The sequence below is a fragment of the Pelodiscus sinensis genome, chromosome 25 (assembly GCF_049634645.1).
Source record: "Pelodiscus sinensis isolate JC-2024 chromosome 25, ASM4963464v1, whole genome shotgun sequence".
Taxonomy (NCBI): domain Eukaryota; kingdom Metazoa; phylum Chordata; order Testudines; family Trionychidae; genus Pelodiscus; species Pelodiscus sinensis.
This window is the reverse complement of record NC_134735.1, coordinates 911,855-1,053,126: the sequence shown is the minus strand read 5'-3', so window position 1 is coordinate 1,053,126 and position 141,272 is coordinate 911,855. Positions and strand designations below refer to the sequence as shown.

At 54.4% G+C, this 141,272-nt stretch overlaps 1 protein-coding gene across 4 annotated transcripts; it reads left to right on the top strand.

Annotated features, from left to right (window-relative positions):
* Window positions 1–29,077: 29,077 nt before the first annotated feature.
* Window positions 29,078–128,313, top strand: RUNX3 (RUNX family transcription factor 3). Of its 4 annotated transcripts, none has more exons than XM_075908529.1 (7): window positions 29,092–29,304; window positions 29,565–29,680; window positions 79,547–79,791; window positions 81,901–82,057; window positions 89,150–89,254; window positions 108,532–108,696; window positions 125,201–128,313. In XM_075908529.1, exons 2-7 carry the CDS (start codon window positions 29,623–29,625, stop codon window positions 125,722–125,724), a joined length of 1,254 nt encoding a protein of 417 aa, XP_075764644.1. In that variant the 5' UTR covers window positions 29,092–29,304; window positions 29,565–29,622; the 3' UTR covers window positions 125,725–128,313. The 4 variants fall into 4 exon arrangements, with proteins under 4 accessions (XP_075764646.1, XP_075764644.1, XP_075764645.1 ...); XM_075908530.1 differs by having other exon boundaries at window positions 29,540–29,680; XM_075908531.1 differs by lacking the exon at window positions 108,532–108,696 and having other exon boundaries at window positions 29,078–29,304.
* Window positions 128,314–141,272: the final 12,959 nt, after the last annotated feature.

The window sequence follows — 141,272 nt, the reverse complement described above, 5'->3', positions numbered from 1 at the left end:
CTTTGATCTGTTTCTAGGCCTACGATCTCTGTGGTATCTGAGAGTTTCACAGGTGTCAGTTAACGTAGCCTCACAACACCCCTGCGAGGTCAGACAGTGACACTCTTCCTATTTTATAGATGGGAAATCGAGGCACAGAAAGATTAAGGCCCGAACCCCCAAAGGTATTGAAGAGCCTAGCCCCCAGGGATTTCAATGGGAGAGAGGCGTCGGCATGCCCTGCAAAAGATGCTAGTCACACAGATGCGGGGGACAAACTAACCCGCCGCTCTCGGATGGCAGCAGTTTCTGTCTATTTTAGGGTTTTCTCCAGCAACTGCCTCTGTAGCATCTCGCCCCTGATTTGTGACTGGCCGATTAAAACACAAAATCATTAACTGGCACCCGCCCAGCAACCTAATTAGCTGCCACAGATTCTAATTGATACCCCATCCAACACAGCTGAAAGGCATCAAGCGGCTTTTTGCCTAGGGACACACGCTCCGCACCCGCAGTTAAGTAAAAGGCACCCCTCCTCCGAGTGAAAAAGTGCTGGTGAGTTTGAAATAACGAAAAGCCGCCTTGGAACAAACCGTTCGTGTGAGGTGACCTTTCAGGCTCAGCGGTGAGGCTTGTTGTTAGCTCGCCCTTCCGTTATTTTATCGTGGGCCAAGAGAGGAATCTGGTCTCAATAAAGATGGACCATAACCAAGTGATTTTCCTGGGACAGCAAGGAAAGCAGAGTTGGAAACCAGATGACGGGCCTGATACCCTGTTGTGAAAGGGCCAAATGAAATCCCGTCTGGGGGGGGAACTGGAAGCTTTGCCTTGTAAAAGACAAATACTGGCTGGCGCATTTCTGCTTTGGCTTCCAGCCGTGGAGGGGTACCTGGGACGCAGAGCGCGGCTGTAGAGAGAACTTTGCTCCGTGTGGCCGACGCTGGCCACTCCGTGGCTTCTTGTGCCTTCTTCAGGGTTCCTGGGCTCAGAGAGTAAGAAGGGACCTGGGGTAGACAGCTAGTCATAATCCCCTGGGCTGGGTCTAGACTGGCCAGTTTTTCCGGAAAATCAGCCGCTTTTCCAGAAAAACTTGCCAGCTGTCTACGCTGGCCGCTTGAATTTCCAGAAAAGCACTGACTTCCTACTGTCTGAAATCAGTGCTTCTTGCAGAAATACTCTGCTGCTCCCGTTCGGGCAAATGTCCCTTTTGCACAAAACTTTTGCGCAAAAGGGTCGGTGTAGACAGCTCAGATTTGTTTTGCGCAAAAACGCGTCTAGATTGGCACGGACGCTTTTCCGCAAAAAGTGCTTTTGTACAAAAGTGTCCTGCCAATCTAGACGCTCTGTTCCGCTAATGCTTTAACGGAAAACTTTTCTGTGAAAAGCATTTCCGGAAAATCCTGCCAGTCTAGACGTAGCCCTGGTGTCCCTGGACTCAGCCCAGTAACTCACAGGTGGAGGTTTGCTGTGAAGCAGGAAGCCTGAGAGAGCAAAACACCCTCCCCCAATGTCCCATGGGGTCCAGTCCCAACAGAACTCAGCCTGAAGCAGCTTGCCCAGAAGCCTGGTGTGTAGCACTATGGGCCCCTTGTCCCCAGGATTTCTCCAGCTGCCGGGCTGGCAGGATTGTCGGAACCTGCCCTGAGCAGAGGATTCTGGGGCTGGCCAGGACTGGAGCTCGCTGGGCCGGTGGCCGAAAGGTGCTCGGACTCCAGAGGCAGGGATGAGCTTTGAAGAGTGACTGACGTGGGGAAAGTGGATTGGTGCGCTTCGGTGCCCTGCAGATTGTGGGAAACACAAATTCATGGGGAGGTGGGGATTCCCTTCCTTCTCTGGGAGGTGCAAGTTAAGCAGGGAGGTCCTTCTGCAACTCAGTCAGTGGCAGAGCGAAGATCAGAACCTCAGAGTTCTGACAATGAGCCCTCTGCTCTGCCCACTAGGCACTTCTGCTTCCCCACCATGCAGCAGAGACCAAGCACTGGATGGAATGAAAAGTTGATACATTTGGATGTTGTAAAACCCAAGTGACTGTATAATTTAATCTGTGGAACTTGCTGCTGCAGGATGTGATTATGGCAAATGTCTTTAATCCTGTGAAATTAACATTCCATTTTTGACGGGGAATAGAATCTGCAGGTACGTTAACAAGGGCACAGATGACGCGGTTAATCTCCTACATGCCTCAGGATTTGAAATTATTTCTTGCAAGAAGTTGCCTTCTCATGACATAATACAGTTCAACTAAGCCCAGTAGTCCAGAGCCAGATCTCCTTTGCCCCAGAGAAATTAGAAATAATTTAGGGTTAGTGGACCAGATTCTGAACTCCGCTTGTGGGGTTTACACCTTCTTGGTCAGAATTGGAGTCGGAGTCAAGCTACCAAACTAGATTGGCCGCTTGTCTCTTTGTGGCGTGGTAACTCCTGTGCTCCCAGTAAAACTGTACATGGAACCGGCCCCAGTGTGAGGAAATACAAAAGTCCAATGACAGTCTTTGTTGTACGCTGTGTGGGTTTCCTGGATGTTTTAGAAAAAAAGATCCCGTCTCTTTAAGTAACGGCTGGTCCTTGCAACCCATCAGCTACACATTCCTCCGAGAGACGCATGCTTATTAAATGTTCCACTAACACGGGTGTAGTTAGAGGGGAATGCGCGGAAAACCGAAGCGCCCCTATCTCGACTGAGAGGAAACCAAAAGGGAATTTTTTTAATAGGAGGCGGTTTACGAAAGTATTTAACAATGTTCCCTCGAAAAGACAAGCCCAGCGGCAGTGCCCCCTCCCATGGAAAGTCTCCTTGATACAAGGTGGTGGGTCACACGAGGCGCAGCAAATGGCCCCCCGGCTTCTCACAGAGCCCAGCTGAGCCATTTGCCAGCAAGCGGATTGTAGGGGACTTTGTCAGTCTACAGCCCGTGGAAAAGTCCCAGCCTGCACTGCACCAGCCTGAGGCTTTCAAACACGGGCTATTATAGGCTCTCCTGGATCCCAACACTGGCCCTGAAACTGATTCACTCTGGGACACTGTCTTGCAGGCTCCGAGCCTCAGTTTCCCCATCTGTAGCATGGGGGTTAATATTGCTCTCACAAGCAAGTGCTAAGTGGATTAGTAAATAGATTAATTAATTAGCAGACTGATTTGTGCAGCTGGGTGAAAAAGTCAGGTTTTTTTTTCCATGAGAAACTTTATTTTTTTTAAAAAAAAAAACACATTTCTTGGTGAGGAAAACACAAACCCAGTTTTTTTTTTCAGTACAAACTTTTTTCAAAAATGAAAAACTTCACTGAGAACTGGAACATCTAACAGCAAAATGGGAGCAATTTTGTTAAAAAAATGAACCTCGGAAAATTTCAGACAAAATGAAAGTTTCCATTTTGGTCAAATGAGCTATTTTTCATTGGAAAAAAAATGGTTTGATTTAAAAATGTCAGCCCGTTCTGTTAGTGATATTATTTGTAAAGCAGCTTGATGGTAACAAGGTCTGTAAATGTCAGGTAATAACCCTAATTTTGAATCTAAATCCTAAATGGAGGGGCAAATCCAATGATGTTTTGAAACCTAAAAATTAATTATTTATAAAGAGACGTATAAAATTACAGAGTTCCACAAACCATGTTTCCTTTGTGTTTAATATAAATACACCAAGGTGTATACCCTGTGTAACAGAAGCTTATGAAACCCTTTGTTTGAAATCTGCCATGCCTCTAAGAAAGCCAAGGAACTTAAAATAGCAATAGGAATACAAAAGATGCGTTAGCCAGGGACTCGTATTTTGCTAGAGCCAAATAGAACTTGAATGCCAAAAGGGTGTAATTCTGTTCTCAGGAGAGAACCCTATCGTTTAGATTTGCAGCTGAGTAAGAGGGTTCCTTAAGCCAAACGCCAATCTAATCCTGCCGCCGTCTTGAGCCCGGATCTAGCAAAACACATAGACATCTGCTTCATTTTAAGCATGTGGAATGAGATGTTCAAAGCCCTGCAGGCCAGTTTGACAGCTCCTGGCGGCTCCATCCTCAACTGTTAAAAACCCACGTGCTGGGTTTCCCTCCAAAATACTGCCCCATCACGGTCCTGTGCTGGTGCCCTTTGGACTGGCCTGCTCTGTGAGCTTCAGGGCTGTGTCTTCAGTCTTTCCTCCCCAGCCGCAAGCGCAAGAGCCTGACTCCAGGAGTTGGGGCTTTGAGGGGAAAACCCAGTGAAAGGTTTCTTTTGGGGTACCACGGAGCCCTCTGACCGCCACCCTGGGCTCCCCCTCTCTGTCACAGCTGCGCAAGCTGCAGACCCGCTCCCCATCGTACCCTTCCCCCAGCCTCCACGCAGCTCGCGACACCCCGGCTGCAGTTCCACGCAGGCCGTCTGGCCAGCCTCCGCATGCACCACAGGAGAGCGGCTGCAGCCCACGTTGCTCCCAGTTCCCCAGCCCCCCCCCTTTCTCAACCCCCAAAGGAAACCTCCTTGCGCTGCACGGGGAACTCTACCATGTAAGTTCCTCAAGTCCCCCCCCCCCACGTGGGGGGATGCAGCAGCCTTTGCCCCTTGAGCTCTGGTGCCTGGACACATCACGGCCCCTCACTGGGCTGGGTCACAGACGGGCTTTGGCTCCAAGTGCCGCAGAGCGACCCGGAGCAGACAGATCACAGCAGGGTTACTGGGGAACGGAGTCTGCAACACTAGACAAAGAGGAGATGAATAAGCAGAGTCTCACCCTGGCGGATGCTGCGAGCCGGCGACATGTTCTGAAGGGACCAGCTGCTCTTGTTTTACAGCTTCGGAGCCCATTGGCCCGGCCCGGCTCCCACTTCAGCCGTCGTCCTCCGGGGCTCCAGGAGTTGGCTCCGTGGCGGGCAACGAGCACCCCATGGCAACGCCATTCCCAGCCTGAGAGCGTTAGCCTGCGGCAGGAGCCCTTCGCTTCCAAGCGTGGCTCCCAGACAGTTTGTGGAAGGCGACTGACGTGCCCCGAGGGCTCCGGGCCGGCCACGCGGCCGTGCGGTGTGTGGTGTACAGCCTGGCCCAAATGCCCTCAGGAAGGTTAAGCTATTTGACAGGCCAGTGTCCCCGCTCGCTGGCCAGCAGCCGTCTCCAGCTTCCTCGTTGCTGTACCTGACGGGCTGACAGGCAGAGTTCTCCGGTCGAAATACAGACCCCTAGTCATAACGTGCGACATACAGGGCGGCCCTGGGCTGGCGAGTGGCCGTGTGAGTGGCCTCCCTCGTCTCCGTGGCTGCACGAGTGCCCGGCACAGGGCAGTTCTGCTCCCTGGGCTTGTAATATCTAGAATTTGCGAGAATTTGTCGCAGCGCCATGATTGGCTGCAGAGGGAGCACCCACCTCTCACCATCAGTGCTGTGTGCAATCAGCACCCACCTCCCTGCACCTGCCCTGGTTTCACCTGCATGTCACTGTAGTGATAGCCGTGGGAAATCCCTCCACAGGTGGACGCCAGCGGAATTTCACACATGGGCAATGGTAAATGAAATCTCGCGGGCTACACAGGGAACGTGGCCCACAGACCACAGGCTGCCCCCCACAGATGAGTAATCGCATTGAGCAAATCATAATCTGTCCAATGACACCTCACATGACCCACCCCCTACAACTCATCTCAATTGTATCCCTGTGTTGCACCCACCATCGCTGGCCCCATGACGAAAGGGCGAGAAATCACCCCGGAAGAGCTTCCGTTACACTCAGTGCTAGAGCACCTGAAGCTATGTAGGCGCTTAGCTGCTTTGCCGGGCCCTGCAAACGAGGCAATCGGAGGCCACAAGGATGAGCACGATATAACTGCTTAGGGAGATGTGCCCCAGCTGCCAAGAGGTATTTAGGAGCCTAATTCTCAATTAAATCAATGGGAGATAGGTGCCTAAATCCCTTGAGAATCTGCCAGTACTAGTTGGCCTCTAGGCTTGATTCTTCTCTCTCCTAGGAGTGACCCCACGGGTGATGTGCTGGTGCAAACGGGAAGAGAATGGGGCCATAAAACAGCCTGAACACGTGTGCTCTGGAAGCCGCCAGGCAGCCGAGCTGCCCTGCGAACTGCAGCAACTGCTGACGAAAAGCAGGACTCCAGCTCCCTCCGGGAGCTCCTTGTGGCAAATTCACACCCGGGCAGGCTAAGCACCGCACCACGGGGTGCACTGGGTGTGGCACACGGGTGAATGCCATCAGGCAGAAGGAGGAGATTCAAGGAGCCAGACTCGCCTCCGCCGTTTACACCTGTGTTAATCAGGAGTGGATCCCGTGTGGGGTGCTGTCGCCCCTGCTGCTTTCCTCCAGCCTGAGCCAGGTCCACAGTGAAACCAGCATGTAGGTAGAGTGTGGGCGGGTGTGACTTTTCTTTTTTAATGGTGGAAAAAGTCTCCGAATCTACCTCTGCCCACAGGCTGCGGGGATAATGCTCATTTTTCTAGCCACTTCAAAGGCTCCCTGATAGCAAACTGCAGCCCACACTTGTTCTCATGCAGCGCAGGCTCACAAACAAAGCGGAAGAAAAGCCAAGCCCTTTCCCAAACCAGAAACAGAAACCAAACTCTGAATGGCAATATACAAAACCCTGTAGGAGAACACTTCCATCTCCCTGGACACACCGTAGCAGATCTAAAGGTAGCCATCCTGCAACACAAAAACTTCAAGAACAGACTTCAAAGAAAAACTGCTGAGCTACAGTTCATCTGCAAATTTGACACCATCAGCTTAGGATTAAACAAAGACTGTGAATGGCTGGCTAACTACAAAAGCAGTTTCTCCTCTCTTGGTGGTCACACCTCCGCACTAGCTGCTAGAAGTGGGCCTCATCCTCCCTGACTGAACTGACCTCGTTATCTCTAGCCTTACTCTTGATTGGAGCTCTTTTCTTATGCCTGTTTATTTATACCTGCCTCTGGAATTTCCACTACATGCATCTGACCAAGTGGGTCTTTGCCCACGAAAGCTTATGCTCCAATAAATCTGTTAGTCTCTAAGGTGCCACCGGTCTCCTTATCACCGTTGCAGATTCAGACTAACACGGCTGCCCCTCTGAGACTTGACACAGAAAACAAATGGAAAGTCGCCGTTCCCCTGCGTGAAAAACCTTTTTCCGACAGAGAGCGTCCACACGGCCAAAGCGCATTGAGAAAGTGATCTGCTTTTTCGACAGAGCGTCCACACGTCAGCTGTGATTGCTATGGACAGAGTGGCCACCAGGGCTCCGTGCTTTTTCCTCTTGCCACCTCTTGCGAAAGAACTCCCTCTTCCCCGTCCACACGCGCCTTTTTCTAACAGAGCTCTTCCGAAAAAAGGCTTCTTCCTCGTAGAATGGGGATTGCTAATGTTGAAAAACCCCTCTGTTCTTTCGATTTATTTCAGAACAAGGCGATTACAGTGTGGACGTAATTGAAGGGTTTTTTTTTTAAAAAACAGCCATTTTCCCAAAAATCCTCTGTAGCGTAGCCATGCCCTCTCTAAAACCCAAAGGGGAAATACATCAGGGCTACTTTTCCCTTTAACTTCAGCCCAGATACCATGAGGGCTGCAGGATTTCAGGGCAGTAGCGTTAGGAGTCCCGTGAGATCAGGTCTCCGGACCCTCAGGGTCACTCAAGGCTACTGAGGGATCCTGTGGTGCTCAAGGGACTACACCTAGGTCCTCTCTGCCGGCCACAGGCCGTCTCTGCAGCCTGCCTCCCCAGGTCCCATCACACTTTGCAGAAAGGAAGCTCCCGGGGTCCACAGCGAGGGCCCTGGTGTGGAAGCCACGTTCTGGTTCTGCTTCTGCCACGGACTTTCTGCGAGACCCTGTGTCACGGGGCTTGTGGCTCACTGCCACGGCGCCTCCTGCTGGTCACACTGGGAGTTAGCTCAGTCCTCGGCAGGGCGCCCCCTTCCGGCCGGCGTCTCGCTCATTGTTGCACAGCGCTCTTGCCACCCTCTGGCTCTGAACCTGCGTGGCTCCCAGGACCGTGGTGGCCTCCTCAGGGCACTGCCCCTCGGGACTGCCCACTGCACCGGCCTCTTGCCTCCCTCCCGGGGGTATCAGCAGTCCTCAGCCTTGCACCCGCCGCCATGGCCACCTATAGCCCCGTCTAGCCCCTCAGCTCAGGGGCAAGCCACAGCCTGTCAAGGCCACGCTTCAGTGGTAGATGTAGTGTCGGGGAAAAGGGGGAGATCCAGGCCTGACCACTACTCTGGGTCCCCACCCCGAGACCCTCTGGTGGCAGAGGTGCTCCTCGGGGAACCAGTCCAGCTCCCCCTGGTCAGGCCCCAACTGCCCACTGCTCTGCAGAGCAGCTCCTTATAACCAGGGCTGCCCCAGCAAGCTGCCTTTTGATTGGCTCCTTCTGAGCCCCTCTCTGATTGGCCAAGGCTCTGCACAGGCTCCCGCCGTCCTGTTTGACCCTTTTCTGGCCAGAGTAGGGCAGCCGCCGCACTACGCCTTGGTCGAATCACTTCAGTCCAGACCCTAACCGGTATTTAAGCCCCTAACTTCCATATTGAATCATGGGGGCCGGGCCGCCCCCTCTTTCTGCCTCAGTTTCTCTAGCTGTAGAATGGGGGCAATGGTGTGAATGTTGCCTTGAGACCTCGGGAGGGAAAAGCCAGAGCGAAGGGCTAGCAATCGCCAAGTACCACTGAGCAGCGCTGCCACCGTAACCCTGAGCCACTTGCTGAGGGGCTGCAGTGGGGACGATCCACGCGGTGACTTGGCATCCCAGGGTTCAAAAGGCGACCGGCACAGCTGCTTTGTCCCTAGCGCCGAGCAGCGTGCTGCCTCTCACCTCCCGCACACGAGGTCAGCGGCCCGCGCGGATCTATTGATTTCAGTTTTTGATAAACACATCTGCTTACCAAAAAGATGATGCTGTTGGATCGATACAGCCGTGCCCTTTTCAGCAGCCATTACAGATCTGCATGACACAAACCCCAAACGGAGCCACTTTGCTGTTGGCCAAAGTGTCTGGATCTATATGAAGCCCAAGATCTTTTGAACTCGCGCATTTTAAGATGTCTGACGTCTGACTTTTACAGCCCAGCTGACGGGTGGTGGGGCGATTCCATACTCACATTGCCTGCTTCTGCTCTTGGGAACATGGTCTGGGGGCCAGGTCTGGAGAGCACAGCACCACTGAGACCAGCGAAGCCAAATGATTCCCCCCCGGTGAGGCTGTGGCCATACATACTGTCATACCCCTGATTTCCGGATGAATGAAGAACACGTTGCAGATAATCATCAGCTAAGATAACGATCAAAAATGGTATCCTCTGTTGCAAAAAAATAAGCAAATATGATAGTTGCTGACGGTTGGAGTGGCACTACTGAGATTAAAGACTGCATTAAAAATTCATGCTCAGTGTTACTAAAAACTCCTCAGCTTAGTAAGAATTTACACAATCAAATCGAGCCGTCGCCATTTGTATCTGAGCCGTGTCTAGTTTTTGCACCTCAGTTCAAAGTGGGTTTCTGGTTTTAGTTAGTTTCACGTCTGGGCCTCATGGGCTATCATCGGTCCGTTGATTATTTGCGTATATTCCTGCCCAGTGACCACCCCTCGCCCCCAGGGCTCCATTGGACTGAGGGCTGCACAGACCTGGAATAAAAGCAGGCCCAGATATACAGCTGGTGTAAATCAGCAGAGCTCCACTGACTTCACTGGCTGTCCCAGTTTCAATGGGTTCTTCCAGTTTGCATCAGCCGAGGATCTAGGCCCAGCTCTGAGGCGCCGTGTCGCAGAAAGACACAAATGCGAAGTTTCCCCTCCCCCCAGCGGCGGATGCTGATAACGTGCCGTTGCTCTTTGGGCTTGTTTCCTCCTCTCTTATCTCCGCCATCTCGAGCGAGGCAGGGCGCTCCCCCCTCGATTCTCACCTCCACTCTGGCTTCTGGCCACCACTGCGTGGCTTTGCTGGCCTCCCCGGGACCTGCTTTTGGGGCTGTTTCCCCAGCAGCAGAGGCACTGACCTGGCCACGGTGCGGTGAGGGCCGTGCCGTGGTCCTGAGCCACTGACCTGCAGCCTTCAAACCCACCCTCTGGGGCTCCAAACCCAGCCAGGCCAGGAGCCCCCATCCCCTGCCAGCCTCCCCGCAGGGCAGGAGCGCCGCTCACCCACGTGCTCCGGCAGGGCTCTCGCATTCTGCGTGAATGTCCTCGGCTGTAACGTGTCGATCCCACAGATGTGGCCAAAGAGCGACAGGACAAGGCAGCCACCCCACGCGGCATCCGGCCGATACAGACCCCGCCTCGGCGCCACGTGCTGCTGGGGGCTGAAGGGGAGGACGTAGAGAGATCCTTCGGTGCGTTACTCCACCCTGAGCACCCCTGAGACCAGCCTGCTTTTACAAGGCCTTTTACGTAGATTACGACACGCCCCTTGCTCCCAAACTGGGCTGTCCCACGGATTCATGGGGTCCTACATAGTACCATTAAATCGATGCCCCTGTGCCACAGGGCAGCCCGGAAGGGCGGGGAGTGATGCTGTGTTCGGGCTGTGGCTGTGTAACCATCAGCAACACGCTCACAAAACGTTCTTCAAGCAAATGGTAAACTCCCATCCTCCAGCCTGCCACAGTCGCTCCAGAACGTGCCTTGGCTTCACTCGCACTCGACTGGCCCGTCACGGGGTCGCCCTGGCAGGCGTTGTCACCTGCAAGTGAACTAGCTCCTGTCTGGAGGCGGCAGGGAGACAGAACAGGCGGGTGGACACTCAGACCCGGGGTGTCGATGCAGCTGCACGTTCCCATCTGGGTGAGGACGGCCCTGCTCCCAGGCACTCATGGGCTGAGCCCTGGCCCTGAAAACTCACTGTGTGCGTGTTGGCAAGTGCCCGGCAGCTGGCGAGGGCGCTGCCCTGGGGCTTATGCTGCAGCCGCTCACTAGGGCCTGGGGCACTTCTGGGGCACCCCTGCCCCGGGGCCAGAGCCCTGGCTGGCTCCACCAGGAGCAAAGCGAGCGGCCCTGTGTGGGCACCGGGCCTTGCTTCCCGTGCGCGCAGGTGGGAAATGAGCCGGGGGACGCGCTGGGGGGGTCGTACCCCGACTGACAGCGACGTGGTACGAAGCCCGTGTCTAGGCCCAGCCTGCGGGCCTAGCCCAATGGGGCTCCACGCTCAGCCTGGGCCTCAGCAGGGTCCTCTGGTACAAAGCTACAGGCTTCCTCTAAAGCAGGCTGCTTGGACGGATTCATAATTTGGTGGCCTCCACGGGAGCCCAGTCGCATGAGAGCAACACCAGGCATATCCTGGCTTTCCCTGGCGGGCGTGGAGCACGGCCCTTGGAGCGCATCCTCCCTGAGACCACGGACCAGACACGAAAATCCCTGCTGTTTGCCACACGTTGTTGGTTTGCATGGCTGTGTGCAGGGGCCGGGCAATCTCAGAGCTCCCTGGTGTTTCACATGGGCCACGCTTCTGGCAGCTGAAAGTGGAAAGAGCATTTCGGACCCTTCCGAGAAGGGCTGGGGGCTGGGTTGGTTTCAGACTCTGTCAATGGGCCACGGTCACACTGGATTGCTGGGGGGTGTCTCTAGTGTAGGCCACTTTGGGTTTGACTCTGTGCCTGTGGGAGCTTGTGCGGTTGCTGCTACTGATGGGTTGTCACTTGCATCCAGTGAGTCCTGGGCACCCAGGCTCCTTGCTGCATAACCTCCTCCCAAACCAGACACTTCTCCCGCAATGTCGCTCCCTGTCTGCATTGCCACTGGGCTCTTCTGTGGCGTTCAAACGCCTCCCGGGCACCAGGAGCTTCTGCTCAGCCCTGAAAGCGGCTTTCCTAGAATCCTAGAGCACTGGAACGGGAAGGGACCTTCCAAGGTCAAGTCCAGTCCCCTGCCCTCCCGGCAGGACCAAGCACCATCTCTGGACCATCCCTGCCAGGTGCCTGTCTAACCTGCTCTTAAATAGCTCCGGTGGTGGAGATTCCTCAACCTCCCGAGGCAATTTATAGCAGCACTTTACCACCCTGAGAGGAACTTTTTCCTAATGTCCAACCTCAACCTCCCTTGCTGCAGTTTAAGCCCCTTGCTCCTGTCCTGTCCTCAGAGATCAAGGAGAACAATTTTTCTCTCTCCTCATAACACCTTTTTGGGAACTTAAAAGCTGCCCTTATGTCCCCTCTCAGTCTTCTCCTTTCCAGACTAAACAAGCCCAGTTCTTTCAGTCTTCCCCCATAGCTCCTGTTCTCTAGACCTTTCATCATTCTTGTTGCTCTTCTCTGGACCCTCTCCAATTTCTCCACATCTTTCCTGAAACGCGGTGCCCAGAACTGGACACAATCCTCCAGCTGAGGCCAGGAGAAAGGGAACTGAGGCCGTGAGGACCAGTGTCACCGCTCTGGACGTCTGCCAGGCGAGGCTGCTGTGGTGATGCTCCGCTCACCCTGCAGCCCGGGGAAATGCTCGGTCATGGAACGGGGTGCTGGGTGGCCCTTCTGGCTTCGCACTTCTTTTGGCCTCTGCTGAAATCTGTGTCAGCAGCTGCGAAACCTGCCTGTGCCGAGTGAAAACGAAACTCGCGGGTCACCCAGAGTGGGGCCTCAGAAGGGTTTGGCGGCGAAGGGCTGCTGGCTGCATGTAAGCCCATTTGACCTGCATCTCCAACAGGCAGCGGAGCTGCAGAAACGGTTCCTACTGATGACTGAAAGAGGGGAGACGAGCGGGCTGGGGGCAGGCAGGTGGGCAGGTCCGGAGGCTCGCGCCTGAGTCAGCTGGCTCGGGCTGTGGGGCCATAACGGTCGTGAGACGTTCCTGCTGGGGGGAACCAGGGGTCTGAGCCTGCTCTCGCCCCCCTTGGGGAGTTTCAGAAGCTGGGCTCCAGCTCCAGCCCAAACGTCGCCCGTGGGTGAGCGGCACCGCGCTGCCATGCAGACGTACCCTCGCCGCTGAGACTTGCCATCCAGCGAGGGACCAGCCGAGGCACCTGCTCTCGGAGGGTTTTAGCATCCCCCCCGGGACTGCCGGCCATGCTGCTCGTTTCCCAGCGATACGGCGTTTGCCTGCAGGGATCAGTCCTTGGAGCGTGGGGGTAATTTCAGATTCCCGGGGCTGGAGCTCCCAGGGTGTTTCTGCAGTCACTGGATGGCAGCACAGACGGCCTCTTCCGCTCTCCGGGAGCTGCAGGGAGCTGCCCGGGTGCCTCTGGCTTGCAGGCTAAGCAGGGAGCAGCAACAAGCACACAATGACCCTCCCTCCCCCTCTCCCTCTCCCTCTCCTTGGTCTCAGTGCTCAGTTTGTGACTCCTTCACTTTGCATCTATGTGAACCAAGGCAAGTCCATGTCCTGGAAGATCATGGGGAGTTGTGTCATTGCATTTGAGTGAATGAGAAGTGTGCGTGTGCGCGTGTGTGTGCGTGTGTGTGCGTGTGTGTGCGTGTGCGTGTGCGTGTGTGTGTGTGTGTGTGTGTGTGTGTACAAGTACTACAGTAAAATAACATTATGAAAGTGGCAAAGTCATGCACTCTAAAGTTAGGAAATGCCAGTTAAGGATGCCTATGCAACCTTAATTCCTCTCTTTGTGCATATGCCTTATGATGCAGCCTTTAATTACATATGAGTTTTGCCCTGGATCCCATGCCTCATTCAGTTCACATAGATGTATGGGTGGGTGCATGGGGATGAGAAAGGAACAGCTGTGCATCACAGACCCTATACTGCTCACCTCTAGTAGGGATTCTCCTTTGGCTAGAGCAAATGGAGCTGAGTTGCTGCTGGTCTGAGGTTCCAACTGGCCATAGCATACAGCACAGGGACAGATGACAAGTCCTAAACATCTGTGGTTTTGTTGTAGTATGTTGTGGGGGGGTTGAGATTTTCCATAAAAACCTGCTTTTCAGATATTCTACACGCACTAATTTATTCCAGAGTAGCAAGTTAACAAAAGATTCTTTTTCTTTTTCTTTTAGCGGAGGGCAATAAGATTGTTTTTCCTAACCAAAAGCTGCTAGCTGTTTGATATGGCTCCTAGACAGGAAAAGCACAGGCAGTTATTTGCATACTTTATGGTCCAGGACTCATGGAGCTAGACGACTCCATTTACAGAATTGTGTGACGGCATTTTTAGGGAAAGGGAGCCCGTCTCGGTACTATTTCTCTAGCGATGACTTTCACCTGCCTCTTCGTGCCCTGCAATGCCCTGGAGTTGAATGAAACTAAAGCTCCTGTGTGTTCTAAGCCAGTGACTCTCAACTCGAGGTACATGTACCCCTGGGTACGTGGGGATGCGTGCGGATAGTTAGGGTCCTGGGGGTATGTGCAGTTGGGGTCCTGGGCACATGGGGGTACATGCGGATAGTTGGGGTTCTGGGCACACGGGGGTGCGTGCGGATAGTTGGGGTTCCGGGCACATGGGGGTACGTGCAGATAGTTGGGGTTCTGGGCACGCGGGGGTACGTGTAGTTGGGGTTCTGGGCACGCGGGGGTACGTGTAGTTGGGGTTCTGGGCACGCGGGGGTACGTGTAGTTGGGGTTCTGGGCACGCGGGGGTACGTGCGGATAGTTGGGGTTCTGGGCACGCGGGGGTACGTGTAGTTGGGGTTCTGGGCACGCGGGGGTACGTGCGGATAGTTGTGGTTCTGGGCACGCGGGGCTACGTGTAGTTGGGGTTCTGGGCACACGGGGGTACGTGCGGATAGTTGGGGTTCTGGGCACGCGGGGCTACGTGTAGTTGGGGTTCTGGGCACGTGGGGGTACGTGCAGATAGTTGGGGTTCTGGGCACGCGGGGCTACGTGTAGTTGGGGTTCTGGGCACACGGGGGTACGTGTAGTTGGGATTCTGGGCACGCGGGGCTACGTGTAGTTGGGGTTCTGGGCACACGGGGGTACGTGCGGATAGTTGGGGTTCTGGGCACGCGGGGCTACGTGTAGTTGGGATTCTGGGCACGCGGGGCTACGTGTAGTTGGGGTTCTGGGCACACAGGGGTACGTGCGGATAGTTGGGGTTCTGGGCACGCGGGGCTACGTGTAGTTGGGATTCTGGGCACGCGGGGGTACGTGCAGTTGGGGTTCTGGGCACACGGGGGTACGTGCGGATAGTTGGGGTTCTGGGCACGCGGGGCTACGTGTAGTTGGGGTTCTGGGCACGTGGGGGTACGTGCGGATAGTTGGGGTTCTGGGCACGCGGGGCTACGTGTAGTTGGGGTTCTGGGCACGCGGGGGTACGTGCGGATAGTTGGGGTTCTGGGCACGCGGGGGTACGTGCAGTTGGGGTTCTGGGCACACGGGGGTACGTGCGGATAGTTGGGGTTCTGGGCACGCGGGGCTACGTGTAGTTGGGGTTCTGGGCACGTGGGGGTACGTGCGGATAGTTGGGGTTCTGGGCACGCGGGGCTACGTGTAATTGGGGTTCTGGGCACGCGGGGGTACGTGTAGTTGGGGTTCTGGGCACGCGGGGGTACGTGCGGATAGTTGGGGTTCTGGGCACGCGGGGCTACGTGTAGTTGTGGTTCTGGGCACGCGGGGGTACGTGTAGTTGGGGTTCTGGGTACACGGGGGTACGTGCGGATAGTTGGGGTTCTGGGCACGCGGGGGTACGTGCAGTTGGGGTTCTGGGCACGCGGGGGTACGTGCGGATAGTTGGGGTTCTGGGCACGCGGGGCTACGTGTAGTTGGGGTTCTGGGCACGCGGGGGTACGTGCGGATAGTTGTGGTTCTGGGCACGCGGGGCTACGTGTAGTTGGGGTTCTGGGCACACGGGGGTACGTGTAGTTGGGATTCTGGGTACGCGGGGCTACGTGTAGTTGGGGTTCTGGGCACACGGGGGTACATGCGGATAGTTGGGGTTCTGGGCACGCGGGGCTACGTGTAGTTGGGATTCTGGGCACGCGGGGCTACGTGTAGTTGGGGTTCTGGGCACACGGGGGTACGTGCGGATAGTTGGGGTTCTGGGCACGCGGGGCTACGTGTAGTTGGGATTCTGGGCACGCGGGGGTACGTGCAGTTGGGGTTCTGGGCACACGGGGGTACGTGCGGATAGTTGGGGTTCTGGGCACGCGGGGCTACGTGTAGTTGGGGTTCTGGGCACGTGGGGGTACGTGCGGATAGTTGGGGTTCTGGGCACGCGGGGCTACGTGTAGTTGGGATTCTGGGCACGCGGGGGTACGTGCAGTTGGGGTTCTGGGCACACGGGGGTACGTGCGGATAGTTGGGGTTCTGGGCACGCGGGGCTACGTGTAGTTGGGGTTCTGGGCACGTGGGGGTACGTGCGGATAGTTGGGGTTCTGGGCACGCGGGGCTACGTGTAGTTGGGGTTCTGGGCACGCGGGGGTACGTGCGGATAGTTGGGGTCCTGGGCACGCGGGGCTACGTGTAGTTGGGGTTCTGGGCACGTGGGGGTACGTGCAGATAGTTGGGGTTCTGGGCACGCGGGGCTACGTGTAGTTGGGGTTCTGGGCACACGGGGGTACGTGTAGTTGGGATTCTGGGTACGCGGGGCTACGTGTAGTTGGGGTTCTGGGCACACGGGGGTACATGCGGATAGTTGGGGTTCTGGGCACGCGGGGCTACGTGTAGTTGGGATTCTGGGCACGCGGGGCTACGTGTAGTTGGGGTTCTGGGCACACGGGGGTACATGCGGATAGTTGGGGTTCTGGGCACGCGGGGCTACGTGTAGTTGGGATTCTGGGCACGCGGGGCTACGTGTAGTTGGGGTTCTGGGCACACGGGGGTACGTGCGGATAGTTGGGGTTCTGGGCACGCGGGGCTACGTGTAGTTGGGATTCTGGGCACGCGGGGGTACGTGCAGTTGGGGTTCTGGGCACACGGGGGTACGTGCGGATAGTTGGGGTTCTGGGCACGCGGGGCTACGTGTAGTTGGGGTTCTGGGCACGTGGGGGTACGTGCGGATAGTTGGGGTTCTGGGCACGCGGGGCTACGTGTAGTTGGGATTCTGGGCACGCGGGGGTACGTGCAGTTGGGGTTCTGGGCACACGGGGGTACGTGCGGATAGTTGGGGTTCTGGGCACGCGGGGCTACGTGTAGTTGGGGTTCTGGGCACGTGGGGGTACGTGCGGATAGTTGGGGTTCTGGGCACGCGGGGCTACGTGTAGTTGGGGTTCTGGGCACGCGGGGGTACGTGCGGATAGTTGGGGTCCTGGGCACGCGGGGCTACGTGTAGTTGGGGTTCTGGGCACGCGGGGCTACGTGTAGTTGGGATTCTGGGCACGCGGGGGTACGTGCAGTTGGGGTTCTGGGCACACGGGGGTACGTGCGGATAGTTGGGGTTCTGGGCACGCGGGGCTACGTGTAGTTGGGGTTCTGGGCACGTGGGGGTACGTGCGGATAGTTGGGGTTCTGGGCACGCGGGGCTACGTGTAATTGGGGTTCTGGGCACGCGGGGGTACGTGCGGATAGTTGGGGTTCTGGGCACGCGGGGCTACGTGTAGTTGTGGTTCTGGGCACGCGGGGGTACGTGTAGTTGTGGTTCTGGGTACACGGGGGTACGTGCGGATAGTTGGGGTTCTGGGCACGCGGGGGTACGTGCAGTTGGGGTTCTGGGCACGCGGGGGTACGTGCGGATAGTTGGGGTTCTGGGCACGCGGGGCTACGTGTAGTTGGGGTTCTGGGCACGCGGGGGTACGTGCGGATAGTTGTGGTTCTGGGCACGCGGGGCTACGTGTAGTTGGGGTTCTGGGCACACGGGGGTACGTGCGGATAGTTGGGGTTCTGGGCACGCGGGGCTACGTGTAGTTGGGGTTCTGGGCACGTGGGGGTACGTGCAGATAGTTGGGGTTCTGGGCACGCGGGGCTACGTGTAGTTGGGGTTCTGGGCACACGGGGGTACGTGTAGTTGGGATTCTGGGTACGCGGGGCTACGTGTAGTTGGGGTTCTGGGCACACGGGGGTACGTGCGGATAGTTGGGGTTCTGGGCACGCGGGGCTACGTGTAGTTGGGATTCTGGGCACGCGGGGCTACGTGTAGTTGGGGTTCTGGGCACACGGGGGTACGTGCGGATAGTTGGGGTTCTGGGCACGCGGGGCTACGTGTAGTTGGGATTCTGGGCACGCGGGGGTACGTGTAGTTGGGGTTCTGGGTACACGGGGGTACGTGCGGATAGTTGGGGTTCTGGGCACGCGGGGGTACGTGCAGTTGGGGTTCTGGGCACACGGGGGTACGTGCGGATAGTTGGGGTTCTGGGCACGCGGGGCTACGTGTAGTTGGGGTTCTGGGCACGTGGGGGTACGTGCGGATAGTTGGGGTTCTGGGCACACGGGGCTACGTGTAGTTGGGATTCTGGGCACGCGGGGGTACGTGCGGATAGTTGGGGTTCTGGGCACGCGGGGGTACGTGCGGATAGTTGGGGTCCTGGGCACGCGGGGCTACGTGTAGTTGGGGTTCTGGGCATGCGGGGCTACGTGTAGTTGGGATTCTGGGCACGCGGGGGTACGTGCAGTTGGGGTTCTGGGCACACGGGGGTACGTGCGGATAGTTGGGGTTCTGGGCACGCGGGGCTACGTGTAGTTGGGGTTCTGGGCACGTGGGGCTACGTGCGGATAGTTGGGGTTCTGGGCATGCGGGGCTACGTGTAATTGGGGTTCTGGGCACGCGGGGGTACGTGTAGTTGGGGTTCTGGGCACGCGGGGGTACGTGCGGATAGTTGGGGTTCTGGGCACGCGGGGCTACGTGTAGTTGTGGTTCTGGGCACGCGGGGGTACGTGTAGTTGGGGTTCTGGGTACACGGGGGTACGTGCGGATAGTTGGGGTTCTGGGCACGCGGGGGTACGTGCAGTTGGGGTTCTGGGCACGCGGGGGTACGTGCGGATAGTTGGGGTTCTGGGCACGCGGGGCTACGTGTAGTTGGGGTTCTGGGCACGCGGGGGTACGTGTAGTTGGGGTTCTGGGCACGCGGGGGTACGTGCGGATAGTTGGGGTTCTGGGCACGCGGGGCTACGTGTAGTTGGGGTTCTGGGCACACGGGGGTACGTGCGGATAGTTGGGGTTCTGGGCACGCAGGGGTACGTGCGGATAGTTGGGGTTCTGGGCACGCGGGGCTACGTGTAGTTGGGGTTCTGGGCACGCGGGGGTACGTGCGGGTAGTTGGGGTTCTGGGCACGCGGGGGTACGTGCGGATAGTTGGGGTTCTGGGCACGCGGGGCTACGTGTAGTTGGGGTTCTGGGCACACGGGGTACGTGTAGTTGGGGTTCTGGGCACACGGGGGTACGTGCGGATAGTTGGGGTTCTGGGCACGCGGGGGTACGTGTAGTTGGGGTTCTGGGCACGCGGAGGTACGTGCGGATAGTTGGGGTCCTGGGCACGCGGGGGTACGTGTAGTTGGGGTTCTGGGCACACGGGGGTACGTGCGGATAGTTGGGGTTCTGGGCACGCGGGGGTACGTGCGGATAGTTGGGGTTCTGGGCACGCGGGGCTACGTGTAGTTGGGGTTCTGGGCACGCAGGGGTACGTGTAGTTGGGGTTCTGGGCACGCGGGGGTACGTGCGGATAGTTGGGGTCCTGGGCACGCGGGGGTACGTGCGGATAGTTGGGGTTCTGGGCACGCGGGGGTACGTGCGGATAGTTGGGGTCCTGGGCACGCGGGGGTACGTGCGGATAGTTGGGGTTCTGGGCACACGGGGGTACGTGTAGTTGGGGTTCTGGGCACGCGGGGCTACGTGTAGTTGGGGTTCTGGGCACGCGGGGGTACGTGCGGATAGTTGGGATTCTGGGCACGCGGGGGTACGTGTAGTTGGGGTTCTGGGCACGCGGGGGTACGTGCGGATAGTTGGGGTTCTGGGCACACGGGGCTACGTGTAGTTGGGGTTCTGGGCACGCGGGGGTACGTGCGGATAGTTGGGGTTCTGGGCACACAGGGCTACGTGTAGTTGGGGTTCTGGGCACACGGGGGTACGTGCGGATAGTTGGGGTTCTGGGCACACGGGGCTACGTGTAGTTGGGGTTCTGGGCACGCGGGGGTACGTGCGGATAGTTGTGGTTCTGGGCACGCGGGGGTACGTGTAGTTGGGGTTCTGGGCACGCGGGGGTACGTGCGGATAGTTGGGGTTCTGGGCACGCGGGGGTACGTGCGGATAGTTGGGGTTCTGGGCACGTGGGGGTACGTGCGGATAGTTGGGGTTCTGGGCACGCGGGGGTACATGTAGTTGGGGTTCTGGGCACGCGGGGGTACGTGTAGTTGGGGTTCTGGGCACGCGGGGGTACGTGCGGATAGTTGGGGTTCTGGGCACGCGGGGGTACGTGCGGATAGTTGGGGTTCTGGGCACGCGGGGGTACATGTAGTTGGGGTTCTGGGCACGCGGGGCTACGTGTAGTTGGGGTTCTGGGCACGCGGGGGTACGTGTAGTTGGGGTTCTGGGCACGCGGGGCTACGTGTAGTTGGGGTTCTGGGCACGCGGGGGTACGTGCGGATAGTTGGGGTCCTGGGCCAGTGTGTGCCACGTGTTCGGAGTTGGTGGTTTCGTGCGGCGCGCCGCCTGCGATGGTAGCCTGGCCAAGCTGCCTGCAGCTGCCTGTGACTCGTCTTGCCCGGTTTCATAGAATCATAGAATAATAGGACTGGAAGGGACCTCGAGAGGTCATCGAGTCCAGCCCCCCGCCCTCAAGGCAGGACCAAGCTCCGTCTACACCATCCCTGACAGATGTCTATCTAACCTGTTCTTAAATATCTCCAGAGAGGGAGATTCCACCACCTCCCTTGGCAATTTATTCCAATATTTGACCACCCTGACAGTTAGGAATTTTTTCCTAATGTCCAATCTAAACCTCCCCTGCTGCACTTTAAGCCCATTACTCCTTGTCCTGTCCTCAGAAACCAAGAGGAACAAATTTTCGCCTTCCTCCTTGTGACACCCTTTTAGATATTTGAAAACCGCTATCATGTCCCCCCTTAATCTTCTTTTTTCCAAACTAAACAAGCCCAGTTCATGAAGCCTGGCTTCATAGGTCATGTTCTCTAAACCTTTAATCATTCTTGTCGCTCTTCTCTGTACCCTTTCCAATTTCTCCACATCTTTCTTGAAATGTGGCGCCCAGAACTGGACACAGTACTCCAGCTGAGGCCTAACTAGTGCAGAATAGAGCGGCAGAATGACTTCACGAGTTTTGCTTACAACACACCTGTTGATACAACCTAGAATCATATTTGCTTTTTTTGCAACAGCATCACACTGTTGACTCATATTCAACTTGTGGTCCACTATGACCCCTAGATCCCTTTCCGCCATGCTCCTTCCTAGACAGTCGCTTCCCATCTTGTATGTATGGAACTGATTGTTCCTTCCTAAGTGGAGCACTCTGCATTTCTCCTTATTAAACCTCATCCTGTTTACCTCTGACCATTTCTCTAACTTGCTAAGGTCATTTTGAATTATGTCCCTATCCTCCAAAGAAGTTGCAACCCCACCCAGTTTGGTATCATCTGCAAACTTAATAAGAGTACTCTCTATCCCAATATCTACATCATTGATGAAGATATTGAATAGTACGGGTCCCAAAACAGACCCTTGAGGAACTCCACTTGTTATCCCTTTCCAGCAGGATTTAGAACCGTTAACAACAACTCTCTGACTACGGTTATCCAGCCAATTATGCACCCACCTTATCGTGGCCCTATCTAAGTTATATTTGCCTAGTTTATCAATAAGAATATCATGCGAGACCGTATCAAATGCCTTACTAAAGTCTAGGTATATGACATCCACCGCTTCTCCCTTATCCACAAGGCTCGTTATCTTTTCAAAGAAAGCTATCAGATTAGTTTGGCATGACTTGTTCTTCACAAACCCATGCTGGCTATTCCCTATCACTTTATTACTTTCCAAGTGTTTGCATACGATTTCCTTAATTACCTGCTCCATTATCTTCCCTGGGACAGACGTTAAACTGACCGGTCTATAATTTCCTGGGTTGTTCTTATTCCCCTTTTTATAGATGGGCACAATATTTGCCCTTTTCCAGTCTTCTGGAATCTCCCCTGTCTGCCATGATTTTTCAAAGATCATAGCTAAAGGCTCAGATACCTCCTCTATCAGCTCCTTGAGTATCCTGGGATGCATTTCATCAGGACCTGGTGACTTGCTGACATCTAACTTTCCTAAGTGATTTTTAACTTGTTCTTTGTGTATCCTATCTTCTAAACTTACCCTCTCTCTGCTTGTATTCACTACGTTAGGCACACCTCCAGACTTCTCGGTGAAGACCGAAACAAAGAAGTCATTGAGCATCTCCGCCATTTCCAAGTTCCCTGTTACTGCTTCTCCCTCCTCGCTAAGCAGTGGGCCTACCCTGTCCTTGGTCTTCCTCTTGCTTTTAATGTATTTATAAAAGGTCTTCTTGTTTCCCTTTATGCCTGTAGCTAGTTTGATCTCATTTTGTGCCTTTGCCTTTCTAATCTTGCCCCTGCATTCCCGTGTTGCTTGCCTATATTCCTCCTTTGTTAATTGTCCTAGTTTCCATTTTTTATATGACTCCTTTTTTATTTTGAGATCATGCAAGATCTCCTTGTTAAGCCAAGCTGGTCTTTTGCCATATTTTCTATCTTTCCTACACAGCGGAATTGTTTGCTTTTGGGCCCTTAACAACGTCCCTTTGAAATACTTCCAACTCTCCTCAGTGGTTTTTCCCTTCAGTCTTGCTTCCCATGGGACCTTACCTACAAGTTCTCTGAGCTTATCAAAATCTGCCTTCCTGAAATCCATAACCTCAATTGTGGTGGTCTCCCTTCTACCTTTCCTTAAGATCATGAACTCTATTATTTCGTGATCACTGTCCCCTATACTGTCTTCCACTTTCAAGTTCTCAACTAGTTCCTCCCTATTTGTTAAAACCAAATTTGGTTTGGCGCCAGCGCGGCTTGTTTGGGGTGTTTCCTTTGCGGAGGAGAATGCACAAAAAGCTGCTTCTGCCGACCAGCCTGCTCCGGGGGGCGAAGCCAGGCCCCGAACCTGTGGGAACCTGTCCCTCCGAGTGGCCGCCCCCTCCCCCGGCTGGTTTCAGTGTGTGAGCTGGAGAATGCAGCCTGGGGGGCACAAGGCATAAACGAGGGCAGGGAGCAGGGGACTTTGCATAGTTTCCGGCCGCCAGCAATCGACAGGCTTGTGCAGCTGGTTTTCCACAGCTGGTTTGTGATCATCGTAGCATCTGGGAGCCCCAGCCAAGGGCATCTTGTGCCAGCTGCTGTACAAATACTGAGCAAAGTCCAGTGCCACCCCCACAGGCAGTCACTGATTTGGGGGGAGGGGAGGTCTCGGTTTGGGGGGCTCCCACTCTTGTAACCCCACCCAGGGCCTGGTAGGAAACCTGCTGGAGAACATGTAACATTTGACTCCGGGGGGGCGACGTGGGGAGCAGCGTCCCATGAGTCCAACTGAAGTTGGTGGGAGCAGAGGGTGTTCCCAGCATTTCTGACCCCAGCACCGCTCGGATCAGGTGTCCGTGTCCGTGCCGCTATTTACAGAGCTCAGCTACAGGAAAACTAACCAAAGACCCTGATCTCAGTCGCTGGTGGCGTGTCCATACGCGAAGGTGGCTGTAGCGCTCTCCTGAGGGGTAGGACTGGATATTTCTATTTCAAGAGCGTCCAGAGGGTGTGTCTAGACTACGTGCTTCTGCCGACAGAGCCATGTAAATTAGATACCACAAGGCCGGGGCGGCCCGTCCATATAGATGAACCAGGCGGTCGCCTAGGGCGCCAAGTTAAATGGGGCGCCAAACGTTGGCGCAATATCAGTGAGGGGTTTGGAGGGGGGGTGCCGATTGCAGGGTCGCCTAGGGCACCAGTTGCTGGCAGCTCGTCTACAGCCGCCCCTGCACGAGGCATAAGGGATCGGTCGACAACGGCTTTCCCTGTCGACTGATCCGCGTCTTGACTGCCGTGTTGTGCTGACAATCAGCTGAGCCGGCACAGCGCGGCGGCCATTCTTATTTGAATGAAGCGGGGGATATTAAATCTCCTCTTCACTGGCTATGTCAGTATGTCTGTCGGCAGAGGCATGTAGTCTAGACACACCCAGAGAGACCCACCGGGAGGGGGACCCCGCTGTCCTATCCACAGCACAGCTCTCCGTGAGACCGGCCTCTGCCTGAAAAGAGGTGCTTACGTCAGGGTCTGTAATCTCTGGCGCTCTCGAGGTGGTTCTTTCTGTTCTGTTGTGTGGTCCGGGAGCTATTGGCATGGACTCGGAGAGCTGTTCCTCTGTAATGCAGCCATGCCACCAGATTTTGGGTGCATGTACAAACACTCAGTGATGGCTAAGCCTTGAAAGGAAAATCCAAAGCCATCATTTTAGAGTCTTTCCTACTTTTGGTGAGCTCGCCATGTTACCCATTTTGGGCTCCATTGCACTTCAGAGCTGCCAAGTTAACACCCTCCTCCTGCACCCGGCCTTTTTTAAATGGACCGAATACTTTTGTGTGTGGATTGTGTTCTAAAGTTTGCCAGAACTTTATAGAATGTGAGGTAGGCACTTTGTATTTCAACAGGTCATCAGTAGATAAAATATACCAGCACCTACATTACACAGCCGTAGATGCATATGGATGTGCATTATAAAATGCAATGCCGGATTAAGTTGTTAATTTCCTTGAAACACAGCATAAGCTTCTGGTACAGAATATAGATAACATATGGAATACCCATCCATTTCTAGACCACATAATAAGCCCTTGCATTTGACTGCACAAGCAAAATTGGAGTATTTAGATTTAAAGACACACCCATGGAAAAAATGCAGCAATTTAAAGAAGGGAGAATTTTATCATAAAGAAAACAGCTGGGGATCATTTCAGAGATGAGTATAACAAGAGGAGCACCAAGGGGGAGGCGCTTCGGCTGCCCGCAGGATGTTTTGTGCCACAGGGCTGGAGCAAAGCAATGAGAAAGCCGCTCTATCCAAGCCCCAGAGGATTAACGCAGCGCAGAGTAGAATAATCCTGGGATACCATCTGCTGAGCCACCTTGGCCAGTAAATTTGTGGGCATGGCTTGGGGGAAAGGGGCATGGCCACTTCTCTCTGCACCCTAGGGATCCCCAGCTCTCCGAGTGGCCCTGGGGGACATTTGGAGCAGGTGTAAATCCGAGCAGCTATGCCAGAGATCCAGACCTGGATCAAGGTGGCTCAGTTGTCTCTGCACCCTCTCTCCACTTCCTAAATGGCAGGGGTAGTTTTCCAGGGGGCCTGTCCTTGGCCTAACTTTGCTTCCATTGAATTCAACAGCTTTGAAAGTCCCAGGCCTTTTCCTCATGGGCGGAAGGAATCAAAACTAGCAACTGAATGACCCAGTGGCCCCCGAGCGCATGGTCCACACGCTTGCTGGGTCAGCCATGCACAGACAAATGTTGCGTCGTCGGGAGGATACATCTATTATCCCCCTTTTGCACAGGCAGCATTGACTTCGGGTGTGTCTACACTGCACGGCTCTTTCGGGAGGCCAGAGGTTTCCTGAAATAGCTACCCTGCATCTACACAAGCCGCCCGTTATTCCGAAATGTTTTTCAAGCTAACGGGAGTGCTATTTTGCACAAGGGATAAGGGCTGGCTCGCAACAGCGTGTGATTTCGAAATGTGGCGCAGTGTAGTCGCGCCAAACTTCTAAATAAGCCAGTTGGAAATGGATTCGAGATAAGAGACACGGTTTGCCCAGCGCAGGTTGCGTTACTTATTTCAAGTTTAGGTGCACCCGTCAGTGGGATCAAGGCACGTGTAGAGGGAGGAGACCAAATTGCTCTTTCACAGAATGGGGCAAGAGGAATCTTTTGTCCCCTCCAGCTCCCCAGAGACCCAGAATTAAGCCCTGTCCAAAGTCTCGCTGAAGATGGCCGTGGGTCTTGGACTTGGCAAGCGGGGCTGGCCGGCGACACAACACTTGTGTGGACAAGTGGGGCCTGGGGAAAGGAGGATGCTGTGGTCTGAGAAGATACAAGGCAAATGGAGACAAGGTGACACTGTCCAGGGCCATCGATCCCAGGTCTAATGCACTGAAGTTTCTCAAAGCTGCTTTGGTACGTTGCCCCTCCTTTTGCGCTGTAAGATGGTCACTGGGCCGTCCCCATGCCCGAGCCCCGGGTCTCGCAGTTAGCTGTTAACGCAGTGCGCACCCTCTGCTGTCAGGAGACAAGCTACGGGGCTAGATGGACCATTAATCTGACTCTTATGAAGGGCAAACAGTGTCCCAGGGTTTTGAGCCCCAATAAATAAGATCCAGTTTCCCCCGTCTCCATATTAGCATTCCAGGAGTCAATAACACCTCCCCCCTTCCAGGACCCCTGCGCTCTTGTGCGAAAGCCAAGACTGGGACACCCAGTGGTGGCGAACGTGGGATGATAGAAATACTGCTCAGTCACGCTCCTGTGACTGGAAATACCACAACCCTTGGCACTTCTGGCCTGCAGATTTCATTCGGATTTAATTTGCTGTGAGTTTCACTTCCTCAAATATCTTCTTTTTTTTTTGTTTTGGGTGGGGGGAATCTCTGCATTCAAGTTAGTTCTTTTTCCGTCTATGGGTAGATCCCTGCAGATTTGCAGAGACCCGCTTTATATCCGTGGGGATCCATATTCGTGGGTGTGGATATCTGTGGCTCATTTTTGCTGATGCGGAGGTGGATGTGGATACAAAATTTGATGGCCACACGAGGTTCTACCTGTAGGGCCCCAATGAAAGCTAGTTCTTGAGTTGGGCTCTGCAAAAACACACACAGGATCATATCTGAATGGCGCTTATTAAGGACACGAGCCACTTGGCCCCACCGGCGCTCACTGGTTATGGAGGCATCAGTCCTGCGTCAGCTTGGTTCTAGAAACTAGTGATGCTTCTTAAAAATAGAAGCCAAATTCTGCTCTCGCTCGGGGCTCAAACAAAAACCTCTTTCAAATCAACTGCAAATCTCCTCGTTTGTCCTTGGCCCAGACCATTAATCTGGGGCAAGCCTGAAGGAACTTCATTGGTTCCAACAGTTACTGTGAACTTAGTGTTCCAGTGCCGCAGAGACCAGAATTCGACCCAATGGGAGTTGTGCCTCATTCAAGGAGCAGAGACTGCTGGGATTGGAGTTGTTCTGGGTTTACGCTGGTGCCACTGAGGCCACAATCTGGTTAACACTGACTAACTGACCACTTGCCTGGAGGGACCTAACAACCAAATAGGAATACCTGAAGGGTTGGGAGAAAGAGGAGATGGGCCCTTTGTCTGGGTGTGTCCAGTGAGGACCCTGCTAGAAACCAGTAATAATGTGGTGGATTAACTGGGGGCGAAGAGGAAAGAGTGAGAAGAAAATGTAGTTCATTGTCAGGGAAAGCTTCCTAGCCACGAGAACCGTTACAGTGGGATGGTCTTCCAAGAGGAGTGAGTGGAACCATCGGCCTCTAGGGATGGCCATTTACAACCCACCATGCTACGGCACCTAGAAAAAGTGCACCTAGACCACCTCTGGCCATTTGTGGGCTGTGTGTGTGTGTGTGTGTGTGTGTGTGTGTGTGTGTGTGTGAGAGAGAGAGAGAGACTTGTTGTGAGGGCGTGTGTATTGTGCCAAATCCTCCATGCTACTCACCTGAGTTAATGCTACTCATTGTGAGTAAGGAAACAGGTAAGTCAAGTGTAAGAGGAAAATGATGTATTTGTAATGTAATGGCTCTGAAGAGGCCAGGTCGGGAGCCAGGTGCCCATTGTGCCAGAGGCTGTACCAATGCAGAATGAGAAGACAGCCTGGGCCCCAAGGAGCTTACTCTGTAAATGTAAGACCAGAGACACTAGCTGGATCCAGCCTGACCAACCCAGGAGCACAGGGAACCAGTGGGACAGTATTGGTCAATGGGAACGGCTACGCGTGGTCTCTGGGTACCAGCGGCCTCCGCGTGAATACGTTTTCTGTAGGTATGAAGGCTAAAGAGGGTTTTCAGGCTTTGCAGATGTTTATGCTGCCAGTTCTGATGGCTCTTTAAGTGACGTTTTATTAATAGCCCTGAACCATCTCGTGCCAGGGGATTTTATACAGCTCCCCCCCAGGAAACCAATGGGACGTTTACTTAAAGAGTGAGGGCCCAAGGTGTATCTCTCAGGTATGCTGGGAGCTTTATTTCCTGAGCAGGTGAAGTTCTCCCCTAGGAGAAGGCCCATATTGAATCTATATTCTATTTGACCATGATTTTGAGGGCCATGGGGCCAGATTCTCCAAGGGATGTAGGCCCCTAGAGGTGAAGATAGGCACCTCCTAGGATTTTCAAAAAGCACCTGTGTGAGTTGGGCACCAAACCTTGGAAAATTTGTCCGTTTGCAATTACCCACGAGCGGCTAGCAAAGCATCCTCATTAATAACTGGGAGCCAGCCAGCATGAACAAAGGCCTCGGCCTCAGGCCAAGTTAACACTCTGCGTTAAGTTTGATTTAAAATCTGCATCTCCTGCTCCAAGAATAGTGTAGCTGGAGTCAACGTACCATAAATCGAATTTCTCTGGTGTTCCCACTGCAGGAAGGCAACAGGAGAAATTCTCCCATCAACTTCCCTTACACCTGTGGAGTACCGGAGTCGAGAGAGACCCCATCAGAGTTTGATTTAGTGGGTCCTGACTAGACTCACTAAATCAAACCCCAGAAGATCAATCTCCGGAGCATCGATCTTCCCGGAAATATAGACAAGGCCTCCAAAGCTTGCAAGTTCAGTCGCCTTTATAATGAGATTCTTCACCTTGAAAGAATGACGAATGGCCACAACTCCTCTTCTTCAGCTGAGTGTGTTTGTTCTGCTGCATGTGCTTTGTGTTTTTGCTTAATACTAATTCACATCAAATCCCTGTGAAGAAGAGCCACCCATCGGCACATATGGAAATAGTCTCGACATGCAGTAACGACAATCAGCCAAGAGAGCTGGGAGTTAGAAAGCCATGTACAGCTAAAAATTATGATACAGACAAGTGGTAAATGTGGGAGAAAAGGCAGTTAAAAGGAGAAAACCACTGAATGTAAATGGGTTATTACTTCAATCAACCAATTAGGAATCTGAAGTCTCTTGTCTGTCGCTTTTAGAACAACAAAATAATTAATGAAAAGGAAATGCTTCAATGAGTCTAAGTTCTGCTTCTGTATGTCATTCACCAGAAGGTCCGGGAGAGTCAACCAGGCCTCCCATGAACTAATAAATATAAACCATAAAAAAAAAAAGAAGCAGCAGCCACAAAGTTGTTTCATGCCCCGTTGACATCATGGGTCAGCTGACTCTCTTCTTCCACTCAGCGAATGACTAGCTGGAGTCTTTTCTGTCTCCGAACCGGGGTTGAGTTAACACTCTTTCAGGCCTCATAGGCAACCACAGAACCACAAGCAAACTGCAATCTCCAATTTAGAAGAGTACCTGAACCTCAGCGAGGAGGTTTTCCCCCCTCTGGTTGTTAACACCAGCTGTATTTTTGTCTGTCTAGGGTAAGTTCCATTCATTCATTCATTTCGCTCTCCGTGCTTCATGCCGCTGCATCGTCTATCTCTGTGCAAACCCCATTCTCATGCCCCCTTGCAGCAATGATCCAGCGGGCGTCTGCTTCTGCTGAGCAGCGTGTGGCTGAACATTCCTGTGGCCCGGCAAAGCCAGAGTCTGGGTTGCAAAGACGCCCTTAGCTTCCTTGTGGATTTCTCTCCCTCCCTCGCTTCTTTGTTTCAGTTCAAACTTCTTTTTTCAAGAGTAGCGAGGGGACTACAAACCAACCACAAGTACTGGCTGAAGAATCCGCTTGGGCGGGGGTCATGGCTTCCAACAGCATCTTTGACTCGTTTGCAACCTACTCGCCAACCTTCCTCCGTGGTGAGTAGAGCTCTTGTTTCCCTTCCCTTCCAGGCAGGAAATGTTGTTTGTCACTGCACTGCAGCCTGTGTTAATAACGCCACTGGTGCATCGTCCGTGGGTGCCAGCAGCTCACGCCGCAGGCTGGTGTTTTCGGTGGTGCGTGCGACTGGGCTTCGAGCACTCCATGGCTGGGTGAAGGGATGAGCTTCTTCCCAGGACGTAGCTTGCTGGGCATGTTCCTTCCTGGTGGCTTTTTGTGGTTGACTCACCAGGTGTGGCGTGAAATTGGCTGCAGGTCCACAAACGTTACCTGCATGGTATTCTGTCCACAGAGCATTGTTTGCTGGTAGATACAGGCGCTTTCTTTCTCTGCGATGCTGCTGGCATAGCCCCATGGGAGCCACGGTAGCTAGCTCTGGGGATGGGTGCTTTAGAACATGCCTCCCCAGCAGGTGAAAAGAGAGGACTGAATTCATCAGGTGAGAGCTGCGAGAGTGAATCGCACTCGACAGTTTCCCTTTCTCGGGGAAAGCAGCTCAGAGGGCACAGGAGCGCTTGGGGACGATTTCTTCAAAGTCTTTGCGATTGTGTGTGCTGCTCTGCTAGTGTTTCACTTTTAGAGGGCACGTCAGAAAAGTAGCAGGTTGCCACTAAGTTTATTCCACCTCTTTCTGCCCCAGCTCTGCAGCCAAAGTCCAAGGGTGAGATGTGCTCCCTGTCTCTGTTCTCACAGAGGGGCCTTCCATTTCCGACATGCAGCGTGCGAGTAGGATGCTTTGCGCCATCCTAGAGCAGGGCTGATCTGTGTCTTGTTTACAGAGAGCAAGTGCCTGATCTTTTTCCACTCTTGTTTGCTTCTGCATTGCTATAAACTGGGGACCACAACTGGGTTGAAAGCTTTACTAAGCACAGAGGCCGTTTGATTTGTCAGTTCCAGCCCCGAGATCCGCAAAAGGCAGAGTGTGCCCGATTCCAAGTGCCGTTTTACTCAGTATTTTTGCCTGTGCAAAAATAAAGCAAGACGCGTAGGGTTTGGCCCAACAAGTTTAAACTAGACGGCACTTATTTTGTGTTGTGCGGCTTTGCCTGCCCTGTGGGAGCAGGCTGCAGAATGCCATTCAGTGGGCAATCGGTATGTTACTTGGGCGAATACTGCAAACGGGGATGATGTTGTTTAGTTCAGCCTGTTGGTCTAGAGATGACCTCGTGCTCTGGGACATACTGCTAAAATCAAGTGTGTTTCTTGGAGTTACTTGCTTTGGTAAATCCAGTAAATTGCACAAAACCAACTTGTGCTCTTGCAAGTCCTGCTATCTGGGACGCTGGTGACAAAATATTTAAAAAATGCAACTCAAGAGGACGTAAAGAATGTGCAGATCGTCCCCTCACTGATTCATATTGAACTGGCAGACTTGGCATGTTCTCAATTCTCAAACCTTTGAATGAAAACCAGGACGGACTCCGTCTTTCATTCCTTGTGCAACCCGAATAATCCCTCGTTAATTCACTGAGCGTTGAGGAGGCCTCAGGAACTCAGGATTAGACCATAAAGTTAGAGCTCTGGGCTTGTTCCCAGGTATGCCAGAGCGCGTCAAATTCTGGGCTTTTGTCATGGTGGTTTTGTACTTGTTTTGTAGCTGAATTTCTAAAACAAGACAAAACATTCAAACTGATTCTTAAAATAAATGCATAAAGAAAAGGATTCGCAACTGGAAATTTAACACCGTATACTGACACTGAATGGGTAAAAGAAAGCAATGGTATCAAAATCAATCAACTTGATACCTATGTCCTAAAATGACTGGTGATAAATCTTAACTCGAATGTGATCTAGAAATAGCAAAATACTACAGAAGTTACTGGGCCATATTAAGTAGGGTTTTTATCCATATCAAAGACTTGAATTTGGTGTAGTGTTAAAAAATCAAAAAGATTACAAGATATTAAATGAATTAACATGATTAAATCTGTCCCAGTACATTTAGTGGCTTTGAATTTTCTTTTGAGCAGAGTGTATTGGAAAATGAGAATAAGGAGCCAATTCGGTTTTTAGTTACATTCATGTAAATCCAGAGTAGTTTCCTTGACCTCAGTCGTGTTACTCAGGATTTACACTGGAACCTAGTCCCCAGTTGGTACTTATCAAAGTATCGGAGTACTGTGTGAATATTCAGCAATAAATACAGTAGATTTTAATACCCTCCACTACGTGATGGTGTCATTATGTATCCTTTGTACTCCACAGAGCTAATTAAAGGCAGTCTTAGGGCAAAAAAAATAAGTGAAGTTTTATCAAAAACATTTGCACAGTTCTTTTTAATCTGTGCTTTCCCCCTCCACAAACCAGATGAAGAAATGCCAAGGATTGGTCAGAAAGAAAAAAAAACCAGAAATGTCACATTTTGAATTCAATTTCCATACAAATAGGAACCCATAAAAGCAATAAGCATTTTTGTTTCAGACATAAATTTATTAAAAGTGGGGAGTGAAAAAAAATTACACTGAAGATGGTGAAATTGGTACCCATTTGTTTACAATTAGGACAAGAAATCCTTGTTTCTTTAAGAGGTTAGATGTGCCCTTTCCAGTGCTGGATCTGAGTGAATATTGTAAAACTATTAATGAATGTTTATTTGAATTTCACATAGCTTTCTGATTCAACTACAGTTCCTATTTGACGGCTTTTCTGTGCCTCTCGATGCAAATGGATATTTGTTTGCACAAGTATTTGAGGAATGAAACAAACAAACAACCAAATCCAAAAGCTATTCACTCTTCAGACTGGAAATGCTTTATTCCTTTCCCCCTCCACCTCTCCTTTTTTTTCCAGTATTTTTCTCTTACCCAATCAGTAAGCAGAATCAATGCCACATGATGTAGCTAACCAATCACAAGCCGAGGAACTGGCAGACATTGACATATAATTGCATAAAGTGAACAATTTTGGATAGAAAATCTAATTTAGAAAAATGGGCTGTTTGAGGCCAGTATGAGAACTGAGAATGACTGACTCTGTAGGAAGCTCTTGGCCTACAAATAATTTGCCCAGCTCTTCCCATAACGGCAGAATGAAATGCGGCTCAGGTCAGGACACTCCTGCGAAGTCGCTGGATGCTGCATTCTAGCAGAGGAAGCAGGAGAGGGCATGGAGGAGAAATGCAGCACATTTTCATCTGCAGTCTCATGCCGAGATCCCCCAATTCCCACTGATTCAACAGGTGTTGGGCTCTTAAATATTATCCGAGTCTCCGCTCCCTTTCACTCACCAGAAGAAGTGGTTCACGGAGTGGTGGAAAATTTGACCAAAACTACAGGGCCAAATTGTGCCCCTAACTGTGCTGGTTTAAACTGGCCGCGGCCCCACGGACGGCTAGTGCTTACTGGTGCATCACTGCATGCCATGCGCAATCCACGCTCCCAGCGAAATAAGGGGGGAGGTGGGCGTGTCCAGGGAAAGCGGAATTCCATGGCCCCCATTGGGCGCCAGGCGAGCGTGGAGCGTTTGCCAGCTCTTGTGAAGACGAGCGATGAAATGGGGCCGGAGGGACTCTGCTTCCACCTGTGTTATTCAATGAGCTCGTTGGCATTGAGCTTTGAGGCTGGTGCAAGAATCATTTGCAATTTGCTCTTGAAACTGCTTGTAGCTGGACCACTAGACCTCAGGGTGTGTGGCTCATTGGCCGCAAATGTCACGTTCGCTAATCAGCCTTGTGTCACCATGGCCGAGGCTTGAGAAATTCTCACCTGGGCCTCACTTCTCCCCAGGCACCTTCAACTCTGCAGTGGCTTTCATGGAAATAACGCCCACCAGAGAGTCTAAATATAGACATTGACACAGGCCATGAACAGTCACCAAGGGCCAGCAGAACTCGGTCGCTTCACCAAGATGGGCCTGACGTGTAACGTTGATTTGGCTCTGTCCTTTACTGAGACTGGTCACGGGAGGCTCTTGAGTTACTTTATGGGCACTAAGGGCTTGTCTCCACTACACGGTGGAGCAGGTCGGTTTGTCATATCTAGGGCTTTGTTCAGGTGAATTTTGGAAGACTTAGGCCTCGTCTACACTACACTCCCACGTCGATCCAGCCTACACCGCTTATAGGGTTGCCAGGTGTTCGGTTTTGAACCGGACAGTCCATTATTTGAGCTTTCTGTTTGGAAACAAATTGAAAAAATATAAATGTTGGGTATTTTCTAACTAAGATGGAATGTAGCTTGTGATGTAAAGTCAAGTGTGTCCGGTATTTTTGTTGAAACCATTTGGCAACTCTAGCCACTTATCACAAGCGGCTGTACTTCCCGCGGTGCCTTCCATGCAGTAAAGTCAGTGGGGGGCTGTTCTCCCGTCGATTCCAGCTACTCTTCTCATCTGGGCGGAGTGCTAGAGTCAACGGGAGCAGTTTTCAGTGGCTGATTCATCGTGTCTGAGCAGAGATGATAAATTGATCACTGGTGGATCAATCACTGCAACGTGGACCCCCCACATCGCGAAGAAGAGCCCCCCCCTCCTTTTCTTGGAGGCATGGTCTTTTTGGTCTGTGGTTGTACAGCACCCACCCAGTGGCATCCGTGACTAGTGCTCCCTGGTGTTACTGCAATATAAATAGCTGTGATCAGCAGTGGTTTAGCACAGGAAGTGATGGACCTACCCGGTCCAGTTTGCAAGGGAACTCAGAGAGAAAGGATGAAAGTGCCAGGGTGAAATTGGTCTAGGGCAGGGGGTTAACCCCACTGCGGTTCCAAAAAACACCGAGGCATATTCAAGGGCCACAAGGACATTAGCACATGCAACCTCCTCCCCTATTCAGGGCTTTAATGTGGTGAGGATGGTTTTGCCAGACCACAGATTTGCACCTGGAAAAGGCTAACCTGAAATCCCTTCCTTGATTCAAGTATCACCCTCCTAGCAATGTTCTCGCTAATTGTTTCTGTCTGTGTATGGAGTAAATTTTGTTACATGCACCAGTGGCCGTGCACCATCCATGGAAACACTTGCTGCCAGCTGTGGGTGCTCTGCCAAATCAGCAGGGCAGCTTTTGAATCTCTGCTGGGTGGCTGCCCAAGCATTCAGTTTGCAGGGAACCCCGGCTCCTCGAACCCTCCTGGTGAGGTGATTCCCTTTTGACTAGCTGTGTGGCCTAGTAGCTGCTGCTCTTCAAGGAGTCTCTTCTTGGCTCTGCCCTTACACTGGTCATGTCATTTCCTATTCAGTATGTAGGAGGAAGGGACTGCTCTCTTCCTGCATGTGCCGCTCCCAGCCATCTGAGCACCATGGTCCTAATTGTTAGTGGTACCTGACACTTCATCCCAGAAATGTTTCTTGAAGGTCTCCCATCCACATACAGAACTAGCCTTAGTCTGCTTAGCTTGTCTCAAAGGCTTTAGGGAAGCTGGCACAACTGCAGCACACACAGAACTGGAGCATCCTGCAGGCCGCTACGGAGACTTTAAACCAGGCACTTGCGGCCAGGCTTTCCTGCAGCATCTGGGGAGTGCTGACTTCACAGAGCCTGAGACTTCCAGGATGTCAGGAATGTGCTTATTCCCGTCGTTTCTTCGCAGCTCACAAAACTGTCGGTAGCTCGTCATCTTCCTGAACCGATGGCTGCCCGCCATCCTTGGCTTCCAAGCCGCCCAGCTCCCGGCCTGGTATCCTGGCCGCATGCCCGGCTGCAAGAGACACAGCGTGGCCCTGAGCTACAAACAGGCTCGGGGGTCAGATCACTCGTATTTTATATTTTCCCCAGAAATGCCACTAGTCAATGTAGTAACGCGCAGGAGTGGCCTGTTGAATGAGGCCACTGCAACGTTTCCCAGGGAAAAGGAAATTGTTTTTCTTTCTGTCGTCATCCCCAGATGTGATGCCCCCTCACCCTTACCGTGAGTCTCCTACATCTCAGCACCAGCTCGCGGCTTCCCTCGGGGCCTTCGACACCGCAGACCCAGTCCTGCTGCTTTTCCCCGGGAAACCCCCATGACCTCAGTGTCAATGGAGGGATTGTCTGTGTGAGGAAGGCAAGACTGGGTGCTGTGCTGGGAGTTTAAGGCTGGGCGTTATCTATGCAACCAAAACTATGCAAAATGTCAACATGAGCTGAGACAGTGTGGTCTAGTGGGTAGAGCCTTAGAAGAGTTGGGTCCTGCTCCCTGCTCAGAAAATGACCATGTATAAATTCTTGGATTAGGCCTCAGATGGAGGATTGTGTCCAGTTCTGGGCACCACTTTTCAAGAAAGATGCAAAGAAATTGGAGAGGGTCCAGAGAAGAGCAACAAGAATGATTAAAGATCTAGACGATATGAGCTATGAGGGAAGACTCAGAGAATTGGGCTTAGTTTGGAAAGGAGAAGACTGAGAGGGGACATGGTAGCAGTTTTCAAGTACCTAAAAGAGTGTTACAAGGAGGAAGGAGAAAAATTGACCTGTTGATAGGCCAAGAAGCAATGGGCCTAAATTGTAGCAAGAGAGGTTGAGGTTGAACATCGGGAAAAACTTCCTGCCTGTCAGGGTGGTTACAAGCTGGAATGACTTGCTGAGGAAGGTTTTGGAGTCTCCATCGCTGAAAACATTTAAAAGCAGGTTAGATGCATCTATCAGGGGTGTTAGATGGTGCTTGGTCCTGCCGTGAGGGCAGGGGACTGGATCCGCTGACTCTCAAGGCCTTTTCCAGGTCTAGGGTTCCATGATTCTATAAGATCGGTGCCTCTGAGTCTCGTCCCACCCATGACGATGTAGAGCGTCAGATCTCGGGGAAGAGGTGTGTCTTACTTTCTGCATGATCTAGGGAAAGGCCTGTAGCCGCTGTTGTCGTATGAATGAGTCACCAGCCGTGTCGTACAACAGAGCTGTAAAAACACCGAAAAGAAAGAGAAGGCGGCAGGGGGTCAGGAGATGAGGGGACAATTCCCAAAGTTCCTGTTCAACCCTGAGCAAGTTTCTTAATAATCTGCTGGGCTTCGGTTCCCGTCGGCACAACGGGCCTAACGCCGACGGAGCTAGTGGGGATGTTCGGACGCTCGGTTGGCTGAAGTGGGTGAGAGCGCTTGTGGGGCCCAGCGCGCACGCAGAGCAGAAATGCAGGAATTCAGAGACCCCGACACAGTGTGTGCTCTGCCAGGCTGTTGGATCTGCAGCAGCACCCTGCTGGCCTGGTCAGATGGGAAGGCTGGCTCTGATCAGCCCTCGGTTAGGGCCGGCGTCCCTGTAAGATTTCCCATCCGTGAGCGGAGTGAATCTTGCCTTGTGCACCAACATTGACATTACGTGTGCTTGTTCGGATGTGCGCGGGGGTGGCACCCCCCAGTTACTCTCACACACACACACACACACACACACACACACACACACCCACACACACACACACACACACACACACACACTGTCTGTCTCTGCCCCTGAGCAAAATCCTCCACCACTGAAAGCCCTGGCCCAGGACAGCTGCTCGTTGGGTTTAAACGGCTCCTAAACTGTCCAAGCTGCCAGAGCAGCCTGTTTGACCAAAGCTGCTACCGAGGGAAGGGAGGGAAGGGCAGACCTGCTCTGTCCCCGTGACCCCCCCAGTCCTGGCTCCGTCTCACGTCAGCGTGAAGCCCTCTGCCCTCTGCCCTCTGCACACGTCCAGGGCTCGGTACCAGCGGCCACCGCCCCCTTGTGAAAAGCCCAGGTTTGCCTGGGAGGGGCTACAGAGCAGAAGCCCCAGAAAATCGCCCCCCACCGGAAGAATCCGACAGGAAGGGAGCAAATGAGCGGCCGCAGTGCTGATCTGCTTTCAAGTGACTCCTTCCACCCGGCCAGGAAACACCTGAGTTGACTGGGTTGGTCGGGAGCGTGGGTGGGCCCAGAAATATCTCGGCTTTGCAGTCTTGGTCAGTTTGATCCCTCGCCGAAGGAGGCCGAAGGCCGGGGCTTGAGTGCGGCCCAGAACATTCCCCACGTTTTCAGGAGCCGTCTCTAGTAGTTCTCCAGGCAAATAGTCTAATCTGTGTTCCCTGAAAGCTGGGCACCCAGGAGAGGGTCAGATGCCTCCCAGCATCAGATGCCCACAGTTGGCCACACGTGTTTCTGCTGGTGGTGCACATCTGCACATGCCCCGGTGAGCATAAAATGTATTCTGCACACAGATGGAAAAAACCGGTCAGGAGCATTGATTGTCTTGCCCATCCCGCCTCTATCAGGGACGATCTAGATGGTGCCTTGTCCGGCCGAGGCCCTGCCAGTTCTAGGGTTCTGCAGCGGGGGCTGGGATAGGAGACGAGACCGTTCTCGAGCAGCTGTCCAGCCTGGTGACTCAAACGAAAGAACTGACTTTGCTAGACCCTCCCCCACCCGATATTCCCACCCCCAGGTATTTCCCACTGACGTCTCGGAGGCAGAAACGTACGGCTTCCCCGCAGCGAGGGCTCCTTGTCTCTGCAATAGGCTCCCACGGAAGTCAGGCAAAGGCCCTGTGCTGTGCGCCGGGGGGTCGTGCACTTGCCTGGGAGAAGGACCCGTCAGGTGCCCCGACAGGACTTCTCTCTCATTCCTGCGGGTCCATTTCTGTTCAAAGGTGACAGGCCTGCAGAGGCAGCAAACAGCAACCAGCCCTAGGAGCACAGGCCGGCTCATCGCTAACCAGAGCCGAGGCTGAAATAGAGCAACGGGGCGGGAGCCCATCACACAGGGAAGCCGTTTGGCTCCAGATCTGGTTCTGCTTTGCAGTACAAGCCTGACTCTGTAATTTCCCAAATTGGAACATCCAAAGCAAACGCCCTCCACTGGGGACGTTTCAATTCCAGGTCTCAGTCTCTCTTGTGTTAGCCACATGCTAGTACGGCCGTTCCTTCCCTCCCCTTCCCTGGGGAACAGGTGTAACCAACAGCACCGTTGAGCCATTAGTTCTTCTCTTCTCGGCAAGGGCAGAAGTGTCACTGAACTTGAAATTGCATCAGGAGCAGACGGGCGGAGATGAGTCGGAGGTTTCACAGTGACTGGTTTCTAGAGCGTGTGGTCTTGGTCATCCAATAAGCACTTGTAGACCAATGTGCCACCTTGCACCGGCCACATCCGGGATGTAAATCCAGAGCACCTCCACTGCCTCCCGGTGGTCCTGGGGATTTCAGCCGTGGGCACTGAGCAGAATGGAGCCCTGGGCCTTTGCTGCTAGCCGGTCTCTCCTGGCCTCGGAGCCGCCAGCGCAGCGGCTGGGTGGGAGTAGCCACAGGGTGGAAGCTGGGAAATAGGCGGGAGGCCACGCACAGCCCAGGTCGACACGACAGCGACGCTCCCCAAGGCTCCCGGGGATCCGTTTTGGGTGGCAAAGCAGAGGCCGAGCAAGGAGCCAACAATTCCTAGGTGATGAGGGGCAGTGTCCATGGAAACCTTTTGGTACAGAATATCCTGCCTCCGTCCCAGCCCTGCCTGGCTTGGCTTGTCCACCCCCCTCGCACGCTGCAGAAGGGCTCCTGAGGCCGGGGGGGTGACCACGCCCACCTGGTCTTGGGGAGATGCCGCCCCATTGTCCAGGGAGGTCCGGGCGCCACAGCCTGTCACAAGACCAAGATCCCCTGGAAGGGCACTTTAAAAACGACTGTTCAGGGGCTCGGAGCAGCCCAAGCCAGACACCAAACCTCGCGCCAGACCAAACTAGGAGCCAGTGGCAGGAGAGACCAAGCCGAGTTTGCTGGGCTGGTATGGCAGTGGTGACTAGCGGCCCACCTAAGACGTCCTCCCTCCCCTGCTAGCGGTGGTACGTGCCCCTCATGACAGACCTTCCCTGCCATCTGAACAAACAAGGTATTGTTAGCCATCTTTGAAAGAGGGGAAACTGAGGCTCAGGGAAAAGACGTGTCTTGCCCCCATCTCCTGGCACGCAGTCTGTTGCCTTCCCAAGCAGGGGTCCTTTGGGCGGCCACTCGGGAGAGATTCCAGTGCCGCCCAGCGGGTTAACAAGGCACCCACAGCTCGGTGTGTGTTTCTCCTGGTGGTGCACATCCCCACGTGCCTCAGTGCACATAACAAAACTTATTCTATATATGAATGGAAAAGATTGGCGGGAACGTTGTAACCCAGGCCAACCTCAGGCAGGGCCAATAAGCTACCTCCCTCCCAAGGTCCTTGCAGAACATCTTCCCATCCCTGCCAGCCTGCGGCCCCATTCCCGAAGCCCAGTCTCACGGGGTGGTCGCTCGTTTCCAGCCGAACGCTTCCCGGTTTCATGAAATGCCCCCTCTTGTCTCACTTGGTGTCGGCTGCAGGCCACGTCCACTCCGACGCTCGCTGGGGTTTCTTTTTTTAACCTTCCAGTAATTCACCACCTCAGGGTTCCCGCTCTACAAACTTTCCCTTTTAATGGATTTCTGTGTTGCTGTTTAACCACGGAAAACTGTAACCCTGACAATATTTCTCTTGCTCGCTCGCGCTCTCTCTCCCGCCGCGTTATGCGAAGCGCCACAGCTCAAAGCGGAGGATGATGGGAGTGTAGGAATGAATCATCTATAATGCAGTGTACAATAGGAGCAGAGTCCAGACAAACATGTCTGTGGTTTCATTAAGTCTTTCTGGAGTATTTCCCTGACCAAAACGAAAGGAGTTTTCCATTCTGCACTGTACCGATGAATCTCCTCATGTGGCAAAGCTAAACTGGTCCCTCTTCTCGTCTTGCTTACTGTGTCTAAACCCCTGGAAAGCATTGTTTGTTATTTTAGTATGGTCACGCTGCGGGGTCAGGAGGAGACCGATCGGAGGGGTTACAGCCAAAGGCCCCGCTCCTGAAATCAGTATTACCCCTGCATCTCATGGCCACACTGGGATCGGGGCCCCCATGTGCTAGGTGCTGTGCAGACCCCTCCTGAGAGACAGTCCCTACCCTGAAGAGTTTATAATATAAATAGACAAGACAAAGAGAGTCTTACCCCATTTTACAGCTGCTGAGGCAGTGAGAGGTTGTGTGGTTGGCCCAAAGTCACTCAGGAAGTGGGGAGCCCTATAGAGCAGAGTGCAGATCCACATCAGGATACCATGCTCCTAGGGGCTGGCTGCGTGGACCACGTCTCAAAGTCTTTGCTGTTTCTTTAACCCAGGGGAGGTCTGGGCTGCAAAGGCTGTGTCTCCACTACAGGGTTTTTGTGCAAAAACCAGCGGAGTGTCCGCTCCTCAAGTGCATTTTTGTGCAAAAAAAATACAGTAAATCGACAGGCCAGAGGGCTTTTGCCGGTAGAGCTATTCCTCTCCCCACGAGGAATGACTCCTGTTTGCGCTACAGCTCTAGCACAAAGAGGCGGGCGTGGACGCTCCGCAGGGGTTTCTTGCACAAAAAGAGCATATCGGAAAAAGCACAGGTGCTCTGATGGCCATTCTGACGAGTGTCTGTCTAGCCTGCTCTTAAATGTCTCCAGTGAGGGAGATTCCACAACCCCCCTGGGCAACTTATTCCAGTGTCTCACCACCCTGACAGGCAGGAAGTTTTTCCTAATGTCCAACCTAAACCTCCCTTGCTGCAGTTTAAGCCCCTTGCTTCTTCTATCAACAGAAATCAAAGAGAACAATTTTTCTCCTTCCTCCTTGTAACACCCTTTTAGGTACTTGAAAGCTGCTCTCATGTCCCCTCTCAGTCTTCTCTTTTCTAAACTAAACAAACCCAATTCTTTTAGCCTTCTCTTATAGCTCATGTTTTCTAAATCTTTGATCATTCTTGTTGCTCTTCTCTGGACCTTCTCCAATTTCTCCACATCTTTCTTGAAATGTGGTGCCCAGAACTGGACACAATACTCCAATTGGGGCCTCATCAGCGCAAGAATGACGTCTCGTGTCTTGCTCACGACACTCCTGTTAATGCCGCCCAGAACATGTTTGCGTTCTTTGCAGCGTCACACTGTTGTCTCCTATTCAGCTTGTGCTCTACTCTGACCCCCAGATCCCTTTCTGCAGGACTCCTCCTAGACAGCCGCTTCCCTTTCTGTGTGTGTGGAACGGATTGTTCAGAACATCAGAGCGGCCAGACTGGGCCAGACCAAAGGTTCATCCCGCCCAGTGTCCTGTCTGCTGACAATGGCCAATGCCAGGTGTCCCAGAGGGAGGGGACACAACGGGGAATCCTCACATGATCCCTCCCCTATCACCCACCTCCAAACAAACAGAGGCTGGCGACACCATTCCTGTCCAGCCTGGCTAATCGCCATTGATGGACCTAACCTCCATGGATCTATCTAGCTCTTCTCTGAACCCTGTTAAAGTTCTAGCCTTCACCACATCCTCTGGCAAGAAGTTCCACAGGTTGACTGCGCACTAAGTGAAGAAAAGTTTCCTTTTGTTTGTCTTACACCTGCTGCCTATTCATTTCATTTGGTGACCCCTAGTTCTTGTGGAACAAGTAAATAACTTTTCTTTATTCACTTTTTCCACTCCAGTCATGATTTTATAGACCTCTAGCCTAGCCCCCCCTTAGTATCCCCTTTTCAGTCTTTTTACTCTCTCTTCACATGGGACCTGTTCCAAACCCCTTATCATTTTTGTTGCTCTTTTCTGAACCTTTTCCAATGCCAAAATATCTTTGTAGAGATGCGGTGACCACATCAGTACGCAGTATTCAAGATGTGGGCGTCCCATGGTTTTACATACAGGCTATAAGATATTTTCTGTCTTATTCTCTATCCCCTTTTTAATGACTTCTAACATTCTGTTTGCTTTTTTCACTGCCGCTGCACACTGAGTGGGTGTTCTCAGAACTCTCCACAGTGACTCCAAGATCTCTCTCGAGTAGTTGTAGCCAAATTAGTCCCCATCATCCTTTATGTCTAGTTGGGATTATTTTTTCCAATGTGCATTACGGGTAGACCCCGACTTACAATCGCATTGACGTACGACCAGCCGCACTTACAACCAACCTTCCATTAAGCGCGGCCCTGACTTACGAACAGCCCGGTCCCATTGAAATGAATGGGGTCCGACTTATGAACACATCGAGTTACGACCAAGTGCTTGGAGAGTAACTTGTTTGTGTACTTTCTATTTATCAACATTACATTTCATTTGCCATTTTGTTGCCCACTCACTTGCTCCTTCCTAAGCGGAGCACTTTGCATTTGTCCTTATTAAACTTCATCTTGTTTATCTCAGACCATTCCTCCAGTTTGTCCAGATCAGTTTGAATTTTGGCCCTCTCCTCGAAAGCGCTTGCAACCCCTCCAGCTTGGTATCATCTGCACACTTAATAATCATACTCTCTGTGCCGTCATCTGAATCGTTGATGAAGATATTGAATAGAACTGGACTCAAAACAGACCCCTGTGGAATCAAGCTCTGGATATTTATACCTGCCTCTGGATATTTCCACTACATGCATCTGATAAAGTGGGTCTTTGCCCACGAAAGCTTATGCTCCAATACATCTGTTAGGGTATGTCTACACTAGCTCATTAATTCGAGCTAGGTAGGCAAATCAGGCAACCAGAGTTGCAAATGAAGCCCAGGATTTAAATATCCCAGGCTTTATTTTCATATTCCCGTCCGGCCGCCATTTTAAAATCCCCCTTAGTTTGAACAAACTGCCCGCGGCTACACGCAGCAGTTTAAAGTTAATCCGAACTAAATCCTTAGCCCATCCTGAGCTTCATTTGCAACTCCGGTTGCCTAATTTGCCTACCTACCTCGAATTAACGACCTAGTGTAGACATACCCTTAGTCTATAAGGTGCTATAGGACTCCTTGTCACTTTTGCAGATCCAGATTAACATGGCTGCCCCTCTGATATCTCTGGGATTGGTTATCCAGCCAGCTTTGCACCCACTTCATAGTAGGCAGTATTTCTCTAGTTTATTGATAAGAAGGTCACGTGAGACCGTGTCCAATGCCTTACTAAAGTCTAGGTATCCCACGTCCACTGCTTCCCCCTTAGCCACAGGGCTTGATATCCCATCAAAGTAAGCTATCGGATTGGTTTGACAGGGCTTGTTCTTTACAGATCCATGCTGGCTGTTCCCTTTAACCTTATATGAGAGAGACCCGGTGTGGGAGGTCAGAACTGTTATGGGACCAGCTTGGTTCTGATACGGGCTCTTTTCTAAGCTGAAAAGTCCAAGCCCAGGGGCGGGTCCGCGCATGTGCCGCACGCTCGGGCCCAGGGCGCCAAAATGGCTCGGGCCGCCCCTGGGGGCTGCACCACCCTGCCAGCTTTCCCAGGGTAAACAAAGGGTTAAAACGTACAAATGGCAATTTCCATAACCTGATTTCAATGCGAGGGGCACGTCCCTTTGAGTCATTGTGACAGACTGGGGCATCTGGGCCCCTTCTCCGTTCTAAACCCCCCAGCCCCGCAGATTCCCCACTAGGACTGAGCAAAGCATCGATGTTTCAAACTCAAAAATAAAACCAACAAATAAAATTTAAGAAACCGTTTTGTTTCGGACACGCGCTGATTTGTTTTCAGTTCTCTCACCCACACGAAATGCCCAAAGAAAAATGGATTTGGCTTGAAACCAAAAGTTTTGGACACTGAACGGAGTCGACATTTTGGAAAGGGCTCATGCTGATTTTTTTTTTTTTTTTTTTTTTGAAGCAAACCATTTCGTCATTTCTGGGGAAAATATTTTTTTTCTGCCAACATTATTAGTCAAATTAGTCAAATTTGTGAGCAGTTTGGGTGCCTCCCCAGACGTGTTTTGGTCAGGACACCAAAGCTAAAGCAGCGTCTTTTTTTTTTTTTTAAACGAGAGGCTCATGTGATCTCTAATGACCATCGCTGGCTTCCTGGTTTAATGTCCCAGCCACAGAAGTGTCTTAAGCAGCCAGATACAACCCGTAGGATAAAAGGTCTGGTATTTGCTACCGGAGCAGCTGTGAAAGAAGCCAGGGCACTGATTGTTGTTTACAGCCGACATGGGGCTGAGCCCACGCCTGGGACCCCACTGGTCGGGGGCTGTGGAAACACGAAGTACAACGCCCGGCCCTGCTCCTCCCAGTCCCGGTGAATGTCTAGGTCTGGGGAAGGGGGGGTAACGTAAACAGCTGGTGGGGAGCCAGCAAGCCACAGCACCAGAGTGTCACTAGGAACGTGTCCGCCCGTGGCCGTGTCAGGGGGGAGCTCTCTGGAGAGACTTGAGGGCTGGTTTCGCTTCTTAGATACTGGTTCCCGCATGGCAATATTCCTTCCCCTACTGGGAGGCCAGTGTTGTCTCGTCAGAGGTTCCGTCCTTTCTCTGGGCAGGGGAGTCTCGCTGCACCTAAGGTTTTACAGCGATTTCATGGCTAATAAATTGGACTGGTTCCTCTAACGCCAGCGTCACTCCAGCGCAGCCTGAGACCCGCCGGCTTCGCGATTCGCGTCGTGCAGACAACGTGCAGCTTGCAACGTGCACCTTGCCAAAGTGGGTATGGACAGGCCGAACCTCAGCCACTAAGCTAATGAAAACGGCCCACAAGACAAAATACCTTCAGCAAATGACTCAGCCTGTGGTCAGCGAATCAGGTTTCTTTAGCTCTGCCTGCTGCTTTGGGCCGAACGGCTGCGCCCATGTTACTGGAAGCGACTGATGTTCAAAACGACATGCACAAGGGTGGCAAGAGACCTGGAGCGACCACTGCTAGCCTGGGTTCAGGGCAGAGGAGGAATAGAGGCCCAGGCAGGCTAAATGACATGCCCAAGGTCACATTGGACGTCTACAGCTGAGCAGAGCCTCAAACCCAGGTCTGAGGCTAGGGCCCTAACCACTAGACCCTCCTTCCTGTCTGTGAGGCAGAGACTCTCTTCCCCTGTGTCTGCAAAGCGCCAAGCACTTCTTGAGTGCAACTGCTCTGTCAGTCCCAAGAGCCTTTAACCCTCACCGCCTTGCCCCTCCCCGCCCACGCAGCTCTCATCTCAAGCCTGGGGATACACCTGTGCCTTGCAGCGTGCCGCAGCCTGGAGCCCGGGCATGGGCAAGATGCCAGCCGAAGTCAAGGGAAGAGGAAGTCTGTGGGAGGAAGGGTTGTCCAGTGGTTAGAGCACTTGTCAGCATCCTGACTTTAAGTTGAGGCTGTTCCACAGACTTCTGGTGGACCTTGGGTTAGTCACTTAGCCTCTCTGTGCCTCAGTTTACCAGCACAAGGCAGTTTACCTTTTAGGGCTGTGTGAGATGGGAGAGATTCAGGGACCAGGCTAAGGGGGACTGTGTGAGTGCCCAACACAGACAGCAATAAGTCGTGCCAGAGTAAGGACTGGCTAAAAACTCAAAGGGCTTTGAGTAAATGTCAGGTCACTTTCTGATCTCTGTTGCATGCCTGGTGTTCCCGCCCTGCCCCCACGCTGTTACTGCCGGGAGCCTGGCACTGCTTCTCTCTGGTCTCGCCGGTCTGGTGCCCCCCTGGCCGGAGCGCCCGGAGCCAGACGGCAGCGAGGGAAGAGAAGGTGCCGTGTGCGAGTCACTCTCCAAATGAGGTAGCTGCTCTCGCAGACAGAGGAAGTGGTTTCCCCGGCAGTGGGAACTCTGTGAAAGTTCTCAGAACAGGCCCTGCACACGGGTCAGGCTTCCTTCTGACTGAGCAGTTCACACATCAGGCTCTCACAGGACCGGCCGGTGTGAGAACAGCACATGGGAAGAAGGGGCCTTCTGAAAACCCAGGGCTGGCTTATTGTTCTCTGATGCACACGACTCCCACGCAGCACGATGAAAAACTCCACCTAGGCTGGGTTCTAGGAAACCAGCCGCGGGTAGCGAGCTCCTGGCATTGCTCAGGTCTGGAATCCCCCCGAGAGCAGCTGTCCAGGCTGAAAGGTCACCTGGGAATTCATCTCCAGTTTACCCTCCCTAGTGAGAGGTGATTCATGGGCTAATGGAGACTCTTCTGTCTCCCCCATTCCTGAGTAGCCCACGGCTGGCAATGCCTGGCACAGAGCCCGAACCCCCTGCCCGGCCGAATGCACGTGGCTTATTGACTACAGCGATGCTAGGAATGCACAGGGCCTGGGCTGCGTAAACCCGTCGACTTGCACCCGCGGAGATGAGGACGAGAACAGACTCTGGCCCGTCTGTCTGAGGGCCAGGAAGGACCCGTCTGACCATCTCGTCTGAACTCCTGTGGGGCAGACGTTCCCCAGACTCCGGCAGCTAACCGACTAGCTTGTGGTTACACTAGAGCGTGTCTGTGAGAAGAATTCTGCTGAAATAGCTTCAGCATCCTCAGTGGGCGGCTTTTGTCTTTTTCTTTTCTTTTCTTTTTTTACACTTGCCAGAGAACCACTTGCAGGTATTTTGGTTTGTGCCTGGAGGAGAAGGAAGCCACAGATAGAAGGTTTGCTCTGAATGGTTGCTTCTTGACACTCACCACATGCCTGACGTCTTGTGAGCTGGCTCGGTTACACTGGGGTCTGGTAGTAAGCCCTGCCGGCTTTGTGGCTCAAGGACTTTGGCAGGTTCTGAAATCTGCATTGCTCCTTGCTCTGAAGACGCAGGCGGCGGCGCGGTGTCACTTCCTCTGTCTGCGAGAGCAGCTACCTCATTTGGAGAGTGACTCGCACACGGCACCTTCTCTTCCCTCGCTGCCGTCTGGCTCCGTGTGCTGTGCATGTCTGTATTGTGGGGCCCCCAGTCCAGGGACACGTCCAGTCCAGTCCCAGTGTTTTCTGTTGCCTCACTCCCTCTTCCCCTTAACTCTGCCCATAGCCGTTATTTGGTGAACGATCAGTTTGATGTAGGGCTTGATATTGCTGACTCCAGTGGGAATGGCAGATGACACTTCGGGGTCAGTCACACACACGCGGCTGCACTTTCTGTTGAGCATCATGTTATGGGCTGGCTGGGTGCCTGTAACCTCGTTCGGGTGGGGAACGAGTCTTCTGCTGTACCTGTGGGAAGTAGGTTGAACCTCTCTAGTCCAGAGCTCTTTGATCTGGCATGATTTCAGCTGGCCACACCCATGCCGCGCAGACAGGCAGCTGAGGTTCCTGCGGCCCCGTAAGGTTTGTTTACAGCCACCAGGCCCAGCTCTGAGGCTACGTTTACACGGCACACTCATTTCGAAATAACAGCGCGCGAGTCTACCCAGCAAGCCCCTTTCCCCCCATCTCCTGCGCCTGGCCCCTTCCCCCCATCTCCTGCGCCTGGCCCCTTCCCCCCATCTCCTGCGCCTGGCCCCTTCCCCCCGTCTCCTGCGCCTGGCCCCTTCCCCCCCCGTCTCCTGCGCCTGGCCCCTTCCCCCCGTCTCCTGCGCCTGGCCCCTTCCCCCCGTCTCCTGCGCCTGGCCCCTTCCCCCCGTCTCCTGCGCCTGGCCCTTTCCCCCCGTCTCCTGCGCCTGGCCCCTTCCCCCCGTCTCCTGCGCCTGGCCCCTTCCCCCCGTCTCCTGCGCCTGGCCCCTTCCCCCCATCTCTGGCGCCTGGCCACTTTCTCCCCATCTCCTGCGCCTGGCCCCTTCCCCCCATCTCCTGCGCCTGGCCCCTTCCCCCCATCTCCTGCGCCTGGCCCCTTTCCCCCCATCTCCTGCGCCTGGCCCCTTCCCCCCCCCCCCCGTCTCCTGCACCTGGCCCCTTTCCCCCCCCATCTCCTGCGCCTGGCCCCTTTCCCCCCCCATCTCCTGCGCCTGGCCCCTTTCCCCCCCCATCTCCTGCGCCTGGCCCCTTTCCCCCCCCATCTCCTGCGCCTGGCCCCTTTCCCCCCCCATCTCCTGCGCCTGGCCCCTTTCCCCCCCCATCTCCTGCGCCTGGCCCCTTTCCCCCCCCATCTCCTGCGCCTGGCCCCTTTCCCCCGTCTCCTGCACCTGGCCCCTTTCCCCCCGTCTCCTGCGCCTGGCCCCTTCACCCCCCCCCCGTCTCCTGCGCCTGGCCCCTTTCCCCACGTCTCCTGCGCCTGGCCCCTTCCCCCCGTCTCCTGCGCCTGGCCCCTTCACCCCCCCCCCGTCTCCTGCGCCTGGCCCCTTCCCCCCGTCTCCTGCGCCTGGCCCCTTCACCCCCCCCCGTCTCCTGCGCCTGGCCCCTTCCCCCCGTCTCCTGCGCCTGGCCCCTTCACCCCCCCCCCCCCCGTCTCCTGTGCCTGGCCCCTTCCCCCCCCGTCTCCTGCGCCTGGCCCCTTTCCCCCCGTCTCCTGCGCCTGGCCCCTTTCCCCCCCCATCTCCTGCGCCTGGCCCCTTTCCCCCCGTCTCCTGCGCCTGGACCCTTCCCCCCATATCTCCTGCGCCTGGACCCTTCCCCCCATGTCTCCTGCACCTGGCCCCTTTATCCCACAGCGACTGCGAATGTCAATCCACCCACAGGCAGTGGACTCTGGAAAACTTGGCCACAGTCTGGCAAAGTCCTGTTGGTAGGTTTCTTGTGTGCTGCCCCGTGGCTGTCACCCCACCCCATCAGCACAGCTGCTGTCCCTGTTCCTGCTCCATCAAGGGCTTTGGCTAGCTCCTCCAGGTCTGTGCTGACATGGGTTTGAAAGGCTGTGGCCAAGACTTCAGAAGAATCCATTAATTTAAGGGGCCTCCGGGTCCAATTTCTAGAGCTGCTGCAAGGCCCCTGTTCCCTACCTAGGGTCTCTCAATACCTCTTGACATCAAAGCAAGGGACATGACCTGGCTCCCGAGAGCGTGGCCTGTGTATCCCCAAATGAATGGGCGGCTTTGAAATGGCTGGTCTTAACGTGGATGGACGGTCACCCAGGGACGCGCTCCCTGGGGTGGCTAGGAACTCTCTGCTGTTGTGTTTCCAGATGCAGTCCATTGACTGAGACAACCGTGTGTGAATTAGGAAGGGAGGGGGGTTAGACTGGAAGGAACAAGACTGGGACATACGGGCTCTTTACTTTTGTTCTATATTTGCAATGTGTAGCGACCGGGATGGGGGCCTCGTGGTGTCAGCTGCTGCCAGACAGACAGTAAGACGCAGCCCCTGGTTCCAAAGAGCTTCCACTGAAGAGACAAACAAGCAGACCACGAGTGACTGGCCCAAAGCCTCAGGGGGGCTGCAGGAAAGCCAGGCTTGAGCTGAGCACAGCTTTGCAAAACCCTGTTTTGTTTGGTTCACGGGCCCATGGGAGCTGTTTTGCTCGACTTCGATGAGCTGATTCGGTTCCTTCTCGCGCTTTCGGATTTGTTGTAAAAGAAATGAGACGGCGAGTTTGGAATGGCAGGTTGGGCTGAATAGGAGCATTCGGCACTTCTCACTTGTTCGGGATTCTAGCCGGTCAGCTTGTTTTTCAACCAAAACAGTTCAGCCAATTTCGCGTTTTGATCGACCCAAATCTTCATTTTTCAGGGGACAAAATTTTGGCCAAAAACCTTGGGCCTACTCTAGTCTTGAGTCCAGTTCACTGGTGTCACCACTAGGCTCTTTCCTCTCCAGTCCTTCCTTGTCTTTAAAAAATGTATTTGGGAAGGGGCCGGGCTAGCCACAGCATTGCCACTGTTCCGTGTGGGAAATGCTGCCGCGTGCTCTGCCCGCCTGGGGCGAGGTGAGCGCGGCGGGAGCCCGAGGAACACAGGAGCCGAGTTTTCATGATGTTGAAGAAAATATAAAACCAGCCAGCGTGGAGCGGGGGGGTGAGAAGCGTTTTACTGAAATCGATCACAGAGGGAGAACGTGAAAGATCAGCCTCGCTCAGCGTTGCCCTCTGCCCTGGAAGGGGACCTGGCAGCGTCTGCACCCCTTCTGCAATTGACGAGCTGCCTCGCAAGGGAGCGGTGCCCAGTTAGGGCAGGTCGCCGCTGCAGTAAAAGACCAGTGGCAGCTGGCGGAGGTCAGCGAGGACGATGGATTTCATGGCCCCGGCTCCGGTCCCAGCCGTGACGGGGATGAACTATTGCTAATGGGGGCGGGAGGGTGATTGTTGATGCACTGGCCAGTCAAGCAGTTCCCTGGCTTAGAGTCTCCACCCCCCTCGACTTCCCCATGCCCCAGGGAGGGGGACGATCCCTGGGCCAGATCCCCAACTGGGGTAAACCGCTGCTGCTCCGTGTAGGGCAGAGGCGCTCAGCCCGTTCGCACGGCGCCGGTCAGCCCCTCCAAGGGAGAAGCAACCGACTCCTGTGGGGAGCCCCCTGCTGCTGCGGGGTTCAGTTCCATGGGGTCTGCGCTCTCAGCGCTGGGGCCTGTGGCACCTTTGGGACGCACAGACAGACTGGGAGCGTCCGTGGGTAAAACCCACTTCCCCAGGGGGTCGGAGTGGAAGTGACGGACTCTGGCGCCCATGGCGCGGGCAGCCGCCTGTGGGCCTGTGTCCAGGTCTCCCGGTGAAATGGGGCTCAGGGGTCCCTCTGGGGCGAGCGACGGCTCCACAGGAGCAGTGCGAGGAGGCTGTGCGGGGCAGCCTGCGTTGCCGGTGTAAGACACGGCATCGCTCTGGAGCGGGGACGCTGGAGAGGTGGCAGCCTGGGGCGTCGGGGGTCAGTTGACACGTGGCCTGGAGTGTTAGCTGCGTAGGGGGGCCCTGGCCGAGCTGCAGAGTTCTCATGTTTGTGATTTTATTTCTTCCCGGGGGAGCTGTGGCAAGCAACAGGGGAGGCTCCGCCTTGCTCGCTGTTAGTCAGTTCTTGCTCCCCGGAAACCGGGCGTAGGGGTTTTGGCCGAGAGCCTTGGGAGAGGGCATTGCCTCCATGCTGTTTGTGCCCGTCTCTGTGCCAGGACTGCGCTCTGCAATCTAAAACAAGCGGCTCTAAGAAGACTCCTGAACAGTAGCTAGGTCTATACTACAGCTGTTTTTTTTTTAAGCTATGCGTTTTGCGTTTTGCGTAGCTTTTTCCGATTTATTTTTCGGAAAAGGCTTTTCTGAAATGTGGCCTGTCTACACTGGGCCAAATTTTGGAAAATCCCCTTCGTTCACTAGATCCCTCCTTCCTCATGGAACGAGGAAGACAGGGCTTCCGAAAGAGCGCGTTGCCACTTCCGCAAAAAAAAAAAGCAGAAGGGCAAACGCATTCCCTGGAGCTCCGCTATCCCAGAAACCCCCCGCTGGATAGTCATTCCCACCTGTGTCACTGATTTCTCCTCCAATGCAGGGCCAACCTGCAGGGCTCCAAAATCTGCTACAGCTCGGCAGAGGGTGACAAGATAATTAATACTTGCAAGGACTTGTCGTTTTATTGTACTCTTAGGGCGCGTGGGGTTGCAATGAATAATGCTCTAGGCAGAGAAGCTGACCCTTGCTAATGGGATGGATCTGACGGGGGAAGAGGCTTTTCAGGATCACCAGGGAAAAAAAGGAACAAAAAATAACTGAAACTGGGGGGGACCCATTTAATGCAAATATTAAAATACTCGCGCCGTTGAATGACAGCGAGCATCCACTGCAGCCCTCCTTTCGGAATCGCGCCCTCGCACTCACCGAGAGCTTTGCTTAACTTCTTCACAAGTCTCCATTGCAATGAGCATGGAGGGTTCTCCCCCAAGCTACTGCTGGGGAAACTGAGGCAGGCTTTTAACACACACCACTGGGATCAGTAGAGGCTGACCTCGGCCATGTGACGTGGGGCAATAGTTTGTACCCCTGCCTCGTGACATGCGAGTGGGACCAGGAGCTAAATATCCTGTGCCTTATGCAGAGGCCATGCGGGGCTGCAGGCAGTGCGAGGGATCCAGATCAGAGGACGGGGATCTCTGCATTGCAAGTCTCTGCGCAGAGCCCTTCTCCACATGCCCCCCACGAGCCCAGTGCTGCAAACAATCAGTGGGACTAACTGAAACGTGCCTGGTTTGTAGGGTCAGGGCCTGTGGCTGCAGCTGCAAAGTGCAATTCTCTAAGCCTGGATCCTCCGGAGCATTTTGGTGCCTCACTCCCTGGGAAGACGGGGGGAGGGGGGTTCATTCCGGCTTGTTATCTGCGTCAATTGCCATGTGCCCAGCTCACAGCGGGCCCGGGCCGGTGAAGTGCCAAACGCTTCAGCTCCCAACGTCTGGCTAGTACGTAAAGTCAAATGTGTCACAGCAGAGCGGCCAAGCCCCTTTGTGGCCACGAAAACAGCCTGGCCCCAGCCTCCGAATGCCTGGCCCAGACACACGCAGCCTGGCAGGCGTGGAACCGCAGGCTCAGACCGGGCAGTTCTCTGACCGCAGAGCACGTGCACAGAGACAGTGTAAGGACCGAGACCAGCACTGTGATTTCACTGGAACACACCCCTGAGCTGGGATTGCGGAAAGCCCCTGCCTTTCCCCTCGGTAGGCGGAGGAGGGGCAGCGCGAGCCCAAAAGCACAAGGCAGGAATCAGACGTGCTGCTCCAAAATTAAGCCTTTACCCTGCAGCCGCCGTTTATTGGTGCTTTTGGGCCCGCTCGCACTGACGCCTGCAATGAAAGACCATCGATTTGGAACATCCCACTCAGGGAACGAGCCTCCCTTTCTCCAGAAAGCTCAGCAAAGGAGCCAGCCTGCAGAGAAGCAGCAACTGCCCCAACTCCTGCTTGTAGGGCAGTCAGTGGAACAGCCCCTCCCCGCCCCCATTGAATGGGAACCAGGCCCAGCTCTAAACATACCAGGTCTGGCCACTAGGGACACGGCCCTCGAGAGCCATCTGATCAGTGGCTCTCAGAGCAGTTATTCTCTGCACACCTTGCTCAGCATCACAAGGGTGGCTGCACGTTAGAGCCACGTGCCCACATCAGAATGTGTTAGACCCTCACTGAGAATCCCACGTACATACTTTAAAACTCCTCTCGCGGCGTGACCCATTGGCACCTTTTAAACAGCAAGAACGTTTGCAGTCCAGTTTACTGGTCGTCGCAGATGAACTTTTTGTCTCTTGTGTGGGCAAGGGGGCTGGAGCAACAGGTTTTACTTTTCTGCTGCTTGTTAGTTTCACGATTCTGTTTCTTGTCAGTTTCACTTTCCTGTTTTTTCTGTAGAACAGCTCGATGTGGCAATGTTGAGGTTGCAAACATCCAAAGGGAATGGTCAATCTGTTTTTAAATGGATTGTGTTCATTGATGTTGCCTTTTGGAAAAAGTGCCTGGCAGACATTTGGAATGCGGGATTCGGTCATGCTTCTCAGCCTGCTAATATGGAAATGAAGGGCACGATCACTCCACGGGGTTGTTAGCTGGTGCAAATCAGCAAAACTCTTGTTTAAGTTGATGAAGCTGCACCTGCTTACTCCGGATAAGACTCTAACTCCTTTGGGAGAGGCCTACAAATGTGAATATCTGTGGCTCATATTTGCGGAAACGGATACAAATTTTGTATCCACACAGGTCTCTAGCCACGTGTTACAAAGACCCAGAATGAGGAACGCTCACAGCCAATATGTTCACAGAGGGGTAGCCGGGTAGGCCTGTGTCTCCCAAAACAATGAGGAATCCTGTGGCACCTTAGAGACTAACAGATTTATTAGGACATAAGCTTTTGTGGGTAAAACCCACTTCATCAGATGCCTTGGAGTGGCCATTACAGAAGCAGGGGTGTATACAAGGGAGAAGCTGCTTGTGTTAATGAAGCTAATCAAGTCCAGGTGGAAGTGAGTCAGTCACAGCATTTGGTCTGGAGATGTGGCTGTTCTGAGAGAGGGAAACGGCCTTTGTGCTGCGTTAGCCAGGCGAGAGTCTTACTGAGGCCGAAGTGCATAGTGCTGAATTGGCAAATTAACCCCTGTCCAGCTGGCTCCCTTTGGAGTCAGCTTTTGACATTCTTTTGTAGAAGGCTGGCTGCTTTGTGGGGCTAAAATGAGTGGAGTCTCTTGAAAGGCAGGACGCTAGCGAGGAATGGGCCTGATCCGGCAATCCTTATGAGAAAGTTCCTTACTCACACGACTGAAGTGAATGGAGTAACTCCTCTGAGGGAAAGATTTTCAGGGTCAATCCCAAATGTATCTGGGGGTTCGAACTCTCCTGCCTTACTCCCTTTAATATCCGTCCTAGCGATGCTCAGGAATCACAGCTGTTCATTCTGAAAGCCCATGACCGGGCCGTCAGTGTAACGCGTCAGTGCTGTTTGAATGTATTAGAAGGAGATTAGGGTTTTATGGCTGGACCACAAACTTTCTCATGTGTATGATCTGCAGCAACCCAGCCGTCAGCTGAAAAATACAAAAGTGAGAGCCAAGCTCCTTCCCTCACTGTCACAAAAATCTCTTATTCTCCACTTTGAACAGAGCAAGAAGTCGGTTTCCCTACAGCTGCTCACAGGGGGGTGTTGAGCTGGGACGGGGGCCTCCTCTCCACGGGCAATTTGGTCCCATCCCAGGTAAAAGTGGTCACCCGCCAGTGTGGCTGGACCAGTGCAGACGTTCAGCATGGACTAGGAACAGTGGGGCCTTTCGTGAGGAAGCTCACCCCGGTTTTGAACGGGGATGCACATCATGGCTGCCTTCGTCTTCACGGCACGCTGGCCCAGCCATGCCAGGTCTGCAAGTGGGGCTCACCCGGGTGTGATGTGATCTCCTGTCAGAGCGCGTCTGTTTTGGCCGCCGACTGGTGAGACTCAGACAGAGGCTTCAGCCTTAAAAATCTAGCTCCCCATGGACATCGCCGCAGTGCTGGCCGGGGGGAAGACCTGGGGGGGAGGGGAGGGGCAGGGTGTGACCACAAGTTGGGAGCTCTCTGCAAAATTTGCATCTACACCTGGATTCCCATTTTGAGCCCCCACCAATATCGGGGGTGTCTGGAGCTGGGGTTTAGTTCAGACCAGTCTCTCCTCTGAAGTGTGTTGCCTCCTCGCACCCGCCTCATGTTCAAGATGGCTCAGAGCAATGAGTTGGGTGACCCTAGCGCAGGGGCTGGCTAAAGAAAATGCAGCATTGCCCTCCTACCTACTGCACTGCAATACTCACGTCCCTGGGGATCCCGTTCCTTTTGACAAGCATTTGGGGATTTGTCTTGCACCTGGACAGCCAGGAGACAGAACAGAGCCAGGGCCGTCCTTACCCATATGCAGAATGGGCCCCTCTGGGTCTGAATGTCCACCCGCCCGCCTCTTCCTACCCCTGTTCTGTGTCTCTGCTGCCTCCGGAGAGGAGCGAGTGCACTTACAAGTGACAAACCCTGCCAGGAGTAATAGCAGCCCCTGGATGTGGGAAAGAGCCACGCAAGTGGGGACAGACGGTCAGTTTCTCGATTTACTGTGGCAGGCGACTGGCCCTTAGTTTCCAAGTTGCTTTAACAACATTCCATGAGTGTGCAGCTGAAGATTACAAAATGCATCTGTAAAAAGTCCGGGCTGCCACTGTGCTCAGGGCCCCATCCATCCTAAGGGTGGCCCTGTAGAGCAGGGTCCCCCACGCGGTGCCCATGAGCGCCATGGCGCCCACCGGGGCATTTATGTGCACCCGCCGAATCACCTGGCCCGGCCCCCTCGTGGTGCCGGCCCCGACTGTGGCGTGTGGGTGGCCCCGCCCCCGGACGCGTGGCGCATGCGTGGCCCCAGAGGCGTGGCACGTGAGCGGTCCTGCCTCTGGGCACTCGGCAGCCCCAAAAGTTTGGGGACCACTGCTGTAGAGGATCATGGCAAAGTAGGGCTGGAAGGGGCATCCGGAGGTCACCTGAGTCAGGATTAAATATTCTGACCGGTGTGTGTCAGATGACACCTCTAGCAAGACTGCCCCAGGGTTTGACACTGACTCTGTCCTTTTTCACAAGCGTGGGCGTTAGCTCAGGGGTGCTGGCCACATTCTGTTACTTGGGAATTACCTTCTGGTTTCCCCCACCCCCTGATGCGCTCCCCTTCCTGTCCTGGCGCTGCTCTGGCTGGAAGGAGCAGGGCTGCCTTTCAGCGGTGCGCCAAGCAATTCCTGTCTGTTTATCACAGCGGGGCCCAATCCTGTGAGAATCCAGGACACGGACGTTCCCACTAGCCGAGGTGCACATGGAAGGGAAGTTCTCGCTCTGGCAGAGCAGGCTCGTGAATGTTAAGACTGAGCATGGTGTGTCTGGATCGCTTGAAAGGTCTATTAACCTAGTGCCCAGAGGCCTGTTCTGAGATCAGGGGTCCATTGTGCATGCAGCAGTGTGGGAAGTAACTCCAGGGCGGATCACTCAAATTAATGCTGCAGTGTAGACACCCGCTCCGACTGTCTGTGCTTTGAAGGAGCTGTAGCAATTAACAGACAAGAGAAATATTGTCCTTGCAGCTTGGCAGATGGGCGAATTGAAGCACAGAGCCCTTGGGAAGCTGTGGGTTGGATCCAGACCTCCTGAGTTCCTGCGTCTGCCACTGGGAAATGTGACTGCAGCACATGATCTAGCCTGCGTGACAATAGCAATGAAACTGCAGCTGCACCGGTGACTGCCCAGGCCAGCCCCACCTGGCCCGGACCAGGGGTACGTACCGTGGTGGCTACTGCATGTGCTGCTTCACTGCTGTTGTCCCTGGAACTAGCTAGTCACAGGTGTGTCTACGTGGGCTACAGTCACACCTGCCAGTTGCAGTGACCCTCCCGCTTCGGTTCGAGACGGAAATCTCAAAATATTCTCCGAAACCGCATTATCTCTTCCACTTTGTGAGGTTCAGACAACTTCAGACAGACCCCAAACTGTGCTTGAGAACCAAGGAACCAGCTGAGGGTGCATTTCAGAGATAAGATGCAAACTCTTACCACAGCGTCAGAGCACTCACGCTAGACCAAAAGCCACTACCATTTTGTCTGGACAAGTTCTCCATTTCTAGCCCTTCCAGCCCTAACCTGTTTCTGAATTACACTGTTTGCTCTCCGGCTGTCTAGGTTGAGGGTGGGAGTCTGCGTTTTAGCCACCGTCTCAGACAGCTGACCGAGGCAGCCAGACACCTCCTGTTTGCACACACACTTTATGAGAAACTTCTGCAAATTAAGATCAGCCGATGAGATGAAAACATGGCGTGGGAACTTTGAATGAAGCAGACAGAGCCGAATCCCTCTGCAGACTATTAGAGCCGGGTGAACAGCAACACAGTTGATTACTGAATGTTCTCTAAAGAGTGGGGCATTTGATTTGTCAGGGTTCAAAGCCACCACCAGCCAGCAAAACGCTTGCCTGCATGCATAACTTCAAGCATGTGAGCAGCTCCCCTGAAGTCAACGGAAACATTTGCGGGCTTCAACTGATGCACAAGAGCTCTGCTAGCTAGGAGCCAGAGCCTCTTTTGCATTGGCTTTACACCCCTGGGCTGTGTCTACACTGGGCCACTTATTCCGGAAAATCAGCCGCTTTTCCGGAATAAGCTGCGAGCTGTCTACACTGGCCCCTTGAATTTCCGGAAAAGCAACGATGCTCTACTGTACAAAATCAGCCACTATTCCGGAAAAACTATTCTGCTCCCGCTCGGGCATAAGTCCTTATTCCAGAACACTGTTCCGGAAAAGGGCCAGTGTAGACAGCCCAGTAGTCTTTTCCGGAAAAAAGCCCCGACCGTGAAAATGGCGATTGGGACTCTTTTCCGGAAAAGCGCGTCCACATTGGCCACAGACGCTTTTCCGGAAAAGCAGCCTGCCAATGTAGACGCTCCTTTTCCGGAAAAACTGAAAACGGAATAGTATTCTGTTTTAAGCATTTCCGGAAATTCATGCCAGTGTAGACACAGCCCTGGTATCCACACCGTTCTGAGCAGTTCTATAGCAAACTAGCCACACCCAGCCGGCCAACGAGCCACATGTGGCTAGTGGCTAGCGTGTAGGACACCACGGCTTTCCACCAATATTTTCGAGCAACCAAGCTTGCTGGCACAGATGTTTGCTCAGCCAGCTCGATTTAAGGAGCAGTTCAGGTGCATCTACACAGCACCCTAATCTTGAAATAAGATACGCAATTTGCACTGCACAAATTGTGTATCTTATTTCGAATCTATTTCAAAAACCATGAGGGCAGGGGACTGGACTCGATGACCTCTCGAGGTCCCTTCCAGCCCTAGTATTCTATAATTCTGAAATCTGGCATGTCTGCACAGCACCAAATTTCAATTAACGCCTTCTTTTGAGCCATCCCTTTCGAGGTTTACCGGGATGGTCAAATAGCACACCTGTATTGTGTCCAGTTCTGGGCCCCCCCTACAAAAAGGATGTGGACGCATTGGAGAGGGTCCAGCGGAGGGCAACCAAAATGATTAGGGGGCTGGAGCATATGACCTATCAGGAGAGGCTGGGGGACTTGGGTCTGTTTAGTCTGCAGAAGCGAAGAGTGAGGGGGGATTTGATAGCAGCCTTCAACTTGCTGACGGGAGGTTCCAAAGAGGATGGAGAGAGGCTGTTCTCAGTGGGGGCAGATGCAGAACAAGGAACAATGGTCTCAAGTTGTGGTGGGAGAGGTCCAGGTTGGATATTAGGAAAAACTATTTCACTAGGAGGGTGGTGAAGCACTGGAATGGGTTCCCTAGGGAAGTGGTGGAGTCTCCATCCCTAGAGGTGTTTAAGTCTTGGCTTGACAAAGCCCTGGCCGGGTTGATTTAGTTGGAATTGGTCCTGCCTAGAGCAGGGGACTGGACTTGATGGCCTTCTGAGGTCTCTTCCAGCTCTATGGTTCTATGATTGTATGACCTGTTATTTTGAAAAATATTTTGAAATAATGGGCGGCTTGTGTAGATGCAGGGCAGCTATTTTGGAATACCTCTGGTATCCCGAAATCGCTGTGCAGTGTAAACGTGCGCTTAGAGAATAACAGCATTGGTACCAGTTACCTGATACTAAGCAATACATTAATCCAGGCAGGGGTCAGAAGTGGCACCATGTTGCCGCTGCCTAGTGAGAACACACTGACGCAGCTGGAATTTTGAATGCTGGTTAAAAAAAAAAATCTGCAAGTCAAGCATTCCTGGGAGAAATGAAGCTGGTGAGTTTTTTTCAAATAGAAAATCAGTCAAAGAAAATCCAAAGCAGCAGGAAGACAATTTGCAACCAGAATAAAAAGCAACTTTTGTCAAATTCCCTGTGAACTCCTTCCTGGAGCTCTTTCAGAGGATGCAGATTATCCCGTGATTCATGGGAAAGGCATTGTTATTGCCGGGCATTAGGAACGCGTCTGGGGAGCCCCACTGGGACTGGGGCTGGTGGTGCTAGGTGCGGTGCATGGGCACAGTCAGAGACAGTCTTTGCTGGAAGATCTTACAATCTAAATAGCAAGGCAGGCCAAAGATGTCAAGGGAACCAGAGACAGAGTCACTTGCATGAGCTCACCGGCACAGCCAGCAATGAAACTCAGGTTTCCTGAGTCCACACTAGGCTCTATCCACTAGACCAGTGTTTCCCAATTTTATTTGGCCGCGGAACCCTTTTAAACTCAAAAGAATTTTGTGGAACTCCTAATAACAGTCTAATATATGGAGCTGCAAAAGTACACCACAAATAAGTAAGGATAATAATAAACAAATGCTAAATGAGGTCATGAGATCAACATTTAGTTTAATTACACATATTTAAAAACAAAAATCACATAATATTAATTATTTTTTAAAAAAAATCATAAAATGTTCTTGTAATGGAATTTTCTCGCAGAACCCTTATTTGCACTTTGCGGAAGCCTGGGATTCCACGGAACACCATGTGGGAAACACTGCTCGGGTATGTCTACACTACCACCCTAGTTCGAACTAGGGTGGTTAATGTAGGCAACCGGAGTTGCAAATGAAGCCCAGGATTTGAATTTCCCGGGCTTCATTTGCATATTGCCGGGCGCCGCCATTTTTAAATGTCCGCTAGTTCGGACTCTGTGCCCACGGCTACACGCGGCACGGACTAGGTAGTTTGGATTAGGCTTCCTATTCCGAACTACCGTTACTCCTCGTTCCACGGAATAGGAAGCCTAATCCGAACTACCTAGTCTGTGCCGTGTGTAGCCGCGGGCACGGAGTCCGAACTAGCGGACATTTAAAAATGGCAGCGCCCGGCAATATGCAAATGAAGCCCGGGAAATTCAAATCCTGGGCTTCATTTGCAAGTTCGTATGACTACATTAACCACCCTAGTTCAGACTAGGGTGGTAGTGTAGACCTACCCCTCTAGACCATACTGCCTCCCCCTTTCAGCTATCCCCACATGCTGAATTTTGCTCTGGGGCCGGGGAAGATTCCTGCACAGGCAAAGGGGAGAGGAGGAGCACACCAGAGCCAGCGCTCACACCGTTAGTCAGTACTCGGCCTGAGCGAGGCTGTGAGGTCCTCAGAGAAGAACCATGGCTCAGCAATAGAAAAAGCCCTTCCCTGTGTGGTTTAAAGGCAGGGTGGGTGGTCTGAGTCAGGCGTCTGGAGAGAGCGCCGCATGCCAGCAGCTTCTGCGGGCTCAGGACACATTTACTGCCAGCAGCCAGTGAGGGTTTTGTGTGAAACTGAAACCGCTTGACCTCGGCGTGCGGCCGCACAGAAGGCAGTTCTGCTGGGCCTATCATGCAAAGGGCAGGACAGCAGGAGCCTAAAATAACCGAACGCTGCATGTGGAACGTGCTGCCGCAGCGTGTCATCTTCCCTTCGGCGCTGGGGCACATGGAGGCTAAGAGCCTACTACTGCTACCAGGCGACTGGTGGAGTTGCTCCTCCAGCCCGAAGGGGAGAGGGCGGGGTGTGGGGCCGCAGGGCTAGCCGTGCTGGCCCAGAGGCCTTGTGTAACTATTCCCCCCGGTCCCTTTTCCTCGGCAGCACGAGGGGGAGTCACGCTGGGCGCTGCACTCCTGGCCCGGAGCAGCCAGCTTCCGGCCCCAGCCAGTTCGGGGGCTCCCTCCGGAGGGTGTGAACCGTAGGCGCCCGGCGCCGCTCCCCCCGGAGGGTGTGAACCGTAGGCGCCCGGCGCCGCTCCCTCCGGAGGGTGTGAACCGTAGGCGCCCGGCGCCGCTCCCTCCGGAGGGTGTGAACCGTAGGCGCCCGGCGCCGCTCCCCCCGGAGGGTGTGAACCGTAGGCGCCCGGCGCCGCTCCCCCCGGAGGGTGTGAACCGTAGGTGCCCGGCGCCGCTCCCTCCGGAGGGTGTGAACCGTAGGCGCCCGGCGCCGCTCCCTCCGGAGGGTGTGAACCGTAGGCGCCCGGCGCCGCTCCCCCCGGAGGGTGTGAACCGTAGGCGCCCGGCGCCGCTCCCTCCGGAGGGTGTGAACCGTAGGCACCCGGCGCCGCTCCCCCCGGAGGGTGTGAACCGTAGGCGCCCGGCGCCGCTCCCCCCGGAGGGTGTGAACCGTAGGCGCCCGGCGCCGCTCCCTCCGGAGGGTGTGAACCGTAGGCGCCCGGCGCCGCTCCCCCCGGAGGGTTAGCTCCGGTCTCTGCAGGCGCTGTCTCTCCTTCCCCAGCACGCGCAGGTCCCTTGGCAGGAACGGCCACTAGAATCGCCCCCAAGCCAGACTGCAACCCTCTCTTCCATCAGTCTCTGTGCATTCGGAACCGGCCACCCGCCTGAGCCGGGCTGAGTTCCCCTCCCGCCCTCTCTCCTTCCCCTGGATTTTCCTACTGTCTCCTTCCTCTCTTTGCTGGATCAACCTGTACGGTCATTTCTGCCTCTTGCTCTTTCTGCGTTATCTCCCTCCTCCCTTATCCCACCCGCAGCCGGCCCCTTCCCCCATCGAAATGTGGGCGCATTTCACCTCCCCGGCCTCGTGTCTACACAGCTCTGATTTCGAACCAGAGCGCTCTTTCTCCAACCCCCCTTCCTCCTCGTGCAGGTTACGGGAGTCGGCGTATGGAGAAGTCCTCCAGCTGACAGTAGGTCAGGGCTGGAACTAGCTCATTTTCCGCCTGAGGCAAGAATATAAAATTGCGCCCGCTGCTGTGTATTTATTCATAGTCGTTATTCGTAGAAAGAAGGGAAATACATAAATAACAATAATAACAACACAACGTTTATTTATTATAGCTACGAGTTCTGCACAAACCATTAATACAGATATAGCTGGAATTATAACATATCACCATGTCAGGCACTATTAGGTATTTGTTTAGAATTGTACTTTGCACGCTTTTAATAAGACAAACTCTTCAGTAATTGAGTTGAAATTAATATTATTCGCTACCCTGACCCATGGAACCCAGGGATCGTAGCTCCCAGACCCCCAGCTCCACTCTCACACCCCTAAGACCTAGAGCCACCCTGGCAGAGGTGAGACGAGACCCAGGAGTCCTGGTTCCCAGTCTGACACCCCCACCTCGCCCCCTGCACCGCTGCCCCTGTGCAGGGCAATCGGAGCCCCTTCTCCCCCGCCCCCGCCCCCGGGGACTGCGCGAGGGCCCCTTATGGTGGCGCTTGGCGTGGCTGAGCCAGTGTCCGGATTCCCGCGCTGGGCGGCCGTCAGGGCTGGTGACTGTTGGGTCGTGGAGTGGCAACGTGCAGCCTGATGGGAGAACGGCGGGCGGGCTGATGCTAATGGGCGGGGAAGGAAGCGGCGCTGTCTGAAAATAAGTAGCTTCCAAGGGGCGGGCGAGTTAATCTCTATTATTTTTCGGCGCCCCCTCAGCTATGCGCCCGAGGCAAGTCCTCACTCGCCTCGCCCTTGTTACGCCCTGCAGGATGGCGACCCTGTTTCAAAATAACTGCCGGCTGTGTAGACACGGCTCACGTTATTTCGGGATAACGCTGCCGGGTAGATGTGCCCTGAGTTACTGCCCGTTGCAATCGGCACTGGCCCATGCTCTGGGGCACTTCGCGCGGCTGCCCCCAGGACGGGTCTCTGCCCAGAAGATGCGGGGGCTGGATTCCCAGTGGGGAACGGTGCCCAGAACGGGCTGAAGGAACCTGTCCTGGCACAGCGGCTAGACTTGTCCAAACGGAGCAATGCCCAGAGTCCCTGTTAGTAGAATCTCCCTGGCTCGTTTTCATCTCCTCTCCTTGCCGCTCGCCTGGTCACCTCTCTTGTTCCAGGCCCTTTCCCCTCACTCGGCCTGGTTAGATCACAGGGGCCAACCACACCACAGAACAGCTGTTCTCATTGTGTTTTTTCAGTAGAAAGACCCCCTCTCATCTCTCTCTCCTGCTCCTGTGCCGTTCCTTGCACAGATTGGCCCAAAACTCCACTGGGGCCTTGCCTAGGGAGGGTTTCTTCACAGCCTGGGGATTGCCTGGGCTTTGCTTTCGGAGTCAGTCTCCGGGCTGGGCCTCTGCGAGGAGCAACTGGTCACTATCACCATGTCAGAGCCGCCGAGGCGGGTGGGGATCTGGCCCCGGGTGCCTAATTTGGGTCCTGTCACTTGGCTTGTTCTATTGCTGTTCTTCTCTGTTCATTCTCTTCGTCCTTTCTAAAGTAGCCCGGATTTTATCTGGTAAATATAATTTTGCAAGTTTCCCACCTGTCCTTCCACTAGAGAAGAAATACCTGAAATTCCTGCTGTATTGCAAACTGTACCTGAATGTAAAGGAAATGCTGGAAAAACTCCCACGTAAGAACATGAGAGCGGCCAGACTGGGCCAGACCAAAGGTCCATCCGGACCGATGCCCGGTGCCCCAGAGGGAATGAACAGAGCAGGGAATCCTCTCATGCTCCCTCTCCTGTCTCCCATTCCCAGCTTCTGGCAAGCAGAGGCCAGGGATGCCAGTCCTGCCCATCCTGGCTAACAGATGGACCTATCTGCCAGGAATGTATCTAGCTCTTTTTCGAACCTTGTTAAAGTCCTGGTCTTCGACTGGTGCACTGTGTGAAGAAAAACTTCCTTTTGTTTGTTTCACACCTGCTACCCATTCATTCAATGTGGTGAGCCCTAGTTCTTGTGTTATGGGACGGAATAAATAACTTTTCCTTATTTACTTTCTTCACAACAGTCATGATTCATGGACCTGTATCAGATCCCTCCTTGGGCTCCTCTTTTCCAAGCTGAAAAGTCCCAGGCTTATGAAACTCTCCTCGTGTGGCAGCCGTTCCAAACCCCTCGTCATTTCTGTTGCCCTTTTCTGACCCTTTCACAATGCCAAGAGATCTTTTTGAGATGAGGTGACCACGTCTGTAGGCAGTATTCAAGACGTGGGCGTCCCATGGGTTTATATAGAGGAAATAAGAGATTCTCTGTTTTATTCTCTATCCCTTTCTTATCAATTCCTAACATTCAGTTTGCTTTTCTGACGCCCGCTGCTCACTGAGGGATGTTTTCAGAGAACTCTCCACAGTGACTCCAAGATCTCTCTCTGAGTGTGGTAACAGCCAATTTAGTCCCCATCAGTTTACATGCATAGCCATGTTCTCCAATGCGCATTCCTTTACACTTATCAGCACTGAATTTCATCTGCCATCGTGTTGCCCTCTCGCCCAGTTTGGGAAGATCCTTCGGAAGCTTTTCACACTCGGCTTCGGGCTTAGCTATCTTGAGCAGTTTAGTATCATCTGCAACTGCTGCCACCTCGCCGTGTGCCCCTTTCTCCTGATCATCTAGAAAGATGTTGAATAGGAGGGGTCCCAGGATGGTCCCCACTAGTTGCCTCTCTCCACTCGGAAAACCGAACATTTATTCCAGGGGTGGGGAACCTAAGTCCTGGGGATGGGCTGTGGCCCCTGGCTTGCCTGGCTCCAGCTTCCAAAGCTCGGGGCTCCCCCCCCCCGGCACTGGGGTCCCGCGCTGGTGCTCTAGCCCCTCCCCACAGGCCTGGAGTACACACGATCTGCTAGCCTGAGCTCCACTAGGCTCTGGTGTGCGAGGGGAATGTGGGGAGGGGCCACGTCGGCGAGGATGGTTTTTGGTTTTGGGGTGGGGGTTTGGCTCCTCACTTGTGTGTGGCCCCTGACTGATTTTTCTGTGGGTCAGTACCCCTGACCCAAGAAAGCCTCCTCCTCCCCCCCCCCCCCCCAGTTTATTCCTAACCTTTGTTTCCTGTCTTTTAATCAGTTCTCAGTCCATGAAAGGACCTTCCCTCTTATCCCATGACAACTTACTTTCCTTAAGAGCCTTTGGTGAGGGACCCTGTCAAAGGCTTTCTGGAAATCTAAGTACCCCACATCCACTGGATCCCTCTTGTCCACATGTTTGCTGAGCCCCTCAAAGAACTCTAGTAGAGTAGTAAGGCATGATTTCCCTTTACAGAAACCACATTGACTCTCCCCAACAAACGCTGTTCATCCATGTGTCCGACAATTCTACTCTTTACTAGAGTTTTGACCAGTTTGCCTGGTACTGACGTTAGTCTTACTGGCCTATGCCTGCCAGGATCACCTCTGGAGCCCTTTTTAAAATTAGTCTCACATTGGCTATCCTCCAGTCATTCGGTACAGAAGCTGAGTCAAAGGATTGGTTACAGACCACAGTAAGAAATTCGTCAATTTCCCATTTGTATTCCTTCCAAACTCCTGGCTGAATGGCATCTGGTCCCAGTGACGTGTTACTGTTCCATTTATCAGTTTGTTTCAAAACCTCCTCTCATGACCTCTCACTCTGGGACGATGCCTCTGATTTGTCACCTACAAAGAACAGCTCAGCTTTGGGAATCTCCCCAATACCCTCCGCCGTGAACACTGATGCAAAGAATTCACTGAGTTTCTCTGAAATGAGCTGATCACCCCTGCGTGCGCTGATAGCATCCCCACTGGCCGCGCTGGCTGTTTAGCAGCCTTCCTGCTTCGGAAGGACTTACCATCGGTTTTGCTCTTTCGAGTTCTTGGCTCACTGTTCTTCAGACTCCTTCTTGGCCTTCCTAGTTGTATTTTTACACTTTCCTGGCCAGTCTTCATGCTCCTCTCTGTTTTCATCACTAGGATTTAACTCCCACGTGTTAAACGATTCCTTGTCTCTTGCTGCTTCTGTTACTTTGTTCTTTAGCCACGGGGGCACTTTCTTGTTTCTCTTCCCGCGCTTTTTAATGTGGGGTGCACATTTAAGTTGAGCCTCTGTAATGGCATCTTTGAAACGTTTCCATGCAGTTTGCGGGGATTTCACTTTCTGCCCTGCACCTTTTCATTCGGTGTGTTTAACTTCCTTTTTGGGAAAGGCCCCTTTCTGAAATGAAATGCCACAGTGCTGGGCTGCTGTAGTTCCCTCCCCCGCCCAATGACCTAAATCTACTTCTACTATGGTCACTATTACCAAGTGGTCCAGCTAGAGTCACCTCTCGGACCAGACCCTGCGCACCACTTCGACTAAATCAAGAGCAGCCCCACCTCCTGCGGGCTGTTCGACCAGTTGCTTAAGGTGTCAAGAATAGTGATTCTAGGCTGGGCGATGTGACAAACCACAGACACCAATAATAAACTCATTGTTCTTTGTGCAGCGCCCCTTTCACACCCACACACGCTGGGTTCTGCACAATGCTTCAAACGTGGTAAAACATAACCAGGGGAGGGACACACCCTCTGTAAGCAACAGAGACCTATTCAAGTGGAGTCCAAAGCTGAAGGAAAAGGGATGGAAGTGGAACGGGAAAAATATGGGGGCAATAGCCCCAAAATCTAGGGCGGTAGGACAATGTTTCCTCTAATTATTTCCATTCATGTGCTGAATACATTTTGTTGTGTGCACTGAGGCATGTGCAGCTGTGCACCACCAGTGGAAATACCCACTGCCAGCTATGGGAGGCTGTGGGCACTCTGCTAATCAGCGGGGTGGCAGCTGCCCATGTGCTCAGCTCCCCGGGAACACTGGCGAGGGGGTGGCTTTAATGTGGGGAGAGTCAGGCTGAGGCAAGAGCCCTGTGTGGCTGCTCCTCTGCATCTGCACCACTAAGCCCCAGACAGCCGTGTCCCCACCTGTGGCTGCAGGTACCCATGGGGATGAAGCGGGGCTCCCCAGATCTGCAGGGCTCTGCGGGGACAGAGGGCGAGAGGGTGTGACCCACTCACTTGGCCAGAGGCTGGGGCGCTGCTGTCTTGGGGGCTGCTCTCGAGAGGTGCAACGCCAGCTGGTTTCACCCTGCAGCTCCAAGGAGGCTCCAGCACCTCCGAGAGGCTTAGACTCCGAACTGACATGGGATCCGCGGGGCGTCCGGTGCCCACACACTGGGGCAGGGTCCTTAAGATGTGCTGATGGGAATCTTCAAAGGCAAAGCTGTCTCTGGGCAAAGCTACATGCCAGGTCGTGGGTCGGGGTGGGAGGGGGGCCTCAGAGACACACAGAGCACAGAACCCCCCCCCCCCCGAGCCACACAGAGCATGGCACCCCCCCCCCAGAGCATGCACAGAGCATTTAACCCCTCCCCAGCCACACAGAGTATGGAACACCCCCTCCCCAGCACTCAGAGCCACTTCTGATTCTGTGTCATGTGACTGCGATCGGAGCCTGATGCCTTCCGCAGTGGCTGAGTTTGACAGAGCCTGAATTTCAGCACCACGGGCAGGCAGGAGGCTGACGGGCTTGCCTGGTCCCTGGATAAAGTGGAGGGGGCAGATGCAGGCTCCCCGAAGGGGCAGGGCCTTGGGCAGAAGGGGTGGGGGGGGCAGCCATCCCTCAGCACTGCCCAGACCCAGGTGCACTAACGGGTCTGCTATAATCACAGGGCCCCTGCCCCCCTCTCCCCCCGTGCCTCCCCATCGGCGGGCCTGCAGCTGAGCTCATGGGCAGCCACCCAGGAGAAATGCACATGCCCCCCAGCTGATTAGCAGAGCGCCTGCAGCTAGCAGCCTGTGTGTCTGCAGGTGGTGCACGTCCTACGTCCCTTGGTGCACAGAACAAATTGCATTCCACACGTGGATGGAAGAACTTGGAGGGAGCGCTGCCCACGTGGCTTAGAGAAGGTTTCTGACGGGAGGGGTGTGGTGAGGGCCAGCGGGAAGGCGGGGCCTGTTGACATTCACTCTTCTGCTACCCACTCCCCCCCCTTTCCCAGAGGCATCCTGGGCCCGGATCTGGGATGAAAAGGTGCCCTTCGGAGAGCTGATGTGCCCAGGTGGCGGTGCCAGGTACCCTGAGCACCCCTGTATTTTAGAACACTTCTCTCCGGTCTCCGCTCTACTCACAGGGCGCGTCTGCACAGCGAGGCTTAACTCGAAATGAGCTACGCAAATAGACCTACGTCAATTGCCCAGCTTATTTCGAAATAGGGAGCATCTCCACAGCACTCCTCCTCCGGCTTCCATTACTCCTCGCGCAATGAGGGTATGTCCACACTACAGAGTTCTTTCCGAAAAAACTTCACTTACGTCCACACTGAAATCGCATTCTTTTGAAAAAAATGGAAAGAGCAGAGGGGTTTTTCCGGCATTGGTAATCCTCTTTCTACGGGGAAGAAGCCTTTTTCGGAAGAGCTCTTTTGGGAAAAGGCGTGTGCGGGAGGGGAAGAGGGAGTTCTTTCGGAAGAAGGTTTTTTTGGAAGCTCTCTTCTGGAAAAGCTTCTTCCGAAAAAAGCCTGCAGTCTAGACATAGCCCATAGCTATGTCTGTCATCAAAGGGATGTAAATTAGACGTTTTGAAAGTGCAAATGAAGTGGGGATTTAAATATCCCGTGCTTCATTTGCATAATCGCGTCATGGCGCTGTTTCGAACAAGCGCCATTTCAAAACTGAAACCGTGGCTTAGACGTGGTTTTTTCAACAACAGGGAGCTTTTTCAAAAGATCCTGTACTCCTCATTTTTTGAATGAACCGCGGTTTGAGTTTTAAAATGGCGCTTGTTTGAAACAGCGCCATGACGTGATTATGCAAATGAAGCACAGGATATTTAAATCCCCACTTCATTTGCACTTTTAAAACACCTAATTTACATCCCTCTGCCAACGGAGGGGTGCAGTTTAGACACAGCCTGAGGCTACACAGCAGGCAGTTATTTTGAAATACTGTTGAAATATTGTCAAGTTGGACGACTTCTTACGCCCACTCCTGTAACCCTCAGGCTATGAGTTTTCTTGCAAAAATTATGCTAATGAGGGATTCATTTGCATAAACCACGATCTCATATTTCTGCCAATCCGTTTTTGCCTAGGGGTTTTTATGCAAAAACAAGCAGCTGGACATTTTCTTTTTGAGCAAAAACCCCTTTTCCCCTCCAGATAGGTAAACCTCCTTTTTTGGGGCATAAGGATCTGGTGGGGAAAAGGGTTTTTGGGCAAAAAGAAAACATCCACGCTCCTTTTTTTCCTGCAAAAACAGCTTGCATAAATTATGCAAATCATGTATGGAGATATGCTAATCCACGCCTTATTTGCATACTCACTGCCCAGTAGACATAACCGGAGTAAGTTATTTCGAAATAATGCTGCTGTGCAGATGTAGCCTAAATCTCAAACATGCGGGGCAGGGCGGGATTTGGCCAGAACTCCCGGTTTAACCCGAGTCCTGGGGAAGTGCCACGCACCGCCCTGAGCTCGCGCGTTTCCGCCGCCCGCTGCGGGCCGCCCTGCTCTCAAGCCCCGGGCCGTTTTCTCAGCGTCTGGCGCCCTGGTCCGACAGCGGAGGCTCGTGGCCGGGGCAGATCTGCCGAGAACGGCGCTGGGCAAAGGCACGTCCCCGCTGCTCCCGGGGAGACCCCAGCTCCCGAGTGCCCGCCGTGGGCCCCAGCCCTGCCCTGCCGGGCGCGCTCGGGCTCCTGCGCTCACAGGGCGCGTCGCGGGGGTCCCCGGGTCCCGAAAGCCTGGTGCAGGGGTGGGCCTGAGACGCGCGCTCCGTGCCCGGGTACCTCCGTACTAAGGCCGCCGGGGCAGAGCAGGGCCCCGGCTCTCGAGTGCTCCCCGACTTGCCTTGGGGCGCAGCGGGGCTCGGAGCCCGGCGGGTGCCTGCTACGTGCAGCCCGCCCGCAACTCGGAAAGCGCCGCTGGGTTTGCCGGGGCCGCCTGCGCCTTTCGCTCCCCCCGCGCCCTCCAGACGTTTCCGCTTCTTCTTGCCTTGGGAATTTTTCTCTCTTGGCCCCTGGGAAGGCTCCGCATCTGGCCCCGCGGCCGCGCAGGGCCTGTCGGCGGAGCGACCTTGGGGAGGCGGGCGGCGGGCGCTGATTCTGCCGTCTGGCTGCTGCTGGGAGGACCGCCGAGGGTTCAGGCTGGGCCGCGCGGCGCTAGCCCCCCTCAGAGCGCCTGTCCCGGGGGCGGATTCGCCGCCCGCTTGGCTGCCTCCAGCTTGCAGGGCGCTCGGGTTTGCGCGCGAGTCCCAGCAGCGCCGGGCGGATGCAGGGTCCGGACTTACCCCCGTGGGGCCCGGCGGAGCCTGTCCAAGGGCGTTGGTAGCAGCTCGGACACGTGTTATTCACGCTGCGCCTTCCAGGCAAAGGGCGTCTCCAGCCAGTCGTGCAATTCGCCGCTTTCGCGGGGATCCAGCGCCGAGACGTTTCACTCCAGTCTCTAGGAAAGACCTGCCCTTCCCCCAGTCTGCAGTGGGGTGTGGATCAGGCCCTCACTCCCCCAGTCTGCAGTGGGGTGTGGATCAGGCCCTCACTCCCCCAGTCTGCAGTGGGGTGTGGATCAGGCCCTCACTCCCCCAGTCTGCAGTGGGGTTTGGATCAGGCCCTCACTCCCCCAGTCTGCAGTGGGGTTTGGATCAGGCCCTCACTCCCCCAGTCTGCAGTGGGGTGTGGATCAGGCCCTCACTCCCCCAGTCTGCAGTGGGGTTTGGATCAGGCCCTCACTCCCCCAGTCTGCAGTGGGGTGTGGATCAGGCCCTCACTTCCCCCAGTCTGCAGTGGGGTGTGGATCAGGCCCTCGCTCCCCCAGTCTGCAGTGGGGTTTGGATCAGGCCCTCGCTCCCCCAGTCTGCAGTGGGGTGTGGATCAGGCCCTCGCTCCCCCAGTCTGCAGTGGGGTGTGGATCAGGCCCTCACTCCCCCAGTCTGCAGTGGGGTTTGGATCAGGCCCTCACTCCCCCAGTCTGCAGTGGGGTTTGGATCAGGCCCTCACTCCCCCAGTCTGCAGTGGGGTTTGGATCAGGCCCTCACTTCCCCCAGTCTGCAGTGGGGTTTGGATCAGGCCCTCACTTCCCCCAGTCTGCAGTGGGGTGTGGATCAGGCCCTCACTCCCCCAGTCTGCAGTGGGGTGTGGATCAGGCCCTCACTCCCCCAGTCTGCAGTGGGGTTTGGATCAGGCCCTCACTCCCCCAGTCTGCAGTGGGGTTTGGATCAGGCCCTCACTCCCCCAGTCTGCAGTGGGGTTTGGATCAGGCCCTCACTTCCCCGCTAGCAGCCCTCGGCCGCTTTCAAAGGGGCTGTCCTGTCGGTAGGCGCGTGGTGGGCCTTCCGCACACGGTGCACGTTCCCTACCAGAAAGTCGGGGGTTCGTTCTTTCATTATTTGACTGGCCTCGCCCTTGCGCTCGCTTGGGTAGACCGAGCATAGAGCGCTAACTGTTCCTTGAGTATTTACGGCTGGTGTTTACCTCGTGCCATGCATACAAGCCATACTTGAGTCCTTTCCTAAACGTTTTTTCAAGTGCAAAACTTTCAAAACATGTGGCTTGTGTTGCAGGCAGGAATGGATAGCAGCATTCCACAGGGAACCACATGAAATGGAACAGTAATAGCCATGTGCGTAAGGCAAAAGCGGCCTTGTTTCCTATTTGCAATTGAACTCTGAAATTCATTAAGGACTAAAAAGGGACTGACAGTCATTAGTGTCTTTTTAAAGGGAGTGGGCGTTGCAGATGGGACCCACACTCCAGGCTCCCCTCCCCCCGTCAGTTGCACCGAGAACGCGAACAAGGAACAAGCCGTAACTGATGGAGTGAAAGGGGAGGGCAGCGGTTACCGGCCGGGCCTGGCTCGCTGGAAAGCACAAGCCTCGAGCAGTGGAACTTCAGCTTCTAAAGCCACTTGGATGCTTTTGAAAATCCCACCCAAACGATCGCCCGTTCCAAAGGGGCTCCAGGCAGTCTTAAAAGGCTTGTTCCAGGGCCAAAGGCACCTGCCTGGGGAGACCATGGGAGCCCGTTCTGGGTCCAGTTCTCTTGGCATGAAGGCTGTTTACACATCACCTGGTTCTGCAGAGTTACTCCTGATTTATCCCAGTGTACGTGCAGAACTGGGTCCCCAATAGGCTCGTGTGTACCACCGCCAGTGGTGTAAATCGGAAGTACCCCAAGTATGGACATTGGAGGAGAGCCGGAAAAGGGTGACAAAAATGATGAGAGGTCAAGAAAATGTGAGCTAAGAGGGGAGATTGAAAAATTGGGCTCGTTTAATTTGGGAAAGAGAAGAGTCAGAGCTGATAGCAGCTTTCAAATACCTTAAAGAGTGTTACAGGGAAGAGGAAGGAAAATTGTTCTCCTTGGCGCCTGAGGACAGGACAAGAAGCAAGGGGCCTAAACCGCAGCAAGGCAGGCTGACGTTGGACATTAGGAAAAGCTTCTTGCCTGTCAGGGTGGTTAAACACAGGAATAAATTGCCTAGGGGGGTTGTGGAATCTCCAGCCCTGGAGATAGTTAAGAGCAGGTTAGACAGGCACCTGTCGGGTAATCTGGACGGTGCTTGGTCCTGCCCTGAGGGCCGGGGACTGGACTTGATCTCTGGAGACCCCTTCCAGTGCCACTGCTCTGTGATTCTATGATTCTCCCTCCATACAAAGCCATGGAATTCCACCGGGAGGAGAACCAGGCCCCAGGACACAGAAGAAGGCTACGTCTACACAGTGCAGCTATTTCGGAATACTGGAGGTATCCCAAAATAGCTATCCCGTGTCTTTAAATGCACCCACTATATAATGGGCACTATTCCGGTGTCCCTGTAACCCTCATTCCAGGAGGGTTAAGGGAATGGTGCTTTATTCTGAAATTTGGCACCGTGTAGACAGCACCAAATTTTGAAATAAGTTATTTCAAAATCACCTAGAAATAAGCTATGCAAATTATGTATCTTATTGTGATGTTATTTTGAAATAGCTTATTTCAGAATTTGGCGCAGTCTACACAGTGCCAAATTTTGAAATAAGGCACTATTCCGAAACATGCAATGAGGTTTACAGGGACGTCGGAATAGCGAGCCTGTTATATTTCCGTATAACGGGTTTGCTCTTAAGATGCGGAATAACTATTTTGGGATACTGGAGATATCTGGAAATAGCTCTGCAGTGTAGATGTAGCCTTCCCAAGGGGAGCAGAGACTCAGTTTGGACTGAGAAGTCGCTCTGACAAGGGAAGCAGGCCCCTTGCATGAGGAGGGACCGTTCCCTCGAGGAGTCTGTTTTCCATCCCATGAGCTCTCCCATTCTGGCAGGAGAAGACTCTTCAGGATATGTCTACCCTGCACGGCTATTTAGGGATACCAGAGGTAACCCGAAATAGCTACCCCACGTCTACACAAGCTGCCCATTATTTTGAAATATTTTTTGAAATAACGGATGCACTGTTTCATCGTGCCAGAAAGCCTCATGGCACAAGGGTTAAGGAATGGCTCAAAATAGTGTTATTTCGAAATTTGGCACTGTGTAGATGCACCAAATTTCAAAATAAGCTATTTTAAATTAGAGGCACAATTTGCATAGTGCAAGTTGCGTCTCTTCTTTCGAGTTTAGGGTGCTGTGTAGATGCACCGGCACTAAGGCGTTACCGCCATTCTGGGCACCCTGCAAGTTCACAGCATCAATGGGGAGTCCAGAGGGCTATCTCGGCCCAAGCTGGCCTGGCATAGACTTTTGCTTAGAATGTTCACTCTGCTGGGGCAGCGGGCAGGGATCGCCTTTTCCCTCTGGGTTTATGGGGCACCTGACACAGTGTGCCCGCAGGAACAGGCTGTGTCTGATTGGTCGAAGGTGGCGACACTCTGGTTATAAAATGTCACAGCCTGCTCCCCACGGGGCCCAGCCTCTGCTATCTGACCTACCAGCGACTGGCCCGTCCCTTTCCCTACGTGCTGCTCACAGAGCCCGTCCCTGCACTGCAAAGCAGATCCAGACACCTGAATGGCTCTGCTGAGACCTTTGTTCTTGAGAGCTTCGGGGCACAGTTTGCAAGGCTTCCTATAGACCAGGTATTTGCTGCCTTGCTGTGGAAGCAAGTGGACCTGTTGCTAAATACCAGCTCTGCTGAATTCAAAGTTGCAGAGGTGATTGCAAGGGAGGGAACCCGGAAGCAGTGACTTATGGACTTGCTGATGTCTCAGATAAAGGATTTTAGACGAGGCACATGCAAATCCGGGGCCTTATTCCCTGTTAACCTTTTGTGAAATGCACTCACTGCCGAGGGCGAAAGCTTAACCGTGAAGAGCTCAAAAGCCCAGTCTCTATGTGGCCATAGGGTGCATCTGCACAGCCCCCTAAACTCGAAATAAGATTTGCAATTTGCACTACACGGCGCCAAATTTCAAAATAACGTGCTATTTTCAGCCATCTCTTATCCCTCATGCCATGAAGTTCACTAGGATGGAAAAATAGTGCCCCTATTATTTCAAAGTACCGGGAGTCTTGCGTAGCCCCGGGGTAGCTAGTTTGGGATCCCGCGCAGTGTAGAGGTGCCCACACTAGGGACCGAAGCCAATGCTCAGAGGAGAGCTAAGAGCAGAAGGCCTGTGACCTGCCAGAGGCTCCTTTCTCACTATTTGGACAATCCCGCCCCTCTGCCCAGAGGGCTTAGCTCAGTGGCTGAAAGGTGCCTGCAATCTCGCCACTGTATGACACGCGGGGGATGCGTTTCCTCCCACTTCCACTGGTGTAAACTGGGACGATTCCCTTTTCACTCACAATAGCACTGGGGCCGTGAAAGGTTACGTGGTACCGGTTAACAGGGGGGGAGCAGGGAGGGAGCAGCTCAGTGCCTGCCGTGGGGGGAGAGGATGCTCCAGTCCATCTGGGCTGAATTGCCTCCCCTTAATTGGTTAACCAGTTAAACTTCGAGCGGGGAGCAGGGAGCTGGTGGCGGTGCTGGGTGGCAGTGCGGGGAGCTGGGTAGCAGTGGGGGAGCCGGGTGGCAGTGCGGGGAGCCGGGTGGCGGTGCTGGGTGGCAGTGCGGGAAGCTGGGTAGCAGTGGGGGAGCCGGGTGGTGGTGCGGGGAGCCGGGTGGCAGTGCTGGGTGGCGGTGCGGGGAGCTGGGTAGCAGTGGGGGAGCCGGGTGGCGGTGGGGGAGCCGGGTGGCGGTGCGGGGAGCCGGGTGGCTGTTCGAGGAGCTGGGTGGCGGTGCGGGGAGCCGGGTGGCTGTTCGAGGAGCTGGGTGGCGGTGCGGGGAGCCGGGTGGCAGTTCGAAGAGCTGGGTGGCGGTCGGGGAGCCGGGTGGCGGTGCAGGGAGCCGGGTGGCGGTGCAGGGAGCCGGGTGGCAGTCCGAGGAGCTGGGTGGCGGTGGGGGAGCCGGGTGGCGGTGCAGGGAGCCGGGTGGCGGTGCAGGGAGCCGGGTGGCAGTCCGAGGAGCTGGGTGGCGGTGGGGGAGCCGGGTGGCAGTGCGGGGAGCCGGTGGCGGTGCCGGGTGGCGGTGCGGGGAGCCGGGAGCCGGGTGGCGGTGGGGGAGCCGGGTGGCGGTGCGGGGAGCCGTGCGGGGGATATTTTGAGCTGCTCAGGAGGAAGCTGGAGCAATTTAGAAACGTTGCCACACGCGGCACCCCTAGAAACCTCGCTCCGGGCTGGCTCCGCGCCTGGCATTTTGGAAGCGGGGACAGAGCAGTTCCCTGCTGGCACCCGGCGCCGGACAGGAGCGTGCTGGACGCTGACGAGTTCGTATCCACCCCACAGCGCCGGGTGCGAGTGACTCCCCGAGAGGCCCCGCAAAGCGCAGGAACTAGCGCACCGCGCGGCCCGGGGTCTTTTATACGAATTGGGAGCGACCTTAGCGCCGCTCGTCTCTGGCCGGCACCGGGGGACTCGGCGCAGCCCGGCCAGCCGCCCCCGCGCGGATCATGCCCACGGGCGGGCCGCTCCCCCCACGCGGAGCTCGCAAAGCCAGGCTCGCCCCAGCTCGCCGCGGCCGTCGGGCAGCCCCCTACACCGGCCAGCTTCGCCCTCTGCCAGCGGCGGGCGGGTGCGGGCAGCCTCGTGCGTCGCCCCCCGGTCTGGTCCCTGCTGGACAAGCCGCTGCCGGGTGCAAAGAGCCCCCCCCCGAATGTGAAATGGGGGGGGGCGTTGCGAGTTTAACGACAAACCCGCCGGCAACTCGCGTTCAAAGCCGAAGTCTGGCCCCGAGGCCGGGCCCCTCTGCGCCGCCCGGGCGGGGGGGGGGGGGTCTATGGACCGAGCTTTGCCCAGGGACCCCTGCAAGGGGCAGACCCGCTCTCGGGGGGGCGAACTGCGCTGGGGGCCGGTAGCAGCAGCGCTGGGCCCGGGCGCTGGGGGGGCTCTGGGACGGTGGCAGCTTAGCTCCTGAGGGTCCCGATTCTGGGTGCCCCGATCCGGGCGCTGACGGGCCCCGGGGCCGCTCAGAGGCGGGGCTAAGGCGCCAACTAGCGGCGGAGCCGGGGAACGTCTCGGCCTCCGGGGCTCCCCACCCCTCCTCCCAGGTGTCCCAGGCGTGGATGGGGGGGGGAAGCCCCCCCATTTCAGAGCCCCTCCCCCTCCACACACCTTTACCCGCATCCCCGGAGGAGCTCGTGCGAAGACGCCCCTGGAACAGCTCCCCTGCTGCCAGCGCGGGGCTCTGTCCTGCGCCCCCGTCCCCTGCGCTCCCCCCCGCACGGGGAAGGGGCGCGGGGTGCTAGACACGCGCCTCCAATCCGCTGGCAGCCCCGAGGCGGACCCCCGCCGGGCCGGGCTTCTCCCCGGTTCCTCGAACCGCCCCCGCCCCGCTTTCGTTTTCCGGCCCGCGGTCTCTTTGCGTGGAATTGTCACGGGCGAGCGGGGGGATCCCCCGGGCCGACAGAGCCCACTCGGGGCGTTTAGAAACCCGACATGGGCCTGGCGAGCACCGGGGGATGTGAAACTGCTCCCCCCCCTCCCCCCGCCGACTCTGCCTGGTTCCCCCGTCGGTTTTCCAGGTGACAATTCTGCAGGGAAGGATCAAAACGAACCAGGGTCTCAAACGGCCTCGGTAGCAGAGTTCCGGGCCGGGCTGGACGCGGGGGGGATTGCTGGAAGACAAAAGCCCCTATAGTGCTAGCGCCGCCTTACCTTCCCCCGCGCCCCGGCCTCTCGTAGGCAATACTTTGCATATTGAGTTGGGTTTTTAACGGAGCCCAGCGAAGAGTTTACCCAGCCCAGACTCACAGCAGCTCCTGGTCTCGTGTAGACGGGGCCTGGCTAGAGGGAGGCTACGTGCCAGGCCTCTGTAAACCAGACTAGCGAAGCTATCGATTCCCTGACCATGATGGTGCAGAAAATCCGCATCGTTTCAGAACCAAGTAGGCGGTTAACCAGCGTGTGACGGGAAACGGAGCCTGGCTTCCCCTTAGGCACATTGGCCAAAAGTGCCTCCACACGGGACGCGCACACGAGCTGAGCGTGCAGACTGGCCCGCGCGCATTTCGTTGGAGCAGTTTTGTAGCGTCAGAAAGACGAGTCCGTCCAAAAACCGCGCGCGAAGATGAAACAAAAACTACAAACGAATCGAGTGAATTTTGGTCTCACGCGGGATCATTTTGCCCCCTGCGGATTTTCTCGGTCAAATTCCATTTCGAAGCCACGTTTCCCGGGGCGCGAGCCCGAAGCGACGCCTTGGAAACGCGCGACGCTCTTTTAAGACCAGGCTTTTTTTTAAGGTCATTGCACATAGGAAATTGTTCTGAAACGATCGTCACTTTTCTCTGCTCCCGCGTCGATTTCGTTTTGGGAAGGGACGGTGGCGGGGACGCACGTGACTAACGAAACAAACCAAAACTCCCTTGCGCGCTGCTGCGCGGCCAAGATGCCAATTTCCGTTTGAAAGCAGATTTCCCGCTGGCTCGGGCTGTAGGACGGGGCCGGGATTAGACGGACAGTGCAGGCGGTAGCGGGGTGCGGGAGGGGAGGGGCTTATTCTGCGTGTGCAGCAGCTCGCGGGTCGCTAGTACATGGCCCCCCCGGCCTTTCCCCGTTGTTGGCGGCCGGAGCATTGGACCCCCCCGCGCGCATCCCGCCCTCGTGCCGCGCTCCGGCCGGGCTCGGAGAGGCCCGTTCTTGCGCGGTTCTGACGTGTGACCTAGCGGGGCCTTTTGGGGGTGGCCCCTGGGTTCCGGACACGCGGGGCCGTGGCAGGCAGCTCTCGGGCGCAGAGCCCCGCGTCTCTCCAGCGTGGGAGTCTCGGCAGGACCCCGGGCCGGCCGCGTTTGGCTCCGCAGGAGGGGAGGCGGCAAAGCGAAGTTCTCATTGGCTCTGAGCAGCTAAGGAAGCCCGCGGAAGGCAGCGCGCCATGCGCGTCTTTTAATAAGATGCCACCGGTCCGCTAGGTGCGCCCTCCTCGCCTCCAGGGGCTTGGGGGCGTGGCTTCTTGCAGAGACCCCGCCTCCCTTTCGCTCCGCCCCCTTCCCCTGCTTCTATCGCTTTCCCAGGCAACGTGTGCAAATGGGGGGGGGGGGTTCCCCACCCTTTCCACCCTCCCTCCCCATTGGCGCTCCTCCCCGTCAGTCAGCAGACGGCTCCTCCCCCGGGTGCCTGGAGTAAATAGGGTATGTGAGAGGTGCCTGCGGACACTTGGGGCTGGTGTCAGATCCGGAGCCAGGCGCACTAGGCCGCGCTGTCTGCAGCCGAGAAACCCGAGAGCAATAGAAGTGGGGGGAGCCCAGCTGCGCGGGTCCCTGCAGGGTTCAGCAGTGGCGGACTCGGGCTGTTTCTGGGACTTGTTTGGCAGCTCTCCTGCGCAGTGGGGGCGGGGAGGCTTCCCCTCCCGGGCTCGCTTGGGACTTGGGGTGTAACCCCCCCCCTCCCCGTGGCTGGAGGAAAGGCCCCGCGTCCCGCTCGGCGGAGCGTCTGCAGGCACCAGCGAGGACGGAAACCTCCCGCTCCCGGGCCGAGCGCACGGACCTGCCCGGTGCCAAAGGACCGTGCGCGCCCGGGTTGGGCGTGGGCGCTGGGAGAGTTTCTCTGCCCGGCGCTCCGACTCCAGGGCTGGCCGCTGAGGACAGGAGAGCGCCCCGGAGCTCGCCCGCCGAGCCCTGACTCCAAGCGACGCCAGCCCCGGGCAGCGCTCAGGGGAGAGGCCGAGTGACCCGGGACGGCACCGGAGCCCCGGGGGACCCTCAGGCTCGGGGCCTCCCTTCGCCTCAGCCTGTGACTCGACCCTTCCCCGGCGCCTCGCTCCTTCGGCCTGAGGGCTGGGACCTGGACGCCGGCCGCTGCTTCGTCTCCCGCCCTCTCCAAAGCGCTGCCCGGAGCCGAGTGGGACCCGGCCCGCCCAGCCCCTCGCTCGCAGCCCTCGCCGGCTCTCTAACGCCCGCTGTTGTGATGCGTATTCCCGTAGACCCGAGCACCAGCAGGCGCTTCACACCTCCCTCTACGGCCTTCCCCTGCGGCAAGATGGGAGAGAGCAGCGGGGCGCTGAGCGCGCCCGCCCCGGGCTCCCGGACGCGGCCCGAGGTGCGCTCGGTGGTGGACGTGCTGGCGGACCACGCGGGCGAGCTGGTGCGGACCGACAGCCCCAACTTCTTGTGCTCGGTGCTGCCTTCGCACTGGAGGTGCAACAAGACCCTGCCGGTGGCCTTCAAGGTAAGCCCGGGCCGGGGGCTCCACGCGGGGACTTCCAGGGCCAACGAAAACGAGGCCTGGTCTCCTCGGGCGATGGTTGGGGGGAGGGACGAGAGCGGCCTTGGGGAGAAACTTGCACATTTACTCCCAGCGCACCCCCCTTCGCTTTCGGGCAGCGCTCGCGCTGCGCTGCGGTCAGAACCGCTCGCCTCTTGCGCGCGGGTTGAGCTCGCAGGGACCTTTGAAGTTTAATGAGAGTTGAGGCTAATTACCCAAGCGGGGGAGGGGGAGCTCTGAGATCGTAGAGGCCAGGGAAGAACCGCAGAGACAGCCCGGCTCATTGCAGAAGCTGCTTCTCGCCTTCCCGGGTTGCTTCGCTGCTGCGCTGGCCCCGTTGGCTCCTCCGGGAGATTGAAACATTCACGTTCCACCCGAGTTTCTGGTTCTGGGTGGACGGGCCGAGCCGGGGGCGGCGTGCGTGGAAGGAAGAAAGCGAGAGAGCCGGGACCAGTCACAGCCCCGTCCCCCGCCGTAGGAGCGCTCTCCGCACGGCTCAGGGTCTGCCAAGGGGAACGATCCTCACCCTGGATTCATGATTTGGGGGCGGCGGGGGGGGGGGGATAAAGGCGAAAGTAAATCGCCTGGAACGCCAGTCCCTTCAGGACTCGAGTTCCTCGCCAGTGCCTCGGGCAGAGCGGGAGGGGATTAAACAGAGACGTGGAGCAGCAAACCGGGAACCTAAGGCTGGAGTTAATCCGGAGAGAACGATCGTCCAGGGCCCTTCGCGGCGACCGAGGAAATGGCCTTTGGGGTGGCTCTGTAGAGGAGGGGACCCCTAAATGAGCTGTAGGGGCTCGGGGAGTCAGGGGCTAGAAATGGCCGGGGGGGGGGGGAATAGAAACACGCCCGAACGGGGCTGGGGAGCAAACCTGACCCATCGAACCGGCCTTGTTCTGGGGAGGCTACTTCCCAGGCGAGCGGAGCGGCTCGTCCCCAGCTGACGGGCGCACAGGGGAGAAAACGAAAGGGGCTGGCCAGCCGCGGTGCGGGTCATGCCGAGAGCCCGGGCGCTCAGACAGCCGGCCTGGGGCGGTGAGCGAGGGGGGCGATGCGGGGCGAGTGGCTAGAACGAGACCGTCTTGTCCCCCAAGCCAGGGCTGATCCGTGCGGAGCCCTCCCGCTGAGATCGCGGGGAGAAAGTCGGTGGGAAAACACGATCCCGTTCAGGTCTCCACAATCCAGCCGCGTAACAGCCCCCCCACCCCCAGGACCTTGGTATTTACAGGGAAACTGCCCTTGTGCCGCGTGGCTAACGCGAGCCCCTCTCCCCGCCGCCCCTGCGTTAAACGGCGTGAAAATCGCCTCGACTCCAGCCGGGCAGATACGGGGCCGAGCCCCGCTCTCCGACAGGCGGTTCCAAACGAATACGCGCTCGGCTGCTTTTGCTGGGGCGCGAGAGGGGCTTTGGGGCAGGCTCCTGCGGGTGGGGAGCGGAGCCGCGCCCTGGCCCGGTGGTAGAATTCAACCTTGGCCCATTGGGAACGGCTCTGCGGGCGAGTCTGCTACGGCCGCGTGTGCGGCGGGGTCCCGAGCAGCCAGCCTGGCTTCTGAGCGGAAGTTAAAGGTGAATCCTAGGGGAGCTACGCGCAATGAATCGTGTAATTCTTTACGGGGGTAGTGTGCCTAGCGATCATTGCGGGTGGATTATGTAGCGATGGGTTCCTTAGAAGAGAACTCGGACTGTTTTCACCCAGGAAAAATGTTCACTGAAAATTCTTAAAACGGTTGTTAATTGTTTTGACTTTGACTTGTTTGAAATAGGCGAATTTGTGTATTTTGAAACCTGTTTTTTCAAAATATACAAATTTGCCTATTAATGAAAGCAGGGGATCACTCAGCTAGTAGGACATAATTTGCCAGATTTAATTGATGAAGGGAACTTGAATTCTTTTGAATTTCCTTAAATATATTTCTGTTTTCAATTTTTTAAAAAAGCCATCCCTTTCTTCCTCCTCCCAAGGACAGTTCCTCATGTCTGGGTGCAGAATGTTGAACCTGCTTTGAGCCACTTAATAATAACATCACTTGTCATGAGCTGTGTGAAATGACCTTGTTGCAACTAATCTCTAGGTGGTAGCCCTTGGAGACGTACCTGATGGGACTGTAGTCACGGTCATGGCTGGGAACGATGAGAATTATTCTGCAGAGCTCAGAAATGCCTCGGCCGTCATGAAAAATCAAGTGGCGAGGTTTAACGACCTCCGATTTGTGGGGCGAAGTGGCAGAGGTAGGTAACTGTCACCTATGTAGCTGTACAGAGTTTTGATTTCAAAGCAACTGCAAATCAGTATGGAGGCATCTTAATCGCTGTGGAATGGCCTTCAAAAGTGTGGGGCGGAGGGGGGTTCATTTGTAGCTCTGAGCCATTCATTTCATGAATTCCCACAATGCCCAACTTTTGAAATGAGCCACGCAGGACCGACTCATGCTCCCAAAGAAGTCAATGGAGGCTCTGCCGCAGCTTTCAATGGAATCAGAATTGGGTCCATTACATTACTATTCGGGTCCGTAGAAAACTGGATTCCACCGTTTTGCATTTCAGCCTTTCTTTTGGGCTTTGCCTGCATTAGTGCACAAAAGTAAGAGGGAAAGCAACCCATTTGTGTCATAAAAGCGGTGGACCGTTGTAACCTAAATCTCCTCTTTTGCGGCTCACCTTTTCACACTAAAATTGGATACAAAGACACGCATCCATTTTTACAGACTGAAGGCCTGGGCAAAGCCAGTTAAAATCTATAAAAAGATTCCCATAGAATTAGTCCATACATGGTTACGAGTGTAAAGGTTCAAATGTACCTTTTTAAACACAGTCACTTCCACTGCATTTATTCAGGACTTTTAAGAAGAGAAGTAAATATTTTCAGTGACTGGACGTTGCCACTATTATTAGTGCTTATAGTTACAGAGTTTGAAATGTGACTAATACTATTCCCATATCTTACTCTCAGCCCTAAAAGAAAATGAAATTATTAGTAAATTATAATGTTTGAGTACTATCATCAATTTAGTCCTTCCAGGTCAAATGATATGCTTATTAGAAGATGAATGAAACAAAGATTTGAAACTCTTTTCGAGAAGAAATTCCATAGTGCAATACTTTAAATTCTAGTGTGATATTCTGAAAGTGTTAGACTAACCTAATTTATTACATTTAAAGTTAAATGTAATAGTTATAGATTGCTAAAGCAAGACAAGTTTGAATTAGAAATAAAATAGGGCACAGCTTTTTTTAACTGTGAGGGTGATTTACCATTGGAACAAACTACCAAGACTGCAGAAAAGATCTACTTTAGTGTTTCTGCAGGATTAACTGGATGAAATTCAGTGGCCTGTGATATAAAAGAGGTTAAACTAGATGATCTAACGATCGCTTCTGGTCTTCAAAAGCAAAAACCCTAGAATGTAACCTTAAACTAATCATCGTGCGGCAGACTTACAAGCCAAACTTTTTAAAATAGTCATCAATGAAATGTCACTGTTCTGTATTACTAAGTACAATTTGGAAGTGAATCCCCTTATCTAGACGGCAGGCCAGACAACTTTTGAGTATACAATTAGTATATCCCGTACCCTCACGCATTATTCATTACAGCCCTATTTTACATAGAATTTTAAAATTTCATCACCAGCAAACACTGCAGATTCAAGCAGTTCTTCTCAAAAAGCTAACGCCGTGTTTTAATGGCCATTTGGCAGTGTTTCCTCTCCCTTTCAAATGTATACATACAAATGTCAAAGATATTTTGACTTCTCGGCATTAATTAAAACCAGTGATGTTAAAAATTATTTGCATGTAATAACTGTTTACTTGTTACTCTTTATGAAACTTGAATAGTTTACATTCTTTCTGACATTTCCTTTTTCCTGTTGGCTCCTTTTTCGAGTTGCAGATTTTCTTTAAAACTCTCCACTTAACTGGTTGCAGGTTGATGGATGGAAAATGTTTTTCTTTTATGAATTAAGCTTTCATTTCTGTAGTCAATTATTTTTCTTAGTCTCTCCTGCGCTCGCTCTCTCTCTCTCTCTCTCTCTCTCTCTCTCTCTCTCTCTCTCTCTCTCTCTCTCTCTCTCTCTCTCTCTCACACACACACACACACACACACACACACACACACACACACACACACACACACACACACACACACACACAGATATTTCCAGTCCGAATGAGTAAATAGAGAATTCTCTAACCTGAAGTCTTTAAATCAAGAGTTGAGGACTCCAGTGATTCAGACAGAGGTTAGGGGCCTATTAAGGGGTGTGTGAGGTTCTGTGGCCTGGAATGTGAACGTTAGATTAGATGATCACAAACTTCGTTAACTCTCCTCCCCTGGGTGCTCATGTTCATGCTCTGAAACAACAGGAGTTCCCTGTCTCTTGAAAGCACGTAGGTGCCCCATCTCCCTCCCAAACCATAGACCTGATCAAAGCCCATGAAAATCAATGACAGAATGTTCATTGACTTCAGTGGGCTTTGGATCACTCCTTGTGTGCATTCACCTTAGGCACAGGTGTCAAGATGGGACCCTGCCATGTGCATCTTGTGCTGAATAATGGGGCCAATCCTGCTTTCCTTGAGCAGCAAGCAAGCCAGCAGGAGTTTGAGGAGGGTAGAATGCGTCCAATGGGCCAAATTCTTCTCAGTCCGATCTAAAATAACTCAGCTGGCTTCAGTGGAGTTACTTACAATCCGCACTGGATTTTCTCATTGATCTATTCCTCACTTATCCATGTGGGGTGTGAAAGTACCTAAGCACATGCGTAAGGTTAAGCATGTGCATCAAATTAAGCACCAGGCTTAAGCGCTTTCCTGAGTGGGGAGGCTGAAAGCAAAATTTGGCTAAAGACCTTTAAAAAAAACATTAGGGATGGAAATTATTTCTGTCAGGTTTCTGCTACACTTTGCTCCCCCTGCTGTAGCTTTTAAATCTCTAGGAGGGCCAGATGCTGCTCTTGTCCACACCAACAGAAATCTGGAGTCACTCCAGTGTTATATGCAAACAGAATTGGGGCCTGTGATTCTTATGTTTTCATATCCGCTCTGAGAGATGCATGACTTGTATGAGTAAATTCTGATTAAAAAGTCTCCTCCAAGATCTCCTATCTAATAATAATAATAATTTAATAGTTAATAAATGTAACACCAATAGATGCCAATTGAGGTTGGGGGCCCTCTATGCTGTGAGCTGCAGGACCACTTAGTAATGAACATCCCTGTCTCAAAGAGTTTACAGTCACAGATTAGAAGAGTTTTCTTACCCCCATGTCACAGATGGAGAAGAGGTACAAAGAGGCTGACTTGCATAAAGACCTATCGAACAGTAACGTGCTCTGGGAGCAGCCCCATTGATATCAGGGCAACTCCTTGTGGAGTAAGATGCTACTCAGTGTAAGGCTGGTTGGAATCCTGCCCATCATTCGCCATTTGCCCAGAGTAGGGTGCGTGGCACTTGTCTTGAGGCCTCATGCAGTCAGTCTGCCTGGAATGATCAATATTGTGCATAATGGCTTGTCGGGGGAGGGAGTGGGTTGAAATGATTCGAGTTGTATTTGTCCTGGTCTGACGCCCGTGGGGCATGGGAATGAGTCCACTGATGCTGAGTAATAATAACAATTTGCACAATTCAGCTGAGAATCTCCGCAGTTCAGAAACACGAAGCGTCGCATATTGCTCTCAGATGAATGCAAGTTGCTCCCAGTGAGACACAGCCCTCGGCGCGGCAGGGAGGTGTTACCATGGCCCCTGTGTTACAGAGGGTAAAACAGAAATCCAGAGGAGTCAGGTAAATTGTGAAAAACAGGCAAAGTTGGGACTAGAGCCCAGGGCTTAAATCTCCCAAATACCCTGCCAATGCATGAGGGCGGGCTGATCATGTGAACGTTATTGCTCATGCATTTGCGCTAAACTTCGTAACAGATACATTACGGGGGGACTTTTGCCTCCTGTTCTCTTTGCAAACTGCACATGAGCTGACGGAAACATTTTCTGATCGTATTGCCTATATTTGAAGTTGCTGCATGAATACATTCCACTAATAATTCCTGATCTGTAAATCATTTCACTGAGAGTGTTTTGCTATGGGACATCTTACTGTGTTGGCTAGTTCTGATGGGATGCAAAAGCCATGTCACGTTATGTGTGTTTCCTAGGCTGCACAAGTGGAACTCCTAAACACATAGGGCTACGTCTAGACTGCAAGCCTCTTTCGGAAAAGAGTGTCTAGACTGCAACGAGTACTTTCAGTAAAGCAAGCTGCTTTCGAAAGAGAGCACCCAGGCAGTCTGGATGTTCTTTGAAAAAGAACAGTTTGCATTACATAGCGCCTTTTCTCAAAAGAGCACACCTCGTAAAACGAGGTTTTCCGTGGTAGAAAAAAATGCCATGTTCTTTCGATTTACTTTCAAAAGAACGTGGCAGCAGTCTACATGCAGGGGAAGTTTTTTCAAAAAAGGCTACTTTTTTTGAAAAAACCCTGCAGTCTAGACATCCCCAAGCTGTCAATGTGAATACTTGTATTTGCTAGTGAAATTTACTTTGCAGGAAATTCACCCTGCTGCAGAAAGTCTGTACAAGGTGTTTGCACCATTTAAGCCCTATTCTGAGTTCTTAGTTGGGCCTGCACTCAGTGCTTTACATGAATATGCTTTAGTATCCCCTTAATATTAACCATTTCCAGGAACACTCTCTGCAAGGAACTGCTTTTGGTAGAATAGATGTAAGACGCTAACCCCATGGAAAGACCCCATCTTGTTAAAATGCAATTTGATTTTTGTTGAATAAATAATTTAATAGTAATATTTGTTTTTGTTGTTGGTGTCTGGGGTACATAGAGATTTTGGTTAGAATGACCCTTTTAAATTATTGCGAACAGTGATAAATGAGATTGGAACAAATGATTTTTTTTCTGTATAATGTTTGCTCAGCTTTAGTTAATGACAACCAGTGAATGTGTGTGTGTAATTAATATTCAAGAACCTAAAGGCAGTAAAATGGGATGTATCCAGCGGAGCCCCACGGTAACTAATGTGCTTTGCGACTGGCAGGAAGGCAGGGAGAAACAGCTACTGGCTCATAACAGTAAGGGCGCGTCTACACAGCGGGGCTATTTTGAGATACCGGAAGTAGCCCGAAATAGCTACCCCGCATCTCTTGAACACGCCTGCTATTTCAGGATAGGTCAGATGCGCAATTTCGGCATCCCTTGTTCCACGAGGGTTAAGAGATGTCTCGAAATAGCGCCTTGTGTGTAGAGGTGCAAAACTTTGAAATACGCTATTTCGAAATTCAATGGAAGTAAGCTACGCAATTTGCATATCATATTTTGAGTTTAGGGCGCTGTGTAGACGCCCCCAGACAGGTCTGAGCGCGGTCTGGAACAGGCTTTGTGAAATCCTGCATTCGGGCTAGACAGTGAGTCTGCTGATGACATCAATGAGCATCCACGGGTGCTGGGTATTGTCCAGGCCCAGGAGGGCCACTGTGATCTAATGGTTAGAGCACAGGCCCTGGAATCGGGACTCCTGGTTTTCTCCCAGAAGCTGAGAGAGTGCAGCCTAGTAGTCAGGGAAGGCAATGGGGAAACGTGGTTCTTGGACACCAGGGCGGTTCACAGCAGCTGAGGATCTGTCCCCTGCCTTTTATCCTTGCTTGTGGAAGAGAATATTGTTGAGTGGTTGGGATGGTGGGGCAGGAATTTCCAGAGCTTGTTTCCATTCCTGGCTCTGCTCTTGTATAGTCACCATGTGACCTTGGCCAAGTCATTTCACTTCTTTGTGTGTCAGTTTCTCCCTCGGTAAAACAAGTGAAGGGGAACGGCCCCCAGGCAAAGCGCTGCCAGCGCCCTGAGGGAAAGCGCGTCTGCACCAGTGTTTGCATTATTCATAGAGCCCGGCAGATCTGCGGAGATCCACTCTGCGGGTATCCGCGCCCACAGCTGTGCGTGTGGGTATCTGCGGCTCATTTTTGTGGCTACAGATGCAGATGTGGATACAAATTTTGTATCCGCGCAAGGCTCTGGTTATTAACAAATACAGACTCTCCTCAAGCCATGTCACAGCATTATCTCCATTTAACAATAAAAACTCATTAATTTGGAAGATGTAATTTAACCCCCCCCCCCCTTCCCCCGAGCCCCTCATCCCTAGGAGTGATATTTTACATCCTGTTCCTACCAGCCTGTCTCCTGTGTGGACAAGTAAGTGAATGAGGAGGACCCGCAATCTGAATAAGGCAGATCATCAGAGCCGCAAACCCCCATGGGTCTGCGTTTGGTGTTTCAAAGCTGAAAGCTGGGCGGAATGGTTGGGTTCCTGCTTCCCTTTGATCGTCGCCCCGACGCTCAGGGCTGCTTGGCGGCAAGGTTCACACACCCGTCTCCAGATGAGGGGGTGACAAACGGCGACAGAACAAAGGGCAGAGGGAGAGTAGGGAACAGCAAGAGCAGAGTGATCATGGAAGAGCATTCAGGATAATCAAGTCAAAAAATTCAGGGCTTCATCATGCAAACATGTACGGCTGCGTGTAGCCCCACTGAACTGAACACAACTGCACATGGGACCAAGGAAAGTGGCAGGAAGTGTTTGCACAATTAGGCCTTCTCTCTCTCTCTCTCTCTCTCTCTCTCTCTGTCTCCCTTCCCTCCCCCCATATCTATCTATCTATCTATCTATCTATCTATCTATCTATCTATCTATCTATCTATCTATCTATCTATCCCCACGCATACCCCCATTGATCTATCTATCGATCCCTCCAAATGTATGTGTCTATTATGTTAAAAATACTTTATTTTTATGGGCCCGATTCTGGAACCCTGGCTCATTCTGAAATGTTTGCCCTGAGCTCTGCTGGAATGACCAGTGGCTGCAGAATCGGGCCCGGTTCTGGGGCGTGGGGAGCTGCAGATCTGTGAGTAGGACAGGAAGGGAGCTGACAGCTGGGACTTGCGGGGGGGATGGAGGGAGCCCTGGCCCATGGGAAGAAGGGAGCTGTTCCACGTAGAGGGGAAATGTAATGGTGTCTGTGCGAGTGTATCCAACTGGGTTCTGGCTTTGGCTCTGAAATGGGTCGAGCTCTCACAGTGGGAAGTTGCCATTGACTCCAGTGGGACCAGGTCCAATTTAGTGTCCCTGCAAGCAGCAAACAGTGTCTCACGAATTTGTAACTGTGACTCAGATGCTCCCTTTTCGATGTCATTTGTGGCTTCATGAGCGTTTCCCACAGCTGGGTCTGAGCCTCCCAAGCCTCCAGACTCGCTTTGCTGGCGGGAGAAATCTGCCCCCTGCATTTCCTCTCATCCGGTTCTTTCTCCCCCTCTAGGAAAAAGCTTCACCTTGACGATCACGGTGTTCACCAACCCCACGCAGGTCGCTACCTATCACCGAGCCATTAAAGTGACGGTAGACGGACCCCGGGAACCAAGAAGTAAGTGACGCGCTTTGTCTGGAAGCAGAGCGAGCCAGAGAGTGTGGGTGGAGCATCACCACAGCTGTGTGTGTGACAGACGCATCGGGGCCAGTGCACAGCCCTGTCCGGTGGCTGCCGTGCAGGTTGGCAGGGAGCACGGGCCTTCTGGTCACGTGGAAGTGCCTGGTGCTTGCACAGGGCGGGCGTGTCACACGTGCACCGTGGGAGAGCGTGCACAGGGGTTCTGAGATGGGGAACGTGGAGCGCACACCGTAACCGTGTCGCTCTGCAGCCCTGTGTTCTTACGCAGTTGTGCTGTTGATGGAATTGGCGGGACGTGTCCCTTGTGGCCCTGGGGAGGCAGGCCGATGCTGTCTGCTTAAGAAACAACCACGGGCTCAAATCCTGAGCAGTGCAGAGCACCTGCCCGCCTCACTGAAGCTAATGGCGCCCAGTCTGGCTTAGGAGCTGGGCCCTTTGGAAACAAGCCCGTTTCTTTACGTGATTTGCCTAGATTGCCTAGATTCCTTTACCAGGCCCCTTTCCTTTCCATGGTGCGTTTCCTTTTGGCGTTTCTCTGCACCGAACCCACTGGCCCTTTCTGGGGCGGAGTTGGCTCCCCTCTCGGGTTCCGCATGGCGGCGGCGGGCGCGGAACCCCCGTTGTTGCTTCGTAGGCGTCGTTCTGATCCATGTCAATTGTGAGCACAGCGGAGAGGAGGGCCTCTCGCTGCTGCCACCCACGTGTGACCTGAACCAAGCTGGTTTGGCCCTTTGTAGCTTTGCATTGAATTGGGGAACATTGGGACAGTCTCTGGATTAACGAGGGGGAAGAATTCTCCCAGCATGATGCTGGATTGGTACATTCCTTCCCCGCAGGGTACGCAGTGCTACCCTCACGCTTATTCATTTATTTGCAGTAGCACCAAAGTGTCCCAGTCTTGGGCCATGAGTGCGAGGTGATGTATGCAAAGACAATGCATGGGGGGTCACCTGGTGTCACATGCCCCCCCCCATTTGTTACTTGTCTTGTACTGAGCATGCTCATATGGTCTGCTGAAGCCACTGCACTCACACGGGGATGGGCAGGGGGCCAGGGTCGTCTGTGGCTGCATTACATGAGTATTGGGAATGAGCCCCCACCCGTTTGCTCGCATCACTTCCCTTGTTTTCAAATCACCCCCTTCCTGCTCCTTTCACTGCCAGGGGCTGCCTGGCCTGGAAGGGAAACGCTAGCCCAGCCTCACATTCCTTCCCCGAGGTTTCCCCCGAGCTCCCCGCATGGACTAGAAGGCAGAGCTTGTTCTCCTTGGCGGTGCACTTGGCGGTGTCCAGGCTGACGGAACATTCTGACCCTGCTAAATGTGCTTCAGAAAATATTTTCTGCTGATGCTGTGGCCAGATGCACCCTGGCCTGCGTCTGGCCCGGGGGAGTAACAAGCGTCCGAGTGCAGCGGCCTGGCTTGGCCTGGGTTGTGTGGGGTTTCTTTGGTGGGCTGCGTAGGATTCTGGACAAGAGCACAGGGGTTTTGAATCTCCTCCTCGGGGCTGGCTTGATGTGGTTGTGTGTGTTTGAAGTGGTCAGAGTCCAGGTAACGAGGGTTTTTTAAGCGACGATGATTTTTTTTCCTGGTGCAGGAGCGCGCTCAGTAAAATTGTGGCCTTAGTGCATCTGAGCATGTGCACGAGTAACCCCCATGCCTGTGCACTCCTCCCTCCATCTAGGAGCCAGGCCTCCTGCCGGCCACTTCTGGGGCACAGCATCGTCTGCGGTGCCAGGACAGGCAGGGAGCTGCTCCTCCCCCCCCCCCACTGCTCACCTGATCCCCCTGCAGTGAGACCCAGTGCCCAGTCCTGGGTTGCTTGAAAGCCCTGGCCCTAGGCCATGCTGCCTCCAATCAAAGCCTTTGTAGTTCATCTTCTGGCGATTTGCTTTGCTTTGATTGACCTCTCCAATAATCAGCACTTGCCGATGGGCAACCGGATCCGTTTCCACCTCCCCTTTGCATTTCAACATGCTCCTCCCAGGCTGGGTTACTCGGTTCCAGCCAGAGGCAGGTTCTCTCTTGTTTAGTTTGTGTGCGCACTGCGCTAGAACCCTGCGCAGAGAGAGCATTGGGGTCTGGAAAAGTGAGCCCCGGATTTCCTCGCCGCAGGATCTGCAGGGCTCTGTGCATTGCTGCAAAAGTCCTGGCTTGTTCTCCTCCTCCTGCTCCACGGAGGTAGCGTCTGGTGGGTCGGATTCTGGACTGAGCGTCAGGAATTCTTAGTTCTAGTCTTGCTCTTGTTGCTGTGTAACCGGGGCAAGTCACGCCAGCTCTTTCTGCCTCAGTTTCCCCCTCTCTAGAATGGGGATAATGACACCGGCCTCCTCTGTGAAGCACTTTGAGCTGTATCGACGAGAGCTTAATATTCTTGTTGTTAGTAATCCTCCTGCGTCTGGCCATTAACTGATTACAGGAAGGGAAGCCGCAGTCTCCCCCACCTGCCCATCTGCAGCATTGTGTAGTTGGCAGGAAGCTTTGTGTCTTGCAGCGCCAGGCGTCGGCCAGTGCTAGAGGCAGGGATACAGGTCTGGAGGGCCATGGCCAGGCAGGTATGGCAAGAAAGCCCTTTGTAGTACTAAAGGAATCAGCCGCTTGTATCAGGACCATGAGAAATCCCAGCTGGGAAGAGGCCCCCTGCAAATGTTGCCGTTGAGTTTTTAAACCAGAAATAGACCCGGTCTCCTGTAGCCGATACTGTCACCAGCCTGCAGGAAAGTGTGTGGGGCACTCGGAGGCCACCCAGATAGGCTGGGATTGAGATTCCATCTCCAATCTCCACCTCTTTTGAACATAGAACGTCCATAGAACTTGGTCTGGGTTTTCCTCTTGGCACTGCTGTCCTGAGGCATTTCCTTCCACTCCAAGGGTGCTCAGATCCCAACCCGTTTTAGGGAGAGGGGCTTGGAATCCGGATCCGGGGCTGTTCTTAGAGCTGCATTCCATCAGCCCAAACCCCACCGTCAGCCACTTGTGTGGGAGGTTGAAATCTGGCCTGTGGGGGACGTTGCAGCTGAGTCGAGGTATTTACATCTGCTCTTTTCCTGTTTAAATCCTGCAAGCACAAAACCGTCAGGGCAACACATTCATCAAGGCTCTTGGGTTCAAAGGGACCTTCATCTAGTCCTTCATTTGGCACCCACTACAAAAGCAGACACTGTAGTCACCGAGCTAACGACTTGCACCCAGGAAGATGGGCTGGGCCATTCGCTCATTTGAGCCTGCTGTTTTGGAGGGGTTTGAAAGAGGCCATTCAGAAAGTGGGATGGGAGCTCTCCCAGCATGCATCCTCTCGGAAACGCCAGCCACTGCATGGTATGCACCGGGAAAACGCCTGGGTTGTTTTCTTTTTCGTTTACCACGAGTGTTCTTCTTGCATTAAAACTGGTGGGTTAGATCGGAAAAAAGAACATTTTTTCAAGCTGACACCTTAAGTCCTAAACAAATTGCACTTTAAGTGTCAATTGTTGACATATTCGTACAAACAGGAAGTAATAAATATATATGAACTTCCTGTGGAATTTCCTTTTTTTCCCCTTCGCAGCTCTTTATTTAGAGAGCTCAGCTTAGATGAACTGCAGCTCTTGAGCAGAACTTTGCGTATGCACAGTTACGAGCACCAGAGCCATGAAATACAGGGTGAGCCTCTCTAGTCCATCTGACCAGCGCCAAACCAGAGAATTTGCCCAACTGTGAGAGGTCCGTATTGTCAAGCAGCATTGCCAATTCTGCCTCTGCTCGCTGGGCTGTTAGAAGACATTGGGGGGAAATTAGAGCTAACAGCACAGAGCCCTGAGAGCCAGCACTAGTGGCTGTAAACAAACTTTGTGGGACTGTGGAAAACTTGGCCACATCCATGCTAAGTGGAACATCCGGCTCACTCAAATCAGCCAGACACCAGATGTTGCTGGACCGGAGGGTGCCGGACTGGAGAGGTTCAACCTGTATCAATCTGAAACTGTTCAGTGACATCACATTCAGCTCTGAAATAAGTTGGTACATTTACCACTGACCATACTGTTAACTGTATCTACTCAAATCAGTGCTGAATTTGTCCCATAATATTGTCCTTATGACAATCACTTTGATATCTTTTAGGGAGTGGAGATAGAGAGTGATGGCGAAGGTGTAAAAGCCTAGACACATGTTAGAATAGATAAGGAGAGAGGCCGTGACTTGTTTAATTTATCCTGCAAAGCAGGAGCTGACGCTCGAAGTACGGAAGCTGCCGTTACTCTGTATTTTGCAAGTGAATGTCTGAAATTGACTAGGGCAGTTCCTCATTCTTTGTGAGCCGTTCATGGCTCTGTTTAACTGGCCTGGGAACGATTTCAGGCTGGGGAAAATGTCACCATCTCGTACCCTTGTGTCATGAAGAGTCATGACTAGGCAAAGAAATAAAATGTCTACTTTAGATTTTTTTTTATTCTTCCTCCCGCCCCCTCCCCCCCCGAAAATGTCATGTTTAGGGAAAGCCCTTCCGCCTGGCCAGGGCGCGAGAGCCCACGTGTCGCTGACGGCCTGGTGACTGTTTGGGACCAGCTGAGACATTCGATATATTTTTACTCTTGTAAAATGTCATCAGACTCCCCAGCCGCCTCCCAAACGCTCTCCGAGGGGAGGGGCCGGCCGCATTCAGAACCGTTCGCAAGTGAAGCTGGAACAAATTCCTCCCAAAAGCCGGGAGCTGAGCTCACTTCTGAACAACCAAAACCCTCCCTCACCTGGCAAAGCTCCCTTCCGTATCCACTGCCAGTTCCCCCTCCCCCCTCCCAGCTGTTAAACATCTGTAGGTTAGCGCTCCGAGAGGCAAGCAACATGGCTCCTTGGGGCTGGGGACGTGCCAAGGCCTCGTGAATGAGCGTTTGAGTTTTCCCTTTGGGGCACTGTAGAAGATTAAGCCCTGCCCTTTCCGTATGGTCTTGCAGTAGGAGCTGCTGGCCCTCCAGAGCCGATTCACACTTCAGCTATCGCCCTGAAGTACGTGACACACATCAGTGCGCCGGGGTTACCTGGCTAGAACTGGAAAGAGGGGCCCGCTCTCACTTACCCCCCCGGCCCAAACCCTGCAGCAGAGGACGAACATGACTCCTCTTTCAGAGAGGCAGAAATTGGGAGCCAGCTTCTTCCCTTAGCCACACGTGTTCAACCCACGCTGGCTTCAGTGGGGGAGCACCTGCATCCCCAAGGACTCGGCCTGGTGACATTAAGTGATTTGGTCAAGGGCGCACAGCATGTCGGTGTCAGCAGGATTAGACCCAGGTCAAGGATCACCAGGCCCTGGTCAATGTGGAGAGGGCCTGGCGCTGCTGTCCTGGAAAGGGCTGGCCCTCAGGCAGCCAGCCCCCCAGTGCTGCCCAGACAGCCTGGTGCCCCCCAGAGCTGGCCGGAGCACACAGCACAGGGCTCCGGTGCGGTTCCAAAAGGCCCAGGTCTCCGGTCACTGCTGCTGCCATAGAATCACCGGACCCCGGGGCAACTGTCCCCTTTATTCCCCCTTCCCCCCTCCCCACCGCCACGGGCCTGAGCTACGTGCTCTAGTCTTCCAGGAGCCTCCACTGTTCATGAGAACTCTGCCTGCTGAGCCACGCGGGCTGGGGCAGCCTTTCCGCAGCACCGTCGTGGTGGTCACTATTCACCAGCATTGCACTAGTGCTAGAGCCCGTGCAGCGTCAGTGCCCAATTGTACGTCCGCAGTCCTTACCCGCAGCGTTTCCACTCCAAACAGGCCTGGCAGAGAAAGGAGGGAGAAAGTCAGCGATGATAGCCCCATTTGACGGGGGACACTCTGGTGCAGAGAGTTTAAATAGCTTGTCCTGGGGCACCAGGGGTACGTCTACACAGCAGCATTATTCCGAAATAACAAAGAGCGCGTCGATGCAGCAAGCCGTTAGTTCGGAACAATGTCGAACTGGAGGACTTCTCACTCCAACTCCTGCACCCCTCATTTCACAAGAGAAGTCGGGGGAAGAGTGCTCTTCCTTCAACTTCCTGCAGTGTGGACAGCGCCAAAAGCTGAATGCAGCTATTTTGACTTGTGTAGCTTAATTCGACTTTTGCCCTGCAGTGTAGACGCGCCCAAAGGAAGGCTGTGGTAGAACCGAGAATGGAACCTCTCGAGCTGCTTGGGAAACGGTATTTGCATTCAGCAGGAAATGCCGACATTTCCAGACGGGTTTTTCTCCGAGCTGGAGCGAAAAGCCAAAATTTAGTGTGGAGTGAAAGTTAAAACAAAATCCATGTGGACCTATCCGTCGGTTTTTCAACAATGGCAAATCTTTGGATCACACTGAATAATTCTAATATTAAATACAGCGTATGTAAATATCCTATCACTCTAATATTATGATTTAATTTGAAAGTCTAACCAAAATGAGACTTTATCAAAACAAACCGTGGCAATGTTCTCTAACAGGGAAGTTGGAATGATTCGTTTTGATCTTTTCCCATCAAAAAAATTCGTTTGCTTACGGATAAATATTCCCTTGAAAATTAATTCAGCTGTTTGCCGGAGTTAGGGAGCTGCCCATCATGCTGATCCACAGCATCTTGTTTCCTTGTGCTTCCCCATCTGTCTGTGTGCTCCTTTTGCCTCCTCCTTCTGTTTTGGGTGTAAGCAGTTTGGGGGCAGCGCCTATCTTTGTGTTCTGTCTGTACAGCACCTAGCACTGTGGAGCCTGTTCCGTGTGGGGCTCCTAGAACTACCATGATAGGAATTTATGCTAAGCATAACCATTACTGGAGCCCATTGGATCCAGTTCTCCTAGAGACTGGCTCAGTGTCTATCACCAGACCTTCCTTCCTCACTAAAGCATCTAGTCAAGAAACCCGACACAGATTGGCTCCTCCTGCCCTGGTCCCTGAAAGGAGAACTTGAACAGAGATTGGACGGATTTCTTCTGGCAATGCAGTTGTACCTGTGAGGTCTGATCACTGCTCCCTGTTTGCATCAAGAGGGCTAGGACAGCCTGCTTTGAATGTTTCCAGTCACCGCCGGAAACCCTGTTTAAAATGGATGTTCTCTGCCCAGCCAAACCCCCCAGCAGGCAGGCAAGCAGGCTACTGTAATGAGAACTGCTTAAAACGGCCCGCCCTGCATGTTCATCCAAGGCAAGGTTCTGTGTGATCTGTTGCCCGTTCTGTGCTAGTGTGGCTGAGTGGCCTTAACGTTATTTTAATGCATGAAGTTCATTTCATTCCGTGGTTTATTTTTCTGTTATTTATTAATGTTGCTCCCAAATCCTTCCAGCTCGAAATTCAGCTCTTCTGGAAGTGTCTTTCCTCTAGCAGCCAGGACTTCCGGCAGGTCTGTTGTAAAGTCCACGGGTTATAGCATCATTATCTATACCTACTATATTGCTATCAGTAATCAGACATGTTGGAAAATTAAGTGACTTCTGTCAATGTTGCAATACATTTCCTTTCCAAATTCATTCTTCATTATTAACGAATGCATGAATGAACACTGTGCCGTTTCCCTGTCCGCAGGAACATGGGCAGTTATGAAGTCTCACTAATTAGGAACAAATGTAATGCACAGTAATTGCTATTTGCCTAAAGTGGGCCTGATTCGGTGCTGATCTTGTGCAGAGCCCACTGAAGTAATATGTGCATGTAATACATCAGCTTAGTACTTGCAGTCCTATTTCTGTTTGTGTCTTGTGATGGTCACTAGGGGTGTGTCTAGACTACAGGGTTTTGTTGACAGAAGTTTTGTTGACAGATACTGTCAACAAAGCTTCTGTCAACAAAGAGCGTCTAGACTACAGCCAGTTCTGTCGACACAGCAAGCCGTGGACACAAAGGACAGTGTAGCTGCAATAATGTCTTCTATTGACAGAACACTGTCAACAAAAGGTGTTATTCCTCGTAGAATGAGGTTTACATACGTCGACAAAACTGCTGAGTTTTGTCATAACTCAAAGGCAGTGTGGACGCAGGTATAGTTTTGTCGACAAGTCCACTTTTGTTGACAAAATCCTGTAGTCTAGACACACCCTAGTAGTTGGATTCTTACACCATGTGCCACTCCTGGCATACACGCCTCCATTACATGCTGGGTTTTAAGTCATGACATGATCGTAGAATCCTAGGGCTGGAAGAGATCTCAGGAGGTCATCAGGTCCAGCCCCCTGCCCAAAGCAGGACCAACCCAATTAAATCAACCCAGCCAGGGCTTTGTCAAGCCGAGACTTAAAAACCTCTAGGGATGGAGACTCCACCCCTCCCTAGGGAACCCAGCCCAGCGTGTCACCACTTTTTTCTATGGAAAAGCCACTTGTAGAAAGTTATGAAAATATTATTAGCTTCTCCCTTTCCCCCTTCTTCCACTAGGGTGCATCTACCCAGCACCCTAAACTAGAAATAAGATACGCATTGTGCTATACAAATTGCATATCTTATTTCGATTCGGTTTGAAATTTGCCACGTCTACACAGCACCAGATTTCGAAATAGCGCCCTATTTCAAGGCAGCCCTCACCCCACGATCCGTCTCATTGAGCCTGGGTGTCCACCCAGCATCCAGGGTGCTTGTGGCTCTGCAGGGAACCAGGGAGAACTTTTCCGGGAGGTCCTAGCCCCTCTGTGCAGGCCCATAGGCCCGGCTGTTCGTTTGCACAGCATCACGGTCTCTGTGGGCAGAACTGGAATCCAGGGTTTGCGGCTCTGAGCTGGGCCAGCAAAGCACCCGCCCTCCACCGCGTCCTCACGATTCCAGGGCACGTGACCCCCTGGGCGGGCTGAGACCCCAGAACGTTACCTTGCGGGCTCACGTCTTCCCTACACACAGGGAGCTTGGGGGGTTTTCTTCAGTCCATCCTGAGAGAGATTAAAAAAAAGCAAACCCTCAACACTCCCCGCCCCCCCGAAAATCTATTCGACCTTCTCACAAAACGCCCCACCACAATGACAGGAAACGCTGCCTGGAGACCAAAGCCATTGCTTGCTCCAGCCCTTTCGTCTCAGCTTTGTTTTCTGAGCTGGGCACCGATTCACGCCTGCTTGGGATCCCCCCGCTCACGAGGGGCCCGATCCTCTCTCTGTGAGGCTCCCTCCTTTCACTGCAGTCGGCTGCATAGCGGGAAGCTTGATGTTACCTTTCGGTTACAGTGGGGGAGCAAATGCGCACCCCGTGTCCCATGGTCCTGGCTTGCCAGGCTCTGGGGATTCCTACAGCCTGGCACGTTCAGGCTGCTAGTAGAGCCAGGGTTCATCTTGGGGGGGGGGGGTTTGGAAAAGATCAGACCTCGCAAAACCATTCTTTGACCGGCCAGTTACATATTTTCAGGCCTTAATGGCGCAAACACCAGCACACATCTGAAATGACTTGTTTAATAAATTGCAGGGTTGGTTGTTTCCTTGCCAGCTCTGGGCTTGTTTTTTCTTTCTTTCAAGAAACGGCAACAATTATCAAGTCTGGCCAAATTTCTGACTCCTCTGTAATTACTAGTAACAAAGAGCACCTTTTTAGGGCTTCCTTTACTTGCTCTGTGTGAAAAAGAAAAGACATTCCAATTACCTCTCAGAAACAGGAGTGCGGGGGGGGGGGGGGGGGGCAAACAATTAAATTAAATGGTGCATGAATGCACTCATCACACACACACAGTAAACTGCACTTCGCTGAAGATAAATTGCTAGCTGTTTTGAGGAACTAAGACCTGAGAGCCACACAATAGGCAGAGAAAATGTTTCCATGGGGCTATTTGTAGAACTCATGGTACTTTAAGGAAGCCGTTCAAGTATGTGTGGGATTATTAGAATCATTCTGCTCTGTTTTCCGTAGTGTCAGACCTCCTCGGACCGAGTGAATGACATTTCGCTACCGCCAGGTAGTAGGTGATTTTCTCCCAAATTCATGGTTGGGGAAATTGAGGCACAGAATGGGACCTTGCAGAGCGGAGCCAGGCGCTGGTTTTTCCGAGTGAGTGGCCAGTATTTTAACTGCAAGGCCGCATCTCTGCACACGCTGCTGCCGTTCTAATGAAGAACAACAGTGGTCTTTGTTCATTTGATCCCCCCTTAGACTTAATGGGCCAGATCCCCAGTGGATGTAAATCCATGTTGCCCCGCTGGAGTTAGTGCAGCTGCGCTGACGGACACCGGGACCTGGAGTCCTGCAGCACCATACAGACAAGCAGGTGAATTTGGGCAAAAGCTTCTTTGTCAGATGAGCGTCCCCGGGTTCCCCACCCAAGCTGGTGCCCACATGAATTTGTTCATCCCCAAGAGGCGCCAGCACTCCAAACTCACCCGGCTCCCCTCTGAGACTGAGGCCTGGGTGACGACTGGCTCACGATGGCAGCCTGGTGAAATCATTAAATCAAACCAGACCAGCTACAAGCGGGGGTGCCTGGCAGGCGGCTATTTTGTTTGCCTGGGTGACACAGGCAAGCAATACGCCGGGCCATATGCTGGGCTGTAAGCCGGGTGGTGAGCTGGGCCGAATGCCAGGCCATGTGCCGGGCAGTACTCTGGGCGGTACACCGGCCCATATGCCGGGCCATGTGCTGAGCGGTGAGCTGGGCGGTACTCTGGGCGATTTAGCCGGGCTGACAAGCGTTGCAGGTGGTGCTGCACACATGCACCGCACACTTCCTCCGAAAGCCAAATGGAACGGTTTGTGCAGCAAGTCTCTCACCGTTGGCAGCAGCCGCAGGGCAGACGCAGCGGGGTAATCTCTGTGGCATCTGGGCTCAGTCAGGCTAAAAGGTGCAATCTGTGGCCTGTGTTGTACAGGAGGTGACCAATGGTTCCTTCTGGCCATAAACTCTATGAAAAAACTCTCTAAAGCTCCCTGCGCGGTGGGAAGGATAAGGTGGGTTCTGAGAAGAGCTGAAAGTAGCTGCATGGAGAGTAAGAGGGATGTAGCAAGGAATCTAGTCCAGGGACCTGTTTGGGAAGAGCTTGTGTTTCAACTGAACTTTGTTCTGAGATGTTCTAGTTCCCCCCTCCCTCCCCATACTCACCTTGTTAGTGAAATATTGCAGGAGAGACTGTCCCCATTGTAATGTTTCTTCATGCAGTATATTATTTAATTACTAGATGTCTATCGATGTTGTATGGCATTCCAGGCAGGGTGTGGTCCCTGGTAAACATGGGAAACAAAGGTAGAACTCAAGCCATGGGGAAGAAAGCAGCTTTGTAGCTTCTGCTGCTTTCTTTAATAATCACCTCCTGTTTAGGGTAGACTGTGATCCCATATGTTGTGTTATGCATGAGCTTGCCAGCCTCATTTTTCCAGCCAAAGGGATCCTTATCTGAAAGCTTATTCCGAACCAAGCTGGAGCCTGCAGAAGTACCAGGAACTTGCTTTCACTTTCTTGCAAATTGTCCTCCCATCACACCCCACACAGGTGAAGGGAGAGAATGGGACTTATAAAACCTGTGGGTGTCTTGTGACCCATGGGGGAATCCAGTAGACTCTAGGGCCTTTGCTGTACTCTGTGGACTGCCCCCCATCCATAGCCGCATGGTTCCTCCATCAGCTGTGCTGCCAATGTCCCCTCCCCCAGCTCCCGCTCCCGCGAGTGGGGTGTTGTGAGCGACGATGCCAGTAAAGAGCTGCCGGTTGGTTTTCTCTTTTTTCTGCAAGGAAATGGCTGCTTGTGTCGCCAGAGGGGCCCAGGGAGAACAGGGCTCCGCCGCCCAGCCCAGCCATGCGCCCCCTTGCTCTGGGCAGCCCCGAGCCCAGTGCCTTCGTGTGCATCCGGGAGCGGGAAAGAGGGCACGCGTGGGCCAGCGCTTCTCTGGCGGCTTTCGGCCCGATTCAGCGCCGCCCTGTGGAGGTCGGTGGAGGGGAGAAAATGGGTCTTTCTGCTAGACGTGCCCCACGCCGCGTAGAGCCAGGATGAGATTGGGGAGCACTGGCTGCTGCTTTACCCTGGGGGAATGGTGCGCAGCGTTGGTACGAACCTGGAGAAGGATCGTTCATGGGGGGGGCTGTTTCTGATTTCAGCCTCGGACTACAGGAAGCTCGTGCCAGTGCGGTACGTTTCCAGATCTTTATCTTGGCAAAAGATTGTTTCTCAGGGGGATGAATGCAACTTGAGCTCGAAACGTTTACGTGTAACGTAGAGCAGGCGAGTTGCTTCGATGCTCCTGGGGGTTGCAGTTTGGGGTATTGTCGGGGTGGGGGGGGCTCAGTTTCTTCTGACCCAGAGTCAGATTAAAAACACAAACGTTGCACAGATTGAACGGGAATTGTGACACCCGGGAAATGCGGGTGGGGAGAATCAGACATAAATGATTTGGAACCTGCCATTTCGCAGATGACTGTGTATAGAAAATTGCTACACTTGGTTCTAATTTAACGTATGCAAAGTATTTAAAAATACGGGATCCAGCCTCTCATCAGAGGAGGATGGAAGAAGAAACCTAGAACAACAGGTGCTCACTTCCCTGTTAATTCTTAACTCTGCAGCGTTCTCAGCTCCACTGAGGATGGGCGCTGGACCCTGGCGATTCTCATTTCTTACCCCGGCAAAGCCCCTACCGAAGGGGGCTGGGCATGAAATAGTTTTCCCATCTTGCAAGAATTTTTGAGATTTTGAATTTTTCCCCATCTCAAATCAGAACAAAAACCTCAACATTTTTCACCAACTGATAAGCCAAAAAAAATTCATTTGGGTCAATCAAAACATTTTATTTGGAATTTTACCTTTCATTTCTTGTGTCCAACTTTTTTTTTAACCTTTTTTTGGGGCTACATGTTCTAACATTTCTAAGCAAAAAGTCCACTCTCACGCCAAACTTTTCTCTTAGAAAGGGCATTTTGACAATTAGGAAACATTTTAGAAGATAAAGAGCGACCAGCCTGGGTCAGACCAAAGGTCCATCTAGCCCATGTTAAGTGACTGCGTCTGACAGCCAATTTGGCTGCCTCAAGATGTCTTTAGTGAGCTATCTCCTGTCTTCTTGGCAGGGGCCTGGAAGTTCCTGCCTCGCTTCCTTGTCTCTCTTGCTCTTTAATGTGGACAAACGACCGGCAAAGGAGACGGTGCGGACTGACCTTTGCTGCCTTTTCCACGTGGGGTTTGCATAAGACGCTGCCAAATCTATTGTCGTGACACCCCCTCGCCACTGAATGCGTCCAGCTTTACGCACTGCTCTGGCAGAATGCTTAAGCGTGTGCTTAAACGTGAGCATGCCAACAGTCCTGTTCACGCCGCTTATTTGAATGAGCCATCGGAAGTGTTTTGCCGGACAGGAGTCTTGTTAAGTAGCCGCTGTTGCCATCTTGTGCAGATCAGCCCAAATGGGCCCTGTTCGGAGGATCTGCCATTTGCATTGTGAGTGCGCTCAGTTCTGGATCAAAGGTAGAGGCCTGGTTCCCCTCGTGACGGCAGTGGGGTCAATCAGGAGTCATGACGTCCGAGGGGATCCTAGCTGAGGCTACGTCTACACTGCAACGTTATTTCGAAATAGCTTCGTCCACGCAGCCGGCGGTTATTCCGACCTCCTGTCGAAACGCTGGCGAGCTGGAGGATGTCTGGCTCCGACTGCCCCCTCATTGCACGAGGAGTAAGGGAAGCCGGAGGACGAGCTCTGCATTTCCAAAGCAGTGCTGTGCAGGCGGCACCGACATGCGAAGGAGGCCGCACGATGGCTCGGAACATTACTTGGTTTGGATTGGAGGGTGTAGGACAAAATGCCGCCGGCACAAAAGCAGCCAGAAGAGCCTGCTCCATCCAGAGACACGTCTGTCCGCCCGGGGGAGGCAGGGCCGGCCGGAAGGAGCAGGGAAAGAGTTAAAGGGCTTCCCAACAATTACAGGCTACAGACCAGTCGGCTGGTTTTAAGTTCAGCTAATCAGCACCAGGCCATGTAGAATGAACATCTCTCCCACTGTTCTGATTTCAGACAGTAAAGCCCTACTGTAAATGCAACATATCTCTCTGCTCCCTGCCAGCTGGCCCGGGGCCAGCGTATTTCCTTCCAAAAGGGATATTTATTTCCACCCCTTTATAGGCAGCCATTCATCACAGACCACCACTGGCTAAAAAATCTTCATAATTTATCATCAACCTCCCCCCCCCCCCCAATATTATTTCCCATTGGTTGTTAAAGTCCGTGTAAATCTTCCGGCAGAACGGGCGGGCTGAAGGGCCTCGCGACACTTTCTTCTCTCTTTCAAGGCTGGAAAAAGACAGTAGCAGCAGTGTCTGGAGAAGCCAGGAGGAAGCCAAAGCAAAGACTCAGCGTGACTGATTCTCTTTCCAAATGGCGTAAGCAGGCCGGCTTCAGACATGGGAAGAATGACTTATCTGTGGTGGGCTATGCTCGCAGGCAAAGGGACTCGGGGATGCTCTCCCCCTTCCCTTGAACTTCTCAGCCCAAGGTGGGTTCTGGGTAGAAATCAGTCCCGCCATTGTTAGTGCGTGGGCGCCTGCCAGTCACGCCCGGTCCCCGCGCGGTCGGAGGGGGGACATAGCTCAGCCCTGCTCAGGCAAGTCCTTTCGAATCAAGCCCGTGTCTCCACTGCGTCCAGTGGTGGGGTTGTGCAACCAGGGCTCAGACTGCCGGGAGGTTCACCCCAGGCAGGGGCCAGCACGACGCCGGGGCCAGTGATGTGCCAGTTTTGAGGTGCTAGCTGGGGCAGCGTCCTTGCACGGGCTCTTTGCACAGGGATGAATTCCAGCCAGTGGTGAGCACCTGCCTCGTGAAACCAACAGAGCATCTGACAGAGCCGGGCCCGGAGCAGAGGGAGGGAGGGTCCTTAATTTGCCATGTTCACGTCTAAGCATTAGGATTTGCTGCAGGTGTTTTCACAAGGCCTTTGTGTAAGGGCATCTCAGAGGAGAACATCTCTCGGGGGAGGGGGGGCGCCCTTTGCGACGCCTCTATTTAAGGAAGGACGAATAAAGAACTTGTCCACAGACCATGCCTCAGGTAAAGCCATGTCAGTTTAGCACAAGTCAGTGAAGCTCACTCACGTTGCAAGTGAGCAGGCGGCTGCACTAGTGACGCTCATGTTGCAAGTGAGCAGGAGGCTGCACTAGTGACGCTCACGCTGCAAGTGAGCAGGAGGCTGCACTAGTGACGCTCACGTTGCAAGTGAACAGGAGGCTGCACTAGTGACGCTCACGTTGCAAGTGAACAGGAGGCTGCACTAGTGACGCTCACGTTGCAAGTGAGCAGGAGGCTGCACTAGTGACACTCACGTTGAAAGTGAGCAGCAGGCTGCACTAGTGACACTCACATTGCAAGTGAGCAGGAGGCTGCACTAGTGACACTCACGTTGCAAGTGAGCAGGAGGCTGCACTAGTGACGCTCACGTTGAAAGTGAGCAGCAGGCTGGGGTTTTTTCTTACCTCCCCACCTCATGCTTCTTAGCAGAAACCAGGAAAACGAAGCACAAAAGTCCTGTGCGTCCCGCCCTTTCCTGAAAAAGCCAAAATATTTAAAAAGTTGACACTGACCGACTTCAGCTTCAGGTTAGAAAAACTCTCTCCCCTCGACCAGCTCCACCAGCGTCCTTGCGGATGGGAGGGCACACGGAATGACTGTGGCATCCGAACTCCAAAGTCAGAGAGAGAGGAATGTGTCCGACAGTTCCCTGCCCTTCCCAGGGGTAGCGGCACCTCCCTTCGACATGGGTGCAAGCCAAACCCGAGCATGGGTCGCCAAATGGCTCCTGTCTTGCTAATGGGCCGAACCAGAAACCGCACCGCGGAGCTTTGGAAACACACAACACCCGGATTGGGATTTTGAGCGTGGAGGTCTAGTCCTGCCTTTGATCTAACACAGACTCGAGGGCTTGCTGTGTTCCGCAGTAGCACAGAGACGTTCAAAACAAGGGGGACTTGGCGTCTTAGCGATCTAGGAAAATGAGATGCTTGTGTAGACCCCGGGGGAGACCCCCCACACGCACGCGAAAAGTTCCAATCAGGGAGTTCCTGAAGTCTTGTCAGTTTCCAAAGTTCTAACAGAGGAGAAGGGCTCATTTCGCCTTTGAAAGGCTTTAATGCAGAAAGCATGTCTTTGCAGCACAGCTCGAAGGGCTACAGTTTCATGGCTCACGTACAGTATTTCACTGTCGCCATTCCAAGAAAACACCCAGAGCTTCCAACGTGCTTTCTATTATTGATCAGAGTGTCAGATTCACGTCAATTCTTTCATATGGAAAATATTCAATGGCCTTGGTTTTGTTTGATGTAGTGATACTGATCTGCATAGAAGTTAACCTGTCATGGTTAATATCATGCTGGATATCAAAGCTACCTGACTAAGAAACTGCGTCTGTCTTTAAAAACTTCTTCCCTGTTGACAAAAGGCAGATCAAGTCAGTAGCTGTCTGTGTTTTGTTACATCAGGGCTTAACATTTCCATAAAGACATGAGTCACCGTTTACTTGTGTTTGGTTCAGAATATCAGGGCTAAGCTGGAGCAGACAGCTGGGTGACCTCTGAAAGCCAAATGGTATCACCTGGTATCACCTATTTCATGGCAAAATACACCCCAGCAAAGCAGTGTTGGGTTCTGTATGCAAAAGACTCAACCCCTCTTGGGACTCAGTTCTTAGACCCTGATCTAAAGCTCTCAGAAGTGGATGGAAAGACCTTCGCTGATTTCAGAGGGCTTCAGGCAAAGCCCAGAATTTTCAGAGCCTGGAAATTCCCTTCCTTGTCTGTCCAGTGCAGCACTGCGAGCGTGGCCGTGTGGGTTTCCTTTGTGTGTGCAGTGTGGTTAGGTGGCGAAGGGCTTTCATCAAATGAGCCGCTGCAGAAACGAAAAGCTGAGGCCGTTCTCATGAAAGAAGCACGTTCCGAGTGACTCCACTCTTGCCTGGCAGTCACAGTCTGACGTTCCCAGCTCTAGTGACAGGAAGTGCCAGCAGCACAGGGTGTGCAAACCCTGCTTCTTGTTTTGGGCTTTTTTTAACTGCCGTGCCTCGTTCTTCGGTTTGTTTTGCACGTTTGGGCCCTGCTGATAGGAACGGAGCTAAGCCTCCTCGCAGACTCTCGCTAGCGGGCCCAAAGAGCAGCACAGAGTCGGCCAAGTCACCTTGCTTTAACACTGCCAGTTTCCTGGAGCAGGTGGACCCTGGTGTTCTGCTCGGCTTACACTTTCCGCAAGTGAGCACTGATCGTAGGTGCCGCCGTTGGTAGGGGGATGGGACTCATCTTAAGACCTAACGAGGCCAGGTTTTCAGAGAGCAGGTGCTGAATGCTGTCTGGAAACCAGCCCTTTGTCCGATGCTGAAGTGAGCTCCCCAGAGTCACGAGCCCCGTCTAAAATATCCTACGAAGCCAGGACACGCCCCTCCTGCGCCGCTCCCCTGGCCAGCACGAGAGCCCACACGTGGCGGACACCAGGCGTGTTGCGTAGTGCACGGCTGGAGGGGAAGCCAGTGTGCCCTGTCAGCCCTCCTGCTGGGGATTTTCACTTCTTCTGGGGACGCACGTTTGCACATGCCCTGGTGCACACACACGTGTGTCCTACACGTGGATGGAAAAGATGAGAAGGGAAATTGAAGCCGACACAGTGTTTCGGGGATGAGCTGTGTAAGGACCTGTACAGAATAGATTAGACCCTTTTCACTCCCGCACGGTGTGGGATCCACTTGAACCATTTTGCCTTCTGGCTGCCCTGTACTAGCTTGATGTTGCTGTTTGGGTCCACAAGCCGGCAGGAGAATGCGGGGCAGGGAACAGATGTAGGAAAGAGCCATTGACTTTTTGAACGGAAATATTTGTATTCCTCCTGCTATTGAGTTCCTCTCCCTGGTATTGTTAACACACCCAGATGTCCCTTTTATGACACATCTCAGGAGTTGGTGCTATTCCCATTGGTTTCAGAGGCAGCTCTGGCAGCTTATTGGGTTGCTGAATTTGGACCTTTAAACTAAGGGTGTGTCTACACTGCACCGTTATTTCACGAGAACTAGCGTTCTTTCGAAATAACAGGGTGAGCGTCTACGCAGCCATTCCGTTATTTCAAACAATTTTGTTATAACGGGCGGCTTATTCCAAAACCTGTAAACCTCATTCTCGGAGGAATAGCGCCTGTTCCCAAATAGCTATTTCGAAATACGGCCTGTGTGGACGCTCCGCTGCTGCCATTTCGAAATGGCCCCTCCCCTCGCCCGTTCCAAGTGATCCCTCCCCACTGCATCCCGGGGTGCTGTATCGAGGTAGCGCGTCTCCCTTCGGGGAGCCGGCCTTGGACGCGGTTTGAGGCTTCCCTGCTGTGTAGACGCGCTGTTTCAAAATGAGCGTGTGGTGTAGACATGCCCAGTGCGGCCAGGGCCCCTCACAGCACGAGGCTCGAGTTTAATAACTATGAACCCCCAGAGACGGGCTTTCCAATGAGCTTTACAAAATGAGGCTCGGACGCCGCGCTCAGACCCCACCAGGAACACAGCCTGAGAGATGCCCTGCCTCTAGGCCTGGGGGGTTCACGCCCGGAGCCGCAGCAGTGTGCAGCCTGCGCATGGGAGACCAGCCAGTGCGGGACAGCAAGCGAGTGGCCGGGGCCTGGGGGAGCGGGTCTCCTTTTTCTTGGCTGGAAATTGTAACTTGCGACGCTCTAGTCTAACCAGACGTGGGTGGGGGCGGGGGAGGGGAGGAGTAAATATGGGCCAGTTAATTTGAGGCCGTTAAGCAGCAGGAGTGTCCCTTTTAAAAAACCAGGGGGGTCCTGCAGGCGCATGGCCCTGTGCGCACCAGGGTGCGTGCTGCCTGCATTCTGCGGACGTTTGCTAACGTGCTTTGGTCTGGCCCCATTCGAAAAGGACGAGGTCAGAGCCCACGAAGGCACCGGGCACATTCAGGGGCATCTGCACCGCGGCAGCTTCGTGGGAGATAGCTCGTGCCCCCACTGCCCCGGGTCTGCTGCCCTCGGCAGCTGCCTTGCTTGTTTGTGCCTAGAACAGCCCCGTGTAGAATCTGTGGAAGAGGCACCACCCATGCCCCGACTGAGGGTACAGCCAGCCCCTCCCCAAGTCCCTGATAGCTCCGCCACAGGTCGCCGGGTGACCTTGGGCAAGTCACTTCTGCCTGTGGCTCTGTTTCCCGTCCTACTCTTGCTGTTTAGATTGTAAACTCTTTGGGATAGTGACTGTCTTTTATTGTGTGTCCGTACAGCGCCTAGCACAGCAGGGCCTGACCTCAGGCAGGGGCCTCGACCTGTGGCCGCGATAGCAGTAATCAGACCAACCTGTCTATTGCGGCACCGTTCTCACGTTGTGTTGACAAGGGGTCTGCAGCCAAAGGGTAACTCATTCAATCTCGGATTTTCTCGCCATGTTTCAGGGCACAGACAAAAGCTAGAAGACCAAACCAAGCCCTTCACAGACCGCTATTCCGAACTGGAACGCCTGCGCCAGTCTATGAGAGTTACCCCAACAACTCCCAGCCCCCGAGGATCCTTGAGCGCCCCAGGCCACTTTGGGTCACAGGCTCAGACTCCAATACAAGGTAACCAGGTTGGGTTCATTGGCACTCCCCTGCCTTGACACTCGGGTTCCTTAGCTGACTCGCACAAAGCCACCCAGGTTCTGCCGGGAATCCTCCTTGCCCAGGTCACGAGAGGAGGAATTCTCGCTCCCTGCCCCCACGTGGGAGGGGCCTACGGTCCCATGTGGGAGGGGCCTACGGTCCCACGTGGGAGGGGCTACGGTGCTGTTGGGCAGATGGCAAGGCTGAGAGTTCAGAAAGGACCCAGCACAGGTTAAAGGCGGTTGGAGCAGGAAGGGGTCTGTTTCCCTGCACCAGCCCCTTTTAACCCCGAGCCTCAGACCCCCTCATGATGGGAGGTCACTTTCCATGAGAATGGGCCCCGTGCTGGGAGTTTAATGTGGTGTGTTTGTTATTGGTCATGGGACGAATGCCTTTGCCTGCTTAGGCAGCAGATTGGTGGGGGGAGAGCTAGGCATGTACTTTGAGTAACTTTTTAGCATGAGTGCACCTGTGTGTTTAGGCTGCAACGCATGGGCCAGCAGGCGTGTATTATAGGCTATGAGATATTCGGAACAGTGTCCTGTCTCCTTGATTTATACATATGCCAGGTCTGCAGGAGAACTCCCCACCCAACACACACACTCAGGGGTTCCAGCAACCATCAGTCATGAGCGACACAGCTAGATCTCAAGGGCTTGCTTGTGAATCTGCATCAAAGGTGTCTGCAGGGAAGATGCAGGAATCACGGCTTATGCCTAGCGATAGTGAACCTGGGGATGGCAGCGTGTGTACTCAGCCTGCATAGATTTGGGGTTTCAGCGCTAAATTGGGCCGTGCATTTGACAGTAGACTGCCCTGCACTGCAGCCACCCTTCCCTTAATGTTCTGCCATGCGAGGTAAATTTTATCCCACCTCTTACTTCTATAATCACATCATTTTCCCCAGCGGAAGTGACATATGAAGTACTCCATGCGCTGAGGGAAAAGCAAAATTATATTTTAGCTAAGATTTTGCTACAATTTTTTTTGTCCAAAGATCAAATTGCTGATGATAACATTTACATTTCAAATTTTTTGGATGGAGCACATTTTAAAAAAGTGTTTAAGTCCCATTTTCAAAAGTGACTTAAGTGCTTAGGCCCAAACTCTCAAAAGTATTTAGATGCCAAACTCCCATAAAAACCAGTGTAAGTTAGGAGCCTACATATCTCTGAGGAGCAGGGATTTAGGAGCCTAAATGTCATTGACAGTAAATGAGACTTAGGCACTGAAGTCACTTAAGCACTTTTGCTCCAAAGCCGGTAAATAAACAAAACAAAATTAGGTGAAAATTATATTTAAATTATTTTAATTACAATTCTAATTTTTTTGGACCAGCTCTCCTTGGAAAAAGATTAGTATCTGCTCGACAGGAACACTGGCAAGTAGGTTTAGAACATTATATACATTTGATTAAAAAGGGGGAAAGTTTTAGAGACCTAATTGACAGTGTGCTTTCACAATTAAAAAAAGATGCACTGTATACATATATAAGTATAAGTTGAACCTCTTTAGTCTGGCACCCTGAGGACCTGACCGGTGCCAAAGAATTTGCCAGACCACAGCAGGTCAATATGGTCTAGCAGCATCCCCAGCACCTCCACTGTGTACTGGGCTCTGAGAAGACATTGAGGGGTAAATCAAAGCTAAACAGCAGCACAGAACCCTGAGAGCCAGGACTGGGGGCTGCAATCAAACTTTATGGGACCACAGGAAACTTGGCCACACCCACGATAAATGGAACATCCGGCTCACTAAAATCCTGCTGGGCCACGGACGTTGCCAGACCAGAGAAGTCCAACCTGTATTTAACGCCTGCCATGTTCCTCTGTTGCAAACCCAAACATAGTGGTTTTGGGCAAGTGCCTGACTCAGCTCAAAGTGAAACTGGCCAGGACAATTTCACTGAAATGCAAAAGGTCATTTCCTGTTTGTTACCCGGAGGGCTAGAGAAGGTGGAAACACCCGTGTCCAGTGACGTGGGGGTCAGTTTGCAGCTACTTCATTGATGTGAATAATGTTGATAACTCTGGGCTGGTCCCGGTGTAGGCAGGAGCTAAATCTGTTTTTAATGTTTTATCTTGAGAGGATCCTTTTGACTAATAAAGCCCCCTCCCAAAGACACGTGTTACTGACATCATCGGTTTTGCCCGAGCCATTAGAATTCAGCCCTTCCAGAATAATACAGGAGTTAACAGGCCTGTGCATTTTCTCATGTCTTGGCACGTTCCTAGGTCGCATATATGAGAAGATGAAGCATGAGAAGATGCCACAGGTTGGGAGGGGCAAGGAGGAGATGCTAGAATCTATTTTACGGCATTTCCACAGCTCTCATTGTTGTGGCAGTCGCACTCTGCCAAGTATTTAGCTTCACGGCACTGCTGTGCAGTAGGGCAAGGTCATTATTCCCATTGGCTAGATGGGAAACTGAGGCACAGAGAGACCAAATGAAGTGCCCACGGTCATGCAGAGAGGCAGTGGAGAGCCAGCAATTGAACCCACGTCTTTCCAGTCCCTGACTGCTGCGAAATCCTTCCTCTCTGGGATACAGTCGGACTGCTCCTGTGTGTGACTGCCAGTTGTCAACAGGGACTGAGTGCATCTTCCTTTTGGACCATAAATAGTTAATGAGCATCTGAGTGCCATGGTCCTGTCCTGGGAAACTTGGGGAATCACAGAATCCTAGAACACTGGAACCAGAAGGGAACTCGAGAGGTCATTGAGTCCAGTCCCCTGCCCTCTTGGCAGGACCAAGCACCAAGCAGGTGTCTGTCCAACCTGCTCTTCAGTATCTCCAGAGATAGCAGAGATTTCACAACCTCCCTGGGTAATTTATTCCAGTGTTTCACCACCCTGACAGTCAGGAAGGCATGCCCAACCTAAACCTCTCCTGCTGCAATTTCAGCCCATTGCTTCTTGGCCTATCCTCAGCAGTTAAGGAGAACAAATTTTCTCCCTCCTCCTTCAAACACCCTTTTAGGTACTTGAAAACCACTATCTTGTCCCCTCTCGGTCTTCTCCTTTCTAAACTAAACAAGCCCAGTTCTTTCAGTCTTCCCGCATAGCTCATGTTTTCGAGAATCTAGACCTTTAATTATTTTTGTTGCTCTTCCATGGACCCTCTCCAATTTCTCCACATCTTTCTTGAAATGCGGTGCCCAGAACAGGACACAATCCTCCAACTGAGGCCTAATCGGCGCAGAGCAGAGCGGAAGAATGACTCTCGTGTCTTGCTCACAACACTCCTGTTAATGCCTCCCAGTATCATGTTTGCTTTGTTTGCAACAGCGTCACACTGTTGACTCCTATTTAGCTAGTGGTCCACTGTAACCCCTAGATCCCTTTCTCCTCCCAGACGGTCGCTTCCCATTCTGTGTGTGTGAGACTGACGGTTCCTTCCCACGTGGAGCACTTTGCATTGGTCCTTGTTGAACTTCATCCTCTTTACCTCGGACCATTTCTCCAGTTTGCCCAGATCGCTTTGAACGTTGTCGGAGCATCACCAGCCACAGAGCAGGGGACCAATAGGGATTAGAATAGCCACATTCGACTGTCACCTGAGTGGCCCGGCACAGGGCCCCCTACGTGGGCTCTGCCTGCTTGGAGTTGCACCCGGAACTTTTGTGCCGCAACCGTTGCTTGCTCTAGTCCCCTGAGGATCCCTGTGCTGGGTTCACTTGTACTGGCTCCTGCCCTTTCCTCCTTCCCCAGGCCTTGGCCACACGCGGACCGTGCCAGCTCCCTCCCATGCCGCCAGGCTGCCTGCCCTCACCTGCTCCTGCCCGCGAATTGCGGAGGGAGTGAGCGCATGGCCCGGAGCCTGCCCTTAGCAGAGGCTCATGGAGCGACTCTGGAGCTAGCGCTGGGGGGAATGTAGTGCACAGTCTGGCCCACTGAACAAGCCTTTCACTGAGGCCACCCCATCAAACGACCCTCCTGAGTCAAATGGTCTGATCTCAAAGCAGAAAACCGCCCAGGAAAGGGAGCAAACAACCATTTCTGGCGGCCGGTGAGGAAGCGCACAAGGAATCCGCCCGAGGCCAGAGAGCCAGACTCTTCACCCACTGACGCCGCTGAAACGCCGCCCATTTCAGTAGGGCCGGTGCTGGAGAGGAGAGAGGCTGTGTGCAACCTCCCTTGTCACCCGTCTGCTTTCGCTTGGCCCAGTGTGAATGCTACTGGAGCGAGGCGCGGCTCTGGGTTTACACCAGAGTACCCAAGATCACAGTCTGGCTCTGGAGTGTGCCAGGAAGAGAGGCAGGAGCATCAGCTGGTCTGTGGAGCCGCATTGCTCCTCACACTTCAGCAGAGCTGAGCTCAGGCGAGGATCTGGCCTGATACCTCTCGAGTAAGTCCTGTGAAATCTGAGGTTTTAAAATCCTGGCTCTCCCATGCATTGTGTGAAACGCCAAACTAGCATCAGATGGGTTTGAATTTTTCCCCTCATTATGGGGCATGCACAGACAGGGCTCCATGCTGCTACATTTCTCATCTTTGTTTCTTTTCTATTTTTTAGGTCTTTACCTTGCGGGTTTTGTCTCATAGCTAGAATAGTTTGAGCAGCCTCCAAAAATTAAACACCCGGGCTGTGTCTAGACTGCATCCCTTTTCCGTAAAAGGGATGCAAATTAGACACATCGCAATTGCAAACGAAGCGGGGATTTAAATCCCCCTGCTTCATTTGCATAAACATGGCTGCCGCTTTTTTCCGGCTCACGGCTTTGCCGGAAAAAGCACCAGTCTAGACGGGGATCTTTCGGAAAATAAAGCCTCTTAAAAAAAGGAATAAGGAATCTTTCGGAAAAGGCTTTTATTTTCCGGTTTGGGGTTTGGGGTTTTGCAGTATTTTCTACCTTGGTAGAATTGCCCTGTGACTCGCCCAGACAGACCTCGGGCAGCCTCCCCCTCGCGCCAAAGACCATGACGAAGCGAAGTGGAGCATGATTTATGCAGGTCCTTGCAGCGTTTCCTCTGGCTCCCTGGGGCCCTGGGCCTAGGGGCTTCATGGCTGAGTCACTGCAGCGTAACCGACACGGGTCTCGCTCGAATCCGTTGTGGCAAGGACAGGCGTGGGGGTGGGGCGGCTCCTTGGAAAACAAGAAACATTGTCACCGTCCTGCTGGGTGGCTCAGAATTGTTCCCGGGGTGGCTGCCTGGTTGCCGGTGTCAACCCCAAATTCGGCTCCCAGCCCACTGGTGCAAATGGGACGCTTTCCGTTGACTTGGCTGGGAGGGGGCTCAGGCTGGAGGCCCGTGGCATGGGTGGTAGCTTTTAAAGGCACCAAGCAGCCCCAGCTGATCTCAATGGAAGCTGCTCCGGACCAGTGAGAACTGGGTCCACAGCGCCTAGCACATCAGAGTGCCGCCTTCCAAGCTATTAGCTGGGGAAACTGAGGCATGGAGCAATGTGTTGCCCAAGGTCACCCAGTAAATCGGTGATAGAGCCAGGAGGAGAGCCCGCGCCTTCTGCGCCCCAGGACTGTCCTTCCACACGACCCGGCGAGGGCGGGTAGTGCAGCCAGAGCCACAGGGGGAGGGCTCATAAGCCAAGAAGTTCACCTGCTTAGAAACAGTCCCTGGACAAAGCCCTGTGTCCAGTCGCAGCTCACTGGGCGTGGCAGAGCAGGGAACCCGGGTTAGGCACCACAACTCCGTGCAGGCCTGTGTCTCAGGGTGCCCCCACCCTACCTGTCCAGGGCAGGCCAGCAGGGTCCCTTTTCCTTTTCCTATGTTGAGATAAACTCCCATCGGGCATGACACTGACTGAATTATAACCAGTAACCCCCTGGTGTAAATGCACTTAAACCAGTTTCACCCCAGCTGACAGGGGTCTGGATTACTTTGGCCCTTTGCAAACCTAACTTTAAGGCCTCGCTTCCTTTAGCGGGTGAAGCCAATGCTGAGCGCTTCGGAGAATCCGGGGGGTGCAGCTACATTCGGGGTTCACCAGACCAGCTGGATTTCAAATCCCTCGAGTTAAACCCGTGGTAATTTTTCAAGTGTAGATGAGGAATGAATTGAATGGGGAGGCTGCGGAATCTGCATCATGGGCGATGTGTAAGAGCAGGTGAGACACACACCTGCCAGGGACGCTCTAGATGGTGCTTGGTCCCGCCGTGAAGGCTGGGGACTGGACTTGACGGCCCTTCTCGGCATCGTATTCTGTGACTCCCCGGCCACAGCAGAATGATTTACTGTGTGCAGTGGGGAATAGCAGAGCACCCACACTAGGCTTTGTGTTGCTACTGGTGGTGCACATTTGCACTTGCCTTGGTGCACATAAAATGTAATCCACACAGAGATGGGAGAAAGCTGCCCATGAGTGGAAAAGATTCGAGGACCCATTGCCTGCTCGTAGCTGGTGTTTCCTGCATGGGTTTCACTACAAAAGGAGCTTGGCCTTGCTACATTGCTCAGGGCTGTGGAAAATGTCGCACTCTGAATGCTGTGATTAGGTCAACCAACCCTCCCTCCCCGGCCACATGTAGATCGGCTGAGTCAACTGGAGAATCCAGCCATTCACCCGGCTCCCACTGCTCAGGAACCTGGATTAACCACGTCAGTGGGTGACCTCCTGGCGGTGAGCAAGCGTCTACAACCGGCACCGCGGCGGTGCTGTCGCTTTAGTGGCAGTAGCATAGGCCCAGCTCAGAGGTGCAGCGAGGCTGTTCTGAGGTTAAACTGAGACTCAGCAAATACATGGAGTTTCTGCTCCCTAGTCCGCCAAGAGCCCGCTGAGACCGACTGACGGTCTCTTTAAAATGGCTGTTTCTGAATGGAGACAAACACTCTACCCTGGGCAGCTGCACAGCGGTTTCCAAAGGAAGTTAGGCAAGCCGTGGTGGGAAGAAAACAGAGGGTGGGCTACAGCTTGCGCCTCAGCGGAAGGAGCTTACCAAGACGGGTTTCCTGGCTTCCTTCTGCCTCTGCTATTCCTGCGTCGGCTCCAGTGAGCTGGTCTTGCCGGTGGGCCAGAGTCCCTGGCGCGCAATGCGTTCCTCGGGCCTGAATGTTTCCAGACGGACTAGAGCCGAGTAAAGGACCAGCGTCCCGGTGAGACGCCTCAGCGGCGCTTCAGCGCTTTTATTTCACGGAGTTCTAGGGGGCTGTGCCCCCTGCTCGCTACACTCGCCAACACCCCCCCCAGGACAGGCGGCTCCGGTTCTCTCATGGCCGCTGGGCAGGGCCGAGGCTGCATCAGCCCCAGCTCTCCCCCCAACCATCGGGGGCTAGGCTTCGCCAGCCCCAGTCCTCCCCCCATCCACCGTGGGGCGGGGCTTCGCCAGCCCCAGTCCTCCCCCCATCCACCGTGGGGCGGGGCTTCGCCAGCCCCAGTCCTCCCCCCATCCACCGTGGGGCGGGGCTTCGCCAGCCCCAGTCCTCCCCCCATCCACCGTGGGGCGGGGCTTCGCCAGCCCCAGTCCTCCCCCCAACCATCGGGGGCTAGGCTTCGCCAGCCCCAGTCCTCCCCCCATCCACCGTGGGGCGGGGCTTCGCCAGCCCCAGTCCTCCCCCCATCCACCGTGGGGCGGGGCTTCGCCAGCCCCAGTCCTCCCCCCATCCACCGTGGGGCGGGGCTTCGCCAGCCCCGGCTCTCTCCCCCCAGCTGCTGGGGGTGGCCAAGACTGTGGCAGCCCTGGCTCTACCCCCTCCCTGCTAGGCCAAGGCTGCTGGGGGAGTGGAGGGGGCACGCTGAGGCCTCGCCAGACCCCGCGCTCTCCCCCGGCCACTGAGCACCAGGGAGGAGGGAGGCCACCGTGCAGCAGCAGAGCCCTGGGGCGGGGGGGGAGGGAGGAGGCAGGCGGGACTCTGTCTTCCCACAGGAAACTTTTTTTGTGTAGATGGAGGGAGGTTTGGAGTCCTCACTCACCTACCCCCGATGTGCAGCCACCTCTGGGTTAGAGCGCAGCAGCTGTTCACAAGCCACAGTTTGCAGCTGCCCACAGGGGAATTTGCTGATGGGCCGTGGGCTCTCTAGGCGTCAGGATCCTGGCTTTCCGTCAGCCCCCTCTGACTTAGGGCGTGATGCTCTGTTGAGGGCCCCCAGCACAGATCCCCGGCCGGGCACAAGAGAGCAGCAGGAAGCTGGTGGCATTCTGCCTAGTTCACGGGGCTTCGTACCGGAGCAGGCGTGCGGCCACGGAGCCTGGCTAACGCCTGCCTCCCATATCACCATGGCATTGCTGGGCGGCTCTGCCCCCAGGTATCGGCCTGGCCCAGCGCTCGTGACAGGCGGACTGCAGGCTGGCTGGCTAGGTTAGGAATCAGGCAGGGTGCCCTTTGCAATGTGGCAACCAGGACTCAGAGTCCCAGAAATCCTTCGGTATGGGCTCCCATGGAGGTCAATGGGAGTGAAGCACCTAAATCCCTTCCAGGGTGGGTGTGGACGGAATGTCTCGGCAGAAGCTGCGTTGGGCCGGGGGAGCAGGTCGGGGACTGTGAGTGTTTGCAGAGCTCTGCTCATTTCGAGACATTTATACAAGCAGAAGGCTCCAGGTCGTAACAGCTCTTTACACGCTAGAAAATGAGATGCTCAGATAAGCCGTACGGTGGTTCAGACGCAGCAGAGGAAGCAATCACATGCAGTTCAGGAGTGAGCGCTATCAGATACAGAACACCCGCTTGGCTGCTTCTTGCAACGGACGCTGTTCGCACCCTGGCTGTTCAGTGCCCCAAAATAAACTCTCGTCTGTTTTCTCTCCAGAAACAGTCACCTCCTTTTGTTCTTTCTTCTTCCTTGGCTCTGACTTAAGAGCAAATGAACCAGGTCCCAGAGCCAGGCGGTGACTAGCAGCCATGAAACTGGCGTTTAAGGGAGGGGTTAGAAGCCTCTCTAGGAAGACGGATGGTTTGATAGTCTAGAGAACAAACTGACTCTCCGTGGCCCACCTGCTGCCATGCTCCCAGTGGACAGGGCGGGGAGAGACATGAGAGAACAGAACGTTGGAGGACAGTTTAGCTCCAAGGAGAACAAAGTCCTGGGGAGTTGGAGGGGGGGATTTGAGGCAAAGTGAACTCTGGAAAAGCAGGTTTCGCCCCAGCCCTCTGCCTGTCTCACACACACACACACACGTGTAAAATAGCATTAGTGTTTACGTTGTCATCAATCATCAGGCCATATGGCAGGAAAGTCGATGTTTTTCTCCCCTGGGCTGGATTTTTCATGTCAGTTTTGCAAGGCATGTACATACACAGCACACCGCGATAGTCACGTTGAACAACATCTTCATAAAACATTCTTAAGTGTTTCATTTACTCTCTCCCTCTAGATACGTATCAGCTGTGTGCGTGTGTGTGTGTGTGCGTGTGCACGCACACGTGCACATACACCACTTTGCTGCTGACTTACTTGGGGAAGACACGTTACCGGTCTGTGCCTCAGTTTCCCCCGCTGTACAATGAGGCCCATCACACTTTCTGGTGGGCAGATATTTCAAAAGCACGGAAGCGTGGACTTCGTAAGGGTATTTAGGTACTTCATGTCCATTGGACGTGAGGCGCTTAAAGGCCTTTGCGAATGCCACTCCATGGGCCTACATTGCTCCTGAAAACGGGACTTGGGCTTAGCCAGCACTGCAAGGAGCAGTTGAGCGTTTGAGCTAGTAACCCACGTTTTTCAGCCTCGGATGACACTGCCACATTCCCATTGGCCATTAGCCTTCGTAGCAAGCCGGGTTTCCTAGTGTTCGCCCTAAATCGACCTTCGCGCCTTCTGCCCTCAGTGCTCCTGTATTACTGACGTCCCAGGGATGGCCCAGCAATAACCCTTCCTCCTTGGACCTTACCCCCTGCGAGCTATCAGTTGGGGCGTCAGTCAGCGGCGTGACAGGCACAGGCAAGACACACGCACTAGCCAGCCCCCATAGCCGGGGCGTGGCAGGGGCACTTGAGCGGCATGGGTGCTCACTAGGCTGGCGCCGGCACGGTCTGTCTGCGGGGGCTGGAGTTGCACACACTAACTCGCTGTGTGTGTGGCCCACGGCCGCAGTTGCACCCCCATGGGGTGGCCTGCACCCACCCCCACCCGGACCCCGCTGAGCAAGTGATCAGAGCCTGGAAAGGCAGCGAAGCCCAGCTGGGCCAGACGGAGCCTCTCCAGAGCTCGCCGCCTGCCCCAGAGAAGTGCGTCCGGGTGCAGCATGGCCCAAAGCACCCCCCGCTCGCTCCTCATGAGCCGGCAGCTCCCACAACCGGCCCCCTCGGCTTCCATGCGCCAGGCGGGGCCTGTCTGCCCACCTGCGCCGGTTAGCGCCTGGCGCGGGCACAGGAAAGGCCGATCTTGCCCCTCAGCCGGCGGGACACAAAAGCCACCGTCACGGCCGGGCTTCGTGGGGCCAGCGGGGCGAGGGCTGCGCGGTGGAGCCCAGCCCAGAGACAGTGACATTAGTAATCAGAGCGGTGACCTCTGCATGGCTTTGATTGGATACACATTCCACACTTCCCCACTCGCCCATCCAAAACATTGACATTTCCGCTGGTGGATCGGGTCCCGTGTTGGCGGAGTCGGGGACGCGATTCCCTCGCACAAAGGTTAAATTCTTACATCTAAATGGGCTTATTCATTTAGTGCAGCAGCTGGTGTGATTTCGAGAAGAAAATAAACATTTCCTTCAAATATTTTGATTGGCACCTGGACAACTGAAACACTCGAGCTCAAATTGCCAGGGTCTAAAAAGCCAATGGGCCGGACAGCTAGAAGCTCAGTCAAGCTCTAGTCAGTTTGCAGATGCGAGGCGCTGGCCTGCATGCCGGGTTAGACGCAGCGGCGTGTGTGTGTGTGTGCGTGTGTGGGCGCGTGCGCGCAGGAGACGTTTTGCCGTGGTGGCTCCGATTTCAAACAGCGTGAAGGGCGGGGGAGGCGCATGCTGACTGCGCTGACTGTCCTGCCGTGCGCGTCGCGGGTTGTGCGAATGGTAGGTTCACTCTCGCGTGCCCGTGATGCCTGGTTAATGTGACAGACGGTTCCTTTGCTGGTGCAATAGGTGGTGATGGTGCCCATTAGTACAGCTGTTTGATTTGGAAGGTGTCAGGGCTGCGCTGACTCAAAACCGCAGGGGTGGTGCGGTCGAGCGCAGCAGGCGGGGCTGACGCACCCGTGCGAGAGGCACGTCCGGCCACATTTCATGGGATGGAGGGATGGGGCAATGGTGCCCAGCAACTGTGTAGGGAAAACGTCAGCTTGCTGATGACTGGAAGTTACTTCTGTGCTAATTTGGTGGGCTAGTTAATCGCGTAAAACTGCAGGCTGCTGTTGTGGGGTTGCTGCTTTTCGAATAGAGTCGTCGTGATGCTGCAGACACAAGGGCTCACCCACGCGGTGCCCAGAGGCTGCGCCTGCACGTTCTGAGCGCGAGTTCCCACCCCAAGCGCTCCCAGGCTAAGAGCCAAGACGTGGCCGTGGCTGGGGAAATGAAGGGTGAGTATCACCGCCATTGAACGGGGCAGCGGCGGCAGGCGCCACGCAGTAATGCGGGCACAGAGCGGCTGGAGCAGTGGACTTGGGATTGAAGCTGGAGCTCGTGGTCAGTGTCTGCCACAAGCCCATCTTTTGTGTCCACTTGCAACATGCCTGGCAGTACAGCGTCTGGAAGGGTGTCTGGGTGCACCCCTGCCCTCTAGTGGACAGACGGCCGGTCCTGCTCCAGGTGTTGCTGCTCCGCAGGGCTGTTGCCAGCCGCGGGCGGGCGGTCCAGCTGCTGTAAAAGCGGCGAGCGTGTCACAAAGAGCTGTTCGGCCAGCCTGGGAGAGCTGCGGCTTTGCAGCAGAGGGGGCCTTTGTTCAGGACCGCGTGGGACCAGAGTCTAACTTGGCAATGAGAAAGTAGGAACGTTCGCCCGACAGGGAAACACACACGGGACGTCACCGGGCATCAGCCCATGTGTTTGCCTGTGCAAAGGCGTCTCGGCTCCGGAAGCTGCAGCACGGGGAGCGCAGCTAAGCACAGGCCTGGGGCAGGCTCTGGGGGCTAGCCCAGGGCTGTGCAGGCATGTGCCAGGCTCATGCGAAGACTCTTGTCTGGGCCCACACGCCACAGGCGGGACAGGCGCCCGGGGGGACGAGAGGCAGGCGCTGCTGCATCTCGACCTCCAGACACGAGGCTGCCGAACAGGGGCTAGATCACTGGGGCGCTTGTACATGCAGCCCCCCAGCTACACCTGCCTTGGCTTCCGCAGCACTTCGGTCCAGCCCATGTCCCATTAAGTGCAGTGCTCCCTGGAAGCGGGGCGCTTGTGGGGCCAGCCAGGAGAGAGGCAAATGCCGCCCCGCTGATCGGCAGAGCGCCCACTGCGAGGGCTTGTGTTTCTCCTGCTAGTGCACATCCGCACAGGCCTTGGTGCACATAACAGCATTTATTCTGCACATGGATGGAAAAGATCAGAGGGACCGTGGGGACTGTCCCGCGTTCAGCCGCGGCAGTGCTGATGTCCTGTGGCAGGTTTGGCCATTCGTGGGGGGCAGCGGGCAGCCCGCAGTATAGACACGGGGGCCTTTCTTAGCTCCCCAGCGCCTGGCTCTCGGGTGAGGGACAAACAACATCAGGCCTTATGGCCTGGTGGGGAAGGCTTTGCCCCTGTGAAATCCTGAGTGTGACGCTCGTCGGTGCCCCCCTTTCGCACCACGTTGGACCCAGCGCCAGCGCAGCCGTAAAGGCTGGGCGAACCCGGTTGTGCTCATGGGCCCATGGCGTCCAGGCTCCAGGAACACTCCTGGTCTGGGGGCCTGGCACAGCAACGTTTGGGGGCAGGTCTCGGCCCCCCAGCCCTGCCTGCCACCCCCTCACATGCCCCCGTCCACGGTGTCTCCTAGCCAGCCTGCGGCCTCAGGCCAAATAAAACAGCCTGGGGGCCTGCCACAGCCACTGGCAGTGCAGTGGGACTCACTCTGGGTGGCTGCAGTGCCGGGCCGGAGGCGGGGGGAGGGGGGTTTCCACTCGCTGCCCCTTCCCTGAGTGCCCCTGTGGCCAAAGGGAGCTGGGGGGCAGTGCTGCACCCCCCGCCTGCCACCCCCTCTCAGAGCCTGCACCCTGAGCCCCTCCCCCAACCGCTCCTGTCCCCAAATCCCCTCCCAGAGCCTGCCCCCCAACTGCACCCTAATCCCCCACCCTCAGAACCTGCACCCTGACCCAGACTCCCTCCCAGAGCCTGCCCCCCCCCACCTGGACTCCCTCTCAGAGTCTGAGGCAGGTGGGTGGGAGGCCTTTGGGTGGGGGCTCCGGGCGTTATTTCTGCAGGCCGGCTGTGCCGAGTGGCGCCGTGCCCATCCTGGGAGCACAGGCAGCGCGCGCCCACGGGTGTTCCCGGCTGCGCACAAGGAGCCGTGTTCTGCAGCCGCCATGGCTATAAAGAGCGCTGGCGCCGTGTTCACCTCCCCGTCTGCCTCGGCCAGCAGGGTTGCCCACGTGCCAGCTGGCTCTGAGGCCAGCGGAGCCTGCAGCTCCCAGGTGGAGCCATGTCCCCCCTGGGTGGGCGGGGAGGTGAGCACAGCCTGGCTTCCCCTGGCGGGACAGAGCCCCCGGAGACGAAGGGTGCGGGTTAAAAACCCGCCACGTGGGGCTACGTTCAGTGCGGCGCTGGAAAAGCCGAACCCTTCTTCCGGAGAAGATGTTGGAGCAAACCACGCTGCTGCCCGCCCTGCGCAGCCGGTCCCCTGGCTCCCCGCGCGTGGGGGGCATTCCCGCCAGCCCCAGGAAGGCCCTTGGCCGCCTCAGTGGGCTAAGGCCTCTGCCTTCACTTCCTGCCTCGAGCCGCCCTGCACGGCGGCCGCTGGCGCTGCAGACGGGCGGCTGCCCCAGAGGCCTGTGTGCGCAGCAGCAGCTGGCAAAGCGACCGTGGAGTGTGAGTTGACGCGGGAGATGGCGCAGGCCGCGCCTCACCATGCTCAGACGCAGCGTTAACGCCCACCGTCATGAGAGCAGCCCGCCCAGGCAGCGTTTGGATTGCTCTGAGGGTCCGCGCTGAGCCTAGTCCTGGCATGCGGGTGGCCGGTCTCCTAGGCGGGGGAAGGCGCTGACGTCCCAATCCACAGCATGGCCCAGCTCACACGGGGTCTGTTTTGGGACCAGGTCGGTTCAGTGTCTTCGTCAACGATTTCGATATCGGCATAGACAGTACGATTAGCACGTTTGCAGAGGGTGCCAATCTGGGAGGGGCTGCGAGTGCTCTGGAGGATGGGTCATAATTCAAACGGATCTGGACAAACAGGAGAAATGGGCTGAGGTCAAGAGGATGAAGTTGAATAAGGACAAATGCAAAGTGCTCCACTTAGGGAGGAACAATCCGTGTCTCACACACAGAACGGGAAGCGACTGTCTGGGCAAGAGCATGCAGAAGGGACTAGGGTAGGGCTGTAACAGATTAACCGATACGCCACAGGCAAAGCCTGGTTCCCAACCTGCCATCCTTACTTTGCGCTTTGCGGCGACTCGGTGCAGCCGCGTCGTTGCCGGGCCGGGCCCCTGGGGGAGTGCCACAATCCTTAAGGCAGCTGCGGCAGCGCAGCGCGCTCATGAGAACACCCGGTGCTCCCCTGGGAACCAGGGCCCCGTGTACGGCCTGGCCGGGCTTACGCTGCCTGGGCAACCCCTGAGGTTTCCGTGATGCAAGGTGGCCGCTGGGGGCTGCCCCTGGGTCAGAGGGAGGTTAGAGATGACACCAGTGAGCTCAGCTTCCCAGCCCCCTCCCATTGGCCGCCGGCCAAAAGGAGCAAGTTTCCCGCTGGGTTCTCCTGCAGCGGCACACGGCAGCCGGGCTGGCGGTGCAGCGTGGGCGCGCTCAGCTGTGTGTTTATCGGCTCCGTCCCTGATACGATCAGCATGAGCAGGCCACCCACACAAAGCCTTAACGGCCTGGTCTAGACGCCAGCTTCCCCGCCCTGGCTGTGTGCGTGTGTGCGCCAGGGGGCCTGTCTGCCTGGCAGAGGGACGGCTGTCTGGGGCCCTGTGCCGGTTTGTTTGCTCCACCGCCCACGCAAAGGCTAAACAATTTTTCTGGTGTTTATAGTTGTTTTTTCCCCTCCTGGAGACAAATAAACCGCTAGAGAAATAAGCGTCTCCCTGTTCTTTCATGGCTAGTAACCAGCAGCCTTTAGGGCAGGAAACAGTCCTGGCCTAAACAAATGACTTTAGGATTTTTTGTGGCTTCCACCACTCCCAGTTACTGAGGATTTAGACCATGCCTCTTACTGCACATTGTATTTCTTGGGCTGGAGACACAGCGCCTAGTGCACCGACACTGGGCAGCAGCCTGCACAGCCAGGTGCTATGCAGGGTCTCCAAGCAAAGAGCGCACGCCCATCCCAGGAGTAGCACTCAGAGAGCTTTTAGCAAGTACTGTCCCCATTTTACAGATAGGAAAACTGAGGTGTGGGACCTGCTGAGGCATGCATGCAATCACTCAGTGGGCCCGTGACAGAGGCAGGCGTAGACCCAGGTTTCCTACTCTGTCACACAACTGCTGATTGGTGTGAAATCCCCAGCGAGGCCCACAGACGGATCATGCCAGAAGGGGCGGGGCTTCAGGCAAAAGGGGTGGGGCTGGAGCAGCCAGCCCTCAGACCACAGGAGTGCACCACAAAGAGCTCCCAGGGCTCTGGGCTCTGGCTGTGGCAGTGGTGACCACCTTGGGCCCTTTTGAATCGCCAGGCCCCTTCCCCCACCTTGTCAGCAGGCGGGTAGCGTCCTGCTTTATGTTTTGCTGGTCACACTCCTCAGCAGTTTATGGGGGAAAGGCTTCAGGTTCATGAGCCGATTGGGGTAAAGGCCGCACCCTTTTGCCTTCTAGAAAGGCCAGCGCCAGGGCCACCCTGTTTTCAAACCACTTTTGTGCCCAGGTTAAAATCCAAGCCAGCTCCGTCAGGGCAGCCCCTCCTGGGGCGCAGCCGCTGGGAGGCAGGGGCGGCCATTCTGCCTGTAGAAAGGCGTTGCCAACAGCGTGGCCTTGCTCCTGCTGCAGCCGCAGGAATGGCTGTTCGGACGTGTTGCTCACAGGGCCCTGCTTGGACAAATCGCTCAAGCTGGATGTTAAGTGCCGGCGACGTCTTGCCTCGTAGTTAAGTGTTGGCTTCACAGGGCAGCTGACTTGCCCTTACTACCAAGCCGCCGACAAACTTCAGAGTATTGCAGAAAACCTGTGACTGGCATTTTGTATTCCCAAACGTAGCGCTTTTAATGAAGTGCCTTCCGCGTGGCCAGTCGTCACAAGCTGGCATGCCGTGGGCCCCGGGCCCCGTTTTCTTTAGAAGAGGGGGTTTGCTTCATTGGGTTCAGGGATTTGGGTGAAAGGGGTGAGCAGAGAGCCAAGGGAGGCAGCGGGGAAGGAGTAGGGTAGTGGAGGGGCAGGGCTGGGGCAGACTATGGGCGGGCTTACCTCCCCAAGCAGCAGCTTCACCCACCACCCATGGGGCCAGCCCCAGTTACTCCCGCCGTGGTCTGGGCCTTTTAGCAGGAAAAGCCTAAGCAGCCACTGTTCTTTCTTCTTGCCAACAGGCACGTCGGACCTGAGCCCCTTCTCCGACCCGCGGCAGTTTGATCGTTCCTTTCCTACGCTGCCGGCCCTCACGGAGACACGGTTTTCCGACCCCCGGATGCATTACCCCGGCGCCATGTCAGCAGCCTTCCCCTACAGTGCCACGCCCTCCGCCACAGGCATCAGTGGCATCAGCATGACCAGCATGCCCACCACGACTCGCTTCCACCACACCTACCTTCCGCCACCCTACCCGGGTTCCACCCAGAACCAAAGTGGACCCTTCCAAACCAATCCCTCCCCGTACCATTTGTACTATGGTACGTCCTCCGGATCGTACCAGTTCTCCATGGTGGCCGGGGGCGAGCGCTCGCCCACAAGGATGCTGTCCTCCTGCACAAGTGCCTCGGTGGGCAACAACTTAATGAATCCCAACCTGGCCAATCAGAATGATGGAGTTGATGCGGATGGTAGTCATAGTAACTCGCCTACAGCCATGACGACCACCGGCAGGATGGATGAGTCCGTCTGGAGACCCTACTAGGAAGGACTCAAGTGGGCACGTGCAACGTTAACCGAATAAACCCCCCCAGTACGTGACTCCTGTCGCTAGAAAAACGAGGCCCAGCATGAGGCAGCTCCCTGTCTGAAGGCAAGTCAGGGTCCGTCCTTAGGCACCTGGCAAGCAGCGATGGACCAGTGTTGTGTACAGGTCAAGACACACATCCGCAAGGCTTGAATTGCTCACTCAGAAAGGGTCCTTTGATCCCTTCGAAATGGGTGGCTTGTATATAGGACTCTGTGGAATGCAACGTTTGCTAATTGCGCAGCTATGGCAGTATTCAGCACGCTCTTCACCAGAACCCCGTCCTCCCGCAGATCCATAAAAAACGCCCCAGCCCATCCGCCTTGCTGCAAACGCAGGATCTAGCTACTTGCCCCCTCCGGACAAGGGCGTTTAACCACCACAAGAACCCAGTAAGGACACCAGAGATGCCCGCATCCGCTGAGACCGGAGTCTTGCTGACAGCAAAGTAGATGGGACTGGCTCTCGCAGACACTGTTTCGGTTCTGAGGGACATTGCAAGCGAGAGGGCAGATGTCGGCCATGTGAAAAAATGCTGTGAGTTGATTTGGAAAGTGGTTGCATTGTGATTTTTTTTGTTTTGTTTTGACCAGTAACATGGCTGATCTCCTCCCTGTATGTTTACATGAGATGTAATTTTTTACACAAAGTGTTTTCCTTTTGGCCTGCCCTGGACATTAATGTCTTGCTATTTCTAGTTAGTCTCGCTAGGTGCATCCAAGAAGAAGAACGCATTTGGGACAATCCAGCGGGTGAGGTGCACTTAAACATATTTGCTGCAAAGAGGATGCGAAAGCCTTTGGAATCATGTGAAATTCCGGCTCGTGGCTTCTCCACTCTCGTTTCCAAATGGCGCACAGGCAGCTGTGGCAATACTTAGTATTTATTTATGGTTCTCTTCCATTGTTACACCCAGAATGGCTCCCCACACCATGCAGTTGTACTTAAATACAGGCAACCACCAGCTGATTCTTAAAATACTGAGTTTTGACTGACCCCTCAATTTTACATTAAAAAAAAAAAACCTTCGGGGGCATCAAATTGTAAGACAAATGAAATCAAAATATAAAGTACCGCACATCGCACCCGAATGCGAGCTCTCCTGTCATTGCCTAGTCACTTCAGATGGGCTGCATTAATAGTCTTGCTGAAGGATAGGTCTACAGTTATAATAATCTTGTGAGTATTTACCAAAGCACATGGCTGGAGGGACATATCTGTCCAGTAGACCAGGCCAAAAGTTGCCCCTTATTTTCCCTTAACAGACTATGAAACGACTATTTGTCAGTGGGTTTTTAAAAAGTTATCAGGAGAATTAATTGGCATCTGGTTGCTTACGTCTGCGTGAAGGTTGCTTTGGGCTCTTCAGGGCCTTTGGAAAGCCCATCCCATGCTCCACAGCTGAAGGCAGGATGGCTGGCTTGCCAAAGCCAGTGGGCATCTTTCCAGCAATCAAGTGACGTAGACTACACAGAACTGGCACTGCCGTTTAAATATGGGGTCAAGCCATCGAATCACAGGAACCCGGATCGAGTTGTCAAGCTGCAGTGAGCACACAAGGGTTTAAAACCTGCAAAATCCTCTGGCCTTAGCAATTAGCAGCTGCCTGGCACTCTGGACTAGCACTGCCTGTCTTGATGCAGTCAGGTTTCTCAGTACAGTATTTCCACTGATAGAAAGCACAAAGAAAATAAGGAATTTCTTCATACCAAGGTAACGGTGTTCATGGAGTATTTAAAACATAAAAAAAACTGCAACTATGTTCTTTTATGACATATTGTCATATAAAGGTGTAAGTACAGACACCTCTATGTTATGCAGCCAGTTGCAAGACTGGCCAAAAAAATTTGCTTTGCACTATAATTTGCCTTTTTTTAAAAAAATGCACAATCGCTTGTACAGTAAAACCTTTGGCTTACGAACTATTTAACTGTAAAATCTAATTTTTTGGTCTTATTTGTTATAATAATATAATTCTTAAATGTATTGAAGGATCCAGTTCTTAATAATGCTTCCTATACTTGCGTGGCAGGGGCAAAAAACAGAAACAAGAAAAACAAAACAAAAGAAGAAGAATAGAAGAAAGATCTTTCTCTAGTGAAGGAGAGCAGAGATTGTTCATTTGTTTTGTTAAATGGAATCTTACGATGGCGATTGAAAAAAATGCTAGTAATACCAAATAATGTGGCTATTTGTGTACTATGCCAGCCTTACTTGAAGGTAACTCCCTGTATTTAATATGTAGCCCTTTTTACCTGTAGCACGTGTCACGGAGGGTGGGGGTGGGGGATCTTTTCCCATTGAAGTCATTAGCAAAGCTCTCATAGGGATGATCCTGCTGCTTTTACCTTCAGTGAGCGCAGAAGTTTTGCTTGCCTTGTGACCAGACAGACTCACGTTTGTAAGGAGCCACCTGACGTGGCCAGTTCTGCTTTTCTATTATAAACATTGATGTTCTTGTCACATGTACGTGATTCTCTCGTCAGGCGTCTGTGTAATCATTTTCAAGCCTTTCCACGTGGAATAATAAATGGACGGTTACAAGTCTTGGCCGTGCCGCTTGCCTGGTTGATTTCCTCCTGCTACTCACCAGGCCTGGTCAGTGTGTGGGCAAACAGACAGACTCAGCAACCATGCGCCTCTCATGATCCTGCCCCCTGTGCCTGGCACCTGGAGCATCTCAGACACACGAGGCAAGGGCCATAGCTAGCCAGTGGTGCTGATTTGACAAAGCTAGAGGTCTGGCCCACAAAGGCATTTAATGCCGAGTGCCCTGAGAAGGGTGTGTGGCTAATTAGCTCCATTTTACAGATGGGAAAAGTGAGGCATGGCTCATCTGCTCCGACTGCATTCCCATTGGGAAGTGGTGTGTGTGCAGCACCCAATATGATCAAGCCCTACACTCCAAATTGCCAGCAACACATGCGAGTGCGCACACACACACACGTGACTTTCAAGTGCCTCTAACCCAGTGATGAGCCACGGAGGCTAGTGCGTGGGTCGAATGAAAGGCCTTCATCGCAGTGGGCCACAAGATTGTTGTAACCAAGGCGATCTCCTGGGATAGTTTTGCTCACCGCACTGAAGTACCTAGAATTTGGGGGTGGGTGTCAGTTGCACCGTAGCAGCGCTTTGATTGGCTGCAGAGAGAGCACGCGGCGCGCACAGTGCATGCTGAGTGTTGTGTGCAATCAGCACCCACCTAACTTCACAGGCCCTGGCGTTACGAGCGTGACACTTTAGTACCGGTTGCACCTCTCTAGTCCAGAATCCTCAGGACCTGACCAGCTCCAAAAGAGAGACTTTTCTGGACCGTGGGAGGTCAGTATGGTCTAGCAGCATCACCAGCACGTCCACTGCTCACTGGGCTGCTAAAGGACATTTCGGGGTAAATTAGAGCTGAATGACAGCACAGAACACTGAGGCTATGTCTACACTGGCGGGTTGTTGCGCCAGAAGCATGCAAAGGAGGCTAAGCGTGGAATATCACTGAGCCTCATTTGCATACCTAATGAGCCGCCATTTTGCAGAAGAGGCTCTTGCGCTAGAAGGAGCTGTCTACACTGCCCCTGCTAGCGCAAGAAAAACCCTCTTGCGCAATGCTGCTACGCTGATTATTTTCAGGAATAACGGCGTTGTGCAAGAGGGTTTTTCTTGCGCAAGTAGGGGCAGTGTAGACAGCTCCTAGCACAAGAGCCTCTTCCAGAAAATGGTGGCTCATTAGGTATGCAAATGAGGCTTGGCAATATTCCACGCTTAGCCTCATTTTCATACTTCTGGCGCAACAACCCACCAGTGTAGACATGGCCTGAGGCCAGGACAAACATTATGGGACACTTGGCCACACCTCTGAAAAGTGGAACATCCGGCCCACTAAAATCCTGCCTGGCCACGGATGTTTCTGGACTAGATTGCGCTGGACTGGAGCGGTTCAAATGACACGGACAGAAACCTGCAGACTCTGGCAACCCTGCGCATGGGCAACGGTGCCCAATGTCTCGCAGGCCACACCTAGCCCCCGCATGGAGCCCACACTGCCGGCTGCCCACCTCTGCGCTAACCCACAGCCCAGCGCCACGGAAAGGGAAAAGATGGCCTGGCCGTGTCAGCGCCATCGCTCAGCTGGGACCAGAGACCTGATTTGTGCCCAGCACTCTTGCAGAGTTCCCGGCCTTTTAGAGCTTTGGTTTTCATCCTGCACCCATGGAAATGCTGGCTCAGGAAAGTCTATGGCACTAAACCAACGGGCCATGCTCCCGATCTAAAACCAGCTGGTGTAAATCCAGAGCCATTTCCATGAACTCAAGGGCATGACTCTGGATTGACACCAGCAACGCCGAGGCCGGAACGCGGCCTGGTTATTGATGATACCTCACACATCTGCTGGGATGTCAATCAGCGTTCATGCTGCATTACATGTAGGTAAACTGAGGCACAGAAGTACGGGCCCAGTCTAATGCCTAAAGAAGTGAATGGAATGACTCTAGCAAAGGTGTAGCCCACACGCTTGGTGGCATGTTAGTTTGAGTGAAACAAAACGCCACCAGGGCACTGATCCCCAGCAGATACTGGTCCCTCAGCATCCACAAACCTGTTTTGGTGTCCAGTCACAGCTGCAAAGCAGCCCCACAGCCTGCAGGGAGACGTCTGCCCGTCTTCCTGGGGTGGGGGTCCTACGGAGCAGAGAGGACTCCTGCACAGCTAGGTCTGTGTGTTTGCATCGCTGCGAGGCTCTGACGCCAGCGCTGTGCTGTACATCGGCAAGGCCAGCCCCTGCCCCGTGCACGAACGGCCTTGCCCACAGCGAGGCGCACGTTCTGGGGCTGGGCAGGCATTCCCAGGGGCCTTTGCACGCAGGCGCATGGCTTTAGCCCTCAGTTGCATTTGGGGAACCCAAAGAAACCACACTCTAGTCGCTGTGGCTGAGCCCTCGGCTCCGCCGCCTCCGCCAGAGGAGCTGCATTTCAAGCGAGGCCCTGGGCGGAACGGCCCTCTGTTCACAGCCATTGGCCGAGGCAGCGGCCAGCGCTTAAACGCCCCTTTCAGGACCATTCGTTCGACACTAGGCCCAGCGCGCTCAGCCCCGTTGAAAGCCGTGACGCCAAACAGCGAAGGCCCCGTCGCTGTGAGACGGCTGCGTCCCCACCGAAACATCACCACCCACTGGGCACGCACCTAAGCTTTTGCAAAGCTGCTGTTGTCTCTAACTCTCCCCCTCCCCACACCGGCTTCATGCAGTTGCTGCAGGTCATACAAGCAGGCAGGCGAGGGCCTAACCAGCGTTCCCTGTAAGCTGGGCACTTGGGCAGCTGCTCGGGAGAAATTCAAATGCTGCCCCGCTGACGAGCAGCGCGCCCACAGCTAGGGCTTTGTTTCCGCTGGTGGTGCACATTGGCAAATGCGTTGGTGCACATAATTTATTCCACACATGAATGGAAAAGATTAGGGGGAACACTGGGCTGACTGAGAGGCAGTACTTCTAAGGCATTCTGGTGAAACCTGCAGCGGGTGATCATTTTGGAACCTCCTGTGCTAAGCTGGTGTGGGGACACGAGTGAGGTAACTGGCCAAGCAGCCCACAGAGCAGCGAGGCATGCTAATGCTCTGCAACGTACCCAGCACGTCAGCCAATCGCATTACTAGATTTGATGGCCAGCCGAGCCCATGGTGGTTATCCTCGCGCCAGCGGCCATGGGGTTTCCTTCGCATCCTTCCTCCTGGATCTTGTTTGATCCCGTTATCACGTCGTATTTCTTATTATTATTGAGGCCTGCTGACAAGGAATGCAAAGGGGCAATTGCCCGGGGGCCCGGTGACTCCAAAGGGCCCCGGGCCCCTGGCCACGGCCGCTACCGACAGCCGGAGCCCTAGATCCTTCATGCCGCTGCCAGAGCACCGTGCAGCGCACGCTGGGCGGCTCTGAAGGCTGCCTGGGGGTGAGGCCCGGTGCCATGTACTCCAGGCAGCATGGCCCTGCCCCCTCTGCCTGCGGTCGGGGCCCTATTGTGAGAGGCAGGGCACAGAGCTGCCGCCAGGATGGCTTGGCCCAGGCTTTGTACCGACTCGGAAGGAAGGCGACATCCTTAGGTCAGCACAATCCCCCCGGGCTGATGGAGCCACCCGCTAGAAAGATGCCCCTTAGGGAATCATATGAAAAGGGGAATTACTGATTTGACTAGCAGCACAGCCAGTCAGGGTCCGCCCAAAGGTCCCGCCAATGCCAGACGCCCCAGGGGGAGCGCGCAGAACAGGGAATCAAGTGACCCCTGCCCTGTGGCCCATTCCCAATCGAGGCCAGGGACACGCCCCGGCCCAGCCTGGCTAGGAGAGGCTACCAGGCTCCCTTGGTTTCTGTTGATTCAGTTCAATCGCTGGGAGATCTGAGCAGCCCCCCAGACAGGCCTCGCCTGGAAGAACTTGCAGGCTAAATAGCCAGACACGGCGTGGGAGAAAAGGAAGTAGAATTATTCCCATTCACTAGTCTGCAGCAGATGAAGGAACCGAGAGCAGGTTTCCTGAGGTCCCAGCACGGTGCTTTACCCCTCCCCCGGGTGTGTGAGTACAAAGGCTGGCTGCCGATGGTACCCACGTGCCCCTCTCCCATCGCCCAGAGTCGTCAGTGGCACACAGCCGCCACGGCTTGGAACGGGGCAAGGACGCACTACCCAGGTGCGATTGGAGCCCCCACTAACGGGTGGGGGGAGAGCTGCACAGCAGAGATTCCAATGCCCCCCGCACAGATTAGCAGAGTACCTACAGGTAGGTTTGCGTTTTTCCTTGTGGTGCACATTTGCACGTGCTGCAGTACAAAAAATTTATTCCACACATGGATGGAAAAGATTAGCGGGACCATTGCCTGGGTGTCATTTAATTTTGCACACAGAGCTGACTGTTTACCTGTTAATTCCCTGGCAGTAGCAGGGAAATCCAGCTGAGGTGTTCCCTCATGCCAGAGAAACCCACGGAGCCTTGGCGGGGTTGCCAGCTCAGCGAACACACAAGACTGTAAATTAAAGTGTCGTGTTGATCTGGGAATCTTCCTCTTGGCTCAGTCTCCCCATGTCACACGCATGGGAGCGACATCGTTGGCCCGTGGCCTACAGTCGATTCTTGTCTGCAGCCAGTGCTGGAAACTGAAAGCAAGTGCAACATCAAAGGGGCAGGGCAGGGCAGGTGGGAATAATCCTTCTCGCTGCGGTGCCTTTGCCTGGGAGCGACGGGAGCGCTGGGTGGGTGTCATTGGGAAAGCAGAGGCAAGCCAGGAAGCGCAAACCCCACCCTCCCACGGCTAGGCACACACCCCTGCTGCAGGTGGGCCCAGACAGCTGCCCTGCTGGCTCACACCCCACAGCTTGAACCAGGGACCTGCCCAGATACCAGCCGAGCTAACGCTGGCAGCGCTAAGGGACTCTCACCCCCTCTGGGTCGGCATGCGGGGGGCCTGCGCTACGCTCCCAGGCACAGGTGGGCTTGGCCGCCTCTCTTCACAGCTGCTCTGCCTTCCTCGTTAACTCGGCTGGTTTCTCACCCGCCAGTGGCAGCTCACAGGGTGGGGCGTGTCGAGCTGGAAAATCCAGAACCTCGCACACTTAGCGGCAGCGAGTCCTTCCGTAGCAGCTCAGGAGACGTGCTCTGGGCTGAGCCGTGCAGGGCAGCAGAGGCTCGCAGGGGCTGCCGGCTTCCCAGCCTCCGCCAGGGTTGCCAGGTGTCCGGTATTGACCCAGACCGTCCGGTATTTTCGCCTCCTGTCCGGTAAAAAATTCAGAAAATACTGGACCCCTAAACTGTCCTACAATGTCCGGCATTTTCAGACTTTTTTTCCCCTGCCAGGAGGCGGAAGTACCGGACACCTGGCAACCCTACTCACCCTCAGCAACCGGGCCCGGCCCTCGGCCCCCTCGGTCCCTCCCGGACCCCGCTTGCCTGGTTCTGCAGGGCGCTGTCTTCTGGCTCAGGTCAGGAGAACAAGATGGCCTCAAAGGCTGCCCCGCTGCGGGAACAGAGCCCGGGAGACGCGGCTCGGGGGCAATTCCAGCCTGTGGCCAGGCGCCCGGCTCCCCAGCCGCGCGGGTGCGAGGCCTTTGGCAGGGCTTCCCCAAGCACTTTGAAATCTTCCACTGCCAGGTGCCCTCTCGGTATCATGACCCCAAGGGGAAGGGGCCCGATTCTGAGCGCAGGCAGGCTGGTGTGCAGCCCTAGGACCCACGCTCCAGCCAGCAAGACCCCCCGGCTGGTAGCAGGCTCAGAGCCTAGGCCACGCCATGGGGAAGGAAACAGGCAACGTTGTGGTTTTCCATTTGCCCAGCCGTCCCCACGCCAGGCAGCTCAGCCCAATGCTCACAAGCAGGGCCTGTCGTCCCTGCTTGCACTGCCACACCAGCGCCAGGCACTGCTTGGTTTCTGGCCTGGGGCCAGCTGGCGTATTTGGTACCGGAGCCCGTGGACGGGGAAGTTGCAAGACCCGACAAGTCTTTTTCAAACAGCGATTTCCTGTGACTGGCGAACCCCCTGCAAAACAGAGTCGCTCGTCCGGCCTGCGCCGCCTCCCGGGCGTGGTCTGCGCAGAGCATCGGTGGCCTCCCAACAGCCAGCCCGGGGCTGCAGCCGCAGCGTGCACTTCACCCGCTTGGCAGGGCAGGCTGTTTATCTTTGCAGCCGCTGGGTTTCTTATGAATGCGGAACACCCAGGGCTGGATGGAGGCAGTGAAACCGACACAGTAATTTCATTTCTTGGTCATAAATGAAATGGGCTGTAAAGTAAAGTTGGGTGTTTAAGCCAGACTGAAAGAATTAATTGTTCCAGTGGGCAACGTTAACAAGAGGTCTAAATGTGCCTGAGATTAATACCTAAGGGGTCTTTGGTCGTTTCCTTCCGCACTCTTCTGTGTTTCTAATGTGCTTTGGTCTGTAGCTGTGTGGTCTAGTGGTTAGCCCACGTGGCAGCCGGAGCCTTCATTCCTGGGTTCTGTTTCTGGCACCACCATTAACTCCCTGTGTGGCCTTGAGCAAGCGGCTGCATCTGTGCCTCGGTTTCCCTAGTTGTAAAACAGGCGTCACGCGACTATTTCCTCCTAGCCTGGGTGAGATTTCATTCAGTGGCATTTGCAAAAGGTGTTTTGAGCTCCCTGAATTGAAACTGCGATGTGGGGGTGAAACCCAGAAAGGGTGCAGCACAAACCCACATACTGCTAGAATCATTGGGGGCAGTGCATGACGGGTTCCCGGCCTGGTCCTTAGGCTGCCAGAACCTGGTGATAGATGGGGCTTAACAGTCACTGCCAGACCGGCAGGCCTATCTAGCCCAGTGTCCCATTCATGGCCAATCCCAGGTACTTCAGCAGACGGTGCAAAAGTAGCACAATAAGTAGATGCAGGGTAAAGTTTCCCCACCTAGTTAGTTTTCTCCTGCTCCCCTGGAAGCAAAGAGGCTTTGCTCAATTCCTGGTCTCCACACCTTCCTGCTTCAGTGAGTTCCACAGATTCATCGCCCTCTCCCCACACTGTGGAAAAACCATTTCCTTTCTTTAGTTTGCAAGATGCCACCTTCTGGTGTTGGCTCTTCCCTGGCTCCGAATCTGAAGTTTCTCCTGCGGAAGGAGCTGGCTGAGCCTCCTCACTTGATTATGCATCATGACCTGGTCATGGCGAGTGCCAAACAAAAGAGGCTGTCCCAGGATAGGAGAGAGAGAGCTCAAGGCCAGGACTCGGCCTTCGCAGGAACGGAGGAGCAGAGCTGCGCAAATAACAGGTTTGATGGGCTGGAACTGGAAAAAAAATAAAAAAACTCAAAAAATATTTCAAATCAATCGAAGTATTTCGGGTCCACTCTGAACAAAATAAGGGTTCCCCCTTCCCCTGAGTTCTTCTTTCAATTCAGACATGTTGGGTGATTTCTGACCCTTTTTGTGGATGTGGGGTTTTTTTTTTTTTTTTAATAAACTGACCAAATTTGACATCAAAGCAAGATATTTTGACTCTCTTGAAAGTGTCAATGGAACCGTTGGTTGACGCCCACCCGCACTGGATGCATAGTTTCAGGCTCTGAAAAATACATTTTTCCATGAAAAAGCAACAAGTCAAAACAGCCCCCCCTCCCCCCTAGCTCGATCCCTGAACTTGGGACGGTTGCATAGAAAGTGCCATCTAGGACATGTCTGCTTGGTTCGCCCTCCCATTAGCTGTGTGCTAATGTAAATGGGTAACTGGTTACCCAGTAAGCATCACCTTACTCCAAACCGGCTAACTGGCGTCTGGCCTGGCTGGAACAGCTGGACCCACTGCGCTGTGGGGCCGGGCGCCAGCAGCCCTGCCGGGCAGGGAGGCAACAGAAGACAGAATGGATATCCATTACACAGCTCTATGTGACATCCCTCTGCTGGCCGACGGCCTCGCCCTTGAGAGCGGCGCTCAGGCCAGGTACACAATGCGGGTCACTAGCTGATGATGCAACGCACAGAGAGGCCCCAAACAATCCCTTGGATGCAATCCCAACTTGGCTGGGGCTGCAAATGCTGTCGCTGCGCACATCCATCTCTTCTGCAGGCTCAAATTCACTTTGACGGGTTTTTTTCTTTTTCTCCTCCCCCCTCCCCTCCCCTCCCCTCCCCTCTTTTTCTGCTTTGTGTTTCAGACTCTGGGCCCCTCGCTTCCTGTTTGTCATCTGAAGAAGTGGGTTGTGCCCACGAAGGCTCATGATAATGTTTATATTTTGTTGGCGGTCTGTAAGGTGCTACAGGACCACTGGTGTTCTGCACTTTTTTTAATATTCACTGGCCGAGTAATAGCAGGACAGCAGGGCACAGAGGCTGCAGCTGAGACCTGGGCCCTATTGTGCCAGGTGCTGTACAGACACCGAGCAGGAGACGGTCCCTGCCCCAAAGATCTTACAGTGCAATTCAAGAGAGACGTCAGGCATCCCCCCCCCATTTCCCGGCATGGGGGGGGTCACATTTTACAGCTGGAGAAGGGAGGCATGGGGAGGGTAAGCCCCTGAGCCTCAAAGGGTATTTAGGTGCCTAATTCCCACTCCTGAATACCTGGGAGGCTCTGGATTTACTTGCGGTCACACGGGAAGTCGAAGGCGAAGCTGGGGTGCTTCTCACGTCCAATCCAGAGCCGGAACCAGCTTCTCTTACCAGTGACGAGAGCCCCACTGGGAAAGACTCCAGGTGCAACTCCCATAAGAACATAAGAGCAGCCAGACGGGGTCAGGCCAAAGGTCCATGAAGCCCAGTGTCCTGTCTGCCCACAGTGGCCAATGCCAGGTGCCCCAGGGGGAGTGAACAGAACCGGGAATCCTCACGTGATCCTTCCCCTGTCACCCACCTGTGACGGCGCGTTGGGGGTTCCCCGTCTCCTGCACCCCGAAATGGCACAAACAGACTGCACCAGCCGGTGGAATAGAGGAAGTTTATTGCCTCTCCAGGATACAGCGCAGCACAGATGTAATCTGGTCACAGAGCTGGGCTAGGATGCCTCAGGCCCCCTTGAGATGGGGGAGACTGGGCCCCTAAACTCCAGCCCCTTTCCCTAGGCTGTCTCCTCCATGCTTCCAGCCAGCAACTCACTAACCCTCTTCCAGCCCTGCCCCCCAGCCAGGGCAGCATCCACCTTCCTTTGTTCCTCTCCATGGCGGGTGTCTGGCTATACTGGTTTGCATAGTGACTCATCCTGTTTTGCTGGGTCGTGGTACCCACGGCAGCCAGTGGGGGTTACCCCAGAGCCAGCAGCATAGAAACCAGCCAGGTACCCCCACTACGTCACAGTTCTCCCCCCTCCGAGAGCGAACTGAGCAGGGTCACTCCGCTCGTGACCTAGGGAAGTTCGGGTCCTCTGCGTGGGAACCCGCCCTGGGGACATGGGTGCTCCCCTTGACTCGGGCCGGCCGTGGCGAGGCCCCACATGAGCTGGCTTCCCTCTGTCCACTCGCCGCCCCGCTCCAGGGCGACTGGCACAGGCCTGTCCTCGGGGGTCACACCCACCCTTCCGCTGGCCTTGATCTCTGGCCAGGGTCTCTCGGGCCGGGGCCATGAGCCCAGTGAGCCTTCTCTGGACAACCAGGGCGGCTTCCACCCCCGAAGCTCCATCCAGGGAGGTCTTCCCCTCCCATAACTCTCTCAGCCAGCCCAGCGGGTCTATCTGGGGTAGAGACCCCCAAGCCGCTTTCCTCCTGTCTTGGGCCTTCCCGCCCCTCTGGCAGGAGTCACAGGACCGGCAGTACCGCTGCACGGCTGTAAAGATTCCCGGCCAATAGAAGTGCTGGAGCAGCTTCAGCCGGGTGCTCCGGATCCCCCGGTGGCCCCCAACGGGGACATCGTGGGCCAAATACAGCAGCTTGAGGCGATACTTTCGGGGGACGACCAGCTGCCGCTGGACCCCCCATGCCCCCGCCTTCCTGGGGGGGAGCCACTCACGGAACAGGAGCCCACGCTTCCGCAGGAATCTCTCCTGGCCACCTCTCCCCCGGGGCTGAGCTGCATGGAGGCCAGCCTGGTCCCTCAGCCTCTGCAAGGAGGGGTCTGCCTGCACCTCAGCCTGGAATTCAGCTGCTGAGGCAGGGATCGGGACCTGTCCCCCACCTCTGCCTAGGTCCGGAGTCCCAGCCTGGCTGGACCCCGTGTCCACTGGGATGGGACCCTGAGGACGCTGCCAGGAGTCCTTCCCTGGACCCACGTTGTCAGCCCCCCGCTGGCTCTGGCTCCGGGTAGTGACTAGAGCCCGCTGGGATTCATGGGGCCACTCCTCTAGGTCGTTCCCCATCAGCACCTCGGTGGGCAAGTGCGGGTGCACCCCCACTTCCTTGAGGCCCTCCTTGGCCCCCCATTTCAGATGCACCCTGGCTACAGGCACCTTAAACGGGGACCCGTCTATGCCCTTCAGGGTCAGCTGCGCGTGGGGTAGTATCCGCTCCTGGGCCACTATGTCGGATCGGGCCAGAGTCACCTCCACCCCCGTGTCCCAGAAGCCCGTCACCTTCCTACCATCCACCTCCAGGGGTATGAGGCACTCGCTCCACAGGGGCCGTCCTGCCCCCACCCGGTACACGGAGAAATCCGCCTCCTGAGAATCAGACCTCCCAGGGGAGGTGCACTGAGCATCCTTCCCCTCTCTCTGAGCTGAGGTTTGCCGGCCAGCCCCTGCCTCTGGGGCAGCCTGCCCTTCCTCCCGCCCCAGCCAGTTAACCCTGGAAAGTCCCCGGTCCTGGGACCTGGTGCACTGAGCCCTCTTGTGGCCTTTTTGCCCACAGCGCTGGCAAGTTAGGCTTTGGGCTGTCTCTGTCCAGGCCCTGGCTGGTTCTCTGGGGCGCAGACGACCTGTTCCTTGGTCTCGCCCCGTAGTTGACTCCCTCCGTCGCTCAGCCGAGATCCGGTCTCTGCGCGGTTCCCTTTCTCTCCGGGACTCCCGTTCACACCCGGACCGGCTCTCCGTGAACTCGTCCGCCAGTCTCCCGGCCTCCTGGGGATTCTCTGGTCTCCGGTCCTTGAGCCACAGCCTCAGTTTGGGTGGGCACGCTTCATAGAACTGCTCCATCATGACCAGCTTGAGCAGCTCCTCTGCGGTCTGGGCTCCGACTCCAGACACCCACTTGCGGCAGTATTGCGCCAGGCGGGAGGCCAGGTCCACATAGGTCTCCCGTGGCCCTTTCTGTACCCCCCGGAACTTCTTCCTGTACATCTCGGGGGTCAGCCCGAACTTGTGCAGCAGGGCCTCCTTGACTCGGTTGTAATCCCCTGGCTGTAGGTTCTCCAGCTGACTGAGCACTCCGGCCGCCTCCTGGTTCAGTGCGGGGACGAGCTCCTGCAGCCAGTCAGCCGGGGGGACCCGTTGCAGTCCACAGGCCCTCTCAAAGGCACTGAGGAACCCGTCTATGTCACCCATGTCCTTCAATTGGGCCACCACGAGCCTCTCCAAGCGTCTGGCAGTCCTGGGACCTTGGGGCTCATCCGCACTTGGCGCAGCCGGTGCCCCGCCGGTTCTCCGCTCTGCCATGGCCAGCTCATGCTGTCGCTGCCTCTCTCGATCTTGGCGCTCCCTCTCTCGGTCCTGGCGCTCCTTCTCTCGGTCCTCTACTTCCAATTCCCTGATCCGCAGCTGGATCTCCAGCCGCCGCAGCTCCGCTGGGCTGGCCCCTGCCCTAGATGGGCTACGGCTTGCAGGCCTCCCGGGAGACGCTGTCTCATCTCTCCGGTGGGTTCCAGCGCTCCTCCCCCTCTCTGAGCCTGACACACTCTCAGGGGGGGGTCTGGCTGCTTCCCCTGGGGACAAGATCCTGGCCCCGTGGCTGGTCATTCTCTTCCAGCTGGGTAATCAGCTGGGCCTTGGTTGCTTTCCGCACAGGCAAGCCCCTCTCTCTGCACAGCCCCACCAGCTCTGCCTTCAAGAGTCGGGCGTAGGCCATCTGCTCGCTGGTCCCCTTGGTGCAGACTCACCAGTCTAGTGCTGCAGCGCCCCACGATTCCCAGGAACCGCTTCGCTCTGTCTCCAGCACGCCTGGCTCCAGGGCTCTTGCTTCTACTGTGCCTTGTCGCTCGCCGCTGGAAGCTCCATCCACGGGGTGCAGTGCATCCCACCCCTGACACCAGTGTGACGGCGCGTTGGGGGTTCCCCGTCTCCTGCACCCCGAAATGGCACAAACAGACTTCACCAGCCGGTGGAATAGAGGAAGTTTATTGCCTCTCCAGGATACAGCACAGCACAGATGTAGTCTGGTCACAGAGCTGGGCTAGGACGCCTCCGGCCCCCTTGAGATGGGGGAGACTGGGCCCCTAAACTCCAGCCCCTTCTCCTAGGCTCTCCCCCATGCTCTCCCACAGTAACTAACTAAATTCCCTTCCAGCCCTGCCCCCCAGTCAGGGCAGCATCCACCTTCCTTTGTTCCTCTCCATGGGGGGTGTCTGGCCACTGGTTCAACAAGTTTGGCATTACCTCTGCCTAGCGAGGTTTTCCCTGCTGGGTCTTGCTCCAGACAGCAGGGGTCACCACAGCCCAGCAAGTACCCCCACTACGTCACACCACCTCTTGACAAACAGAGGCTAGGGACACTCTCCCTGCCCAGCCCGGTGAATAGCCATTGATGGAGCTAACCTCCCTGAATCTATCTAGCCTTTTTTCGAACCCTCTTATGGTGTTGGATTTCACAACATCCTCTGGCAGGGAGTTCCATAGGTTGATTCTGCACTGCATGTCCCTTTTGTTTGTTTTACACCTGCTACCTATGGCCCCTAGTCTTGTGTCGTGGCCATAACCAATTCTTTCATTCACTTTCTTCACACTGATCATGATTTTATAGACCCCCCCCCTCATTTTTGTTGTCCAGTTCTGACCATTTCCAATGCCGAGAGGTTGTTTCAGGGACGGGGCACCTACATCTGCATGCAGGAGTCGAGATGTGGGCGCACCCTGGATCTAGAGAGAGGCATGAAGTTATTGTCTCCCACCCGAGCCCCTCTCAACAGGGGCATCCAGGAGGCTAAGCGCAGAAATCTTTGTGCTTGGTGCAGGCGATT

Excerpts from the sequence above, each read along its gene's own strand:
- RUNX3 (XM_075908529.1), top strand. The coding sequence starts at position 29,623 with ATGGCTTCCAACAGCATCTTTGACTCGTTTGCAACCTACTCGCCAACC. Across the intron at positions 82,058-89,149 it reads TGTGGGGCGAAGTGGCAGAG|GAAAAAGCTTCACCTTGACG; the intron begins GTAGGTAACTGT and ends CTCCCCCTCTAG. Across the intron at positions 108,697-125,200 it reads GGCTCAGACTCCAATACAAG|GCACGTCGGACCTGAGCCCC; the intron begins GTAACCAGGTTG and ends TCTTGCCAACAG.